Below are 108107 nucleotides of genomic sequence, written 5' to 3'. Positions count from 1 at the left end.
ATTTGGAGCCCTGATTACAAAATGGTACTTTGTTTTCCAATCGGATGTAAATTGGCTGAGCTGTGGCTATCGGAAGGTTGGAAAAGCGGAAAAGTCAGAAATCTCCCAGTTTTGTAGGGGTACCCCTTTGAAAAAAATCGAAAAATTAAAAAATGGTATTTAAGCAATATTTTAAATGAGGAAACCCGGCATTTGGAGCCCTGATTACAAAATGGTACTTTGTTTTCCAATCGGATGTAAATTGGCTGAGCTGTGGCTATCGGAAGGTTGGAAAAGCGGAAAAGTCAGAAATCTCTCAGTTTTGTAGGGGTACCCCTTTGAAAAAAATCGAAAAATTAAAAAATGGTATTTAAGCAATATTTTAAATGAGGAAACCCGGCATTTGGAGCCCTGATTACAAAATGGTACTTTGTTTTCCAATCGGATATAAATTGGCTGAGCTGTGGCTATCGGAAGGTTGGAAAAGCGGAAAAGTCAGAAATCTCCCAGTTTTGTAGGGGTACCCCTTTGAAAAAAATCGAAAAATTAAAAAATGGTATTTAAGCAATATTTTAAATGAGGAAACCCGGCATTTGGAGCCCTGATTACAAAATGGTACTTTGTTTTCCAATCGGATATAAATTGGCTGAGCTGTGGCTATCGGAAGGTTGGAAAAGCGGAAAAGTCAGAAATCTCTCAGTTTTGTAGGGGTACCCCTTTGAAAAAAATCGAAAAATTAAAAAATGGTATTTAAGCAATATTTTAAATGAGGAAACCCGGCATTTGGAGCCCTGATTACAAAATGGTACTTTGTTTTCCAATCGGATATAAATTGGCTGAGCTGTGGCTATCGGAAGGTTGGAAAAGCGGAAAAGTCAGAAATCTCCCAGTTTTGTAGGGGTACCCCTTTGAAAAAAATCGAAAAATTAAAAAATGGTATTTAAGCAATATTTTAAATGAGGAAACCCGGCATTTGGAGCCCTGATTACAAAATGGTACTTTGTTTTCCAATCGGATATAAATTGGCTGAGCTGTGGCTATCGGAAGGTTGGAAAAGCGGAAAAGTCAGAAATCTCTCAGTTTTGTAGGGGTACCCCTTGGAAAAAAATCGAAAAATTAAAAAATGGTATTTAAGCAATATTTTAAATGAGGAACCCCGGCATTTAGAGCCCTGATTACAAAATGGTACTTTGTTTTCCAATCGGATATAAATTGGCTGAGCTGTGGCTATCGCAAGGCTGGAAAAGTCAGAATCTCCTCAGTGTTGTAAAAAAAAATTCGAAAATATTAAAAAATGGTATTTTATTATTATTTTTAGTTGGGAAAGTTTTATAAATGGTTTTAGTTATTCAGTTTGGAAATTATCTATTTAAATTAGCCAGCAGCCGAAAATGATAGCATACTTTTGTGCATAAAATAAAAAGCTTTTAATTCTTGACCGCATAGAACTATTTTTCGAAAGTATGCATCTGAGCGATACCAGTGTGCGGTCTCCGATGTCTGGATGCCGGACCACGCCCCTAAGCCCCGCCCCACGCGCCCCTAGCCACGCCTGCGGCCCTTCCGCGGTGCGCGTCTGCTAACACAGTGACCTAGTGCCGAGGCCAGAAATGAGATGCCGATGCTCGCCGAAGGATACCGATGGCGAAAGCGAAAGCGCTGTGACGTCACTGCTGGCATTCATTCACAGGATATGAGGCAGTGCTCCCCTCCTACCCCCCGGCATCCCCCCCGGTGGGGTATAAGCGCAAAAAAGGTGCGCCAGCAACCGAGGACAAACAAAATGGAGATTTTCATTGAGAAGTCTCTGCGATGGCATGCCCGCCCGATAGCTGGAAGACCCGACCCCGATAGCGACCCCAGACACATCCTGCAAAGGACACTGTGTGCGACATCAGCGTGGCAGCTGCCACAGGCTCTGCTGCCGCTGCTGCTGCTGCTGCTGCTGCTGCTGCTCGTTGCTGCTGTTGCTGCCTCGGCCAGCGTCAGGATGCTTCAAATTGAGCCTGGTTATGGTTTACATTCGCAGCGAAGACATCTGGGAAAATCAGTCGGAATCTCGTCTCCAAACCAAACAGTCGTGAGCGGCTCCAAAACCAGAACCTAAGAAGACCCAACTAACTAACTAACATATAACTAAACTACAAAAATCAAAAGCCAAGTCTTGGCGCCAAAATCTATTTTTTTCACATTTTTTTTCTTGCCAAAAGTGTTGTGCAAAAAAGTGATTTTATAGTTCAAGATAAATTATAAACAGAGTAAGTTTGTGTTTTAGAAAATGTGTTTATTTTTTTTGGAAAATATTCTGTTTTACGTGCGAGTTCCACTAAGCAAGTTTTGAGAATTTTTTAAAAACAAAAACTTGACACGTTGAGCTCGTCCGTGGGGCAGATAATGTCAGCAGTATATATTTTTTACTTCATATTTGTGTGAAATATTATTAATAATAATTAAATAAAAATAAATTATATAAATAAATGAAATTTTATACATCAACTTAAAAGGTAATATTTAAAAGTTAAGCTAGAAAACTAAGTGATCTTAAGAGGTATTTTGGGAAATAGAATAAGAATGTTGTTTTATTTATTGTAGAAAATTATTTTATTTAAATATTAACTGTTTACATATATATTCTAAACTTAAGCTATATTTTTATGAAACTGTAGAGTTTTAGATTGTGGCTTCTGAATAGTTTATATTTAATTTATTAGAGAATAATATAAATAATAATGAGAATACTTCATTTTAATATAACAAAATCATATTGAAAAAGAAGTTAAAATTCGTCTTAAATTTGTTAAAACCGTTTACAGTTGAATCCTATTAGCCTATATCCTGTAATTTAAATTGTATTTAGTAAATAAAATAAAATGATAACTATTTCTATGAATATAAATCCCAGAACTTCCCCAAGTTAAAGTCCTACGTCTAATATCCTTAAAGAAGCACAAAGAACCCCGAAAAAAAAGAAAATGCTGCCTAGTTTCAGGGGCAGCCCAAACATTGTTGACTCTCTGGTTGTTTTTGGTTGCCCTGTTCCTGCAGGAGGACGGCAGGGAGTAGTGGTGGGTAGCCTGGGCGGCTGCTGGGCGGGCCAGCAACATGTGACGAGCCTGCAGAGGCCGTTTACCCGCCATTGCTGACGTCATAGTCGCAGATGCTGCGGGTGGCGAGCGCGGAACGACGATTTCAGACCCAGTAACCCAGTGCCGAGGGGCCAAGTCGCCTCCAAATGGAGCCGAACAGAGGGCCGAAGTCATGCAGACCGAAGTCCCCATCAAGATGAGAAGGAGCAGCCAGTGGCGGTGGAAGGAGGAGGAGCAGCAGCTACAGGGGTTCGGGAAAAATGGAAGACAAGGGCGGGGGCATAAACAAAAGAAGCACTGTTACAGAAAGTATTTAGTCTTTAAATCTATAAATCCTTTTTGTTAAAAAGAAAAATTAGTTTTAGATTTGGAAAATCATCTTTTTATATATTTTATAATAATTTCTTTAAGGTTTGAATGACATATTATTTTAATTATTATTATTTTTCTTACATTTATTTTAAGAACGGTTTGATTTGTATTTTAATTATAATTTATTTTTACATCGCTTAAAATAACAAAAACAAGGTAAGTTTTAGTATAAATATTACATTTTAAGACTCTCTACCAATAAATAACTATTATTAAAATATTAGTATTATATTTCATAAAAGAAAGTTAAATGGTTTAAAATACAACCATTTCTTTAAGTGTAGCTAGAAGAAGAAAAGGAGCAAGGGCGTTGCGTCTGCGGAGTGTCCTAGATTTTAGGGGGAATTTATATTTAGAAGGAAAACACCGCCCCACCCACCCCTCCTCGCGTCCCATTTGCATTTCCCGTTAGTACAAATTTTTATATCTATTTTTTTTTTTTGTTTTTTTTTGTTTTTGCAAATTCCTTTTCGCCATCCGCCCTCCTCTCAATTCCCTCGATTATCTAGTGACGTAGTGGCGAAGGTCGCTGCTCTTTGGCCCTCGCTGGCTCCTGCCTCTGTCTTGGTGGCACTGCAAAGGACACGTGTGACGCGCACACATGATCCTGCCTAACTAGCATGTGTGTGAGTGTGTGTGTGTGTGCACATTTAATTACAACGTTATTTCATGAATATTGATTGAAATCAACTTTGACAGTCAACAGCAATAGCAACAAAATGGCAACAAAATGGCAAGAAAATGGCAAGAAAATGGCACACTTGCCAAGTTTCTCCTTCACTTTTCTTTAAGGACATAAGTGCGCTCCTGCGCCTGCCATTATCCTTAAAATTGCTTCAAATGGCTTAACGGAAGGACTCGAATTATTTTAATAAGTTTCGAATTTGTTGCATAATTTAATTAGTAGTTTGGATGTCAGAGTGTGTTTTTGGGAATAATTATTTAAAATGTATTTTGAGGTGAAAACTATTAAGTATTTATCATTATAAACCTTAAAACTTAATCTTTAAACACAAAATTCCAAAATAAAACAGCTTAAAACCATCTAATCCCCTTAATCACTTTCCAATTAATAATTAATCAGATTTAAAAGGCAAGTTAAGTAGCTTTTAATGCCAACATCTTTATAAATATTTTATTAACCATTTTCTAAATATTTCTTTTAGCCATTTTGTATATTTTTTTTTTTTTTACTATACAATCCCAATGACAGTTTTCCGTCTCAGAAATTATGGTTTCCCGAGAAAGACGACGGCAATCGACTGATCGTTAGTGGCCTCCTTGCCGCAGACAATCTGTCACTTGATACTGCCGCCTAAGCTCCACCATTACCTTTACCGTTAGCTTGTTGAGATTCCCCACAAAAAGCAAATACATACACTATACTACATACAATACAATACTATATATGGTGGTACTATATGGGGCAGGGCACAGCACTTTAGTACTTTTGTACGGGCGCTGACCAACGAAGCATTCCAAACCTAGATGCCATATAAGTGCCCATAGAAAAATGTTATTTAATTTTTTAACGCCCTCGGTGGGGGTTACGATGGGTGGGGATGGAGGGTAGAGGGTGGAGGGTGGAGGGTGTAGGTGGAGGTGGTCAAAATGGGGGATGAAAACCCATCAGTGATTCCACAGTTACACAGTTGCAATTGCATATTTACGGCTCCGGATCCGTACGGATCATATTTCCTCTATTGGAAAAGAAAGGGGCTTCGGCTATAGCTTCAGAGGTTCAAACACCCCATGGTAAAAAAAAAGGGAATTGTAAGACATAAAATACAAAAAAACACCAACACACACATGGAAAATGCAAATAAAATAAAGCCTGCCTCAATGTCTGGCGTGGCGAGTTGGCTTTTGGAAATGTGCCGTTACCGTTAGCCGTTTCATTGTCTTCTTCTTTTTTTTGGGGTTTTCCTCCGGTCCGGTTGTAGGTTTCCACGCCGACCTGAAAGTAGGCAGCGCATTTTTTCCCCCCTCGTCAAACGCACACACTATAATGCCCCCTAATAATATTACACACACGACACGCACACACATGTAGGACTTCGAAGAAAAAAAAGACTTGGAACAGGTTCGCATCCCTCGCTGCCGCTGCCGCTGCCGCAGTCGACGGCGACGCTGACGCTGGCGCTTCTGCCACCACCTGTATTTCCACCTGGGCATCGTGCCACTATAAAAGGTGAACGGCGGCCAGAACAATGTCTCAGTTAAATACCGTTAATTAAGCGACAACAATCATCAGTGGCAGGACTCCTCCAAGGAGCTCATCATGCCTTCAAAAAAAAAAGCCAAAATATTCAAATAAAATATTTAACAAAAAATCATACAAAATTTACAAAAATAAGGAAGATTTTTTTTCAAGTGTCAATAACAGGATCATGGAGTTTTTTTTTGTCCAGTGATTATAATCAAGTGCGAAGGATAATAGAAAATATGAACAATTTTTTGGGCAATTTGAAAGACTGCCGATGGAGAAAAAATTTTCGATGGTTTCCAATTGAAAATCAATAACCAGACAGCCCGGCAGCCAAACTCGACCCATTTAATCCCTGTCATATAATATTCAAAAACGTGCTGTTAAGCCCACCCCCTCAGCCTGGAATTTCGACCATATGTTGGGGCATCATCATCATTTATTCAGCAGCCAGTTAGTGACCTCGCCAAACTAGCTACCGACCTCCCTGCCACCTGACACTCACTAGCCACTTGCTTCCTGCCACCCCACATCACATTACATGCATATATCCTTTCCTATATCCTGAGCAAGGATATCAGAAATAATCCCAGTGATTCAACGAGCGTTAACGGTGCTTATTGCAGCTGCTGGCCACTGCACAAGATTAGACTTAAGACTCTTGTGCGTGTGACAGCGGCTATTGTAAGAGGCCATAGAAGCAACCAATCAACTGACCACCAGATCGTCGAGTCTCCCACTCGTCCACTTGTCCACTTGTCCCACTCATCCAATCATCCCCTCAGCTACTCATTCGCGAAGCCCTGCAAGCGCGACTTAATGCAATTATTATTGTTTTACAAATAACTCTGTCCCTGCTGCTGTTGCTGGAAAAAGTCCAACTAATCCAAGGTATGAATAACGAATTAGCACTAATTGGTATCAATTGACTAAAAAGTTATAGAAATTATAGTTAAACTTTAAAACCATAAAACTAAAGTTCATGTGCACTTTTTGAAATTAAAACTTTAAAACTATAAAACTAAATGGCAGAAACCACAAAACTGATTCTTAAATTGATTTGATAATACATTTTTCTACAAATGCATAACCTAATATATGCAGGCTTTGACTTTTTTCAATGATGTACTGATTTAAAAAAAAATGTCCTTAAAACCCTGAAAATCAGTTCAATTAATAAAAAATCTACGGTTTAAAGCTGTTATTTTAAAAAATTCATGCTAATAAAACATAAAAGCACCATATTTTAAAAAATAAGGCCCAACGCTCTTCGAATTATCTTATTTGAACCATTTTTACCACAATTGTACAAAACAATTTTGAATTTAAATTCAAAAAGAAACGTATTTTCTATCTGTAAGCCCTGAATTTTATCGATAACAGGCCATGATTTCTAAGCCATTTCTCTCAGTTCGGGGATTGGTCACACTGCCGCACGTCGTCGAAAGGAAAGCAACTGTGAGAAATTTCCGATGAGCTACTGGACTCCAGGAGCAGGATTTGCTGGTGCAGCGGGACCACCGCCAGCAGCCGACACCATGTCTTCGACACCGCCGACAGGCCTGCCTACCGGCCAACAGCAGCCGGTCGATTCGCCGCTTCTACCGCCTCCGCCAACAGGGCAGAATATTGCCCCATCCGGAGCTTTTCCAGGTATGCTGTTTTTTTTCTGCCAAGTCACTTTTCTACAGGTTCATTTGCATCCACCGTTCCACAGGCTCTCTGACACCAGGCTGGAACGATCCGCCACCAATTAGCGGAGGAGCCATGGCCAGCGGAGGCGATGGCGGCCGTCGCCCACGCCTCGATCTACGGAAACGCGTGGCCTATCCGCTGAGCGGACAGCAGTTTCATCAACCACAACCGAATTTCCAAGCACCAGGTCTGGATCAGGGCTTGGCACGACCCGTGGCCATGGTGCCACCGCAACGGCAACTTCCAGTCCAAAATCACGGAAGCTTCGGGGAAGGCGCCGGTGCCGGGATAATCGATGCTAGTGGATTTAGCGGAATTGGAGGAGTAGGATCGCCAGCGGGGAATGCGAACCGACCGCCGCCATTGGCTTCTGAGCTGATTGGCAATCCGTCCAAGGTGCCAGTAGCTATAGTTCCGCCGCGAACAAAATAACACCAAGCCAAGATCAGAGCGTAGTTGATAGTGCGTAGGTTAGACACCCCAAATCAAATCATTGTGTTCTGGGCGGGAAAGAAAATCCATATTTTTCTATGTAAAACACTTAAGAATCACACCACAAAAAAAAATACAAACGAAACGAAAGAGGCTGCGTGACGCCTTATTATTTACCATAAATTTCGTTCTATTCAAGGCACTCTAGTGGTGCAGCACCAACTTTATTCAACAACGATTAACAAGAACATAAAATGCAAAAGGTGCTGGGGGTTTAGTCATAAATCACCAGGGCAGTGGGGAGCCATCGTAGTTGATGAAGGTGCCGTTCTGTGGCTCTCCCAGCTCGCAGAGCGTTTGCACAATCCGGCCGGTACTGGTGTCCACATCCAGTGGTGCATTACTTCCGCCCATGTCCGTGCGCACCCATCCAGGGTGCAGGCTGACGCACATGATGCGTTGGGGAAACAGATCGATGCTGAGGGACTTGGTGGCCGCATTTAGAGCCGACTTGGACGTGCGATACGCATACATTCCACCATCCGTATTCGCCTGGATGGATCCCAGGATAGAGGTCATGTTGACGATGGCGGCACGGTTCACTCCCATCGGCTGGGACTCGTTCACCTTGGCAGCCTTCTTCAGCAGCGGCAGACAGGCCTTGGCCAGCATGATGGGCACCACGGTGTTGGTTTGCAGAGTGTCCAGCAGATCCTGGGATCGGGTGGCGGTAATCCGCGTGGACTTGGGCGCCACGCCAGCGTTGTTAAAGAGTACATTCAGACCCTTATCCTTCGTCACGCAATCAATGTCAGAAACGAGCTTATCATAGGCATCAAAGTTCCTCAGATCTTGAGGGGGAATTAAAGATATTTAATAAACTATTTGCTTTAACTTGGCTATACTTACCAATCTCCAGGATATGGATATTGGAGTGCTTCTTGGCCAGTTCTTCCAGCTCCTGGGAATAATACAAATTCAAATTTAAATAAAACTGTTATTAGCCGGGAAACCAGCAGGACTATCGGAGGAACTTATCGATTTCCTGTCCCTTGTACCGTTTAGGATATAAATTAAAGGAGATTATTAAACAAAAAGAAGGAAGGCCAGTTTTGGAATAATCTGGAACATTTAAATTAAAATAATCAATTCTCCAAAACATCCATGTAGAGTTCATTTTGTCCTATCGGTTTTGAACCGGTAAGAATGATGGCCAAGACAAAGGGAGATAACCAAGCTAAGAGAATTTCTAAGAATTTAAGGGACTTCCAAATATTTCCAAGAAATTGAAATAATAGTTTCCAGGAGTTTCTAAAATTTGAATTAATGGCGAATCTGGCAATAAAATAGAGAAAGCCTGCAGCCCTGGTAATTGGCTCACATTTTCCACGCCTGGTCACACCAATCCCAAGCAAAGCTGCAAAAAAGCTACAAAAGCTAATGCACAAACGTTAGCGCCCTATTTCCCCATCTGCGTTTCGCCGTTTCGATAGCTGTCGCGCGGCATCAGTGATTACCATCACAGTTACTGTTTCTCTTCGAGTCGAGCTTGCCACCGTCTTGCTGCATTATTTACTACCTAGTACTGATCCTGTCGCTCAGCCTGCAACACCTCGATAAAATACCAACACAAATAATGGCGCCCGTACCAGGTGAGTGCCAGGGTTTCGAAAGAGCGGATTGTGATGGGTCCGAATGGGTCTTAATAGCACCGGATGGATTGGTTAGATTTGTTCGCGTAGTTTCTCGGGGCGTGAGTCATGGGCGAGTCTCTTGACCGCTTTAGGGGTCACTTGGATACAAAACCGACAACACTTACTTGGGCCTGCTCCCGGTTCCGGCAGGTCGTGAAGAGATGCTGCGGTGGCTGCGGCAGTCCAACAAGGGTCTTCACCAGACCCAAGCCCAGGCCACGATTACAGCCCGTTATTAGAATGGAGTTCATGTCGAATGGTAGTGCGTCGAGATCTCCACGAATCTAATCTTCGCCCCGGGTCTCCGGCACTCGAGATTAAGGCCAACTAATGAGGTGTATGTTAGGGGGTGCAATAAACGTACGCGGCGGCTGGCTGGCCTAAGGTGACTGTGGTTCCTCGCTGTACGGATTTCACCAGCGGGTTATTAGAAATTCGTCCGCTTATCTATTCTCGGCGTTTATTGGCGTAACAAAACGCAACAAAAACACTGGGGGGAGTACTAAAAAAAAGAAAAAAAAAAAACTAATTTGACGGACGGGCAGCCGGTTGCCAGTGTTGCCAGCCACCGGCGAGTTATCGATACCCAGGGTGGCGGCGTATTGCCAAACGTGCGGAACCTGGAAAATGTTTTGAATGCCTGCCCCCGAAAACAACCAAACTTTGCCTGTTCCGGCCTGGAATGCTTCGTGCCGGAAAATGCATGCAAATAAATAAGGAAAAATATTCAATCGCCCGATTTGCTTTGGATGCGCATTCGCATCGCGTCTGGCGCTGATTCGCCGATTCGCTGCTTCTGTTACGTAGTCGTTTATCGGCGATTCCCGCTGCCCACCACCTTCGCAGCATGCCAGCCATCCATTCCGGTAGAAATCAGCGGAGGGACTTGTTTTGTTCTCCCACCAAGTTCTGCAACTTTCGCCTAATTGGTTTTTGGTAATTGGTAATTGGTACTGGTGCGAGAGACGCCTTCGAATAATGTCGCTCCACCTGTGGAACTCGAGATTCTCAATAACTGTCGTGCGACAGTGCTCGACGATATTTACGTCGTCGTCTGGCATTCTAAAACTCCAACACACAGCCGCATCAAGCTCGAATTTCGGTGCCAGTTCACAAACACAAAGGAGAGAAATGAGCAATCAGCCTCGGGGATCGCGGGACAGCTCGGGCAGCGGTGGCCAGGGCGGGGCTGGTGGGGCGGCCAATGTGCCGGGCTTCCAGCATCCCCACTGCGACCGCCAGGCCATGTACGATCAGCCAGTTCGCAAGCAGAGGACCAAGGGAGGTAAGTTTGGGGATAGCTCCCCTCTAGGTCGTGTTTATCGATATCCATGGTGGCTGGGAGCCCCCCACCACCAGCCTGGTTGGCAACGCGATCGGCTGTCGGTTTACGGTTTCTGGTTTCAAGTACTGTTTTTGTTGCTATTTTTGTGTGTTTTCTGTTACCGCCATTATGCAATAAGTAATAACCACCGTTAGGGTCACTCCACCCTCCCATGCCCCCGGGCCTTGGGACTCTTATCGAGTTTCCTACTCTGCGGCACGTATCGTCGGCCTTTGGATTTGGGCTTTGCCGGCATTTGTTTTCGCATATTTGCAACGTCATCGACAATCGTCATCGGCCGATAGCTTTCACACAGTCCCCCTTACCCCTCCTACCATCCCTCCAATTGGGGGGGCTACAGTGAAGGGCAAACTATTAGTTCTGGAAGTTTCGCAGAAGACTTGACTCCAAGCCACTGGAGATAAAAACTGCTCTTGAAGTGGATTGGTCATCAAGGAGCCAGAGCTCCAACTGCAATGGTTTCCAATACCATTAAGTAATCAGAGTCTGCTGTTCCTCGTCTGAATCCCCTATCATATTCCCAATCTTATAAACAAAAACCCCCCGATTAATGATGACCTGGCTGTTCTGAGCTCTTCTGGCATGATTTATTGAAGATTTTCCCTTGACTTTCACCTGAGATAGTACTTCTTCCGCCTCACCTATCCATTGTATCTGTATTTCGTAAGAATCTCTTGACACCCCTGCAGAATGTTCGAGAGACTGACAACCCTTCTGGCACTTGTAATTTCGCCAGAACAACATGCAATCTCTCCCATAACACCTCCATTACCTTCTCATTTCCCACTTATCTCTGGCCCGGACGCTCGTCAAACATAAACACTTCTCTCCGATTATAATGGCATCATCATTGGTGTGTCGTCATCACGGAATTCTGCAACTAATTGCACCGTGACGATAATGAGAAATTGTTCATCAGCGAGTTCACCCCTAGGGACCAGTTTGGAGAGGGGGCGAAGCCAACACCAAAGGGGAGTCGCAGATCCCCAGCGATAGGCGGAATGCGTTCTGTTGTGCCAACTGCTGTCGGGGCGGTAACCATGGCGAAGGTGAAAATTATAAAGGAAGTCCAAAGCGAAGGCAAAGGCAAAATCAAACCACTTGACGTGGGCGGACACGGAGGCGTGGCCAGGAGGTCGTGTCACAGATGATTGCTCCAGTTAGATTGTGGCATGTGGCACGACTATCGCTGCCTGGCATCTCACAAGGATTGCAGATTTCAGGGATTACCAGCCTAGTGCAGTAGGGCTTCCGTTCAGTTCCCTTTCGCGACTCTTACCGACCGATGCATCTGTTCGAGTTTGTGCCCGCTTCCCAGGTGCCGGACGGTGAACCGCCGCACCGCAGGAGCATCTACCGCTCCGCCTACTTGGACATCCGACTCCGCCAGCAGTCACCCGACCCAGGCAGGATGGGGATACTCTTTTAGAAGTAGTTTTTCAACAAGACTGACTCAATAACTGCTTGTTTTCTTTCAGGTTCTTATGACTATGATCTGATTGTGATTGGCGGCGGCTCAGCTGGTCTGGCCTGCGCCAAGGAGGCGGTCCTCAACGGAGCTCGTGTCGCCTGTCTGGATTACGTGAAGCCCACACCCACTCTGGGCACCAAATGGGGCGTCGGCGGCACCTGCGTCAATGTCGGCTGCATCCCCAAGAAGCTGATGCACCAGGCCTCGCTCCTCGGCGAGGCTGTTCACGAGGCGGCCTCCTACGGCTGGAACGTGGACGACAAGATCAAGCCCGACTGGGGCAAGCTGGTGCAGTCCGTGCAGAATCACATCAAGTCTGTTAACTGGGTGACTCGCGTCGATTTGCGCGACAAGAAAGTGGAGTACATCAACGGACTGGGCTCCTTCGTCGACTCGCACACGCTGCTGGCCAAGCTGAAGAGCGGCGAGCGCACCATCACCGCCCAGACCTTTGTTATTGCCGTTGGAGGACGACCCCGCTACCCGGACATCCCTGGCGCCGTTGAGTACGGTATCACCAGCGATGATATCTTCAGTTTGGACCACGAACCCGGCAAGACCCTTGTCGTCGGTGCTGGATGTAAGTCAGAAACATCACATTTTATTGAAATATTTCTAACTCTAATCCTTTGCAGACATCGGCCTGGAATGCGCTGGTTTCCTGAAGGGTCTCGGCTACGAGCCCACCGTCATGGTCCGCTCGATTGTGCTGCGCGGCTTCGACCAGCAGATGGCCGAACTGGTGGCCTCTTCAATGGAGGAGCGCGGCATTCCATTCCTACGCAAAACTGTGCCTTTGTCGGTGGAGAAGCAGGAGGACGGCAAGCTGCTGGTCAAGTTCAAGAATGTGGAGACCGGCGAGGAGGCCGAGGACACCTTCGACACCGTTCTGTGGGCCATCGGTCGCAAGGGTCTGGTCGATGATCTGAACCTGCCCAATGCCGGCGTCAACACACAGAAGGACAAGATCCCCGTCGACTCCCAGGAGGCCACCAACGTGGCTAACATCTATGCCGTGGGCGACATCATCTACGGCAAGCCGGAGCTTACGCCCGTGGCCATTCTGGCCGGTCGTCTGCTGGCCCGTCGCCTGTACGGTGGAGCTACCCAGCGCATGGACTACGCTGATGTGGCCACCACCGTGTTCACGCCCCTGGAATACGCTTGCGTGGGCCTCTCCGAGGAGGATGCTGTTAAGCAGTACGGCGCCGATGAGGTGGAGGTCTTCCACGGCTACTACAAGCCCACGGAGTTCTTCATCCCCCAGAAGAGCGTGCGTTATTGCTACCTGAAGGCTGTGGCCGAGCGACATGGCGACCAGCGCGTCTACGGCCTGCACTACATCGGACCAGTGGCTGGCGAGGTGATCCAGGGATTCGCCGCCGCCTTGAAGTCCGGCCTGACCATCAACACGCTGATCAACACTGTGGGCATTCACCCGACTACCGCCGAGGAGTTCACCCGGCTGAACATCACCAAGCGCTCGGGTCTGGACCCCACGCCCGCCACCTGCTGCAGCTAAGCGGTAGGAGGGATCTGTAGCTCAGCCAGCCGCCTGGGACGCCGCCGCTCTATTTGCTCCGCCGCCGCCTCTCGATGAATGGTTGTTGAGAAGAGAAGAGCGTTCAACAGTTCCGTTTTAGTTTCCGCAATTAACCCAACACCCACACCCCCCCCCCAAAACAATAGTTATGCCGGATGGGAGGCGCTGGGAGGCAACGGACATGACCAGAGATCACTTCGTGGACTCCATCCGGCGAGGATCTCCCACCCATCCCTCGACTGCTGCGCCGCCGATATGAACACCCAAATTTTTAAATTGAATTTGTTTAACCCAATGAAATTAAGCATGAAATCCCCTAAATGTATGGTAGGAAAATATAATTTTTCGCCAACAAAAGTTGTTTTAAATTTCGATAAGTTTCAAAGTTTTCATGGTATTTTGTCCGATAGCACTTTCCGATTGATTTTAAAATCTACTGTGACCTGTTAAAATACTAATTGCCCGCAATATTTGAATATTTGGCGCTGTTGGTATTATTTAAGCTTAAATTCAATGCCAGGTCACACTACGATTTCTGAAAACCTTTTTTCGGCAACCTTCTCCCTTAAATTTCTGGGCTCCCAGTCTTTCAGAAGCCGAGTAGGTGGATTTTGGGCATTTTTCGGGCCCCAAGAATGTCTCAGCTTGAACGAAATACAACGAACAGCTTCCGCCTGCTGCTGGATTATGTTCTCCTGGCAAAAAGAGTTCATTTAAAGCGTGTTTTAATAACTTCTCAGGAATTATTTTATATTTTTTAAATTAAATTTAAAAATCCACTATGGGGCAAGCGCATGCTCCGAAAATTGTGGACAGTGCATCCTCATGAAATCGAGCGAGAAAGAAATACTGGATAATGCCTCTATATTTTACTATTACATTTTTATTTTGTTTTCCTATTTTTCGTAGCGAATAACTTCTTTTGTTTCGAACAACTCCAAAGCCATTTTCATTTTACGTTTAACTGGGCGCCAGAAGATGGTGCAGACGCTGGTCCTGCGCCCGCGCCCGCTCCTGGTCCTCGTCCAGCTCCTGCAACCGCTCATCCTGCTCAAGTGCCGCCAGCTGTCTGTCTGTTGTCCGTTCGCGAGTAAGTGGAGGGGGGCATAGATCGAAGAGCAGAGTTTAAAAAAAAACATTAATTAGTTAGTAGTTTAAAAGGCCGCGCACAGCTTGGCCTCGGTCTCCCTCTGCTGTTTGTTGACCGCCGATATGCACTTGGCCATGGTGGGCGAGGCGCGTGAAATGGCGTCGGTCATGAAGTAGTCCTTCAGCTCCTTTAGCTTCACATCGATGGGGCCGCCGCCGATGGACTTGCTCTGCAATAGGAATGAAAAAAATTGTTCAAATCGCCATCAGAGGATATCCAGTGGAGTACTTACGGGAGCGCTGGCACCGCCGGCATCGCTGGCCTTCTCCAACTGTCCCAAGCGACGAAGGTGCGGCGCCACATCCTCAAGCCGTGTACGCAGCTCATCCAGATTGTCGTAGCCCAGGGGCGTACCCACAACCTCGGACAGGGCGCGCAGGATCTTCCAGTCCTCACGGGCCATTCCTGGTGGAGAGACACCAGCCAGTGTCTGTTGTGGCCTGCCCTCAGTGTTGACATAGATGGCCTGTTTCTCCGTGTAGGCGGCTCCGGGCAGAACGGCGTCGGCGATGGAAGCTCCGTTGTCACCGTGCGATCCAATGTACACCACAAAGCAGTCCTTGGGAAGCTGATCACGAGTCACCTTGCCGGCGTCAGCGTTAAGCAGGAAGAGCACCTTGGGCTGCGACTTCAGGGCGGCCTTAACGCCAGCCTTGTAGCCCACATCGAGGGCGCCAACCTGGGCGGCGTTGGTCTGCAGCACGTTGAATGCGTTCCAGTCCTGCAAGGAGCGGTAAAGGTATTACCATCAAGGATAATCATTTCGTTTAAGGAGAACTTACGCCCTTCTTTAGTTTCTTGCAGTACTCGGCGACGGTAGCATGGATGGCGGCACCATCGGGACGCTCCAGCAGCTCAGCACCAATGATGATGGCCGGTTTCTTGGCACCTTCCAGGACCTTGGAGAAGGCGTGCGAGCCAGAGCAGACATCCTTGACCAAAGCGGCATCGGCGCCAAGGTTCTGATGCTCATACGACAGGTCGATGTTGGGTCCGATCGAGGCAATCTGGAGCTCGTTGTGGACATAAGCCTTGCGCAGACGGGTGTTGACTAGAGGAGCCTCATAGCGGGGATTGGTACCGACCAGAAGCACGGCATCGGCCTCCTCCAGACCGGCAATGGTGCTGTTCAGCAGGTAATTGGCACGCGAATCGGTGCCGCCTTCGATGAAGCCCTGCTCGGTGGCCACGGCCTCGCTGCCCAGCTTGTTGATCAGATCCTTGAGCGCCACTTGAGCCTCCACATCGGCCAGCTGACCAGAGATGCCAGCCACTTGTCCGCCGGCCTTCTTCACAGCCTTGGCCACGGCAATCAGGGCACCTTCCCACTCCACAGCCTGGAGTTCGCCATTCGGCATTCGCACCATCGGAGCTACCAGGCGCTGGCGTTTCAGACCATCGCAAGCGAAGCGCGACTTGTCGGCCAACCACTCCTCGTTGACATCCTCGTTCTCGCGGGGCAGAATGCGCAGAACTTCGTTGGTGCGGGTGCTGACCACGATATTGCTGCCGACGGCGTCGAGGACGTCGATACTGCTCACCTTGCGGATCTCCCAGGGACGGGCCACGAAGCTGTATGGTTTGTTGGTGAGAGCTCCCACGGGGCATAGATCGATCACGTTGCCGGAAAGCTCGGTGAGGAAGAGCTTCTCCACGTAGGTTCCGATTTGCATGTCGTTGCCACGGCCAGTGGTGCCCAGATCATCCACACCGGCAATCTCGGAGGCGAAACGCACGCAACGTGTGCAGTGGATGCAACGTGTCATGATGGTCTTCACCAGGGGTCCAATGTCCTTGTCCTCCACGGCGCTGCACCAGATTAGATAGTTAGGTGTTTATGGAGAGAGGAGTTTAGGGATGGCCTTACCGCTTGCCAGTGTAGTTAATGTCCGTGAAGCGGGATCGATCGGAACCGAAAGCCATGGCCTGGTCCTGCAGGTCGCACTCGCCGCCCTGATCACAAATGGGACAGTCGAGCGGATGGTTCATCAGCAGGAACTCCATGACGCCCTCGCGTGCCTTGCGGGTAAGATCGGAGTTGGTCTTGATGCGCCACCCCTTCATCACTGGCATGGCGCACGCGGCCACCGGCTTGGGACTCTTCTCCACCTCCACCAGGCACATGCGACAGTTGCCGGCCACCGCCAACCGCTCGTGGTAGCAGAATCTGGGAATCTCCACGCCGATCTGGGCAGCAGCCTGTGGAGCGAAGAAATGCGATTTTAATAATATAATTGCATGATTCGCATGGACAGTAAGTTCTTACCTGGAGCACGGTGGTGCCGGGGGCCACCTGCACGGGAATGTCGTCCACAAAGACCTCGATCTTCTCGGGCGCCTTCGCCGGCGTCTGGGCCAGTATGGCGCTGGTGCGCACCGCCCGGCTGGCCATCTGGTGTGTGGGCGAGCCCAGAGCGCCCAGCGCCTTGACTATCGGTGCCCTTATCATATTTTCTGCAACGAAAAACCACAACATTCAGGTGCAATCCTCGGTCCCAACAATTACATAAGTAAGCTGCTGGCTGCCAGCATTTTCTGATTATCGAATTGCCCAGGCGAACTACCGTGCCACTTGGCTTCTCCTCGAATCCGGCCATGTCTCAGACAACCTCTGGTTAATAACAAATATGTATTAGCGGGGAATACCTACCGAAATGCTGGAAAATATTCCTGTGAGCTCTTAATGCGGAGACAACTTTTTTTTATCGCTTTGCTTTGACAGTCACACTGTGGCGGAGCGCCGCGTTGCCAACTAACCGTTTGACAGCTGACTGTGGGTGGTCAGAAGTCCAGGTATAGGGTCTGGACGAGGATGCAGGATACAATTCTCGAGTAAAAACTCTACAAGAACTAATTTATTACTCTAAGTGCTCGTCCTTATTCACACGAGGGGTTTTATTAATTTAAAATATTGTTTTAGGTAGTTGGCAACGCCAAACAACAGCTGATACTTTTTACATACATGCATTTTTATTGCCATGTAAAATGTAAAAGTAAATTTTCTTTTTTGAAAACGAGTTTAAAATTTAAATTGCAGATCGACAAGGATTAGTTCCCTGATTCATAAATGGTACGCCGTTTTTGAATCGGATTCGAAATAGTGAAGATATTCGTCAAAAACTGCGAGAAAAGCGCTGATCGCACTTTTCCAAGGGCATATGCCGCATGGCATAGGACGTACAGCATAGGCCGTGCAGCATAGATCGTATAGCATAGATCGTATAGCATTGATCGTATAGCATTGATCGTATGGCATAGATCGTACAGCATAGATCGTACAGCATATACCGCACAGCATTTACCGCACAGCATTTACCGTACAGCATTTACCGCACAGTACATAGATGGTATAGCATAGATCGTATAGCATAGATCGTATAGCATAGATGGTATAGCATAGATCGTATAGCATAGATCGTACAGCATATACCGCACAGCATTTACCGCACAGCATTTACCGTACAGCATTTACCGCACAGTACATAGATCGTATAGCATAGATCGTATAGCATAGATCGTACAGCATTTACCGTACAGCATTTACCGCACAGTACATAGATGGTATAGCATAGATCGTATAGCATAGATCGTATAGCATAGATGGTATAGCATAGATCGTATAGCATAGATCGTACAGCATTTACCGTACAGCATTTACCGCACAGCATTTACCGCACAGCATTTACCGCACAGCATTTACCGTACAGTACATAGATGGTATAGCATAGATCGTATAGCATAGATCGTACAGCATTTACCGCACAGCATTTACCGCACAGCATTTACCGCACAGCATTTACCGTACAGTATATAGATCGTATAGCATAGATGGTATAGCATAGATCGTATAGCATAGATCGTATAGCATTGATCGTACAGCATTTACCGTACAGCATTTACCGCACAGCATTTACCGTACAGTATATAGATCGTATAGCATAGATCGTACAGCATATACCGCACAGCATTTACCGTACAGCATTTACCGCACAGTACATAGATGGTATAGCATAGATCGTATAGCATAGATCGTATAGCAAATACCGTACAGCATTTACCGTACAGCATTTACCGTACAGCATTTACCGCACAGCATTTACCGCACAGTACATAGATGGTATAGCATAGATCGTATAGCATAGATCGTATAGCAAATACCGTACAGCATTTACCATACAGCATTTACCGTACAGCATTTACCGCACAGCATTTACCGCACAGCATTTACCGCACAGCATTTACCGCACAGTACATAGATGGTATAGCATAGATCGTAAAGCATAGATCGTACAGCATTTACCGTACAGCATTTACCGCACAGCATTTACCGTACAGCATTTACCGCACAGTATATAGATCGTATAGCATAGATCGTACAGCATATACCGCACAGCATTTACCGTACAGCATTTACCGCACAGCATTTACCGTACAGCATTTACCGCACAGTACATAGATGGTATAGCATAGATCGTATAGCATAGATCGTACAGCATTTACCGTACAGCATTTACCGCACAGCATTTACCGCACAGCATTTACCGCACAGCATTTACCGTACAGTACATAGATGGTATAGCATAGATCGTATAGCATAGATCGTATAGCAAATACCGTACAGCATTTACCGTACAGCATTTACCGCACAGCATTTACCGCACAGTACATAGATGGTATAGCATAGATCGTATAGCATAGATCGTATAGCATAGATCGTACAGCATTTACCGCACAGCATTTACCGCACAGCATTTACCGCACAGCATTTACCGCACAGTACATAGATGGTATAGCATAGATCGTATAGCATAGATCGTACAGCATTTACCGCACAGCATTTACCGCACAGCATTTACCGCACAGCATTTACCGCACAGTACATAGATGGTATAGCATAGATCGTATAGCATAGATCGTATAGCAAATACCGTACAGCATTTACCATACAGCATTTACCGTACAGCATTTACCGCACAGTATATAGATCGTATAGCATAGATCGTACAGCATATACCGCACAGCATTTACCGTACAGCATTTACCGTACAGCATTTACCGCACAGCATTTACCGTACAGCATTTACCGCACAGTACATAGATGGTATAGCATAGATCGTATAGCATAGATCGTATAGCATAGATCGTACAGCATTTACCGTACAGCATTTACCGCACAGCATTTACCGCACAGCATTTACCGTACAGCATTTACCGCACAGTACATAGATGGTATAGCATAGATCGTATAGCATAGATCGTATAGCATAGATCGTACAGCATTTACCGTACAGCATTTACCGCACAGCATTTACCGCACAGCATTTACCGTACAGTACATAGATGGTATAGCATAGATCGTATAGCATAGATCGTATAGCATAGATGGTATAGCATAGATCGTACAGCATTTACCGTACAGCATTTACCGCACAGCATTTACCGTACAGCATTTACCGCACAGCATTTACCGCACAGCATTTACCGTACAGCATTTACCGCACAGTACATAGATGGTATAGCATAGATCGTATAGCATAGATCGTACAGCATTTACCGCACAGCATTTACCGCACAGCATTTACCGCACAGCATTTACCGTACAGTATATAGATCGTATAGCATAGATCGTATAGCATAGATCGTACAGCATATACCGCACAGCATTTACCGTACAGCATATACCGTACTTCAAAATTGGGCCAAAATTGAATTCTGAGAATTTCAAGGATCCTTTGATGCAGTTTTGCGGGGATTAGTTCCCTGATTCATAAATGGTACGCCGTTTTTCAATCGGATGCGAAATGGATGAGATATCCCGTAAAAACTGCAAGAAAAGGGCGGATCGCCCTTTTCCAAGGGTTTTCCAAGGGGTACCATCGTGATTTGGGCCAAAAATGGGGCCAAAATTGAATTCTGAGAGTTTCAAGGATCCTTTGATGCAGTTTTGCGGGGATTAGTTCCCTGATTCATAAATGGTACGCCGTTTTTCAATCGGATGCGAAATGGATGAGATATCTCCCAAAAACTGCAAGAAAAGGGCGGATCGCCCTTTTCCAAGGGTTTTCCAAGGGGTACCATCGTGATTTGGGCCAAAAATGGGGCCAAAATTGAATTCTGAGAATTTCAAGGATCTTTTGATGCAGCTTTGCGGGGATTAGTTCCCTGATTCATAAATGGTACGCCGTTTTTCAATCGGATGCGAAATGGATGAGATATCCCGTAAAAACTGCAAGAAAAGGGCGGATCGCCCTTTTCCAAGGGTTTTCCAAGGGGTACCATCGTGATTTGGGCCAAAAATGGGGCCAAAATTGAATTCTGAGAGTTTCAAGGATCCTTTGATGCAGTTTTGCGGGGATTAGTTCCCTGATTCATAAATGGTACGCCGTTTTTCAATCGGATGCGAAATGGATGAGATATCTCCCAAAAACTGCAAGAAAAGGGCGGATCGCCCTTTTCCAAGGGTTTTCCAAGGGGTACCATCGTGATTTGGGCCAAAAATGGGGCCAAAATTGAATTCTGAGAATTTCAAGGATCCTTTGATGCAGTTTTGCGGGGATTAGTTCCCTGATTCATAAATGGTACGCCGTTTTTCAATCGGATGCGAAATGGATGAGATATCTCCCAAAAACTGCAAGAAAAGGGCGGATCGCCCTTTTCCAAGGGTTTTCCAAGGGGTACCATCGTGATTTGGGCCAAAAATGGGGCCAAAATTGAATTCTGAGAATTTCAAGGATCTTTTGATGCAGCTTTGCGGGGATTAGTTCCCTGATTCATAAATGGTACGCCGTTTTTCAATCGGATGCGAAATGGATGAGATATCCCGTAAAAACTGCAAGAAAAGGGCGGATCGCCCTTTTCCAAGGGTTTTCCAAGGGGTACCATCGTGATTTGGGCCAAAAATGGGGCCAAAATTGAATTCTGAGAGTTTCAAGGATCCTTTGATGCAGTTTTGCGGGGATTAGTTCCCTGATTCATAAATAGTACGCCGTTTTTCAATCGGATGCGAAATGGATGAGATATCTCCCAAAAACTGCAAGAAAAGGGCGGATCGCCCTTTTCCAAGGGTTTTCCAAGGGGTACCATCGTGATTTGGGCCAAAAATGGGGCCAAAATTGAATTCTGAGAATTTCAAGGATCCTTTGATGCAGTTTTGCGGGGATTAGTTCCCTGATTCATAAATGGTACGCCGTTTTTCAATCGGATGCGAAATGGATGAGATATCCCGTAAAAACTGCAAGAAAAGGGCGGATCGCCCTTTTCCAAGGGTTTTCCAAGGGGTACCATAATGAAAATCGCGATCCTGGGAAATTGTCAAAATAATGATATTTTGCCTCCTTCCTTGATCATAAGACGCGTTTAAGCTTAAGTAGCGAATTAAAATAAAAACTCTTTTGTCTTTTCATTTGCATAACAAATTCAATTAAATCTCATTTTATTTCAGTTTTGTTTGTTTGTTTGTTTTTTTTGTATTTTTTTTTTACAATTTATTAAGCTAAAGTGTGAAAAATTTTCGCTTTTAATTTATATATATATATATCTTTTTGGTTTTGTATTGTTTTTTGTTTTCATTTATTACATTACAATATTTTTAGGTTGCCCATTTATTAATTTGATTTATTTTTGGTTTACTTTGTTATAATTTTATTCTTTATAAATTATATATAAATTATGCAACTTGTTGGAGAACTAAAAAAGCGTTAATTATTTATATATAATGAAAATAAAAATGTCTTTGTTTTTAGCGCAGTTTCTTATTTGGGCATTTTCTTTGCATTTGCTTTGTTTACCTTTTTAGTTCATATTTTTTACATTTAGATGTTATTGTGCAGTTTTGGTTTTCTTATTTGTTTTTTCTTTTTATTTTTTATTTTATTTTTTTTTGGGTATTTTTTTCTTTTTTGTATACTTTATTTTGAGTTAACTAATTATAATTCATTTCTTTTGCGTAATAAACTAATTCAGGCGTTTGTTTCTTTCGTTTTGTTTTTGTATTTTTTGTTTTTGTTTTTATTTTTAAATACATTAATCGAATATATCTTTATAAAAACAATTTGTTGTCTGTCTGTGTGTATTACGAGTGTTTTTTCTGTATTTTGTTTTGGTTTCCGGTTTGTATTTTCCCATTTTCCCATTTGTTTTTGTTTTTATTTGTTAATAAAAATGAATACATACAAAAATTGTTGTGTTTCATTTGTCCCATATAGATTTTTTTCCCTTACGTTGTTATAAAAAAAATATATATGTATATATTTATATTAATATGTGTGACTGTGTTTGTGTGTCTGTGTCTCTGTGTGTTTGTGGTTTAAACAAAATGGATTCCTTGTGGTTGGTATAAATACTTAGATTGTGTCGAAAAAATCGATAACAACAAGAGGCACGCCACGAATATCGAAAATCGAAGCTTTCATTGCCCGCCAAAAACATTTAGATGTACGACAGCGATCCATCGTCAAAACGCTACTCATATTATTTTTTGCAGAGATTTAATTATTAAGAGTATCGCTAATACAAGTTAATGTCCTTTTTCACAAAAAAAAAAAGTGAAATTTGAAAACTAGAAAACAAAATGCATGTTGTGTGTTTGTTTGTTTGTATGTTGTTTTGTTGTTTGTGTCTGTTTGTCAAGCAAATGGACAAAGTGTTATACTACACATACTTTTATACTGCTACATAAATATACTCATATTATCATATATATATATTTGTATATATATATATATACAGTCGATTTCTTTTTAGTAGAAAAGTGGCGGGTGTCATAATTTTTAGCATTATTTTTTTGTATTTTTTAGCTGCTTTTACTTGATCGCACATATATAATCTATACATATTCATATGTATATATCTTCATCATCATTTTAGGGGAGAATTACTGAGAGACTGTGTGTTGTTTTCTGTGTCTGAGTCTGTATGTGTGTGTTTGTGTTCTACAGCCATCTGAACCACTAAGAATTTGTAGCCGGGGAAGTTGCTATCAAATAGAGTTGCTCGATAACGGCTGGTTCGGGGGCAAGGATTGCAAGGATCCTCCGCCAAGAGGACCCTCAATGAACTGGCTAAGAAACCAAGGTCAGCTAACAAACGCATACAAAGACAAGAAGAAGCCTGAAAACTTCGGTGCGCCCTTCTACACGCTTCTCATTGCGGTCACCTAAGCTCAACTATGATGCCATGAGTGTCTGTCTTTCTGTGTATTTGTGGGTTTGATGCACAAGCGCGAGATAAACAGATAGATATCCTGTGTTAGGCGTGTGTCAGTATGTGTGTGTGTGTGTGTGTTAGAGTCAGACAGCTAGGCAGATGTAGGCATATGGCAGGCATATATAAAGTCTTTACAAAGACATCATCAGTTGCTTCGGTTTCTCACTAATAATTTACTTCAATTTGTTGATTTTATTCATCGTATTCTTTTGCTTAAATTGTATTTGTATAAAAAAAATATGCTAACGGTGCCTGTGTCGCTTTAGTTATCCATTTTTCATTTTAGTTAAGACTTCCTTTAAATATGTATATTTAAATTATGCATTAGTATCATGTATCCTTTTTAGCTAGCTTGCTTTTGTGTATAAATATAAATACATATTTCCTTTATGTCCTCTGATTTTATTGTAAGCATCCGTCTGCTATTATTTTATTCATTTTATTGCGAGCTGCATCACTTTTTCTCAGTGTATCAGAGTGTATGTTTGTGTCTGTGTCTGTGTGTGTGTGTGGGTGGGTGTTTTGTTGTGGTTGTGTGTGTGTGGCTCTGGATTCATTTAAAAAGCAGCTTGGCAATTTGTGACTCGTGGATGCAGCTTTATCTTTATTGGCTATCATTATGTATGTATATAAATTTTCTTGTTAAATAATTCTCATTTTCTTCAGTCTGTTTTTGGTTTTTATTTTTTACCTTTATTTGTTCTTTTCTTTTTTTGTTCTTTTCGTATTGTTTTCGTGTTCAACGGGCTTCATATAAACTGCTATTAACTCTTGCTCTCAAATGTAAATTGCAAATACTTCGCTGGATGGCAACTTTCGTAATTGTGAGTTATTTGTTTCAGTGTATTCCTTTGTGGTTTTTTAGGTCGGCTTGGCTTGGCTTGGTATCTCTCTGCTTTTTCTCTGCGGCTCGGCATTGTGTCTCTGTGATGTTTGGATCGAAATGGATTAGCAACTGATACGATGAAGGACTTAAATGAACTATTTTGACGAAATTGAATAAAAAAAAGTATCATTTTAATTGCGAGTGTATGGGTTTTATTGTATTCATGTGTCTCTGTCATAGTGTGTGTGTTTTGTATGTGTATGCACCCTAAGCTTGACTAAAGATTTAGAATTTTTTATGTAGAATATCTAATTGCATTAATTGTTCTTATTTTTTTTTTTTTTGGTTTTTTCGTCTCCTGCTTCTTCTCTGTATTTGAATTTTATTAGCTATGCATAATAACTGGCTGTTTTACATTTAAATGTTTTTTTTTTTACAGTTCGTTTTTGGTTTTCTCCTTTTTTTTAGATTTTCTTTTACTATTTTTTATTTTTTTGTAATTATTTCGAATTTCATTTGCTATGCTTCGTTTGATTTTGTTTTTTGTTTGTGTTTTTGTTGCTTTTTTTTGTTGAAGTTTTTGCGATTTTTTATTTGTAAAATTTTCTTTTGTTTTTCTTTTGTATAATTATAATTTATAATATATTTTCTAGTTTCATTTTGGTTTTTTTCTTTATGTAATTAACTAGACTTATGTAATATATTACAAATGTACGAGTATAAAGCTAAAGTTTTTGTCCTTCTTTGTTTTTTAGTTTTTGTTTTACATTTTTTTGGTTTCTTTTTTGTTTTTTTTTTTTTGGTTTTTTTAATATATAGTGAGTTAACAAAAAAAAGGATTTTATTATTAACTAATATAGAAATTTCCACGCTTTGATTTTTGAAGTGTATCTAAAAAAAATGTATTATCGTATTGGTATTCTTACTCCACTTACTTCCTCATTTTTTTATTTTTATTTTTGTATTTGAGAATGCTGCTGGCTGGTGGAAAACTTTGCGACGCCACTGTGACGGTGACGGTGCAAAAATTCGCCATCTTTTGTTCTGTGGTGAGTGTGTGGGTGTGTCAGTGTATGTGTGTATTGCTCTAAAATTTTTAGAAATTTATATATATATATATATATATATGTTTATTGTTATCATGTTTTTTGTTGCGTTGTGACTTTTTTCAGCAGCACAAAATATGCAGTTTGTAGTATTATAATTATAAGTTGAATTTTTCTCTTGTATTATAATTATTATTATTATTTGTTTTATTTTTTTTTAGGCGTATTGTATATATAATTACTTTTATTCTGTCTAATGGCAATGATGCGCGTGTTGCTTCGAACGTAACCTCGGCACAAAAAATATGTTTACACGTATGCTAAAATTATGAAATAGATTTCCTAATCAATAAATATCCATTTTTTTTTGTTTTCCATCCACGACGTGTCAACTTTTCGATTTCGATTTGCGTTGCGTTTATCGCTCGAATTTTCCATATCCGGTTTCCGGCAAAAAATTCGCCTCCCTTTTTTTTTTTGATCTTTCGACATTTTTTTTTTTTTTGTTTTCGGTATTATTGTAAATTTACATAATTTTTATAAAAAAGAGAGTAACTTTCACGGATTCAGATCGGTTTGTTGGTTTTTTCTTGTTTCTGTTTCTTTGTTGTAGCTTGTTGCATAAGCTTCAGGTGTGACATTTTGTTGTTGTTTTTGCTGTAGTTGTTGTTTTTGCAGATGATGTTGTTGTTTCACACGCAGATAGTACAATATCTTGAAGAATATACCATAATAATATATGTTTTTTTTTTTGTTTTGTTTTTCTGTTTCATTTTCGATTTGATTCGATTTTTTGTTTTTTGTTTTTGTTTTGTGTTTTGTTTTATTTAATCTCGCCCCGCCCCTCGTTTATAACAGTGCACTCAGTATAAGTAGATATATTATATTTTTAGCTTTTTGTTCAGTATTATATGCTTTTTCATTTAACTTATGCATTTTGTACGGAATTTTCAAACTTAATTTTCTGTTATTAGTATATAGCATGTTTTTTTTGGATTTTCGCTTATCATTCTCGATTATTACCATGTGTTTTTCTATTATTTATCGAAGTGGGTACTCGTATTATTTGTCAAACAGCCAACAAAATGTATAATAATGAAGCTACATTCAAGTCTTTACAAAAACTCGGCAATTGGCAAGCATTTTAAAAATCATAATCTGGGGATATATACCATAATAATAATAATAATAATAATAATAATACGGAATGTGATATATAAAGGTAACGGTTAACTAAAACGGAAACGGAAATGGGCTACGCGTGATGAAGGCTAAAAACAAAAAGCCGCAACGGTAAATTTTTGAAGGATTTTAGGCGAAACAAGAGTGAGAGGGCTTAGGGTTAAGAATATGGATTCATTAGGGGATTATTAAGGGGAATTACACACAAACATTTAAACAGGGTTGCTGATCATTTATATTCGATATACAATATATTGAAAAAGCTCTTGTAAAAGCGTGCGCAAAAAATAAACACTAAATTTTCTTTTTTTTTGGACTTTAAGGCAACGCTTAAACTGGTCCCCATAATGTACACAAGTTAATTACTTTACAATTTTTTGTCGTTTGCGTTACTTTTTTATAGGTTATGTTACTTTGGTTTTTAGGATAGGTTGCGTTTGAATTCCGTTTTTCGGTTTTTTGTTTTCTTGGGAAAGTGGTGATATTGGAACGGTCTAGTGTTGGGAAACTATTTCGGATTTTAATTTGTCATACAACCGGATGTTCGATGAAAAGTTGTTCGATTTAAATCCGTAGGCCAGACACTCAGAAGTTATATAACTGTTATACAACTGTTATACTCGGCCTACAGAATTTCCAATTAAACAACTGTGTGAAATCAAATGCTATCTAAAATAAATCAAATGTATTTATGTTGAAGTAGGGTATGGCAAATAAAAATATTTTGCATTTCGAAAGACAACTAAATACAAAACATAATACTTATTTTTACCAGGGGTGATTGTTGTCAATTTCCAATATTTTGTTAAATTTTGAACGAATCTTGCTGTTTTTTTTTAGATAGTACTGTATATATTTTTCCTTTCGTTTGCGTAGTGGGGTAAATGTGGATGTGAGTTTAGAACAAGTTCCGCATTTGTATTTGATTTAAAACGGATAGCTAGAAGTCAGGCAGTGTGTGAAAGCATGTACTTTTTTGTATAACAGTTTTCTAATCGTGTCGGAGAGAGTAAGTCAGCGAGAAGAGATGTTCTGTCTGTGTATGTATGTGTGTGTGTGTGTGTCGGTGCGAAATGTTTCTTAGTTATTGTCATAAAACCAAAAAGCGAATTTTTTCCCAAAAGTATTCGTTTTCAATTCACCTCCTACGATTACAGCAATTTCGAAGCAAAAGCAAAGCATTTACGGGTATGTGTGTGTGTGAATTTTCTATATATATGAGTATATATCCAATGTATACATATATGTATTCTGTGTGTGTGTGTTTGTGTGTGAATGGGGGGGTATGTCTTAGTGCATGTGTGTGATTTTGAGTGGTGTGTGTGGTGTGTGTATGTGCGCTATGGAACCTCACATATACTTTCGTTTGCTGTCGGTGTGTTCCCATCTGATCGTTTCGATCTTTATCATTATCGTAATCGGTTATCGGTTATCGGTTATTGGTTATTGGTTATCGTTTCAACTGAACAGGCGACGAAAAGGCATTGCTAGTAATCGAAAATCAAGAAAGGAACTCAAGAAATCAAATGCATTAAAAGCTGGTCCAAACAAAGCTTAGCTTGGCATAATTGGGGCGCAACTGAATGTGAACACACTATATTTTCGTTTTACTTTTACTTTGTTTTTTGGTTTTTTTTTTTTGTTGCTGGTTTCGATTTTCGGCTATCGGTTATCGAATTCGGTTTTCTCTTATTTTCTGCTAGGCTCTTAACTCGAATAACGGCTGGATACGAAAAGGAAAAGCGAATGCGAAGGCTCTGAAAAGTATGCTACGCTCTGAAGCAGTCGGGCTAAAACTTTGTTTGAATTCAATTCAGTATCAATATCGTATGTATTTTAAATTATTTATTTTTATAATTACGTGTAATATATATTTCGTTTCGTTTTTAATTCGCCTTGATTATTTTTTTTTGTGTAATTTGAATTTGGTCGCCACCTTTGTTGCGACAAAAAAGAACTATGAGAAAATAGAGAGCACATTGAAAACTCAAAAACTTGTTCAAATTGTTCACTCGTTTTCGTTTCTCAATTTGCTTTCAATATTATTTGCTTCGTCTTGTGCTAAGCACACACTCTTATTCTGCTGTTTTTTTATTTCTTAATATTCTTTCTGTTTTTCAATCGTTTTGTTTCTCAACTCGCCTTACTTTGAACTTGGTTCTGTTTTTCACACTCGAACTTATTCACTTCCACATACTTGGGTATTGTTTTAACACTTTGACGCCTTTCTTCTACTTGCTTCTATGATTGTTTTTAATTTTTTCTTTGTTTTTGTTTTTCATCATAATCGATTTTTTATTGCTCGAATTCAAATTTGAATTGCTAAGATTACCGTTATTTGATTATATATTTTGTTTTTTAAAATGGTGTTCGCTCCACATCCTTTTTCGGCTCCATGCGCCCCCACTTCAAGGATTTGTTTGGTATTTTGGTGTGTTCTTGGCATCGATGGGAACATAACCTCAAATCGAGATTACATAACCTCAAACTTCCTGCATCCATATGGTTGAGTGTGTTGTGTCTGTGTGTGTGTGTGTGTGTGTGATGGATGGATTTGTGTTTTTTGGTGTGAAATGTTTGCTTTGAACTTTCTTGCTGGCCTAATGGGATCGCTTATCGCTTAAATCGAAACTGCAAACGAAATTATCGATAGCACAAAAGTATCGATCGCTTCGGAAATAACTCTGTCTGCCTATTACTCTCTGCTTTTCCTTACATATTTATTGTTTTCCTGTGTGCTGGTGTGTTGGTGTGTTAGTGTGTGCGTGTCATCGGGTGAAACTACTATCTCTTATGTTTCTCTCATATATGTATATATATTTTTTTCTCTGTATTTCGTATTGCTTTTAATGGCAGTTCAGGCGGTTGTTCTTGTTCGTCTTTTTGGTTTTGAATTAAATATTTTTTTAGTTTTTCTGTTTTCTTGGTGTTTTGTTTTTTATCGGGCCCGTTTGTTTTGATTTTGTCCCATTGCTTTGTCTGGGGTTTTAATTAGTTAGTTGGATAAATGTTAAATACAAACTATGCAAATTGGTGTTCTCGTTCTCTCATTAAGAATTAGTTATTAAAATTCATCGCGTTTATTAATTAGTATTTTTTTTTTTTTACTGTTTCACTGTGAGAATGTTGTTAGGGATTGTTGTTGTGGTTGTTGTGATTTTTGCTTCTGCTTCTCCTTACCTTTAACCTTTATTGGTGTTTTACTTTCAGCTGTTATTTTAGTAGCACTTTAGGTTGGTAAGTTAGTTAATTAAATCAAGCGAGTTTCTGTTTGTTGTTGTTGTTGTCCTACTACTGGCAAATACAATTTTTAGAGCTTGTTCATTTGTTTTTTGTTTTTTCTTAACTTTTTTGTGGATTTAATATTGTTAAGGTTTTATATTTTATAGCCTGTGTGAGTGTCCACCAGCTCAATAACATTTCATTTCGAAAACTTCGAAAGATTGAAAAGAAAAGCCCAACGATTGGGCGCCATTTGTAAAAAATACTAGAAATATACTAGAAACTTGTGACAATTTGAAATGTTAATGTCCCAGTAGATAATGGTTATGTGTGTGTGTTTTAATGTGTAAGTGGGTATGTTTTCCTTTTCCTGCTTAGGCCAATAAATTTGTTGTTGGAAAAATGCCTAGCTGATCAAAAGATTTCTTGTAATATTTGTCTGGTTTTAGCTTAAGTATGATTGTTGTTGGTTGCTGACTCGTTAACTGAATAATGCGGGTAAGTAAATTAGGTTCTCTTCTTGTTCTGTTTTTGTTGTATTGGTTTTTTGTTTTTGTTTTTGTTTTCATTATATAGCAGAAAATTATGCTTGTTGTTCTCCTTGTTGTTGTAGTTGTTGTTGTTTGTTGTTGTTAACCACCGGGAGACCTGGTGTGGCCCCCCAGCTAATTGCAACGTGCAACATCATCGTACTTCATGCTAATACTCGCGTGCATCTTGGAGGGGGGGGCGAGGCCTGGCTCAGACATCCGCCGTGCGCGACGTGATGCTCGGCGATCGCGAGTGGATGACCACCTTGTGGCCGTTCTTAGTCACGAACCCGTCGCTCTCCACGAGCACGGCCGTTTGTCGTCCGGCACTGCCCGCCCCGGGGCTACCAGCTCCTCCGCTCCCCGGACTTCCCGCCGCAGCCGCCGTCGCTCCCGCTTCACCTGGACTATTTACATGGTTCTCCTCGGCGGCGTCTGCATCTCCTCCTCCACCTCCATCGGGGGTCTCCTTTGAGGGATCCGCTGGATCATCTGTGGCAGGTTCAGCATCACCAGCACCAGAACCAGTAGCATCTCCACCATCACCCTGGTCTGGTTCTGTCTCGTCGCCGCCCCCACCACCACCACCGCCACCGGAACCTCCCTCGCCGCGCGCCTTGTGCTTCCGCCAAGCATGCTGGATGAGACGGGCACAGTACTCCTCCCGTTGGCGCCAGAGGGTCGAGGATACGGGCTCGTAGCCCTCCGTATCCGGCCGTGCCGCTATCTCACCAATCTCGCCCGTCTCCTCAATCGGATTACCCTTACGCGCAAAGAAGTCTTTGGTTAGGGCATCCAGGATATCCACACAGTACATGAGATCGCCGCGACATATGGGTATATCCATCGATATGATCTTATACTTATTCGGCTTATGGATCTGCAACGGTGGCTCCAGTACGTCCAAAAATTCGGACAACTGATCGTAGCGTATGTATTGAGTACCCTCTGGATCAAATTGCTGCCAGATCTCGTAATACATATCGTAGTCGTCATCGGTCAGACCCTCCTGTACGTCCTCGGTGGCCTGACTATAGTTCTCGAGAATGACAGCAATGTACATATTAATAACTATCAAAAAGCTTATAACTAGGTATGAGAGGAGAAACGTTATTCCAACGGTCGCTGAACCACAATTGCCCGGATAGCCTTTGTCGTTGTCGGGTGGATCGCATGCTTCCTCATTGATTATGGCGTCCAGTACACCATCCCAACCGGCTGACGTCGACATCTGCCAGTTATTGGTTTTCAATTTAAGGATTATTGGATTTTGAAAATGGGGGAAATTTTTGGGAAATATTCATTGGAAATTGGAGGTTAAGTCGAATTAGGGATGGGATAATTGGTATAATACAATCGATAAGTTATTGTTTGGCATTGGCATGTGTCCGATCGGTTGGGTATGGTTTAGATGCATCGATAGGTATAGGTACAGATCGATATTTATCGATGCATGTCGTTAGGTCGGTAGTACGGAATATGGGTTTGGTTTGGTATAAGTGTGTCCGTTAAAAGTACAAGTGTGTGTGTGTGTGGTTGTGGTTGTGTGTGTGTGTGTGGGCGGTGGGAGAGAGAGAGAGAAGTTTAAGACAGAAGATACAATAACAAAGAGAGTCATCATTAGTCAAATTTATCGGCACCGGATCGCTGGTTAAAGCAAACTAGTATTTATGGCATACGGTAGGTGGTTAGTTAGTACAGTTACGGCTATAGTTAGTAGTTATACATTGAGTGTGTATTAGATTACTTTTTGGCTAATTACTTGGCTAACTTGGCTACGGCTGCTTTGATTCAAACTCTTGAGAAAGCTTAAAAGCCAGCTATGTAATTTAATAGCCTTGACCCCGGTCGAAGGGGGCGCTATCAAGGCGATATCATGGGCGTGGCTATTAAAGAGGAGGAGGGCGGGAGCTAGTCCCATCCAAACCAAAACTAAGGGGAATCAAAGCGGTAAGCGTGGCAAGCATTTCGTAAATCTCTCTTCAAGATTTCAATAGTATTAGTATAGTTAAGCGAATGCGACAGTAAAGTAGTTAGAAAATGGAAGTTATATATAAACAGTTAGGGAGTAGATAAGATGGATAGATTATAGAGAGAGAGAGAGATAGGGGTTGAAGGTATAGAGATAGTGGGAAGTGAGAGCTGGGGGTTAGTGTTCCCGGGATCATAAGATCGAATCTACATATTTTCGGGTTGCCTTTTAATATTTTTTTTTTTTTGCATTTGGGGCTGGGTTCGTTGTTTTTTTTATTTTTATTTTTTGCGGGAGCAGGGGGTGTCTTGAGGAAACTCAACATTTGATTTGGTGTTTGTTGAAAGAGCTGAATTAGATTTGTTTTTTGTACAATTTACTAAAATTATGCATATACAGAGAAGCAGATACATTGGATTCGAATCGATTTCAAAACAAAAAACAAGCGCTTAAGAAAAAAATAAACATTAAAGCTGATTTATACGACTGGCAATAGCTCTTTTTTTTTTAGCAATTGGCTAATGCCGTTTTGGGCAAAATAAAAATAAAATTAATTTTTTATTCACAAAACTGAAAAGTTAAGGATAACCAATGGGCAAACAGTTAGACAGAGAGAGGTACAGAGAGAGAAAGAGAGTTAAAACGAATCGATAATCGATTAAAATAAATCGTAGTTTAATCAAAAAATCGCACTAATTTAGCTTTTACCAACAACTACCGCAGCTTCAATCAACATTGTGATGTTGCCACGGAAAACTGAATTGCAGAATGGCAAAAAAATATGCAATTACCGACGTGATCGATCGGCGGCATAACTCCAGCGATAGAGAGCCGTCGATAGATGATCGGTTTATCGATAGATTTATATAGTTATTTTTGAGGTTAGGATGATAAGATTTCAGTGAGATTGTGGCAACATCACCCAACGACAACAACAATAGACAACATAAACCGTCAACGGAATTGTGGCTGGGCCTCTTACCTGAAAGAGCAGGATCATGCTCTGGCCGAAGGTCTTGAAGTTGTAGACATCGTTGATGCCGCTCTTCTCCTTCACGTGCATGAAAAAGGACATGCCGAAAATGGCGAAGATGAACATGACCAGGAACAGCAGCAGGCAGATGTTGAACAGGGCGGGCAGGGACATGGCCAGCGCGAATAGCAGTGTCCTGATGCCCTTGGCTCCTTTCACCAACCGAAGTACACGACCCACTTTGGCCACTCGAACCACACGGAGCAGTGTTGGCGACACGAAGTATTTCTCGATTATATCGCTAAGTACAAGACCTGCGATCGCAGCAGCATTTATTTTAGGACAAAAAATCGATTGAGTTTCGCAGTAGAGATCACAATATCTGAGAGGATTATTTGGGGGATATTAGGAATGTTTTTTTTTGGGGGGGACGGGACAAGAACTCTCAACATAGCTGAAATATGGAAAGTATTAAGGTTGTTCGCTCCTCCATCTTCTCCAAAATAACCGACGTCGGTCGACACTCATATACAAATTGACAAACGGACACTCACACCAACACAAGATTACAAACACACCGATAAACTCAAAGCAATGGTAATATTGGTACAGTTGAAACAAAACATTATACAATATACGGTACAGTCGATACAGAAGAACTTAAACAGGCGATGTTACGGAAACGGAAATGAAAAAATCGTAAAAGTTAATATACAATCATAGATTACACACATTTACAGTTACAACATACATATACAGTCAAAGTACAGTTACGGGTTAGCAGTACAAGTACAAGTACAGTTAACGCAAAAGGTTTTTTTTCAACAAATTTACAGCTGGCTTAAATAGCTGCGCAAAAATGGAAAATAAAAGTAGTATAAGAGGATAAGAGAAATATATATGAAATAAATATGAAAGTAAATAAGGCAGGAAATGTATTGTAACCTTAAATATTTTACAGTTAGAACGGTAAACACTGAACAGTTAACAGAGTAAGAGTAAGCAGCATCGCTCGGTAGTCGTATATCCTTTGGCCTTTTTTTTTGTTCAGCAGCTGGCGCAGGAGCAGGAGCAGGCGATTGGCTCTGGCGTTTCATTTTATGTTATTATTATTATTAAAAATTTTTCTTTTTCATTCTTATATTTTTTTTTGAAGCAGCAACAGCGAAAGTAGCATTAAATCAAAAAATATCGGTTCAAATTCGATAGAAAGAACCGAAGAAATGTAAATTTGTTGTGTGGTTTCTTGGGGGTTACGTATTCTTTTAGCGATAATCCGCAGCATATTTTAAAAGTGCCAAATACTATAACACTGCAAAGTTCGTTCGCTGTCCTGAGAATGAAACTGTTCATTGGTTCTAAACGATTTTCATATATAATATATATAAGATATTTGATTTTGATGGCTCTAGCAATGGCATGAGCGGAGGGTACTGGGTGGGACGATGGCGAACGAACTAATTGCAGGACTTTTTCGGGGAATTATTAAAGCTATTTGAAGTAATATATAATATATAAAAAAAATATTTAAAAAGTGAAAGCTTCATAACCAAACACATTGAGAGAGAGAGAAAGTAAGAGGGATTTAAAGAGGGATATATAGACATTTATTATATAGGATTGGGGTTAAAGTCCCGCTCTAGGAAATGGTCTGGGAACCATTGGGGGGTCTATAGATTATACACGTTTATATGCTTTTTACTACGTTCATAGTAAAGTACATAATCTCCATCGTAGATTGGACCAAAACCATTAAGAAGATTCAGGCTAGCTGCCACGGCATTACCAATTCTATTCGATTCAAAATTTTGAAGTATATTTCACAATATATTGTGAGGCCAAATTTTCAGGCGGAACCCTCCGGCTAGGAGACTACACACTAAAGGATATAAATCTGGTATCGGATAAATATATATTTGTGTTTCGGCCTTCGGGTCCTTGTCGGTCCGATCCAGTTCAACGGTCTTGCAGGATACTGTGCGCTAAGACAGTCCGCATGGCCGTTGTCCTGGCTGGGGCCCCGCCTTGGAATTTTCAGGAGGTATCTCTATGGGTATTACCCAGAAATTTTGGTTACCTGGCAGTAGCCGGACAGAGTTATGCAACCGACAATCGCACAGAGAGTCTTGTGGAATGCCCATTGACACCTAACTCTGATTGAATCTTGTGTGATTGATTTGAAATCTTCGTATTACGTTTCACTTTCATTTTCATATTTCATTTTCATTTAAATCGTATTTCTTATGCATTTTTTCTTTTTTTGTTTTTTTTCTGTGCAAGCCATTTAAATGTTTAATGTGTAGAGGTGTGTGAGTGTAGAGTGTGAGTTTTTAGCATTTATTTTTATAAATTAGTTCATTGTTATTCTTTTGTTGTTATTTTGTTATGTTGCATAAATTTTGCATTTACAAAAGCTTTGCCTTATTTTTTGTTCTTTTATAGTTCTTTATATATATATATTTTTTTTTGTGTTTTTTGAAGCGTGTATTAATATATTCGTCTATAAGGATATCACTCTGCGTCTGCCGCAACATCGAAGGCAAATAAGTAAGCAAACTTTTAGGCGCTCAAAATATTGAAAGCTAGGTATTGATTTGTTTTGTTTTTTTTTTTTTGGGGTTCTTGAAAAAGTGCTTTTGGAGAACAAGTAGTAGCACGTGTTGGGTCTCTGGCGAGTATTAAACATATCACATAAAAGGAAGCATTAAGCAACATTTAAGTTCTGCAGCTCTTAAATAGTAAAGTAAATTTTTACTTGAAGCTTCTCGCACACAAAACTATAGAAGTTTGATTTAAAATTCAAAACGAAAATAACTTTTTGCATTTTAAGAAAAGAAAACACAATACGGTTCGGTTTGTTTAGGTTCCGTTTTTTTTTTTTCTTCAGGGGGTTTTGGGGGTTTTTTGGTTTTGGTTTTCGATTTGGAGTTTTTGGTTTTTTGGATTTGGAAATGGAAAATGGATTGGGGGATTTTTTTCGTCGACCTTCGCTAGACAAAATATTTTTTTGGGCGCAATTCGAATTGGGGCAACACTTTTGGTAGCAACAACACTAAAATGTAGCATCCTTTTTAGGGCTCGATTGCTCGTAATCGAGTTAAAAAGAAAGCTCTTTGTTGCATTGGTCAATGTAGTAAAGCATATTTTAAGCCATCTTTTGTATAGTTTTTCAGTTTCTGTTTTCAGCTAACTGGTGCTCCTAAGTAGTAAGTCCAATTCCCACATTTATTTTTGGTTTTCAGCTCATCCATTTGTTCTGTTTTTTCATCATTTTGTGCTTACGTATGCGCAATTAGCAGGCTCATAATATTTTTTGTATTTAACTTTAAGATATGACTTTAAAACAAACGAAAAACGGCAAAAACAAAGTGAATTGTGAGCCAAAAATGTTGACTCATAAAGCTTAAATAAAAATGTATATATAGTTTGGACAAACTTCAATTGAAATCTGCCAATGTTAGTAGGTTTTTGTAAACTTTAAATTAAAATTTAATAGTTTGAATATCAATTACGAATATTTAGAATTTAACGCCAGCAACAAACGACAACAATTACTTGGGAAAATACATTAAAATTAACACCAATATTGCAACGTTTTACGTTTACTTTTATAACTTAGGACAGGAACATAAAAATTCAACATCAATTTACTTAATTTACATACAAGTTTTTAACAACAACAACGATAATGGAATGCGCATTAGTACAGTTTGCGGTATAACAGTATAACAGTTTAATGACAGTAGTTACTTGTCAATAATATATAATTTAAAGCATTTAAAGCATAAAGAAAACTTAAGCATATAGCTTGATAGCTTGTATAACAGTTTTATAACAGACTGATTAAAGCAAACTGTACTAATGGCGAAAATTGTGAAAAGCGAAACTCAAAAACATAACTTGGAATACGTTAAGCACAACAACAGTGAGCTGCTCATACTGTGATATGGAAAAGTGATCGGTATAACAGTATAACTCTGAAGAGATCACTTCATATCCGTATGTGCGCTCGCTACACAACAATTTTATACACAACAAATTGGTATTATTTTAAGGGGGACCGGGGGAAAGGGTTCAAATACATACATATGTATAACAGTTACTTATTTGCATTTTTGCTTGGGGATTTTTGGGGGGATTTCAATACGAATCAACATCGAACAATGGAATTATTACTTATTACGTTTTTATTACAGCAAATTAGCAATAATAATTAGAAAGGATTCTTAACAATACAGACAGCGAGAGAGAGAGAGAGAGAGAGGAGCGTACTGTGACAAAGACAGACATACTGGTATGTTACAGATAGATAGAGAGAGAGAGAGAGATGGGAGCATTGTGAAAGGGAGAGGTATACCCACTGGTATACAACTCGAACAAAATTGCAATTTATTAAATTTTTTTTATTTTGGAGCTTGGGTGGGTCTTTGGTATTTTTTTTTGGAAATTGATTTCATTGCGGTTTACTTACCTAAGATGGATAAAATGACAACTACTACATCAAATAAATTCCATGGCTCAATAAAATAGTGATATCGTAAAGCGAATATTTTTAATAGACATTCGGAACTGAAAATAACTACGAATATCGCATTGAGATAGTCAAGGACCGCGTTGTACGTGTCCGACGCATCGTAACGATCGAGTGTCATGGTGAACATGTTCAGACCAATGAATAACATAATAATTATATCGAATTTCTTATCGGTTACTATTTCAAAGACTATTGCTTGTGGTCGCCACTGGAAATGGTACGAATGTAAAACATAAAACATAAAACATACAAATCAAATAATAAATGGGTTAAATAATAAATTTAAATAACAATAGTCAGGATTCAATCGTTGGACACCGGCAAAAACACATTGGAGAGAAGAGAGAAAAGGAATAGAAGAGTTTCGTATAAGTACAATTATGATTACATTTTTTTTTTTATAATTTATATTATAACAGTATAATAGTTTTCTTAGCTCAGTTGATCGCTTTGTTTTTTATTGATTTACTTTAGGTTTATTGATTTATTTTGGTTGTTAATACATAGTTCGTAGGTTCGATCTGTGCCAATTGCAAACTTTTTTCCATGACGATATAACCATTCTCTGTGGAGCACCTGCAGTATAACAGTATAACAGTTGGATAAAATTCTTTAACAGTGACACGTTTTGTGCGCTAATATAACATTCATTCATTGCATCAATTATGTTGTAAGTACAGTCACTTCACGAGGCGGCATAGCAACAGACAGAGACAGATATATGGTTTAATATTTATATATTTAAATGTAGAAAGAGAGAGAGAGAGAGAGATAGGTAGAGAAACGTGCAGTCGGTCAATGTATCATCGGTTTGTCTCTTTCGATAGTTCACAGCATGCCTTGCCTGTCACTTTCTATTTAAATTTCCTGATTATATATTGTTTCGTTATTTTTTTATTTAAATTTTGTTGACTTTATTCGTTCGGTGACTAACTCTAAACATGCCCAGAGATTAAATAGAGAGACGTGCCAAGATGTATGCTATTTACACATCCAGATTAGAAGTAGGTTATAAAGAAACATGCAGTATTTGGTTGCCATATCTAAGTTGGAAGTTGCGAGTGTTTAGGTATTTTTATTTTTATAATTTTTTTGGGTATATACATATATAAGAGAGATTGTAGTTTTGCATTTGCATTTTGGCATTTTGGAATTTTTTGGAAATTTTTGGAAAATTTTAAATTTGATCGATCGTCCAGCTGATAAATGGCAGACATAAAAATGTTTAAGTACAGACGAACCAAACGGACACAATACTTAAATACAGCCAGTGGAAATTAAGTATTAGAGTGGAGAGAGTAAGTAAAACGGTATGTTGATGCTGCGAAACATCGTTGTCGCACTCGCACTCAGGAGTCGCTCAATGGCACCAGTGGCACTCGATTAAATCGATATTTAATATATATTTGAATATATCTATAGCCTGAGTGAGGTTAGCACCACCGAAGCCATTCCAGAGACTCGACTTGGTGCGTGGCTTCATCTCCTTGTTCCTTTTTTTATTTTCGCATTGTTTCTTTTTTGTTGTTTCTTGTTTCAAAGATCCATCAATCAACTTGACAAAATATTGCTAGAGAACGGGGCCTTTCAAATACATACATACATACGTGTGATTGGTATGTATATATACTCAACGGATTTGCAAGGGTATTCGGTCATGTCGGGTCAGTATAACAGTTTTTTTTACATAATTTTTAAGATCCAATCCATGTTTTGACTAGATCGAGGATTCAAATGATTCTTAATTGCTTTTTTAAAGCCGTATAACAGTTTGTATAACAGTTTTAGAAGTCTTCGTTTCTGTCGTTATCACTGTTCGGTGTTCATTCAATACGATTTAACATAGAAAAAAGTTTATTATATATACAAAATGTTATATATACAATACAAATACGATTGGCACAGATTAAGCGATCAAAATCTTGAATTTCTTTTACTTTTTTAATCAGTTTATAATTACTATTCATTGATTATATTATTAGTTTTCTTTAGAGACGTTATATAGTATTGTGTTTTATGGGGCATTCAAAAGAAAATGATTTTCCTTGACAAATAAAAGTATTTGGGAAGAATATTTTAAGCCCAGTATTATTTGATTCGTCATATTTATAAATTGTTTTTTATGTAAATTTGTTTCATTTATTACTTTATGGGTATATATTTTAGATTATACTTATTTGTTTAGGTCGAAGTCTTTATCATTTTTATTGTTTATAGGTTTATAGTATAGATTTCTTTGTAGTTTGTTGTTGTCTTACCCTTGGTCTTGGAATGGCTTTTAATGGTTTTTTAGAGCCCATCTTTTTCATAGCATTATAGTACTTTTTCTGATCTTCTGTCATGAACATTTCTAATGATCCACCTGCTTTTTTCTTTTGCTCATTAAAATTATCAATGATAACACCAATGAACAGATTGAGTGTGAAAAATGATCCAAATATGATGAAGAATACGAAATATAAATACATGTAGATGTTCGTTTCACGAATTGGCTGCTTGTCCACCTGTTATCGATAATTTATTGCGATTGGCCAGATGATTTTGAGATCGATAGCAGCAGGAATCGGTTCGATGTTGAATTTTGTGGAATGGCATCATTGGTTTTTGGTTTTGAATATTTTTTGTTTTTGTTTTTTTTTTCAGTTTCAGTACATTTTTTAAAATATTTGGTTGTGAATGGATCATTTTTAGTGTTGCTCGTGTTGTAGTGGTTGTGGAGTAAGAGTGTGACCAGAGTTTTGTTTTGGGTGGTGTAACCATATTCGTTGTTGTAAGTGTTGTTGAGTGTTGTTTTGGAGTTGTTGTTGAGTTGTAGTTGATTTGTTGTAGTTGATCATACATAAAAAAGAGAAAAAAGTTATAGATAAAAATTGTTTGATTAATAAAAAGTTATAGGTTTGACTTAATTTGAGAATATTCGACATATTTAACTAGACATTTACAGTATATGATATGGATTTACTAACTATTCATTTGCGACATAGCTTTGATTCAGCATATTTTCATTTGATTTCTTTTCATATTCTGCTCTATACATTAACTAGGACTATGCTTTTCAATATTCTTTTGCTATATTGTATATATTGTGGTTGGCAAAGCGCATTGGCATAGCAAAATGGGGTGGGTGTGGGTGATCGATAATTGCAAGTGTGGTACATTACCTCTCGTGAATCGATTGCATCGTTCATGATTTGTATCCAGCCTTTGAAGGTGGCCACTTGGAAAAGGCACAGATACGCGTTACCTACATGATCGAAATTCATTGCTGAATTCACCCACGTGTAGTTCTCGCTCTCGCAGGCATTGCGATTTGGTATAATCTCGTGGCTGAGCTTCGTGCCATTCATGTCCTCGCACTGGTTTATCGATGATTAGCGTTCGGTTTATCGGTTTATCGGTGGAGCGGATAGATCGTTGATGGTCGTTGTTGTTTATCGTCGGTCATCGATTTGATGAGTTTGGTTGTGTTTTATATCGAGTTAATTTCGAAAAAATGTATTTAAGTTATGAGGGATTTCATATCACATATATATATATATATATTTAATAAAAGAAATAATTATAAATATAGATCTAGAAACGGGCGGGGCATTATATAAAGGATTACTAACTCTAGAGAGTTGCTAACTATTTTTTTTTTGTATTTGTGTTTTTGTAAGTGTTTGTGCTAGTTTTTGAGCAGCTAATTAGCTTTGGCCTCGGTACTATTTGAAAAAGCTTTGATTGGATTCAATATATAGTTTTTATCTTCTGTTTCCAGTGCAAATGGCAAAAGTATAAACTAATTCTAGTACTAAGGAGTGTACTTAAAAATCGTATTAGTGCTTTCGCATGGTCGCATACTCGTATAGTTTATATAACAGTCGATAAGCATGCTGTTTTGCCCAAGCTGATTCTGATTTGTAATTAATTGCTTTTAATTCTGATACTGATACTGAGATACTGGCTGAGTTCTGGTTTGAATTTAATCACAGTCTGCGAAACCAAAAAGGGTTTCGAATCGTGTTTTTCTTTGAAACTCAACTATTTACGAAAAATAGATGCAAAGATACGCATTGGATTTGAAATTGAAATTACTGATCGAATCAAATTATTCGGATAAATGCTAATTATAGAATGCTGCTTGGAATTGGTATTATTTCTAGCCACTTTGAAGGCGAAAACAAGTACAAAACAATGTTTCGTTTGTATTCATTTTACCAACAACAGTATTGGCCTGTTTTATTATGTTTCGGTTTTGGTTTCAGTTTTTGGGTTTAGTTTCAGTTTTTCTTTTTGTTTTTTGGTTTTTGTTTTTGGTTGAGGTTTAATTTGAAACATTTGGCACGTACCTTAAAATATTTTCCAGCAAAAAGCTGTACACCCATTATGGCAAAAATTAGCCAAAATATTAGACACACCAATAGCACATTGAAGATGGACGGTATAGCTTGTACCAGCGCATTAACGACGACCTGAATTTTATTGGTTTTGGTAATTGTTTTTGGTATTTGTTGTGGTTTCGGATCGGATTTGGTGGATCGATTAATCAATCGATCGATCGATAACAGATTGGGTCGTCGTTGGCAACGTCGATGATGAGTTGAGTTGTTTTGGGAGTTAGTTGATAAATCGATGAATTGGTTGGTTGGTTATTTTATATATATATATTTTTTTTTTTGTAGTGTATGGGTGATGCGAGGCAAGGCGAGGCGAGGGCGGGGTAGAGGGGATAGAATATAATACAATAAATGCAGAGAGATATTTAGTCAGTTAGGAATATATTTATATATTTATAGATTATGGTAAATTGTTAGTCAAGTTGATATCAGACTTATACATAGATGTAGATGTACAGATGGGAGTGTCAGTGAATGCTTTATTTTTATATTTCTTGTGAAAATGCTAGATGGTAAGCCTAAATCAAAATAATAGCAATATCAAGGTGTTAGAGCTAATTCTTGAATTACTAGTGTTGCTAGTCAATCATTTACAATCAAAGAATGCTATTATTTTGTTTATTTTTCGTTGCAGAATGATGAAATGTGAAATGTAGTTAGTTTTGAGTTAAAGTGTGTTTGCCAACACTGTACTTTCAGGCAGCGTGCGTCGCTCAACACTGAGCCAAGCGGAAGCAGCAAAGTGCACTTTACAACACTACATGGATAACGATAACATAAACGATAACAGCAAGCAATTATCAAGAGCAAATCGAAGTAATTCAAATCGGGCTAAGATTTAACTTAAACTAGAGACTAAGTATGACTCTGATCTAAATGAGTATGGTTTAAGTACGATTAATTTCAAATTTTTGGTGTAGGTACAGATAAATCGATGATAATCGATGTTCTAGGTCTAATTTTGATCGATTTCTACGGTGCTGGGGCAGGCATATAGTTTCGAGTCGGTTCGATTAAAGCTAAAGCGAATTTTCTTAGTTTGGTTTACGTTCAGATTAGCCAATTGTTCTAAGAGGTGGATGTAAAGACAGAGAGATAGATATAGAGATGTAAATAGAAAGAGAGAGAGAGAGAGACAGTAAGAGCGAGAGAGAGCGAGCAAAGACGCAACTTGTGTGTTAGAGAGAGAAGGCAAGGCAAAACGTTGTCGAAATATGATTAACGATATAAGGATTAACGATTAACGATAGATCTAAATTTAAGTCTAGTACTTGGAGTGTGGGTTTTAGTGTTCGGCAGATCGATGAGAGAGAAATTTGTTGATTGATTAAATAGTAATTAATATTTGGGTGGCATATCATCTAATCGAAATACAAGATACGGATACGGATACGGATACGGATGCAACAAATCAAATCAACTGCTGATCCAAAAGTTGAAACTGTTTTAAAATCTACATTTTTGAACTTGACTAAATACACAAAATATTGGATTGTATCTGGATTTGAATGAATTGTGTTTAGAGATAGGATTTAAAAAAAAAACAGCATATTTATTCATTATAACATAATTGTGATGTTTTAGCTGATATACTGATATTGATATTGATATTGATACTGATACTGATTGATGAATTTGTTTGTTTTGTTTGATTGTTGTATTTGATATTGAATCTGATACTTGATACTTGATACTGATACTGATATTGATATTGATTTTGAGTTGGATTTTGATTTTTGGATTTTTAGGAGTATGTATGGAAAGTACGTACCCTCATGCCCTGCATACGGGACATGGCACGTAGTGGTCTCAGTGCTCTTAACGTTCGCATAGTCTTGAAGGCTTGAATACCACCAGCTCCAACAAGTGAAGCAACGAAGTTGATAAGCGATACCTAGTTTCGATATAGTTCGAATAGTGCCAAGTTTAACATATATAGGATAGACATAAGTTTGTTTATTTTTTATTTATTTTTTTTTTTGTAAATAAAGCAAAAGTCTTTTCATTTTTTTGTGGTCTGTTGTCTGTCTGTCTAACTGAAAGATGATGTTTAAGTGGCCTTAAAAAAATGCTCTCTTGCCAAAAACAGGGGTACGAGTTCTGGGGGGGTCAGAGTTTGGAGTTTGGAGTTCGGAGTTCGGAGAACTTACTTGCATATATTTTTTTAAGGTAATACTGCTGAACTGACTTAGGCGAGAACAAGGGGATTGGTTTTCTTAAACGATAGCCTAGTGTACGAACGATAGTTGATACATTTCGTATATACGTATGTAGTTTTGTACGATATATATATATAAGTAGTTTTCGATATATATTGAGTATGTCTTCTTGCAAATACATAGATGGTATAACACTTAAAGACGTAGGACACATACACACAAAACAGGTTAAACACATATGCATAAATTACTCAAATACTGATGGGTTTTATATTTTTGGTTTTTGTTTTGGATTTTTGGTATCTGGTTTTTGGTTTTTGGTTCAATGTGTGTATTTTGGAAGTAGTTTCGGTTCAATCCAAGGGACTGGGTGTTTACACGACACAGTTATTAAAAGACTGATACAAAGACTGACTTCTGAGATCGAGACTCAAGGGGGGGTATTTGTAGGCTAGTACAAGCTCTGTCTAAGGGATATTCATAAATAAATAAATCCTAATAATCGCACCACCAGCCGCACTGCCCTCCACAATGGACAAACTGGGCATGCGTACGCCTTTTCGGATTAATTTCGATTATTGATGATATAACTAATATTTACATTACTCGATATTGGAGGGATAGCGGATCTGGCGGATCTGGAGAGTCTGGGCCTATGCAGGAACCTTGATTTATCCATTGTGCAGTCGTGCGACCTCATCACTAGGTTCTCATGGAAAAATGGCTTTCGGCTTTTTCGGGTTTTTCGTATTTTTCGTATTTGATCTGTCTCTATGTTGACACATTTTTGCTCAAACTTTGCTGCCGGACTCGATTGGGTATTGGGTGGAGTTTTTTTTTTGAAGAGTACGTATCTTTTTTGGGGTATTTTTATTGTATTGATATGTGAGAGTTTGAAGGTTGAAAGTATAGCCCAGACGAAGCGACATCAGTTGGTGTGAGACGCGACGCGAATTTGCGGCTTGCTTTTAAGTAAAACACTGCCACCACTGCGTATGAGCGATTTTTTGTTCATACTCGATTTAAAATCGAGCTGTCGACTGACTTCTGGTTTTTGGTTTCTGATTGTACTGATTTTTGTGGTTGAATATACACAAGTATATATACATATACGAGTAAACGATATATCGATATATATTCTATACACTAACGACTCATCGTCGTGAAGTTAATTTTGCTTTTTAAATAATTCAGTGCAGTTAGTGGTGGCCCCATAATATTCGCTTGTTTTACTTAAGTTTCGGTTATATATTTTGATTAATATTGGTTATTGTACACCTGTACATATATAAATAGATAGATATTTTTTTTCAGTGCCGCTAAGATTCGAGGGTGTGAGAGGGCAGTTTAAAAGAGAGGGGGAGTTCTGGATCCGGTTCTGGATCATATTTCGTGGTGTTCTGGAGATGTTCTGGAAATGGGGGCGGGGGGCTTGTCACTAGGGTAGTTACGGGGGAGCTACTGAATCTATGGCTAGTTATTGAACCAAACTACTTATACACAGGATTTATGGCTTGTATTACAGTTACAGTTTGTATAACAGTTCGCACAACAGTTGTGTGTGGCATGTGATCTTAGCTCTATGCTATACTCTAAAGCAAATACGTATGAGCTATAATGTACAATATAACTTTATAATTATGACTATCCTATGCTTCGATCAATGATCCTATATATGTATAACACTAGTATAACAAGTAAGCTGAAGCTCGCGACGGCAATGCCTACGAAGCGTTCGTTATACATGGTTCAGGATTATCAATTTATTTATTTAACTTTTTGTTTACAACTAGGAACAACAGGATAGATAGGGACAATAATATAATATATATGTATATGTATAAGGTATAAGTTATAAGGATAATACATCAACATTTACAGGCAGCGGAGAATGTACAGTACTAGCCGGGTATAACAGTTATTTGCAAGGCGCGCTGACCTGGCCTGGGCGCTTCGATTCGGCAAGGACATTTATTATTAGTTAGTAGCGTATAACACACACACACACATACACGCACCCATACAATATATATATTGCGGTATAACAGAAAATCGATCAGGAGTCTCAATGATAAATGAAAAATGATTCTGGAACGGTCACACCGAAACGCACACACGAACAGAGAGAGGTTGAAGGTGAGTGGATGGGTTTTTGGGTATAACAGTTAAGCGATCTGTCACATTTATAACAGTTAGTATGACACTTTAGATATATTGAATGTGTGGAAAACAAGCCACTGTAGTGGCTCAGCCGACTAGGCTTCTGACACTGGAGTTTAAAGTTTGTATAACAGTTAGTATAACAGTTTTTTTTTCTGACAATTTCTGAATGTTTAGGACTTTTGGACAGCCTTCAAAGGAGAAAGGATATCTTTTTTGTGAAGCTTATATATCTCACTCACACACACAAACACACAACACACACACTCACAACAGAGAAGGCAAGGTTAAACACACACAACGAGATAGAGAAACAGTTAGATTAACAGTTAATTGAGAAGATAGAGACAGAGAGAGAGAGAGAGAGACAGAGAAGGAAGACAGGAAGAGTGTTGGGCGCTACTTACTTTCATGCCCTCCCATCGCGAAACGGCCCGCAACGGTCGCAGGGCCCTCAAGGTTCGCATCGAACGGAAGGCGGGCACATCGTCCGCCCCGGACCAGACCGCGGCCAAATTAATTAGCGACAGCTAGATGAGGTTTTTCAGAGGTTTAGCTCGGTAATACATAAAACTTATAGGCACACAGGTATGTATGTAACTCGAGTAAGCAGGGTTTAAGCTATACATTTTAAATACTGTATGTGACTATATCTAGTTATGTTACTTTAATCTAATCATGAATAACTATGATATACCTATGGCATTATTGTTCTTTACTGATCTTTATCCATACGATATTATTTACACTTTACAAACTCTGTGGATTTTTTCGGATTTCGGATTCGGGTATATCATAAAGCTTTTTCTTTTGAGGGAGATACTGGGGGGACTGGAACCGAAAAGTCAGTGTCTGTCTCAATAGGTGTAAAGTACGTCCTTGTCTCGGTTTATTTTTCTTTTTTTTAAATCAAAAAAACTAATATATATTGGAATAAAATAGATAGTCCGAAAGCAGTATCGGGTAAAGGGGGAAGGCGTTTGAATTGGGAAACCGTTGGACTTACCATGACAATGACGAAATCGAGCCAACACCACGCATTTGTGAAGTACACTTTGAAGCCGAGCGCCAACCACTTGATTAACATTTCCAAGAAGAATATAACCGTAAATATTCTGTCCATATAGTATAAAATATCCTGCAGTATGGGTCTTTGTGGCAGATGTACATCTTCTAATGCCTGTTTTCGGGTATTCCAAGTTTGCATAGAAGAAACACACAGGGGGACATTTACATTTGCGTTATAGATTGGTTGTTATTTTTTTTGGTTTTGGTTTTGGTTTTGGAGTTAGAAGATTATGGGTTACGAGAGTACGAGTATAACAATTATCTAGAAGCAGTATAAGAAGCTATATAATATTAATGAATATTTAAATGGTTTAAAATTCAAAAGCATTGCTGTTTTACTTATTCTGTTTGAACTTTTGGTTTTTGTTTTTTTTCAGGTTTCTGATCTTCATCTTGGGCGGACAAATCAAAGTCAAACGCAATTAAAGAAAAATTTTCAAAGAAATTGAAGACAAAATTCTTGAAATGATACGCACAAAGCGTCTACGATTAACTCTAAACTATATTTAACACTTCTATTTCGAAATATTTATATGCCTAAGGCTAACAATTAACGATCTACAATGGAACAGAGAATTACGTTTAGAATGCGATCTCTACGCGAAGACACAAGCTGTTTGACTAGAATGTGCCTGGGCATAGAAAGCAAACTATTCAACAAAAATATTATTATCTTTCTGGTTATTTATTTATTGAAAAAAATTAATTTTTTTTAAGGGTCTAAGGCCGATGAAAAGTCTTGTTTTGGGAGTTATTTTATATCAAATAGCTTTTCTTTTTTTCACTTTATATGACATACAGCGACTTGACATCGGCTTTATTTAAAATAAAACATAAAATTGAATATCGAATTGTTGAATATCTAAGCTAAGCTAAGCTAAACTGTAGAATCGGAGGAATGAAACTTAAAATCGAGGGATATTACACATATAATGAAGCAATCAACTTTGGTAAAGTTTTAAGCATGGCTCGGATTAACTACATTTTCAATTGTTTTGCTCGTTGAAATCGTTTTTTGAATATATAATTTTGAATATTATCTTATTTTTTAGTTGCTACAATTTGCGTTTTTAGCATTTGATAAAAAAGCAAAATGACACAACAATTTTTAGCAATTAATGTACAAATGGCAAAAAATATTCGGCTAATCAGATTTCATTTTTTTTTGTATCATATTCTCTTAGTTTTGGAAAAATATAAATTTGAATTGGAATTTTTATGTAGTTGACTTACCAAAGCTAAGCTACTCATTAAAATCATAGTGATAACAGCTGTTTCAAAATATTTATTTTCAATTAATTGAAAAGTTTTCAGTCGTAAATTGCCCCATCCTTGCCAGAACGGCGAGTCTTCGTCACCGGCTAAGATCGGAAATTTCTTATAGTACGAATCGGGGCAGCAATCAGCTGGATATTCATCGAGTATATCCTCGTCGTGTGCATGAATAATGATATCACCGTCCAGCGGGCCCTCCTCGCATTCGCCCTCCTCGTCCAGTTCCTCGTCGAGACCCAAATCCTCCTTGCTGGCGTCTCGCTTCTCCTCGCCCTCCATCGTCTCGGCGCTGCCCTTGTGGCTCTCGTCCTTGAATGGTCGATTCTTATGGCTACCATATGAGTTAATGCTGGCAGTGTCGTCGTCCTGTAAGGACAAACCTCTATGGTTTAGCTCGTGTTCCAGTCTATTGTCTTGGTGGTTAATTGAGTTGCCAATCATCTGTATAGTTATAGTTATATAGTTATATATATATTTTTATCGGTATATACGGTATTCGGTATTTCAGTATTTTGTATATTGTAACGGTATATATATATTGTAATTTTTTTTTTAATATATATATATATTTTTTTTTTGCGATTTCAGTTCATGTGTTTCGGTTTCAGTTTAGTTCAGTTGGTTTGAATTGTTTGGTTGAGTTTTTTTTTTATATTCGGTATTTTTTCAGTATTGTTTTTTGTATTTTTTAATTGATTTGGTGTTGGAATACACACACATAACAGTACACATATAGACAGTTATATGTAAAGTAAGAAAAAAACGTGACAATTTAATGAACGAAAAAGAGAAACGAACAAATAAAGATAAATCAATTTTTTTGTCATTACGAAAATATTCAGTATATTTTTTTTTTAAATTGAAATAAACTATATATCGTATCGTAATTTTTTTGAGATGGGAAAATATATATGTATAGAGGATAGAGGTATTAGGGGATTTAAATCCAATAAATAAAAATACATAATAATCATATATATTTTGGTATTTCTTTTCTTTTCTTTTTTTTTTTCAAAAAATAGGGAAAAGGGGATTAAAGATTTGGAGATCGAGATCGAGTGTATTTACCGTTGCGTTATTTAAATATTTGGATTTCTTGGGCTTGCTGTTCTTCATGTCGCCGTGTATCGTGAACTCCATACCATCCCCGATTGCCACCTCCAGTTGGGTCTGCTCCTTGATGCCCTTCTTGATGAGACCGTCGGCCAGGATCTCGTCGTGTCCCAGCTCCAGTTCGTTGTCACCATGCTCTGCAGATATACAACGACAAACGCCTTTGCCTTTCGTATCCCAAACATCATTCAATCATTCAAATTCAAATTCAAATTCAATCATTTTTGATTTGATTTCGCATAACGTAATGGGTGTATATATAGTTTATATATATATATATAATAGTTCGATATATACATATGTAACGTAACAGAGGTATATGGCATATGGTACATTTTTTTTTGGATGGGCAATGACGATTGTTGATCGATTGAGATCGATTGATCGGTTGGTTGATTGATTGATTGGAAAATCATAAAGCGAAACGAATATTCATAATTCATAATTCATAATTTATAGATAAGCAGTTGCCGTTCGCATTCAAGTTGTTGTTGTTGGTTGTTTGTCGATTTAATTATAGATTTTGAGATGATTTTGATTAAAGCGTTGTTCGATTCGTCGGCCAATGGAATATATATATTTTTTATTTTTTTATCGATTTTGATTGTGGTTTTTTTTTTTCGAAATCATGACAAGCCATAATAAATGAAAAGAATGTAGATAGATATTACGGTTAATTCTCAATATTTTGGGGTTCAAATCTTCAAAAGGACACACAAATATTAAAATCAAAAACAATACAGCGTCTCCGCGGTGGTTTTGTATTTATTTTTTTTGATTCTTGTGGTTTCATGGCTTATGTTTGATGAGTCGAGTGGTTCTATGTGGTTTTAGTTTCAGTTTCAGTGTATTTTGTATCGTTTTTTATTTGAGGGAAAGTGGAGAAAGGAGGAACGCTCACAACACAACAGCAAACAACACAAATCGCATAATGATCGACGGAACTAAATAAGCTAATGATTGAAAATGTACTAGAGCCAGCACCATAATGATGATAATTTAGAAATAAATATTTTAAAAATAATTTCAATATTAACCCTGGTGAGGAAAGGTTAAAAATCCTTAAAATAAAGGTACTTTCTATCAAACCAGGGTTAACAAGGAGCTAAAAACGAAACTAAGCTGGTCACACTACTCGACATGAATAAGAGTGCATGGATAGGGTTGCCACCTTCACTCACATTCAATGCCAACTAATAAATTTTAATCAAATGTTTTAATTTAAAATAAGCAGATGGTGTCTAAGGAATGATGGAGTTGCTAGAGGGGTTTCTTGGGGTTTACAGAACACAAAATTTCACATATATGTATATATTTGTTTTACTAAAATACGAAAAGACTGTTAATCGAACTAAAGTAAAGAAGTTTTTGATAATAACGAGAGTAAGAAAATTTCATAACACTATGAAGGATCAAATCCACTGTTTTACTTTCAATTTATATAATTTCATATTACAATGAGGAAGTCTAATACTGTTTTCGCATATTTTTTGTGTTTGCTTCGATTCGAGAGATTCAATTCCCATCGAACTTCTGCAATTTGCCATCTTTTTTGGTTTAATTCTAATGAAATAAATTAGGTTTTTGGTATTATTTCTTGATTTTTTTTTTGGTTAGCGGCTTTGGCCAATCGATCTCTGCTGCGAGACTTTCGAAAATGCAAATGTACAAGAGAGAATGTGGGGGATTGTCGATCGGGATGATCAAATCAATATGTATTAACCTAAAACCGAAATCAAAATACTATATATGGGAGTATGAGTTCCAAAAACACAACAAGGCTAACCAACTTTTATATATCTAGTTTCAAAAATACTCAATTTCAACTCAATTTCTAACAATATCGACGACGGTCAGGTTCAAACTAGTTTACAGAATGTATTTTTTAAACACTTTTAATAATATTTCTATCTAAGGAAAAGATACAATATACTTTGTTTTACTTTTTTTTAGGGTTTTTTGTTTTTGTTTGGAATTTAGTTTTTTTTTTTTTTTAATTTAAATTTACTTTCAGTTCAGCTAGAAATACAGACTATCTAAATAAGTTCTAAAGATTATGACGAGTGGTAGTTCGGGTATGAGAAATCGGTATGATCGGAAATAATGTCACGGAGCATTAGCTCGGAGAGGTTGAAGTTGAAGGTCGGTGGTGGTCGATAACCAGCTGAAGAACAGAACAACAACACTCGGGCTCCAATTCGAATCGAACGGAAACCGATAACAAATCGATGACGGCGATCGATCCCTCGATCAAGATGATATATATATTTTTTTACTTGAGATTATACAAATACATGGTGAGTGGGCTGTGGACGGGTGATTTGTTTAAGATCTAGGGGAGGAATATACTTGAAACTAACTAAAGAGAATTTGCAAATTTTCAGCTAAGAACATTTTGGTTTTTTTTTTTTGCAACTTTTGGTTTAAAATTTAAAAAAAGAATTTTTTCTTGGACTTATAACTTGATTTTGGTTTTTTTTTGTATAGATCGATTTACGCAATTCAATTACTGGCCAATGGTTCAAGTTGAAGTTAAACGTTAAACGGATTATGAGCAATTATATCGTTGGCAATATACGAGTATTACGAGTATCATATATAATTAAAAGTAGTTTAGTAATTGGAAAACAAGTGGATAAAAACCTTCGCTCCAAATCCAACTGATCTGGTTGGTCCTCTCACCTGATGGTTGATCACTTATTTGATTTGTCAATTTGTTACGTATTAACTTGAAACAATCAGCAATATTACGCTTAACCCAACTCTTAAATCGGCCAATTCGATTGAAGGCCTCGGCTATTTTATTTGTATCGTTATCGGCAGTCGGTGCTGATAAGCTGGATGAACCGAAATTGGACAAAAGCAACGCTAAGAAGAGGTTAAGTACCTATCGAAATAACATCGATTAGCCTTGAAACGGTCGAAATAATCGATTAGTATCGATTTTCTACTCACCACAAGATTGCCGATGACAACGGTGGCCAAGAAGAAGGGTATACACGATACATCGCCCACGTACATACAGTCCCACATGGACTCGATCCATTCGCCGCACAACACCCGGAACACGATCATAAAGCTGTGCATGAAATCGGTGAAGTTCCAACGGGGCAGGTCTCCATCCGGGAAGCGATCCTTGTGATCTGTATAGTATTTAATATATTATTTATCTTTTAAACAAGATCTGGTTAATAGTTTTTAGTTGTTTTTTGGGAATATTTGGACATATTATCACTTGGTGTTTGGTTTTTTGGTTTCTTTGACAAGCCACATACAAAAGCGTGTGCAAAAAGTGGATTCAGCGCAGAGCAGGGCACTCAGAAAAAAAATCGTGTAGAAAAATTGCACGCCACATTATGATTTAATTTGTTTCAGGCTAGAGCTACGACAGGGTGTAGCTAAATATCATATACATAATTTAAGGATATACTTAGGAGTGTGGAAAAAAAGTCAAAGAGTCGAGCTTGGGCTTTAAAAAATCTAGGAGAAAATTACTTACAGACAACTTTCTCTCGAACGAACATTTAACTCTAAATCGGACTGGTAAGCAGACTTTCAAAACTAAGAATTTCTTAATAAATCATAAGTAGCATGGTGATGAGGTTATCTTTTTTAAGTTTTATCTTATGGAGAGTAGTATATGTACTATTTCTCTATAAAGACTGTATATTTCGATAATCCGAAATAATGTCATGTGATAGTTGTGAGTTGTGAGAAAATAATGTACATTTAAATGTGATCACAAACAGGGGGTGAACAGATTAAGACAGAAACTCACACATAAAGAGTACAAGACACATCGAGGAATTGTTTGGTGAGAGTTTGTTTGGTGGCAGAGACCCACTACAGTACTTACCATGATAATTCTTTCCGAACAGTTGCATTCCCATCACCGCAAAGATGAAGATGATAATGCAAAGTACAAATGTCAGATTACCCAAAGCGCCCATGGTGCGTCCCATAATCGAAATGAGTAAATTAAGTGTTGGCCAAGACTTGGCCAATTTGAATACACGCAGCTGCAGTTTATCAAATTTAATTGCATTTTTTTTAATATATATTTTAGTTTTTGTTTTTTGTTTTTTGTTTTGTGGGGATTGTCATTCACAATTGGTTATGGGGGGATGTTGATTTATCGATCATGTTGAGATTATACGATTCGATTCGATTCGATTGGTTTTGAAAGCCGGGCAAAGCGTAGGAAAATATAGTGGGAAAAAAAATCGTATATAGGTTATGTAGAATTAATAATTATTCCAAAAAACAATCGATTCTATGTATTTAAGTAAAATATTATTTTTAAAACGATTCATCGATTCATCGCCGCCGGATAATTCGTGGATCGTGCAGAGCAATCGAGTCGGATATTGGTTTACCCCTTAAATTTAAACAAAATTAGTTGCTATATAGTGGCTAGTATATATATTATATTATATACAGGTTACAATCATTCTTAATTAGGCCTAATGCTTAAATTATTATCTGGGCCTAGGAAATAACGTGTAATAACATTCGCTGACAATGCGGCAAGATATCCTCTATAGAAAATAAAATAAAATAGCAGACATAGTCCGGGCAAGATTTTTCCGCTAAAATTTTTCCAAATTTTCTTTTGTCAGTTTTTTTTTGTTTTTTGACGGCAGCAAAGCAAAGAGTTTGAAAAAGAAAACCAAAGTGAGTTCAAAACTAATGCAAAAATCGTGCCCAAAGCGTGGCTCTCTAAAACAAATTCTCATCTTCGATTCAGGCGAATTCTGGGTCTTACAAACGGGTGTACGACTAAAAGGTATTCGTATAATATATATATGTTCTATATTTTAGGAAGATTCAAAAAAAAAAAACGTAAGTTGAAAAAGTTTTGGAGGCAGAAAAGTAGAGAAATGTATATTGCACTAAGAAAATGAGTTCATTTGCACGCTAGAACTTTGCTTTGAATTCGAGGGGATCTCTTTTTTGTTTGGGAGGGATATTGGTTTGGAAAGGTGGTGGTTTGAGGGGATAGGGTTTAATCCCAAGTACCTGTGTAGTTCTTGCCAAACAGCTGCATGCCCATGACCGCAAATATGAAGATTATAATGCAGAGGACGAAGGTCAGATTGCCGAGGGCGCCGACAGTACGACCCATGATCGATATGAGCAAGTTCAGTGTCGGCCAGGACTTGGCCAGTTTGAAAACACGCAGCTGCAAGTTGGTCGGGGGTCAGAGAGGAAAGCAAAGGAAATTGGGTTTTTTATTCAGATTCGATTCAGATTGAAAAGATTCCGCTTTTCTGTGGTATTTATTATTCAGGATACCCGCTAGTATCGTCTGCTAGAGGTTAAAGGTTAAACAATCGCAACATCTTACAGCTAACTTAGGGGCTACGACTAGTTGGACCCAGGCTTTCGAAATGGTGGCTTCGATGGGATAAAGTATTGAAAATGATCGGGATTCTTACCAAGCGAAACGATCGCAACACGGACAGGCCCTGGACACCCTCGAGTCCCAGCTCAAGGAGCGAGAGGGCCACGATGAAGAAGTCGAAGATGTTCCAGCCCTCCTGGAAGTAGTACTTGGGGCTCATGGCCATCAGCTTCATGGTGGCCTCGATGGCGAAGGTGGCCGTGAAGAACTGTGAAAATAAGAGATAGTATTAGCTTTTTTTTTAAAAAAAAATAAATTTAAAAAGATTTTAAGGATAATAGAAGAGTAAGTTTTACTTCTCGTTACTCGTTATACGTTACTCGTTAGAAACGATGAAAATTAAACTTAATAGTTGGGAATTATAGTAATAGTGGGGGATAATAGAAGAATCTACTTCTCGTTACTTGTTATTCGTTACTCGTTAGAAACGATGAGATTGAAACTTAATAGTTGAAACTTAATTTATAAAATTGATTACCAAAATAATTTGATTCTTAAATCATATACTTTTTAAAGCGACAAAAACTATGTAAACTATATACGAACTAGAACAAGAACTCACATAATTGCCACTCTTGAGGACCCTTTCCATCTCCTTGTTCATATCGTGATGATCCATCGCCATGAACATCGTGTTGACAACAATACACAGCGTGATGAAGAGCTCGACAAATGGATCGAAGACGATGAGGGAGACCCACTCCTGAAATTTCAACCAAACCCAGCAACAGTCCCACACACAAAACACATCGATGCCCTTGAGGATCACTTCGAGCGCCTTGTCCTTGAACGTCGGCCCATCCTCGTCATCGTCCTCTGTTGGGAAATAGTAAACGGAGACTGAACCATACAAAAATTTGTTATTAGTGGTGATTTGACCAACTTTGACTCAGCCAGATTTTACTTTAGATATTCAACATCATTTTTGTTTTCTTTTTTTTTTTTTAACTTTGCATTTCTTTTTATTTTTTTTTTTTTGGTATATTTTGTTTTAGTTTGTTGAAGCTCATTGCATTGGATATTGATATATTATTGGTCGTTAAGCAAACGGTTCAAAGTTTGTGTCTTGTGTGAGAGAGGCTTTGGCTTTGAGATAAGGTACTTTGGATATTTACCAACACTGATTGCATCCTTTAATAAATCGATATTTTATCGATAATATTAAAAAACTTTGGCTAAACATATCAAATGATTGTTTTAATAAGTTAAAGTATAATTTAATTGGAAATCCATTTGGTTTCTTTTCTTTAGATATTTATCGATAATTTCGATATACACTTCCATCAGGGTTAGTAAATACCATTTAATTTATTCATTTCTTGCTTTGAAAATTGCACATTACGAAAATAAAAGAATACAGAATTTCAAATTCAATTCGCAACTTAACTGAACTACTCTGTGTTTATCGATAACATTACCCTGTACTTTAAGAGATCGGGAAAGCGGATTAAATCGATGTTGTTCTAAATAAATGTTGCTATATGCGACTATACATGATTGGCTAACTACTCTCAAAGTTTTGAAATGTGGATTTTCCAGAAATCGGATTCATATCGGACTATCGATAAGCTACGCGAATCATATTCCAATACAATATTTGCTCTCTGCGCTTCAAGTACCAGTTCAAATAGGTTCTATATACGAAGGTATATATCAAATGCATGGTAGAGATTCGTACAAAATTTACTTAGTTATAGTTATGGAAATCATTGGATAACGGTAACGGTAACGGTGGATGTGTTTGGACTAAGAAATGTTCTACGATTTTTGAACAAAGCATGCTTCTAGCATTAAACACGAAATATATAGGTATTTAATCCAAAATACAAAATAACTACGAGTTAAATCTACGAGAAATGTACAAATAACTATTATATTTGCTAACGGCATGCATTTAAATAAAATATTAAAAAATAATCGAAAGATACTAAAGATTATACAGCGTTAAAAAAAAAAAACTAAGAAATAAAATCGAATATCGCTGATATTTTTTTTGTTTTTTGAGTTGGAAACCCTTCGTTTTTGAAATTTATGGTGAAAGTTGAGCCTCTCATTGTGACGTCACAGCCGGCAGGAGAGTGCGAGCCGGAGGGAGAAAGCGTGCGCCATCTCTCCTGCTGCTTGAGTGTGTGTGTGAGTCTGTGTTTGTTTGTGTGTGAGAGTAGGTGCACAATGCGGAAGCTGGGGCGTAGAGAGAAGCGGCAAGAGAGCGCGGTGCTCTCCTGTGCGTATTTGTGTGTGTGTGTGAGCAAACATTTCTAACTAAGTGTGAGTGTGTGTGAGTTTATTTATTTTTTTTTCAAACATTTGTATAGTTTTTTGTTTTCAATTTAGTATTTTTTTTTTTGCGCTTTTTTCGCTTTCTTCTGTTAGCATCAACGGCATCAAATAAAATGGACGAGTCAAAGAAGTCATTCATTGGAGTATATATATATGTAGATATATATGCATAGTTATATATATATAAAATATGTTTGCTTTGGTTTCGCTTTTGTTTTGTTTGTATTTTTTTTTTTATTCAGCTCTTGGCGTAAAAAAGAGGAATCAAAAAATGAGAATCAAAAATATTTATATATATATATTTATGTTGGGTATGCACACGAGGGGGGAGAAGAGGGGGGCGGTGGGGGAGAAAGTAGAGAGAAAATAAATTGAAATATGCAAAAATCAAAAATCAAAAATACGGAACATAACGGAACACAAAGGATAAAATGCACAATGGATAGAAATATAAAGAAAAGGACTCCTGGCTGTTGGCCGGCTTCTTATTCGAGTATTGTTTTGGGTTTACCGGGCTTATCAATCAATTATATATATGTATATATATGTATTATCCGTTATTCAATCGAATATACACATGTACTATATGTACACATAATATATATTTATTATATATGGGGATATTGTAGGGGATGCAGGCCGCATGCGAGAGCGCTCTACGAGCAGGGCGAGCAGGACGAGCAGGACTTCCATTCTGCCATTCAGCAATCAGCCGTAAATCAATCAAATGCAGGACAGGACATCAAGGACAGCAGGGGCGAGGGGTTGGGGGGCCAAAAATATTCATGCCAACCGATAAAATCAAAATCAAGACCGCAATCAAAATGCAAAATGAAATGGGGGGGAGCTGGGCCTGGAGCGAGGAATTAAATCTCAATTCCGATTCAGAATCAAATCAATGAAACTGTCACTCTCCGTCTGCCAGGTAAATGATCTTATACTAAATGCTAATTAATTATTTTATTAAGCCAAAAACAGGATATCAATCAAAAATCGAAAGAGAGCAAGAGAGAGCAGGAGAGAGAGAGCGAGAATAAAATAGTAAGGACTTTTTTTTATATTCCCCTTATTGCTCTCTGGGGACAAGATTCGTAATTTGTATAATATTATTTACATGATTTGGATTTGGAAACGGAAATGTAAAACAGGAAACGGAAACGAAAATATTTTAAGTTGAACAATGCACATCATGTTAGGATATCAACACAAAATAATAGAGACGACGATCGATATTGGATGCAGGAATGTACAAAATGAACGAAATGTCGATTAATCGATAGTCAAACAGTTACAGTTATCGGCAGGCAAATAGATCGATTCACTTACCACCACGATCGCTGGCTCGACTGTGCCGACCAGCGGCCTGTTCAATGATGTCGTTCAGGACCATCACGTCTGTAATCGGAATAAGATATATGGATATAGTAGTTATCGAATTAATCGATAGAAATATTATTGATAAAAAATGCTATTTCATTCAGTGCTAAATAGTTTTCTATCAAATTTATAAACTAATAATCAAAATAACGATTAAACTAATGATTCTTAATGTGGTTTATCGATATTAATCGATTTATTATAAATAAAAAATCACTCACCTTTCATGTCGACCACCGTTTGTGTCTGGACGGGCTCGATAAAAGGATTGTCATGATGTTTAATCTTGCCAGCTTCGTCCGTGCACTCCAGACCAATTTCCTGTAACCATAAATCAATTAATAATCGATTGTGAGAGTATGGAGGCTATTAATACTTACGTAGTCGCGATGCTCGACCTTGTGATTGGTGTCCAGGCAGGTGGTGCCGCCGTTGGTGGCGCCCACTGATTGATTGCGTGTGTTGCGGTTGCGCAGCTTGCTCTCCTTGGTCATTGTGCTGACGCCCATGACGGCCATGCCGCCTAGTAGATCGCCATGTGAGGTATACGATATACGGGACTGATGCGAGGTATACGACGAGTGTCGTGAGCCTTAAATAGAGATTCGATTAGAGATGGAAGGGAGAAGAAGAGGGATGAGATCCTTACCTAGATTGCCGTAGTAGACGGGCACTATGATGGCCCCGTTCTCCTCGGACATCGGGGTGACGGCATTGGAGTCGTCGGCATAGGGCAGGTGCTGCTGGGCGTCCTGATATGTTGACAGTACCAACGGCTTGCGATCGCTACCGGGAATCCCAAAGCGTCCACGTCCGTTCCGTATCGTGTACTGGATTTTCGGGGTATTACAAAATATGGGATTAGTATATGCTTATCACTCTTATATATCCTCCTTAAGGCACACACACACACACTCCGGGATAACTGACACACACAATTAGGCTTTTATAGATATATATAGAGAGAGTTATATATAGCGAAGTAGAAGTACATAAAGTAGGTGGTTTTCAGCCAAGAGATAGAGTAATGAGTCAGCCAGATGATGGTAATATTTTAGGTTAAACTCAATAGTAGAGGTTGAAATGAAACAGAGTGTTGGGGTTTCCTCATATAAGAAACTTTTTTGGGGGTTTAAGGACATGATATACCTAAGGTTTAGACTAACAAAAGTAAAACTTAAAGCAGGACAAATCACAAAGATAAATAATAATATAAGGAAAGTTAAAGTGAAAGTGATAGTGAAAGTGATAGAGAGTGATAGTGATAGTGACAGTGAAAGCGATAGTGAAAGTGAAAGTGAGCTTGTGAGTCTGGGGTAGTAGACTGGTAACCCCCATATTACAGAGATCTGGGAAGTATATTACTCATGATTCTGATTCCGATTCCGATTCAGGCACACTGAGACAGACACACACTTGCAGTTCAGAGCAGTACAGTAAGTTAGACGACTAATTATATTCATATATATGTTGATAGATGGATATGCACGATAGTTTATATATATATATATATAGAGATACATAAATATATAGGAGGTATGGAGTTACAGCGATACACAACAGAAAACAAGGCTAAAAACGAGGAAACTATTACCAAAGTCAAGGAAGGAGAAACATAAACATGAAAGACAGTAGACAGTAGACAGTTAGACGATCGATCAAGGTGAGTATGAGGCAATGAGTCTATGACAGATAATGTATTATATATATCTCTCCGATCTCTATGGGTGCTACGATTTTTTGTTGGTTGGTTGGTTGGTTGGTGTTCTTAAAATGGAGGTCCTTAAAATATATATACTCTAAACGCTTTGCCTACGAGTTACGAGTTACGATTACTTTCTAATTGTAAGACTAGGTTCTATGATTCTCGGATGAGCCATGATCTATAATGGGGGGAATCTATAATGTGTGTGTGTGTGTGTGTTGGGTGTATCCTGTGTGAGTGGGAGTGAGTGTTAGTGTGTCTGTTAGTGTGTGTGAGTGTTGGGCGCTTACCTTGTGAGAACTACGTGATCCCCTGCGTATGTTAAACGGTGAACCAGGTAAGGATAAGGATGTCTAAGTTTTGTTTTTTTTTTTTCATTTTCATTTTCATTTTTTCATTTTTTTTTTTTTTCATTTGTCGTACAAACAAAGTATAAATAGAAGAAGAAAAAGAAAAATGAATCAAATAAAATATATATATTCCTCGATTGCAGTTTATATTTTATATCTAAAGATAAATGTATATATATTTTTTTGTACAAATTCTTTTCATTTTTTTTTTTTTTGTAAGTTATTTTTTTGTTTTTTTTTAAATTTTTTGCTGTCTACAATTAAAAAAAGAAAATTGATTAATTCGAGCGTTTTACTTGTATGAGTGTGTGAGATACACGTGTGTGTGTGTATATATGTGTCTCTATGTGTGTATGTGTTATTTAAAAAATGATTTTATTTAGCAAATTTATTTTTTATTGTGTGATTCGATTTCTACATCAGCGTAGCGTTTTTGTTTTTTACAATTAATTTAGCTCAATATTTTTTAAAAAAAGGGGGTCGGGGTGGAGGGTTTTAGGGGGGCTTTTGTAAAAAAAAACATAATAATTCCATAAAATAGACTTATAGGTATACGATTCTGGAATCAATTAACGAAGGAGTATTGGAATAAAAGAAATTAAACATATTTTGAACCCCTTTGGCTGCCATAACGGTAAAACGGGTAACGGTAAACGGCAAACGGAAACGGAAACGGAAAACGAATAATCGAAATCAAATAATCGATATCGATAACCAAACTTAAGACTTAATCGATAAAACTCTACAATCAACTTCAATAGGCAAATCTCTTCAAAAACTCGGGTACGGATGCATTTCTAATTTCAAACCACAAGTCTACGGCGCTTTATATCTCTGTAATTTATTATTATTATTTTATTTTTTGGGCGTGGCAGGGGGCGTTTTTAACGGATCGAACGTTGGGGGTTATATCTATGGGGTATTTATGTATATATCTACATTGTAATACAGTTCTTGCCTCTGTTATACCGGGTCCCTAATCGATATATTCATTGTAATTTTGTATTTTCTGTTTTTTTTTTTTGTCTGTATGAGTTCAGAGACAGAGAGGGAGAGACATAGAAAGAGAGAGGGAGTGTGTGTGGAAAAGAGAGAGAGCGAGAGAAAGAGAGATAGAGAGAGCAACCTACCTGAGGCAAGTGGGGGACAGTCGATCCCAAATAGTTTCTGCTCTCATCGAAAACTATCTGAGGCTGCCCCGAGCAAATGTTATCGGTTAGAACGAGCTAGCGAGCGAGCGAGAGCGAGACAGCGATAGCGAATTATCAATCATTAGATAAATATATATTGTATATCGATAAATATACGTGTGTAGATATATATGCTCGTTTTGTCTATATTCAAGGCAGTTAATAGCTAGCTGTGTTTTGTTTTTTATTTGGTTAAGGCAACTTGATACAAAAAAAAACCGATACCGATACCGAAAAAGTTTCCATTTTGACGAGTTTGCCTGTTATCGGTTATCGATAGTTTGCGCTTATCGCGCATCTCTTATTGTGTCTTATGTAACTGTGCACTGAAGCGACCGCTTGTCAAATGCCAAAAAGTCGTGCTATCGTGTGAGATTAAAAATATATATATTATATATAGAGAGAGAGAGAGGAAGAAAGTAAGAGCTCTGATCGGATTATCGCATTATTGGTTATCGCTCGCCCGATAGACTTGGTGATCAGTTCGATTGAAGTTGATAACTTTCGATAAGTTGGCGTGCGATTGGAACGGATTCTCCAACCGATGCACTCAATTTTATGTTTTGGAATTCGTTTGTGGCGTGTGTCAACTGTTATATAACTGTTATACACATACAAATGCTATAACGGTAAATGTAACGTTCGATCAATGCATGCAATGGTTAATGCAACCACAAAAATCATCAAATCTCAAACTCTATCGCACAATATCGAACAAAAAAGAGTCTCGAAAATCAAACATGAACTAAACTTTGGAAGAAAAATAAGAAATTCCATCGCTAAAAGCCTAAGCCGAGTTCGAATCTGAAACAAAAGCTCGAACAAAAAAAATAAAATCAAAGTGATATATTTTTTGTATTTTAGTTTCTGTGGGTTCAAAGCCATCAAGCTGACAAATCTTAAGCCGAACACCCACTGGGGGTTGGTTCTTCTATGAATTTTAGCGTTTCAATGACAGAATGCGAGGCAGAATGCAGTAGGAAATTCAATTGTCGAGAAAACGATAAGATATTTGTTGTTTTATTTAACAAGAATTTTATTCGATGTTACCTAAAGCATTCCGAGCAATGACCCAACCAAAATCGTAATCGAAATCGAAATCGAAATCTAAATTGAAACGGAAAGGAAACCACTTAACAAAAAAGGAGACTTAAACCAAAACACAAATAAAAGTTCTAAGAGTCTGAAGCTAGGCAAATGGATAAATCATTATTGAAAGCTCCTAAGCCAGAACTAGAAACTATCCGCGATTTCTATAACTATCGATATCGATATCGATATGTCGATATCACGCACACACACACACACAGGCACTCGCATGCACATACCAAACGAAAAAGGAAAATCAGTCGAAGATTCCGACAATAAATACCTGGTACTCAGTAAGGACATGTTTAAGGAAACTTGTAAGGAACGATTTCTATAATTTATTAAAATATTTGTATATGAAATTCTAATATTAAAAGGATTTTATCAATTTATTATAACCCAGACGGACATAGATCTATTCGATTTTTTATCCTGAATACCAGATATTACAAAAGAAACACAAGAATAGAAAGTAGAAGGAAGATCTGAACTAAAAACGAAAAAATATCTTGAAGAGGTAGAAAGATAAAGGAGACAGAGATAGATAAAAATTGAATACATACATACATATTGACACGCACTAATACTATGTCCATATACAGGTATGAAAGGATTCAATATCTAGTTGCATGATCATACGGGTAAGTATTAATAGCAATATAAGGCACGAAATGTACGATCCAATCAAATCAAAACCAAAACAAGGGTACAAAGATCCAAAAAGTATACTACAAAAAAATCAAATCAAACAGAAGGTACAAAATGATATGGGATAATCGGAACTAAGAGTCCATATAAATGCAATGGCAATGTAACGGTAACGGTAACGGTAACGGTAGCGGTAACTGTAGCTCTAAACTGTAGCTGTGCCGGTAGTATCGAAATTATCGATAGTTATCGGCGGAAGAGGGAACATTTTAGGGCTGAGCTGGCAACACAAGCAAAAACTCGAACAGAATAGGCGGGAAGAGGGGCCTATAAGTATCAGCGATTAGTCAGCAATCGAATAGGTATCGATAGGCAGTGATCGGAGGACGAGACCCTCGATTAAAGCAAACGCAACGGAAAAGCAACCTATCCGAGGCCAAAAACGAAACGCAAGGCAAACGCATACATAACAATCGATTGTCCGTGGCATCGATTAAACGATAAAAGATTGTTGAATCTTATCTATTTTTTTCGATATATTCATAGGATTTTCTCATCGATATTTATTGATATTATTTGTATCTGGCAAAATTCAACAATCCCAATGGAAACACTACTCCAGTGAGAACACTTAACACAACTAGAGATCTATACACATGGGTACAGTAGAGCCCAAAAAACGCAAAAGCCGAACCGAAACGGAAACGGAAATGAAACGTAAATAAAACCATAAATAAACGGTTATAATTATCGATATAATTTGAATGAAAAGAAGAGGTTACCGGAAACGGAAACGCAAAAACCGAAATGCCAACTGAATCTAATCACAAAATGAAAATAAAAGGTAAAAATGGTAACAAAAAACCAATAAAGACTGGAATGGAAAGGAAAGGTAAAGAAAAATGCTGCGCCTGCGCTCGGAATACTTACCGTGCTCACTTTACGAACTTTGGTAGCTTGGTGTGCTGTGGTAGGTGCTGGTTGTCTTTGTATAACGCTCACCGACTCCGACTCGACCTCGACGCTCCGTATGGACATCTTCTCCTTGTTGTTGTCATCGTTGCCCTTCTCGCCGCCAACGAACAGCTCATAGCTGATGCAGGAGTATGTCGGACTCTTGGCCATCTCCGGATGCAGGGCGGCCTCCTCGGCGGCGGCCGCTTCCGCCGCTGCCTGCGCCTGCGCATTGGCCCGCTCCTCCAGCTTGGCCGCCTTGGCGGCAGCTGCCTCCTCCGCTTCCTACAACGATCAATCGGTTGCATCAATAATCGATATACATGGACTGAGTATTGATCTTTGGCCTCCAAAGCGGAGGTTTATCGGGTACTCGGGACAAGGGATAAGGACGGGGTTTCGGAAAGAGCTCAAGAGCTATGGAATAAACTTTTTGAAAAAGTTGATAGTTATAGTTTAAAAAAAATCGATAAAAATCGATAAATCTTTGCTTATTCTTTAAGAAATCATGTTACAAGGAAGTAATGCTGTTTTTTTCATTTATCAAAGGCAGAAATATGTTAATATGAATAGTTTAAGAAACATATCCACAGCCTTTTGCTCTAATTCCGGGAGTTCAAGGGTCTTGAGAGGATTTGACACAAACAGAAAGCCAAACTACACTACTTTGATCATCGATAGTCACAGATAGTCTTACAGATCAAATAATAAATTAAAAGTGCTGTGCTGGGCTTCGAGGAGGGATCTTTGGCTGGGATGGGAAGTTAAGGTTGGTGGGGATTACTTATCAGATACACAATATATAATATATATAGAGCAAGTATATAGGTTGTGAGTAATTTGATTTTTTCTTTTGTTCTTTTTTTTTTTCGTTAATCGTTTGTGGCAAGTGACGGGATCAAAACTATGGTGCACTAAAATCATAAGGATATATAATTAAGTACGAGAGTGTCTCGATAGAGTTTACATACAAGATTAGATATATTATAGGTACATATACATATATAAATATATATGAATATATATAGAGAAATAGAGAGATAGAGAAGGCAAGTTCCAGGAACTTTTGAAAGCTAAATGGTAAGTGATTGAGTTTAAATGTCATATTTGTATATATATTTTTGTATCAGAAGAGTATCAGACGGAACAGAGTACGACATTTTATACAAAATGATTGATTAGACATATATATATGTTGCGAAAGTTGATTAAATTTGATTTGATAGACAGTTAGCTAAGCATACGAGATATTAGGGCATACTATATATGATATACATACGAGTAGGTCGATTCAAATATATATTACTATATATTACATACAAAAGAAAAAAGCAAGTCTGCTGTCGATTCATTGTACGGGTAGATATTCTCAATATTCGATCAAAGATCCCGCAGCAATCGAAATTGAAATTATCTACCATGTTCTGTTGGTTTTTCAGTTTGTAGTTTAGTTATTTTTTGTTTTTTTGGGTAGAGTTTCATGTAAGTAGTTTGTTAAAGTTTCTGTTTGTTTGTTTGTTTGTTGTAGTAGTTCTGGTTGGTTTGTCGGGTTTTTGTCCCCTGCCAGCCTGCCTTTTGGGGCATGTGGTAGTGGCAGTTGCTCATACTCAGTATGAAGAACTGGCAACGTCCACTGGCATCTAGGCAGTTGTCTGGGGCAACTTGTGGTCTGGGTGTCTACTTACACGTATCGCCTCCTCTTCGGCAGCCTCTTCTTCTTCGGCCTTCTTTTGCAATTCGTCATACGACATGGCAACAATGGCCAAAATCAAATTCACAAGATAGAATGAACCTAGGAAGATGATGACTATAAAGAACAGCATATGCCATGGTCCTGCGGCGCGCAACACCAGCTGGTACAGATCCTCCCAGAAGTCCTGGGTCATCAGCCTGAATGCGGAGAGGAAGGCCCAGCCGAAGGAATCGAAACTGGTATAGCCATAGTTTGGATTTGGCCCAAACCCCTGTAGGCACACATAATCGTCATCGCATTGCCTGGATATCGTTTTCATCGATACAAGAAATGAAAGAAATTCATCGATTATTATCGATTTATATCGATAGTTAAAGAAAATTAATCTCAATCTAAATAATTGTATATCTTACCCCGCTCCAGAGATATTACCGCATAGCGGAAAGGATATGCCCTCGTCCTCCGAATACCAGTTGCTGCTATTGCGATTATGATAGTCCCAGTTTTCGTCGGTGAGATTGCCCCAGGAGCCGTCCAGCGGGAACTTCTTGATGCACTTCTGGGTGAGGACGCCCATGTAGATCTGGAGACCCATTAGCGCAAATACCGATAGCGAGAACATGGTGAGGATGATCACGTCGCGCAGATTCTTCACCGATTCGATGACCGCACCGACGATGGTCTTCAAGCCTATTTGGGGGATTCACAATAGATTTATCAATCAGATCGAGTAATAAACTATATAATATTGTATTATTTTATAATAATTAATGCATACCTGGCACAATGGCTACGGTTTTAAGCGCTCGCAGCACCCTAAACGTTCGCAAGGCTGCAAGGTTACCTAAATCTATACCCATGGTCACATAACTGTGTTTTGTGATCGTCGATCGATAGGCATTTATCGATATTTTGATGTGGATATTGGGATTCAGTAGATTCATTCGATTCGGCGGCAGAGGAGGATTACGGATATACACACAAAATGTCATCGGATATTAGTAATTATAGTGCCATGTTAAGCGTGCATGTTACGATTATTTATAGAATTTGAAATCGATTCGTTTCGATCAAGATATCGATATAATTACAAATGTGGGTTGGTTCATAGACAAATGTATATCATATCTGCTTATTTTTATCCTTTTACAAAGCAATTAAGGCAAATCAAACGAGTGTATGCGATAAAAAAAAAAAACGGGAAAAATAAATAAAAGGTATATATGTATGGTATGGAAGTTGAAATGAAAGCGAACTCTGACATATGCATAAACATGGGTACTAAAATAAATAAAGCAGCGACCCCAAAGTTTATTACACATTTTGTAAATTAGCTTCACCTGGTCCCGGACCCAGTCCACTTAGCCACCTGTCCCACCGATCAATTTTTCCCCCCTTTGGTCATAAAAAAAACATATTAATAGAGCCTGCTTAGCCGGGAGTCGGGAGTCGGGCCTCGGTTTGCTTCTGACCCCTTGTACGTCATCCTTTGGGAATTCTCGGGTAGCGGTGCACCCACTATCGCACCACCAGCACCACCAGCGAGTGAAACTCAACCGAAAGTGCCAGGGGCAACAGCGATTCCCATTTATATTTCATGAATATTTATCGATTTGTCTGGCATTGCGTGCACTTCTGTCATATAATTGCCCGACTTCTGGCCTGCTCCGGACTCCGGATTATCCGTTTGCTTCAAAGCAAATATACTATTCAAGAAAAATATTATATAGAAATGAAATAAATAATGAGGCAAGCGCAAAGGCTTTGATGTTTGCTTTTCATTGAAAGCGAAATTGCCCTGGCTACTTTATTATAAGTTTTTTTTTCATTATTTTCCACAAATAAATTGCTTTTTCGAAAAGCACATCAAGTTTTCTTCGTTGAAACCCCAACAGAAATCACATTCTTTTTCAATAAAAATTAAATTGTAAAAGTTCACTTTTTCGGTAAACCATTATCCTTTTTCAACCGAAATATTACGTATACGCAATGTGGCACATTTGGTGCTTTTGTTGGCCTTCTATTTATATGAAAAAGTAGCTTAAATGGCAAACGAATTGTCGGTATTTTAAGCCAGTATTTTGAAAGACAAGCCAGACATTACGTATACGCAGTGAGGGCCTTGACTGACTTCACTCTCAAGCTGATTTAATTGATTGTTATGCCATAAATTTTATTTGATTACACATGTGTAGGAATGTAAGCTACTTTGGAATTTATTTGATTAAAGCTCACTCTACGTTTGCGAGAGAGATATTTGTGTGTAAAGAATGCAATTACACATTTTTTTTGGCTTTAATGCTCGAATGCCGCCATATGAAATTTGGTTAGAGGCTTATTTAAATTAAGCTGCTAGGAATGTCCTTTTTTTCAAGTCTATCTCTATTTTTTTTATATTTGCAATTCAATTATTGTCATTTATTTATTGAATATTTTCATTTAAATTGGATTTTATGGTGAAGAGAGCCTCTCTCTTCGAAATTTGCAAAAACCTACATGGCGTATACGCAATATTATTGTTACAAATCGTTTTGTTTTCATTCTTTTGCTTCAAAGCTGGCAAATCAACATGAAATTATAGGGTTTATGGAGGAAATAGATGAAATATTTATCTAAAAAAGTTATTTTTGCCTACATGGCGTATACGTAATATTTTTATTTTTTTTTTGCTTTAAACTTAAATTTCTGTACCCTACAGCCTCGTTTTTTTTCCAACTCTGTGCTGTGTGGCACATCTCTGTTAATTCCCCCTCGATAGGATTGGTGAAAAGTGTGCAGTTGGCCTGCATTCCATGTGGGGCTACCACTTTGCTGGCAACAAAAAATGGCTAAAAAGAGGCACGAACTCTTAAAGCCGGAGCTTTAAAATGTCGTGCCTGGCATTGACGAGCCAAGGCTGCGCGTCCTGGCGGCGCCACCAGCCAAATGTGCCGCACGACACAGTCAGCAAACGGTTTCAGACCCCTCGCCCCTTGTCATATGATTCTTCCGCCCCGACCTGCCCCGCCCCATGTTGCTTCTAGCGCCCCAACAACGTGGCATACAGAACAAAAAAAGGCAAATAGACAGCTCCAATAAATGCTTAAAATGAAGCAGAAAGCAATGAAATGGAATTGTCACGAAACGACAAAAACAACACAGGAAGGGAAAGCGGCAATTTCCCCAAAAAACAAAAAAAAAATACAAAAACCAAAAAAAGAAAGCCAAAAGGGAGAAAGCGAACTGAACCGAACAGAAAGCAAAAGAAAAGAAAATAACGAAAAACAGAAAAACAGAAAAGATGAGAAATGGAACAAAAATTAACTCGAGCGACCAAAAAATTTGTTTATGGCTTTTTTATGTGTGTGTTACAAACACATATACAATGTATGTATGTGTGTGAATGTGTGTGTATATGTGTGTGTGTTAAATAATCGTAGAAAATCCTAGGATGTGCGGTAGTGTGTGTGTGTGTGTGAGTGTGGTTGGGCGCGTCATTAGAAACGGCAAAAAATAAATCAATAAAAATGCTCGACTAACAGGACTCCGTTCTTTTTTTTCTTGTCATTTCCCTCGCGTGTAACGGATAATTGTTGTTTTTGTTAGTCCTTTGCTCTTTGTCCTTTTTTTTGATATTTTTTTTATATTGTTTTTTTTTTTTTTTATTCCAACTGGTAAAGTTAATGCATGTAATCGTTGTTTCCACTCGTCCTGCCCTGCCACTCGGCTCCCTCGGCTCACTTTTTACCTCTATTAGTTTTAAAAGCCTTTGTAAACTTTTTGTGTTGTTGCTTCTGGGAAACTCCAACTCGGAGAAATCGAAACTTTTTGTCATTTGCATTTAATTGAATTTTCAACTTGTTTCATTTTAATTGCTTGTGAAAAATCAAAGGGCTAACTTTGCTTCTAGTTTTCAAAACCATATTGATTTATTTCCCTTTGAGGTTGGGGATCTCTCTCTTGTTTATTATTCATGAATTAGTTAGCCCTCTCATTTAATTAGATTCTGATTCAAAATTTCATTCAATTTATCTACTATTCATGATTTTTTCAACCTTCCAACCTGCGCTCAATTAATCACCAGCGATGCTGATAGGACACACATCTGTCGCTTTGATTGCATTTAATTGAGCTGCAGGAGTGTGGATTGTACATATGTCCTGGCTGTAAATCGTCTGGTTAACTAACTTTTTTTCCCCACAACCCTTTTCTTCTCACAATGATTGACTAGATTCGATGTTAATTGCCTTTATTACCCTTCCAACCCAGCCACACACACACAACACACTCTTTTGATTATGTTAATGAGGTGTGTGGCTCTGTGTGATTATTTTGCATAAATTGATAATAATAATAAATATTGTATGCAAATACGGCTAATTTGTAGTCAGAAGTCAACTGACTGAAAACTTTCAAAGGAAAACAAACTGAAAAATATCATGGGGTGGGTGGGGGGTAGGGAATAATGGTAAATTGAGTTTCTGAGGCATTGCTAGACGGATTTTAAATGGGTCTACGGTATTACGAATGTATGAATTAGTTACTGATACTGATACAAAAGCAAATTGTAAGTCAAAGGGCAACAGAAACGCAAAGTAGATGCTTATACACCGATTCGCCTAAAAGTATGCCATCAAAATGGATACAATATATATGTATTGCATACTTTGGGGCAGCATTTTTGGAGTTTTCAAATCGCCAATTCGCAAATGCAGTGTATAAACATGATTATGAGTGTGGAAATATAAGTATTATTCAATTGTAAGATATATTTTTTTTGTTTTTATATATATATATATTTATAATTATATATATAGGTATATATGTAACTCACGCTAAAGCTATTACTACGAAGTCCAGCCAATTCCATGCATCTCTAAGATACGTAAACGGGCATAAAATGAAACCTCGTGCCATCACTTTAACAGCTGATTCAAATGTGTAGATTCCGGTGAATATCACCCTAAAAACGAATTGAATTTCGAAATGCAATTTGTTGTTGGTCTTCTCTTCTTTTTTTTTAGGATTTTAATGCATTTCAAATTTGATTTGATTTATTTTTAACGCCTGATGGTTAAATAATTAATCACACACAAAAAAAAAACAATATAAGAAACAGACACACACACAGAAAACTAAAACCAATTGTGAAAATTGTCGAAGAAAATAGATGAAAATATTTGCACTTAAAATTATATATCATAATTATATATCCTATATCCTTGATCCTTGATTTGTGTGGCTCCACCTTATCCAGCGTTGAAACAAGTTTATTTAATTCAGAAGTACTTCCTCGGCATGATGTCTGCTTTTAATATTTTTTTTTTTAGAATATTTTAAAACTAACTTATTGTTACACCTTTTCTAAACTTATGTATATTATAAACTTTTTAATTATTTGTATGTATTTAAATTGAAATCATGTTTTGTGCTTTAATTCCCACCCATACTGTCAGGAGGAGGAGAAAATCAGGTTGCATAAGAAAACATCTAACAGATATCCAGAAACTTGAGGCGCAGGACATCAAAAGGACACTTGGCGAGTGCTCGAACGTCCTAATTACCGAACTGCAGATGCAGATAGACAATTGTCAATGTCAATAATGGTTAATGCTCAAAGCCTCTGTCTCTGCGTGCATTTGCTTTTGCCTCTGCATTTGGCTTTGCTTTTGGACTTTGGACTTTGGACTCTGTGGGTGTCAGATCAATAGGCCGACCTTCGGCCCCTAGGACTTGCCCATCTTGCCCTGCTTACCCAAGCTTACTCAGCTTGCCACGCCCATAGCCGCCTACCAGCCGCACCACCCCATCCCCCAGTTAACGCCTTCTGGTTCTGGTTAGCCATTTGACAGATTTGAGGCAGACAGCGCTCCAGTGACACTCTCGCCGCCTCTACCTAGTCTCCTAGTTCGGCCCAACTAGTTCAAAGTCGGCTGCCAGGACGAAGGTGGCTTAGTGGGTGGTTGGGTTAAGTTGGATAGTAGCTGGGTGACTGGGTGACTGGGCTTCTGTGGCTTTCTGTGTCGCCTCCTCCCAAAATGGGAAGGATGAGCACGCGTCTGACCTAGGCCCCAATGTCCGTGAAGGGCACTTGAGTTGTGTTTTAATTGCAGGTATTATATCTTTCTCAGGGGCTCGCACAAGTGTGACCCCTTTTGGACGAAGATCCTGGAAAGGACATTTCTTTTCTGATTTTTAATCCAAAGATTCTACAAAAATCTATTCAAATTTGATTTAAAAATAATAATAAAATATTAAATATTAAATATTAATATTTGAAAAAAAACTAGACTTAGTCCAAGTGCCCTTAATTTTTCGCTCAGTGGACGACCCACTTTATGAATTCACCTTCTCTTCTCCTCCTTTCTTTTGGCCATTTCTTTCACTTTCTCCCAGAGCACGTGTGTGTGTGTGTAAGTGTGTGCTTGTGCGAGTGTGCGTGTCTCAAGTTATGCGGCACCTGCTGATATATTTTGTATATATATTTTGGTTTTATTTTCTTTTTATTTTTTTCTTCATCCAGGCGCCCTACTCTTGGCCAAGTTCAAGTGGCACTTCCGCTTGCACTTCTCTGTCGCTTCTCGCTCCTCGCTACTCGCTACTATCTACTCGCTGTTCGCTGTTCGCTGCTAACCTGTCTCGTTCATCCCGCTCTCTCGCTCGACTGCCTTAGGGTGCTAGATTCTGATACCAAATCTGCGACAATAACTTTGATATCAGCTAGAAAAATGACGTAACTCTTTTCACTTTACATTTTGCTTTCGGGGCGCTCCTCGTGGCGCTCTTTTTGAAGCTTTTTTGCTCGCTTTTTTTTGGTTTTGTCGCTAGAGTTTACCGTTACCTATGTACAGGACTACGTATACGCAATATTCTATATATGATCACTAATCGACAGTCTAGTTATCGACAGTCTAGCTAGAGATACGCAATTTCTAGGATTACTAAACAAGAAAAAAGAGCGAGAGACAGATGTCCTGTCCGGATAAAAAGTATATGTTTAATATATTAATATATGAAGTCGAAGGATCTATCAACTGTTCTAAGAACTATGTTTTCTCCATCTAATCACACAATTTCTACACTATATGAGCCCCAGTTTTTCCACTAATACCAATATTTTCTAATATTTTCAATTATAAAGGAATCTTAACTAGTTTTTGTAGTTACAGGATCTCTATGTATACAATATACTATATGTTTTGTGTATTTTTAAATGATTTATACATAAATACAATGATCAAAATGTACTAAGTAGTTACGGCTTCTAGTTTGGGTTTGAATTTTCGGGGAATACAAAAATTTGTTAACTTTTACTTAATACTTACTTAACAATTTACATGATATAGTTTCAACTATGAGCTATAGGTTATAATCTAGATATACTATCTATAGATATATGTAATTAAGGTATTTGCTAATTTTTAAACTACATACGAATCAAAGTTACTTCGTTTAAAAATGATATATCGATTGAATATTCAATTGGAAACGTGAACAAACCAAAACCAACCAGTTCCAGTTGGACTTCTATATATATGTATATATATTCAGGATCAGGATCGCCGTAGCAGATGGACTAGCGATTCAAATTTACAGTTGAAATGAGTATTAATTTCAATGGATTTTTGTTTTTTTTTAAGATTTTTTAATCAAGACTCTATGGTCGAACGATCGAAACGCAGTTAAGATACAAGTTTATATATATAGAGTATATATTGTATTTTATATAGAATGTAGTATGATGCGAAGGTGGTGGATATCATACAAGAGCGAAATGAATTCGACTCGAAAGGACGAACTGGTCCTAGTACTCATCCTAGTACCACTACGAGTATAGTCGGCTACCTAGGACTCAAAATTGTTACCTCTGCAGTTACGTTTGCATTTTTTATTTTCTTTAAAAATCAGTTAGAGAGTTAGTAGACTAAGTAGATAATATATTTTTAATGGATATTTCTTTATGTACAGGTGTGATTACAATATCATCGATTGAACTTTGGTTTGTTGCTGTTTTTAGTTCAGTTTTCTTTTCAGTGTTTGGCTTTTACCAAAAATCATAGAGGAAAGAAATTCAAGTTCGACCTAAATACACATCTGCATAAATATCGAAAAAGTTACATGTATATAGTATTGCATAATAATATCATTTAAATATAGTCGATTATATATAGCATATATAGTATATAATTATATACTTATATGTCTAATACAGAGAGTATAATATATATTAGGTTATATTTTCAAAATAAAGGTTCTCACAAATCAAGAATCGAACCGAAAAAGTCAAACAAAATTTCACTAGAAGAAAGTTAATTCAAAAACGAAAATCAAATGTGTGTTTTTTTTTATTTTTAGTTCGGGGGAATTACGTGTGTGGGTTATCGGATTTAACACTCGATAGACTCGATATATATTTCCGATATCGGCTATCCGATAGTACTTACTCAGTGGACTCAACCGTGGGCGTTGTCGGCATTATCATCAGGATGCAGTTGACGAGAATTGTGGTGATGATGAATAGGGAAAATAAGGGATGCACTAGAATGTAAATGGCCACACGACGTATCGGATTGAATGGATCGAGCAGCCACATTGCTTTTGATGCAGAAAAGCGAAAAATATCTTTTCCTTTGCTTACAACTACGAATGTCTGCAAGAAGATCAGGTTCGCAATCAGGTTGTCGCCAATATTCAAAACCAAATCATAATTATAATTAAGAATATATCGATATAGCTCTACCACAACTACTATACAATATATATCGATGACTTACCAGTACATTGCTGTAGTAGGGATCGATATCCTCGAGAGGAGTGGAGGCCAATTCCGGCGGGAAGCTGCCCTGCAATCGAACAGGTATTGGCACACCCTGTTCAAGTGTAGGATCCGGTTGTGGACCTTCATCCTCGTCCTCGTCATCATATCGGATCTGGTTAAACGGGTTATACAACAATCGATTAGTAAGGCACTACTCTTTCAAAATCATACGATAAATCACGAGTTCCGAATCTAACTCAAAACGAGGAAACGAAAGATTTGAAAATCATAAGTCAGAAAGTGAGCAGCACACAAATGAACACCAATTTCAAGCGCTTTTCGATTCGGATTAAAGTTGTACAATTTCGTGATGGTTTCAGTTTTGCATATCACATTAATCTATATATATATTTTGGCATATATTTATAATATCATATCATATATATACAGAGTGAGGTCGGATAGATGGAGGTAGAGAGCCAAGGGGAGGAATATAGAGAGTTTAGAGTTCATTTTTGAGGGAGAAGAAAGTTGGAAGAAAGTGGGAGCTAAAGGCTAAAGCCTTCATATATATTTTTCCTGTTGGTATGCAAAAGTAACACCAGTTGGTTGGGACCAATATTTTTCAATATTTTTTCGGGCGCTACATCATTTCAATGATTCTGCTTCTTTTCGATTCGATATTCTTCTTCGTTTTTCTTTTTGTAAGTTTTCAAAACGAAAAACGGAAACGGAAACAAAATCAAGTGAGTAGAAAGGTGGTGGTAACCAAAACGGAAACGGAAATGCTTATGGAAACGGAAGAGAAAACTAAGGTAAACCAGTGTTGGACAGCATTCCATAGGTGTAACAGTGTTGCATGCTTTCAAAAAAAAAAAAAACGGAAAACCAAAAATAGTGTTGTAAGCTACTATTAGACTACGAGAAACTACTAAAGGATAATTGCTAGGTAGAGGGATACAAGGGGAAAAAAAGGACTCAATGTCATTTGAAACTTGTTTATTTGGCTTTTTTTTCTGTTGAATAGCTTGTAATCGGCCAGAGTAGTATTATTTTGTGCATGTTCTGGGCAAATTTTAATTGCACCGCCATGCATTTTGTATGACATTATTTTTGCCTCCGGCTTCCTGTTTCGGTTCCTTTCCTATCGATTTCGCCAACCAGTCTATTTTTGTCTTTTTTTTTTTTTAAGTTCTTCACATGCAATGCCAAAAGGCGAAAAAGCAAAAAAGCAAAAGTACAGAACGAACGCCACACAAAAAACTCTAACGTCACTTTATGAAATGTTCCATTTCGTGTTCTCACTCGCACATTACAACTACACACTCACACACACACACACCTATATAGTATATACTATATAGATTATATGGCGCTATATATATGTTAGTATATATAGGAGAGTGAGAGTGGTGGAAGGAAAACTAAAGGAAAAATTCCATAATAGTTGGCTTGGCGTGACAATTAGATTGTGCCTGTATGGGTGTCGCTGTGTCTGTGTCTGTGTGTGACGGCGTATCCTTACGCGCAACTGTATGCTATATATTTTGTGAAAGTAGAGCTTTGACGCAATTGCGGCACGGCACCCACCCGAAGTTCGATGGGTGGACGGGCGGTACTGGCTCTGTTTGCTTCTGTTTCTGTTTCTACTTCTGCTTCTGCTTCAGTGTGGCAACGTTTTTAAACAACTCAAGTCTATATTTAAACTAATAAAAGGCAGAAAACCGCAAACACAAGGCGCGACAGGGACGCGAATAGTTGGATATAAAACAGCCGGTTTCCACCGGACATGAGTTGTCCTCGCGCATTCGCTCTGATTACAAATTTATGACGCATACCAGTCGCGAAGGAAGCAGGACTATTTTCTTTCTATTTTTTTTTTCCTTTTTTTTTTGCCTCATTTCTTGGGGGCTGTAAGTGCAGGCAAACCGGGAATAGACTTTGAGTAGAGGATTTTCTAGATATTGGTTTAAATATCAGAAATAGTTTCAAGGATAAGCGGGGTTCTTAAAGCTCAGGGTTAGATTTTAAGGAGTAAGGTTTAGGATTGAAACAAAAATACTTAAATAATTCTTAAATCAACCATAAATGAAATCAAGTTTATCGGCAATCGATTTATTTACGATATACGATATTTTTCAAAGTAGAAATCAAAGAAGTATACTTGAATTTTTAATTTAAAAAAAATAAATAAATAGAAATAAAACCCAAACAAGGATTAAAAGTTTCAAAAATTACCAGACAATTAGGTAAATAGTTTATTGAAAAAAAAAAAACACAAAAAAACTAAACTTAGTAACCAAGTGGGGATAGAACGTAACATTTCAAGAACACGTAATCATTTCAATTATTCAGAAAGGAGAGGTGGAAGAGGGGTGTTGCGGCTAAGGAGTTGAACTGAAAGCGGAGAAAGGACTTGAGAATGTGGCAAGCAGAGAGAGAAAGTTTCCCATGCGGCATGCAGCTACGACAACCACAACAAGACAACAAAACAACAAAAGCAACGGCAGGCACACGCAGTCTCACGCACACACACACTGCCACTGGCACACACTCTCCATACACACACACACATTAAGCAGGCAGGGAATCTACACACAAGGATATTCAGGATACTACTTTTAGGTTGTTTTTTTTGTTTTTTGTTATTTTTTGGGGGGAAAGCCAACTACAAATGATAGCTTAAAACCGAAACTAATGAGCCTCGTAAGGATGTTGAACTAACTCTAAGTAGAAAGAAAAGACACTAACAGACAGGATATTGCTGGGATACAGGATATACAAATATGACATGCTATTTATGGACTATGTTTTTGGCAATCCCAGCAATACTCCGATATCCTGCGATTATCCTTGGGAACACAACTTACGCGATTCAATTGCCACACAACTTACAATACGCTGGCTGACCTTCTGCAACTCGATGACTCATCTCCCTGCTGCTGCTCCCATTTTTTCTTTATATCTCTTTATTTTATACACATCGTCCCATATATTATATATACAGTAGGGAGCAAAATTGAGTACATGTTGAAAATTTGATGTTTAGGTTCTCATAACACATAAACGCGAAAGTAAATGGTAACACCTTTTTTTTCTAAGATTATATATCTTATTCATAACAAAATGGCATATTTATTTTAACCATTAAAGAAGCCGTTTACTAGATATAAATTAAAATCAGTAGCAACATGCATATACTCAGTTTAGAACCTGTCGTGATTCGAACTGTATTGTTGCTTTTATTAAAGAAACCCCTGTAATAATAAGTCACCTTTCACCATCATAACTCAGAGAGCGACACGTCAAAGAAAGTTTCTTCATTGATCTAAAATTTTCTTTTTGTTTTTGTGATAAAATGAAAAAAACATCGTCAGATCAAGAGAACAGCATTGTTTCTTTAACAAATCAAGGTTTCTCAACGCGTGCCATTGGAAAAAAACTTAACATAAGCCAATCAGTGGTGGTCAGAGTCCAAAAAAGGAAAAATGTGAAGTCAAAAAATTTAAGTGGTCGCCCTCGCCTTTTAAAGGACTCTGATGCTAGGCTCATGATGCAAAGAATGAGGAAAAATAGAAATTTAACCCCGAAAGAGGCTTCGACGGAAATCCAAAAAAATGTCAGTCGATGGACAGCCAGAAGGGCTTTAAAAAAAATAGGGTATAAGGCAGCCGTGAAAAAAAATAAACCATCTATTTCCAAAAAGAATGCTAGGGCTCGCCTCAAATTTGCACGAGATCATAAAAATTGGACCACAGAACAGTGGAAACGTGTGATATGGTCCGACGAATCAAAATTTAATCGAATGCAATCGGATGGAAAGCAGTATTGCTGGCGCAGACCTGGGGAAAAGCTAAATAGAACCCATATCAGGGAAAGTGTGAAGCATGGTGGGGGAAATGTTATGGTTTGGGGGTGTTTTACATGGTGGAACACAGGGAAACTTATCAAGATCGATGGCATAATGCATAAAGAAGACTACCTAGAAATCCTGAAAAACAATCTACCCGATTTCATAGAAAAATGCGCCTATCCCGAACAGGAATTAATTTTTCAACATGACAATGACCCGAAACATACTGCCAAAATCGTTAAAGGTTGGCTGAAAAATCAAGTTTTTACACTTATGGATTGGCCTGCTCAAAGTCCCGACCTCAATCCAATAGAAAACTTGTGGGCAATTGTGAAGCGACGGCTAGGACGATATGAGGCAGCCCCTAGCAATCTGGACGAGCTTTGGAGGCGTATAGAAAACGAATGGAAAAAAATTCCAAAAGAAATTATCCAAAATCTGATAGAGAGCATGCCAAGGAGACTAAACAATGTCATTAAAAACCAGGGTCTTTGGACCAAGTATTAAAAATATCTTGTTTCCTTTTTGTGTCATATCATCTTAGTCTGAGTATATTGCATGTTGCTACTGATTTTAATTTATATCTAGTAAACGGCTTCTTTAATGGTTAAAATAAATATGCCATTTTGTTATGAATAAGATATATAATCTTAGAAAAAAAAGGTGTTACCATTTACTTTCGCGTTTATGTGTTATGAGCACCTAAACATCAAATTTTCAACATGTACTCAATTTTGCTCCCTACTGTATATATACATAGGTATTCTTCTATATATATATCTAAAAAAAAAATTAAAGCAATTGTGTGGCGCGGAGCAAGGCAAAAATGGTAATATCTTTGCCGATTGCTCGCGGCTGGAAATCATCAGACATCTGCATAGTATGGTCAAAAGAAACCTATCTCTCGGATACACCTATCGACTAGCCTATGCCTATCATATACCAAATCGGGTTCAGAATCGGGTAACTATATAATATACCGATATAGAGTATAAAAAAATAAATAAATGCAACACATACGCACACAACGATACTCAAAGATACACGGTTACACATTAAAATACCAAATACAATTACAGTTACACATATATAGTGGTAGGTGGTAGGTAGTAGTAGTAGTGGGTAGTGGGTAGTGGGGCGGTAAAGGACTTAACGGGGGCGTGGCAGCTTAATACTCCTCCAGGACATTCGCTAAGCTTCTTAGCAGCCACTCAGCGGCAGCTCGATAAGTGATTGAAGCCCCCCGGCTGCGGCAATGCCACACACAAGGATCACAAAAGGATATTTACGCACTCATATCCTTTGGCGTTATATTTCAAAGTAATGCATATTAAATATATGTACTATGGAAGAAAAAAAAATGGCGGTTCTAGCTTCGGATAGCCGAAGGATCTTAAGGTACTTTCAGGAGGTTTTCTTTTCTTTTTTTTTTTTGGAAATTTAAAGAGTAAGAGCTTATAATATTTACAGAAATATTAAAATTGAGTTTCTTTTTATATTTAATTTAAATAAAATATTTATATAATATTTTTAAGGATATAAGATATTAAAATATAAAGAAAACTGTGGCCTATACTGCCTTTTTAGAAAATAAAGTGCCTTTATTCAAACTTTTCCCATTTTGTTTCTGTTTATATCTTTATTAAAAAAATAAAATATATAATTCAAAAATATAATATTTTATGCAGAATCCTTTAAATTTAATTTTAAAAACATCCCTGAAAGAACTTACATCAAAAAAAGCTCAAAAAAGCGAAAGTTTGAAGCATATTTTCAGCTGCTAGAGTTTTTCTTTGGCTATTTACAGGTGAGAATTGGTTTTCTTTTGTATTTTTTTTTTTGTTTATTTTTAAGCGGCCCTGGGCAGTGGGATAATATTTCATAATTAATATTGAATATTTGAGATATTTGGAATATTTGAAAGATTGCAGTTATTGCAGTAAGACAAAGATATAGTACGAGGATACGATATACATAGATACAAGGCTACTGTTAAGAGGAAGGATACAAAGATATAAGATACTTCTTGAATCTGGAGGGGGGGCTCTGGTTCAAAATCAAACTGAACTAAGTGGAACATCATAATTATATATATAATTATTTATTTTTGGCTGGCTTGATATATTATTTAATTAATAATTAAATATAGTTGCAGCAAAAAACGAAAGCAAAGCAAATATTTTGTTTCGGCTAAAAAATAAAAACAATTCGTGGCAATAAAAAATATATATAAAAATAAAATAATAATATCCTTTTCAATTGAGTTTCTCGAGGGTCAAGGGTGGGAGGTGGTGTGTGTGTAATGGTGTTATTTTTTTTTCAGTGGTTGTTGGGGGGGGTTTCTTTTTATTTTTATTTTATTTTTTTTTTTTAGTTTCTGAGGAAAATCTTACTTCTTTTTGTTTTTTCTTGCGACCATATTGCGGCTGAAAGAAGATTTGGATTTGGTTTTTGGTTTAGGGAATTTCATAACGATCATCATATTCAAGTTGAAGTTACAAAAATAGCATAGTAATAGTGGAAAAAAAGGGTTTGTTTTTAGATTCATTTTTTGTTGCATTATGCAAGCGCCAAATTGGCATTTTTTTTTTGTTTGTTTTTCATTTATATTAAAATTGATATATTTTTTTTATTTTTTACATCCAGACAGCAGCGCGCAAAAGTTTCGTTGAAAGGAGAGCATTTTGTTTTTAGTTTTTATATATAATATAATATATATAAAAGAGTAGAGAAAAAGTTTTAAATGAAACGGAAAAAAGAGTACACGGAAAAGAAAAAACAAATGGTAGAAATTGGTTATGTAGGCGAGCAGTTTTTTCAGTTTTTGTTTTTATAAATAGTAGTTTTTGGAAATTATTCTTTAGCTAACCTATGATTTTGATGGAGTTATTTTGAATGAAAAACATGTCTGGAGAAGGGAAAATTAGAGACAGTTCTATGGTGCGCAATGAACTTATTCACACACAGATTCTATCAGAGTGCCATGGATGTTATTTCTTGGATGATTTTTTACAAGATCTGAGCTAGCATCTCGGCTAGAATCTATCCACTCCGGGATGGTTAGCTTTTGAATCCGAATCACAGTTTTCATTATAGTTCCTATCTTTCAATGGATGATTAATTAATGGTCTGATTTTCTGATCTAATGACTGATTTACTGACTTTTGAGGACATATTCACAGGCGAGTTGACTATTTACAGGAAAGTTCGTGGAAAGTTCTGCTGAGGTGGCGAGTGGGTTTATGGAGTTCGACATGGACATTTATGTGGACGAGGGACCTTTATTTTGTTTTTTTTTTTCTTTTTTTAAATCAAAAATGTAAACAAATTTGAATCGGATAATTAAAAATAATAAAGTTTTTTTTAGCCTTGAATAGTTTACGGTACGATTACAATGAAATAATGCCATAAATGGAGTTGCAGATCAGAAATCATAATTTTACGCAATAATACATTTAAGTTGATTAGGTATTTCGGATTAGGAGTACACATTAGAACACAGTACGAAGCCAATGGTTTTCAAATACGGAATACACAGTAATTCTTACTCTCTCAAATATATATTCGAAAAGAAGAAACAATTAAACGAACCGACAAACAAACAACCAAACAAACAAACAAACAATCCAACAAACGAACAAACATACAACGTTTATGGCAGGAGAGAAATTTTACAGATTTCGATAATAATTACGATACAAATATATAATTTTTAATTTTGGGATTTGTGGATTTTGGGGCATCATATGCTGAGAATAAGGAAATTAAATAATTAAAAGATAAAACATATAATTCACTTTTGGTTCACTTTTACATTTTACATACGATAATATATTTTTGGAATTTTGTTGAAAAAATAATTGAAAAGACTGAAACAGAAAGTTCTGGTGGATGTAATGCTACGATTTACGAGAAACATTTACGAGAAGTTACGAATTTACACTGGTGTGAGAAATAATAGTACAGTAGAGACTGGACAGAGTACAAAGGTTAAAGTTCAGAGTTCAGAGTTCAGAGTTTAGTTGGAAGTTGAGAGAGAGTTGGAAGCGGGACAGATCCATAGATAGTTTGATTTTTTAAATGACATTTACAGATAGGCTTGGAATGGGTTGATCTTTTTATCGATAAATGATAGTAGCGATGATAGGGATGACACATTTCGATAGATTATGTAGTAGTTAGTAGGATATATAAAGTATATATATGTTTAGTTGGTAAAAATAGACGTTCAGGCTTAAGTTGAAGCACGAACAAAAGCGCACAATAGCGGCTATTGGGTTACTCGCTGATCGTTAATCGATAGCTCACGATTAGGTCTATCGATTATCGATCAACGATTATCGATTGGCATTCGATCTCAATTGGATGTCAATTCACTTGGACGAGGAGAAAGAGAGATACATATACGGATATACAGATACAGATAGAGCAATAGAGAAGGCACACATAAATATATATAGTATATATATATGCGTAATGCATATATTATGTAAGCTTTACGACATTCAGCTAGAAATAATTACCACCTCTCCCTCGGCTCTCTTTCTTTCCAGCTCCTTCTGCTTTTCATGTTCAGCGGCAATGCGTTGTTCGATTTGCACCAATGATTCGCGGGTAAAGGGACGGAACAAACTGCGTTCTTCCTCAGATATCGAGTCGGAATCTTCTGTCATTGTCTATGCGGCCAACGATGAGAGCCTTAGATTTCCAAGGCCTGAAAAAAAAGGGCGAGAAATGGTTTTTTTGGTTAATTTAAGGTTAGTTTCGATTACTAACTACTAGTTATTAGTTTCTAGTTACTAGTTACTCTCCGGTAAACAGTAGTAACTAGTCACTAGTTATAATTACTCGTTACTAGTTACTAGTCTTTACATTCTTTGTTATTAGTTATTAGTTAGTTACTAGTTACTCTTTACTAATCAGTAGTTATTAGTTACTAGTTACAATTACTAGTTACTAGCTGCTTATCAAAATATTTCCTTAAAATCTTTGACTTGCACATTTAGAACTATGCCTCTTTTGGATTTTTTCAAAAATAACTCCCACGCTTATCATTAAAACTACATGATTTAATTATTTCACAATCACAGATGTGGAGGCATTGTTTGGACACGAGCACAATCCCATTTATTGACATTTAAAGCAACTCGAAATGAGCAATTCATCCAATTACGATGACCGCCAAATAATTTGTCCATTGTGACGGACTTAACTCAATAAATGGAGAATCGAACTGACGTGTTCCGATGCCATAAAAGAGCGTACGTGTAATTACGCGTTTGAATGAGGGATTGTTTAATAAGTAATCGTAATTATGCGTGTATATTTTTGGATTTTTGTGCGAAAAGTTAGTACTTACATGAGGCACATGGATGTCGCCTGCTACATTAAAGCTACAACTATATCCGAGGCGCCATGTTCGATTAGCGCCCGCCGCTTAGCACAATACTGCAATTAAAATAAGAACATCAATTATTATAGACAATATATATTACATTTTAAATATAAAATATAAAGAAATTGAATATCTAGAGGTGTTGGAAGCTAGCACATTGATCCCTGAGAGCCACATCGAAATGGAAACCTCAACAGCCGGCTAATTGGATTACCGCAGACGACGATTCCCATTAAATGAAATGCAATCAAAAGTAAAATCCACAAAACACAAACAGTGGCCAATCAATAAAAGCTAACAACATATATATACCTTCAACCGAGTAATAAAAATTTATATTCTATTTAATATATATATTGGATGAACAAAATTAAAATTAATAGTAAAAGGAAAACAGTGCCAGTTGTTAATTTTAATTAACATTTAAGGTTTTAGAGAATCGGATCAGAATTGACAGAGATATAGCCAGTCCTATAAGGAAATCCAGGATTTCGCAAGGGGTTCCATCAGGAAAAGTTGAAAAAATTTCAAAAAATATTTCGATCTCAGATTTTGATGCAGATTGACGGGGAATCGACATACAAATCGATTAAGGTATTCCGCTTGAGAATCGGAAGGGAATTGGAAGAGATATAGCCACCGGTAGGGGTCCGATAGGGAAATCCAGGATTTCGCAAGGGGTTCCATCAGGAAAAGTTGAAAAAATTTCAAAAAATATTTCGATCTCAGACTTTGATGCAGATTGACGGGGAATCGATATACAAATCGATTAAGGTATTCCGCTGGAGAATCGGAAGGGAATTGGCAGAGATATAGCCACCGATAGGGGTCCTATAAGGAAATCCAGGATTTCGCAAGGGGTTCCATCAGGAAAAGTTGAAAAAATTTCAAAAAATATTTCGATCTCAGATTTTGATGCAGATCGGCGGGGAATCGATATAGTAATCGATTGAGGTATTCCGCTGGATAATCGAGTGAGAATTGGCAGAGATATAGCCACTGATAGGGGTCCTATAAGGAAATCCAGGATTTCGCAAGGGGTTCCATCAGGAAAAGTTGAAAAAATTTCAAAAAATATTTCGATCTCAGACTTTGATGCAGATTGACGGGGAATCGACATACAAATCGATTAAGGTATTCCGCTTGAGAATCGGGTGGGAATTGGCAGAGATATAGCCACCGGTAGGGGTCCGATAGGGAAATCCAGGATTTCGCAAGGGGTTCCATCAGGAAAAGTTGAAAAAATTTCAAAAAATATTTCGATCTCAGATTTTGATGCAGATTGGCGGGGAATCGATATACAAATCGATTAAGGTATTCCGCTGGAGAATCGGAAGGGAATTGGCAGAGATATAGCCACCGATAGGGGTCCTATAAGGAAATCCGGGATTTCGCAAGGGGTTCCATCAGGAAAAGTTGAAAAAATTTCAAAAAATATTTCGATCTCAGATTTTGATGCAGATCGGCGGGGAATCGATATAGTAATCGATTGAGGTATTCCGCTGGATAATCGAGTGAGAATTGGCAGAGATATAGCCACTGATAGGGGTCCTATAAGGAAATCCAGGATTTCGCAAGGGGTTCCATCAGGAAAAGTTGAAAAAATTTCAAAAAATATTTCGATCTCAGACTTTGATGCAGATTGACGGGGAATCGACATACAAATCGATTAAGGTATTCCGCTTGAGAATCGGGTGGGAATTGGCAGAGATATAGCCACCGGTAGGGGTCCGATAGGGAAATCCAGGATTTCGCAAGGGGTTCCATCAGGAAAAGTTGAAAAAATTTCAAAAAATATTTCGATCTCAGATTTTGATGCAGATTGGCGGGGAATCGATATACAAATCGATTAAGGTATTCCGCTGGAGAATCGGAAGGGAATTGGCAGAGATATAGCCACCGATAGGGGTCCTATAAGGAAATCCAGGATTTCGCAAGGGGTTCCATCAGGAAAAGTTGAAAAAATTTCAAAAAATATTTCGATCTCAGACTTTGATGCAGATTGACGGGGAATCGACATACAAATCGATTAAGGTATTCCGCTTGAGAATCGGGTGGGAATTGGCAGAGATATAGCCACCGGTAGGGGTCCGATAGGGAAATCCAGGATTTCGCAAGGGGTTCCATCAGGAAAAGTTGAAAAAATTTCAAAAAATATTTCGATCTCAGATTTTGATGCAGATCGGCGGGGAATCGATATAGTAATCGATTGAGGTATTCCGCTGGATAATCGAGTGAGAATTGGCAGAGATATAGCCACTGATAGGGGTCCTATAAGGAAATCCAGGATTTCGCAAGGGGTTCCATCAGGAAAAGTTGAAAAAATTTCAAAAAATATTTCGTTCTCAGATTTTGATGCAGATTGACGGGGAATCGATATACAAATCGATTAAGGTATTCCGCTTGAGAATCGGGTGGGAAATGGCAGAGATATAGCCACCGGTAGGGGTCCTATAGGGAAATCCAGGATTTCGCAAGGGGTTCCATCAGGAAAAGTTGAAAAAATTTCAAAAAATATTTCGATCTCAGATTTTGATGCAGATTGACGGGGAATCGACATACAAATCGATTAACGTATTCCGCTTGAGAATCGGATGGGAATTGGCAGAGATATAGCCTCCGATAGGGGCCCTATAAGGAAATCCAGGATTTCGCAAGGGGTTCCATCAGGAAAAGTTGAAAAAATTTCAAAAAATATTTCGATCTCAGATTTTGATGCAGATTGATGGGGAATCGACATACAAATCGATTAAGGTATTCCGCTTGAGAATCGGATGGGAATTGGCAGAGATATAGCCTCCGATAGGGGCCCTATAAGGAAATCCAGGATTTCGCAAGGGGTTCCATCAGGAAAAGTTGAAAAAATTTCAAAAAATATTTCGATCTCAGACTTTGATGCAGATTGACGGGGAATCGACATACAAATCGATTAAGGTATTCCGCTTGAGAATCGGGTGGGAATTGGCAGAGATATAGCCACCGGTAGGGGTCCGATAGGGAAATCCAGGATTTCGCAAGGGGTTCCATCAGGAAAAGTTGAAAAAATTTACAAAAGTATTTCGATCTCAGATTTTGATGCAGATTGACGGGAAATCGACATACAAATCAATTAAGGTATTCCGCTTGAGAATCGGATGGGAATTGGCAGAGATATAGCCACCGATAGGGGTCCTATGTGGAAATCTAGGAAGTTGAAGGGATCAGAAAATCATCAGAAAAATTTAGAAATAAAACAAAACAATTTAAACCTGAAGCTGACTTTATCGGGTTTAAGGATTATTGAATCAACAATAAAACTATTATTGTAAATACCAAGTACTAAGTACTGCACTAAATAATCAGAATAATTTATTATATACCAAAATCTATAGTATGAACACTAAATATCAGATAAATCAGAAAACTTATTTAAATTAAATGCCGAACAAGACAAAAAGAGTAGTAGTTATATTATTTTTCCCATAATTATCCTCTCATACAGAAACCACAAAAATATTCCAACAAGATTAAGATTATCGGACTTTCTTCGGGCGGACAGATGGACAGTCGGGGACTTATATAAGCAGCCTCCGCTAAGGTCAAAGCACTCTTTTTCCATTTCCCAGCAATCTCCTCTGTTCGTGTGTGGGAATTTTTGGCGTGTGTGTGTGTGTGTGCGGGTGTGTATGTGTGTGTGTGTATTGAGCATAAAAGTAGGTCAGTTCGATATTTTCACACATACACACACACACAAACGCATAACATACAGCATAGAAAAGTCCTCGGCAATATGAGCATATATTTATGTAAGCTTGTGTGTGTGTGAGGGGTGTGTGTGAGTGTTTGTTTCATTCATGGCATTTGCAACAAAAACAATAAAAATATATATATATATATTTTTGGTTATTATCCTGATGACAGGCACAGAATTAATTTTTCCGATGAGTCATGCTCTGAAAAATTGCAAAAAAAAATAAGAAAGAAACAGAATTCAGAACAAGAATCAAAGAATTGCTATTTTGGCCAAAAAATCATACTAGTTCTGATTAAAAAAATTATAAATATATTGTTAAAAATATAATTAGTTTTTATTAAAAGCTAAAATTAAAAAAATAAATAAAATAAACTATAAAAAAAGGACAACAAAACTGAACGAAGTTGGCATGTTGTTAGTCAATGAATTTTGCATGCTCTCAGAGAGAGAGAGAGAGAGCAGGAGAGAGCGGGTGAAAGCCGGAGAGAGGCAAAGGCAAAGGCTCTCTCACCTGCGCCCAGAGCGAACTCTTTTTCGCTCGCCTAGGCTTCGCTCTCCCGCTCTTCTGCTCACTTTCTCCCTGGCATGGACTACAACAACACAGTTTCGGGTTTCCTTCTCTTAACGAACCCGCTCCTGCAGATGGCTGCGTGTTAGTGTGTTTGTGTGTGAAGGAATTTCACCCTCAATACACCCCCCTCCGCCGCCCCGCTAAACACTACACAGGCTAGCCTCCTTCTGCTCCTGCTCCTGCTCCTACAATTTTCCTCACAATTTTCCTGGCAGCCTGAAAGTTTGCCCTCCAAAAGCCAGCAAAAGGTTGTAGCCCAAAAGCGAGCAACGAGGAAAGCAAAAGGAAATGCCAGCCAGCCAGCCATCGAGAGAGAGAGAGCAACGAGGTGGAGAAGGAGGAGGCGGCGGCCAAAGAGGCGTGGTGACCCACGGTCGAGGGACTAAAGGACAAAGGGACGGAGACGGGGACAGGGACGGGGGGGGGGGGGGGGGGGGGGGGGGGGCTACAGAGATACCCCATTGATAGGCCCGGTTAACTGGGATTTTCAGCCAACCAAGCCATGACATAATCAAGCCAAGTTCATCAAGCTGCGTCTGTGTTCCTTTTGTTCGCCCAACTTTCTAATTACCAGCCAAAAATATTATGCAAAAAAATTTTAAATATATACAAAAAATGTATTCAATTTTTCCACAAAACAGGTTAAAATGAGTAAAAAGTCTATTCAAAGCAGAAACTTGCTTACAAAAGTGCAATTAAATGGCCCAAGCCCCAGTTGCCCTAATAAGTATGCTATGATTTTTTTCAAGCAGGAGCAGGAGCTGCTTTTTCAGGAAAATCTAAGAAAAATCATTACATTTAATTAAAAAATATTACATATTATGTGGGAGGCTTATGTTTAAGACTCGTATTAAATAAATATTTAAAAAATTAATATTTAACAATAACAATTTAAGAAAAATGTGGGATTCTTTAACATTTAATTGCTAAAATTAATTGCAAGTCTTTCTTAATACTTATTTCAATTACTTTAAGAGTTAATTAATAGTCTTAAATAACTGTAAGTAACTATAAAATATATATATTTTTTTATGGAATATAAAGATTTTAAAGTTGTAAAAAAGGAGTCAACTTATAGCTATTTCTTTGACATTTAAAAAAGAATAAAATTAGGAGATACTGTTTTAATTGAACCAAACATAAAAATAAATATTAATTAAAATCTCACACTCATTAGTAAAAAAAAAACACATAAATTAACCCATTAACCCAATAATTAATAAACAATAAGCCTTTTAATAACATAATACACAAATAAGAATAAAAAAAGACATTAAAGGACTGAATTCGATTATTTCGATTGGAAAAATGGGCGAATAATCGGACAAAGGGCTCACCTTTAATCGATTTCAATCGATGTTGTGCTTGGCTGCTCTCTCTAGCCGCTGTAATTCTTGTTGTTGTTGTTGCTTTTGTTGTTATTATTGTTGCTGGTTGTTGTTTTTTGTTTTTATTTTATTTTATTTTTTTTTTTTTATTGTTGTAGTTGTTGTGGTGCTTTAATTTTATTGTTGTTGTTGCTGCAGTTGTAGTTGTTGCTGTTGTTGATGCGCTGTTAACTGTTATTGTTGTGTTGGATGTTGCTTCTGCTGCTGCTGCTTTTGTTGTTGTTGTTGTTGTTGTAGCTCACACATACATGCACCAACGCACACGCGACGCACTCACACACATATGCATATATATGTATATATATATATATATATTTATTTATTTTTTTTAATATTTTTTTTTTACGGAGACGAAGACGAATAAAGTTGAAGCAGTAGAACAAGAAAAGTTGATTTTGTTTTTTTTTTATTCTTTGTTTGTTTTTGTTTTTTATTAAATTTTTATTATTATGCTGGTGTTGTTGTTTGTGTATTCTTTTTGTTTTATTTCTATATATTTTTTGTGTGTTTTTTTATTTTTTATTTATTTTTTTTTAAACAACAACCAAGACGACGCGACGTGTTGCCAAAAAAATTTTCATCAAACGTTGCGTTTTGTTCCCAGAGCTGTTATTGGTGTTTTTCTTTTTTCTTTTATTCCTCTATTATTACTGTTATTATTATGTGGGTGTATGTGTTGTTGTTTGGGGGATTTGTTTTGCCTTTCGCTTCAACTGTTGCTATTATTGTAATGGGGGTTTCCGTATTATATATCTAATATTATTATTATTATTATTATTTGTGGTTTCCTGTTGCTGTTTTAGTTTCAATTTCGCCAGCGTCGCCTAAAGGGAAAAGCAAGCCATTTCCGTCAAATATCAATAATTTCCACATCAAAAAATAAATATTATATGTATATATTTAAGTGTAATTTTTCCTTCAGTGTATTTTCTTTTCACTCTCTAAGCGAATACTTTTTCTAGTTTTTTGTTCACATTGGAGCACTTTTATACACTCGAAAAAAAAACATATTATTACACTGTAAAAATAACAGTTGCTTTTCTTTTTTGTTTATGCAACTTTCGCGCACGTGAAGTTAAGCACCGTTAGAATAAGCTTTCCACAAAAAAAAGGACAAAAAAAATGATAACTGTTAGTCCAGCCTGGATTTGGAGAGCAGACCGTTATTTCTCCCTCTCACTAGCTGTCTCTTTCTTCAAAGAAACTCCATTTTGGAAGCGAAGTTTTTGGTTGCAGCTGTTGGTCGACTTCGCCGCCAATTCGCCGCAAATAAAAGGGAGCACACGAAGAAGAAGAAGAAGAAGTAGAAGAAGTAGATGAAAAGCAATTTAAGAGTAAGTGTGTGTGTGTGTGTGTGTGTGTCTGTAGAACCACCCATTTGGTTGTCAACACAAGTTTTGTTGCCCCCCCACTAGACTCTCCACACCACACACTCTCGCCGTTATCCCTTTTCGCCTTCGCCGCAATTATTCGCCGCATGCCTTCTTCGCTTTCCTTTGTGACTTATTCTATTTTTAGGTCATCAGTGTGATGCCTTTTTCGCCTCTTTTGCGCCACAAATTGCACAAAATTCGCCAAATAGCGTGGCGAAGGGGGTTGGGGCTCGAGGGTCGGGGGTCGCACACTTGGCACCACTCTGACTGGCCAATTCCGACTGCGTTCATAACTTATGGGTCCAGTTTCGTCCCGTCCTGTTTCGTATCCTGAGACTGTGGCAACCCTGCCACAAATATAGAACAACAGTTATAATCACAAATCATGCTGACCCGCATTTGGACGCCAGGCCATCGATCCAAAGGACTCTCAATAAGGACATTGTGCCAATAGTTTGGCCATCATTTGCGGTTTCCTCAAATTACAGATAATACCACACTTGCATGCCAATTAAGCAAACTAAATAATAAATAACTCAAATAAATTCTAAGGAATATAGGTTTATGGCTATGGCCTATAAAATAATAATAAATGGACAGTGATATTAAAATATTTATTAGAAATTCTAGAAATTAAATAAAGAGGTGGTTATATCTTGGGAAATAATTATAACTATTTGTGGATTAGTTTTTCATAAATCTGCATCAATATCTGAGAAGGGATTTTTTTTTTATATTTTTTATAAAAATTTTTAAGGGACTCCCCCTCGAAGATCATGAAACCTCTATATGGCCCACGGAAAAGGTCATATCTTTGGCGAAAATCATCAGAATTTTAAACAAAATACCTTAAAAGATTCGTATATCGATTCTCTATAAATCTGCATCAAAATCTAAAAATACATTTTTTTTTGATTTTTTATAAAAATTTCTAGGTGCTCCCCTTTACAAATCGACTCATTGGTATGAAGTTACTATATGACCTACAAAAAAGCACATAACTCTGGCAAAAATCATCTGATTCCTTATCGGAATACCTTAAAATAATTGTAGATAGATTCAACATAAACCTGCATCAAAATCTAGAAACATCATTTGTTTTACATTTTTTATACAAAATTCTAAGGGCTCCTCTTTGAAAATCGTCATAGAAGCCATGAAGACCTAATTATGTTTGTTACTTTTCCATCAAACCTCTAACCCCAGCTAGTATTAGTCACTTGAGCCACTGAAAGCTAATCCTGTCCTGCAATTTAGGCCTCCATTGATTTAAATTTAATTTAGTTGATTATTAAAAGGCTGCCACATAGCCCAGAGTTCTGGTCAGAAAGAAATAATTGATTTATTTGAATAAATTGATTTGATTTTCATGATTTATGGGACAAGTGCGGCAATCGAGTGGCAAATTGAATTCACCTGCCACAGACTTGCCACAGAATTGCAGGCACATCCTTGCCGCAAATCACTTATGAATTACTAATGAAAAAAAAAAAGAATATAATTTAGTGATTTGCTGGAAATGTATTCGATTTTGGGCCTCTGATCTGGCTGGAGTAGCCTTGGCCCTAATTGAATTTCTAGAGAAGATCTCCACGCCCCCCATGCCATATCCTTTTTGAGAAAGTGACCAGCAGGACGACAGTGGCACATATGCCATATGGCGGGCAGCAGTCTCGAGGACACAATCTCCTTATTGGATTGCGTCCTGATTGCAAGCCCCGGGGAATCGCACAATAGAATCGAATCCTTGCACATGACACATGCCTCCTTCTCCCTCCTCGCTCCTAGCTCCTAGCTCCTAGCTCCTCGCTCCTTGATTCGTTGGATTTTTGACCATTTGCACGTCACGTATTTAATAATTTATTTATGCCGCAATTTGGGTTATGTAAATTTTTTACACCGAAACCGAAAGTGGCAAACAAACAATAATAGAAGGAGAACCAATTGAACAGGACTACTGGAGTGGGGGGAGGTAGCATTTTTTTTGAGCAAAGATTGGAGTAACTAACAAAGTTTCCTTTCTCACATTTTAGCGCCCAAGAGTCGCAGGACAAACACTACAATACACACACCAGCCAGGACATCAGGACAACGGAACACCAGGACTAGCACTAACCTCAAGCACACGCACACACACGCCAGTGCGTTGAAAGTTCATAGATTTTTTTTTGTTTTTTGGCCAAAAAAATAGAAACGAAAATTTTCGCTTTCTCCTGCCGTGGTGGCTCCTGTTCCCTTATGGCAGCGATTGCGTGTCCTTTCGTTTTCATTTCGGTCCTTACTTGCTTTTTTTAGAAGTTTTTTTATTAAAAATAAGTATAAGGCTAACTGGGCAAGGGGTCTAATTATTTTAGTTATAGTTTTTTTAATAGTTCTCTGCTAAAATAATACAAATAATCATTAATCTCGAGTAATAATGATTATTTCTTTAGTTTTCTTGAATCTATAGAAGTTTTAAAAATATCTATCAAAGATCTATAAATCTATATCTATTAAAATTACTTAAAAAAACCACAAAAAAATTTTAGAAACGAATTTGGGATTTAAACAGAAGCTTTCCTAAGAATATAGTTTTCTATAGTTAAAATATAGAATAATAGTAAGTATTAAAAAACAAAAATTTATGTTTTGTACAGGATTTAGCTTTAGTTATTGGCAAAAATTAAATACAAATATTTCAGAATTTAAATAAAAATAGTACAAAAAGTATCAAAAACAATCTCAAAAGGACCTAGCCCAGAAATAGTCTTAGTTTTCCTTAAAAACAACTTTCTTTGAATGGGAAACTTGGCCAAGAGCTAATGTTTAGATCTAGAAACTGAATTTCTGAAATTCTAGAATAAAAATAATTATTTAACAATTATCCTGCTAAATAAATAAATAAGGATTTCGTGACAATGACTTGTATTTAATTGGCATGCAAGGGCCAGGATCCTAGAGGTACTACATATTTAGGGGGTATACTTTTCGGGGCAGACTAGCCCAAAACTTCAAAAACTTCAAAAAAGCGTTGCACAATTTCGGTTCCTTTATAATTTTTTTTTTCTTATATTTTTTTCTCCATTTTTTGTTTGGATTTATATTTTTTTTTTTTGTGCTTTTCTTGCGAGCGAAGCCAAGGCAATTGGAGGCACCCTTGTCCCTTTCCACCTCCGTCTCTCTTTTCGGGCCTCTCTCGATCTCTTTCTATCGGTATAGCGCCCTCTCTGTTTATCTCATTCTCCGCTTTTTGTGGAGCATTTGGGGTTTTGCTCCTCGTGGCCTCGTCCTCATCCTCATCCTCATCCTTTTTTTTTTGGCCGCGAGTCCTCGGTTCTCGGCTCCTTTTGCGCACAGCACGAAATAAAACGCGAGTCGAAAGTTGAAATCCGAAACGAAAAAGGACAAAAGCAGGACGGGGAGGACACAAAGGACAGCGAGAGGGCAAACGGGGGAAAAGGGAGACGGGACACGGGAGAATGGAGAACGGAGAAGGGAGAACGGAGAAGGGAGAACGGAGGTCGAAGGACGATGAGAGAACGTGCGGAGCACGAGGACGAGGCGAGGACACGGCTTAGCCAGTTAGCAAGGCGCCAGAGCTGGCCGCCCAACAGACTGACTGACTGACTGAATGACTGACTGACTGACTGACTGACTGACTGAGTGAGTGAGTGAAGCGCCCCTCGTCCTTCGTCCTTCGTCCTTCGTCCTGGTCTTCGTCCTGCCTCCTGATTTTCGAGTCGAGTCGAGCTAAGTCGAATTGTGTTGGGTTGAGACTCGTTTGGTTTGGTTTTTGGATGATTTTTCGTGCTAGCGCAGACGTCGCATATGCGCGCTCCACAAAAACAACAAAAAAAACAAAAAAACGCAAAAAAAATATAAAAGGAAAAAGAAAGGCAGGGAAAAAGGACATGCCAGATACACATAACCTAAACAGCAGGCCAATGTGCCGCAGAGTTTCCCCAAAAAAAAAAAAGAGGACAAAAAGGGGGCCAAACTGCCATCACTAAGAGCAACAACAACAGCAACAACAACAACAACAACTATAGTGACAACAATAAAGTAGCTCTGGCAACTAAAAAAAGGACACTCGAGAACACACATTCAAGAAAACCGATTCAAGTCGAGTCGAGTCACGAAAAATCGAAAGTCCGCGGCAACTCCTGCTCCTTAAGCTCCTTTTCAACTCCTGCTCCTGCTAGGAACTTCCTAGGACCTGCCGCCGTCACTTATACAAGTGTGTGTGTATGTGTGTGTGTGTGGCGGCGACCCCCTTTCTTGTTTCTTTCTTTTCTTTCTCTGTAATTGTTGTAACAATTTTCCTTTGCCTACTTTTTTGGGCATTTCTTAACATCTCATCTTCTTCTTCATCTTCTTCCTTCTGATTCAAAACAACAAACCAACAAAGTTTTTTTTTTTTTTTAAAGGGGGAATCGAAGGGGGACATCCTTTCCGTGTATGTCCTTATGCCTGTATGTGTGTGTGTGTGTTACTCTGCGTAACACGTTGTGTGTGACGCACACTCACATACACACATATTTATCGCTTATATGTAAGCCACACACACACACACACACAGACACGCAGAGAAACACAAACACAGATGTATAAAGAGAGGGCCACTAGGCGTATACGCAATCGTTGCTGCTGCGGCCACATCAAGTATACGCCACGGCGAACACGCGCTTTTACACACAGAAAAAAAATGTTTAAAGAAATAACAAATCTTTTTTCTTCTTTTTTTGTGGCACTCTTTCTTCTGCAACTTCTGCTCCTTTAGCTTCTTCTTCATCATCATCGGCATCATCTGCTTCTTCTTCTTCTTGAAAGCACACGTGAACACGCACTTTTATGTAGTTTGGTATTTTTTTTTTGTTTTTGTTTTTTGGGTCACACTCGAAAAAATATCACAAAAAAAACGATGGCAAAAAAAAACTAGTAGGAAACAGAGAGGAGAGAACTTATGTAAAACTTTGTTCTTTCGGTTTCCTTTTTTTTTGCCTGCGCACTAATCAAGATACTGGTTATATATTACATATATATAATATATTAGTATATTATATATTATATATATGGTATATATATACCGAAACACATGTACGGCGAGGCAAGTAAACTTTTCGTTTTTTTCGTTTTTTTTTTTCCTTTTTTTTGTTAACCGCTCCTCGTCTCTCTCATCTCTCCTCTCTCCTTGCTCTCTCTCTTTGGTTAACTGTTTTTCTGTTCGTTCTTTACGGCTTTTTTGGTTAATTTCTCATTTTTTTTTTTTTTGGCTCTATCCTTATTTATCGCTTCTGATTTTTATGTTTTTTTTTTTTTTGTCAAGTTTATGATGTCCTGTTTTCATTTCTTTTTTTTTTATTTTTCGCTCTGGCTGAGGCTGCCTAGGCTGGTTACTGGTACTGGGGTACTGGTACTACGGCTGTTTCGTTACCCGTAATCCGTTCGTCTCCGTGGTTTACTGAAACTGTCAGCTGCCGCATCGCGTGTGCGTCCGCAGAGTGCGACTTTCGTTCAGTTCGGTTCGGCAGCGGCTTCGGCAACGCTTCGTTTAAGCTTCGGTTCAGCTTCGGATGGCACTTCGTCCGCCTTCGGGCTGTGCCAGTTTCCCGTTACAGGGACAACGACAACAACAGTTAGTGGCAGCAGCAGTAGCAGCGATACCAATAGCAACAACAACAACACTAACTACAAACCGAAGGAGAGCCACTCGGTCATTGGGACAGGCTCTGGCTCTAGCTCTGGCTCCGGCTGCTCTGCCTCCGCCTCAGTCGCTGCTTCTGCTTCTGCTTCTGTCTTTGCTTTACCGTTTTTTTTTTTTTGTAGCAAAGGCAGGCTGCTAAAAGGGACACACACGCAAACACAACAAACACAAAAAAGCAAAAGCACAAAACGCACGCAAAGCCAAAAAAAGAAAGTGCGCCTGCACTCAGAACTCAGGGAGAAAAAGCAAAAAAAAAAAATAGAAAAAAAAATAGACCAAAAAGCAAGTGCCTGGTAATAGAAAAAGAAAACTCACCAGCTCTCTGGCTAATGAATTAAGTCTGAGACCTACTTTCGGTCCAAGTCTTTCAAAAATGTTTACTCTTTATGAGTTGGAAAATCTCGCAAACTAAAATAAAAACTTCCTTTCTCTAACGGCTTTTCCCTCCAAACAAATTGTTTTTTTTTCAAGAAAAATGTATTCACAGTTACACTTCTTATTCAAAAGACTTGCTTTTTTAAGAAACTAATTCAAATATTACCTGTTTAGTAAGAAACTTTTAAATTCAAAACACAAATCTTGAAATAAGTGATCAATAAATTTATATTCTTTCATCTATCTGGCATTTTTAATCAACAGTTTAATAAACAGGATGGGCCCACAAGAATTTGAAAAATTTTGAAAAAATATTTTCTGTCGGGATTTTGATGCAGAATGATTGGAAATCAATTCACTTTTCGATTAAGGTATTCCGCTCAAGAATCGGATAAGAATTGGCTAAGATATAGCTATGGATATGGGCCAAGGACGAAAATTCAGCATTTTGAAGGGTATCCCCCACAAAAAATGGAAAAATTTTGAAAAAATATTTTGTGTCAGGATTTTGATGCAGAATGACTGGAAATCGATCCACTTTTCGATTAAGGTATTCCGCTGAAGAATCTTGTAGGAATTGTCCAAGATATGGTCTTGGACGTGGTCCATGTGGTCCCTCATAGAGTAGATTTAAAAAAAAGGAATGTATTTTCGGTAAAGAAAGCCAACAAAAGTCGAAGACCACATAACACTTTAGTTATATCTGAAATAAAGCCCTTTAGAACTTTAAGTTAAACATTTCTACGCAAAGAAATAGAACTAGATATTTATTGGCCAATAATTGTGGCCAGTTGGGCTCCCCAGGTGCCGGCGATCGGTATTTTTCCCGCCCCACCATAACCTTAGACCTTATAACCACCATAACTATGTACTTGCTACATATATGCATTATATATGTATATGGTGTAGGGGATATGTAGATACCCCACCCAGTTGATCTAGCTAATTGCGGGCAAACATTCAAAGGTCCTTTAAGGATTCCAATGGAACGAACGCAGTCGAGGGAATTCGAACAGCGTCAAACAGACAAACAATAACTTCAATGTCGCAACAAATGACAATATTTACGCCAGAAACACAGCACAACAGGGTCCCGCCCACATGATATTAGCCATACAGTGTTGTCCCATCGCCATCGCCATTGCCTCTGTTGCTCCTCCTGCTCCTGCTCCAGCTCCAGCTGCCACGCCTCTTTTTGTCAGTCCTTTGCCTTTCACAAAGTCCTGCCACAGGAAAATCAACATACACTTTGTGGAAAAATGTTTGCGAAAGTGTTCTACATGGTGCATTGTTTATATATATAAATTATCGATACTTTAAATATCCTTTTTATCCTTTATCCCTATCGTTTTTTTATCAATTATTATGCATGTATATCCTTTTTATTTAAGAAAACAAACATTCTTAAATAATGCTCATATTTGATTATTTCTAGAAGATTATTAGCAATTAAAATAATATTTTTAATTATCAGCATTGCTCATCGATATTTTCGACAATTCTAATGGTATTTTAGTAAACAAAATTAATTAATATAAATTATATATTACCATATATTAATATATAATTCAGAATAATATATTTATTTACTTAAAGTTAAGAACTTTACATTCGATTTGTTGAGATATTAACTAATAAATAGTTTTAAAAATACTAGATTTAAATAATCGATATTTTTAATAAATTATGCTTTTCCTTTAAAAAAATATTGATTTTCAAATTTCTAATAATTATAATCATAATATATTAATATTTACTGATTTATTTCAGTGCAACATTGAGTGGCACAACCGGCTGCGGATGATGTCAGCGAGTGTGTGCGCTTGTATGTGTGGCATGCAACACAGCAGCAATGGCAGCGGCAGTGGCAGCAGGAACCACAACAAAAAAAAAACACAGTCGCACGTACGTCCTCGCTGTGTCCTCGCACACAAACACACGCACATACACACACAGCACTCCTTTCTCAATTTTTTTTCGCCTTCTCTCTTTTCCCTCACACTTCCATTTGGAATTCCCTTTTTCTTACACGTTTTTTTTTTCTCCATTTCATTTTGCGGCCATTGCGGTTGTTGCTGCTGCTAGTGCACTGAGAGAAATTGGTATTTAAAAAAAGGATATTGTATTTTAAAAGTTAGAATTAAAATTGGGATAGATTTAAGCATTTTAAAAATGTTTTTTTAGGTTTTAAAACAGAAAAACATATATATTTTCTTAAATTTTTAATTTTTTTAGCAGTGGATTTTGCTTTTATTTTTTCTCCTGCTGCTACAGTTGGGCAAAATGTAAAAAGGCGCACATTTCATGAATGAACAATGACGACATTTTGACAGCGGTGCCTTACCCCCTAAGCCCCCTTGAGCCCCGCACTCGTACTACCCATAACTTATCCCTCAACCTGTTTCCCACAGGAGCGAAACGTACACTTCCACATACCTTTCATTCTATATACTTATATACTTAATACCTATATACAAGCGTACTTACATAGGAAAGTGGAAAATTCCTGGAGAAGTGAAAGGCAAAAGAAAGTTTTGGAATTAAGGGGGTTACGACGATATCTGTCGTCCATCAACTTGTCAGGTGTCACTACATTTCCTGTTTATCCGACTCCCCCAATCGACAATTTTCATCCATTTTGTATCGTTTTTGGTGTTTAATATTAATTTAAATAATTACCAGTCATATATCTAAGAATTTAAGCTTTAAACTTTAGTTTCTTGAATATTTTTTTCAGACAACTATGCGTATGCGTAATATCCCATATGCAGAAACTCATATTAAGTATACGCCATGTGGTTCCATTAATTTCACTCAACTAGCCATAAATGTTTATTCCTTCCAGTTCTTGGCTTTTTTTAAATACTATTCTATAAATATCTAAAATATTTTCTACAATTTTCAAAAATTATATGCAAATTTTTGAAAAAAAAAAACAACAATTAAATTTTTTGATACAAATCGAGGGGTTTTTGGGTCCTGATTCCTAAATGGTAGTTCATTTTTAAATCAATTAATAAATAGTCAAGTTATTTACTAAACAGCCTTCTCAAAAAATGTCCTTTTTAATCGTTAATAACCACAGTATCCTGCTCCTGGCCCAGAAAACTAAACAAAGCCACTTTTTAAAACCCGTCTTATTAAATCTTATGCGACTATTTATATTAAAAATTCGTGATTTATTATTAATGCAGGAGTATCTGAAAATTAAAAAGAGCGCCAACGGAAATGCAAAAGCTGAGTCCTGCCAGGATATGCTCAAAAAGGCAAAGGCAAAAGGAAATTGAATATTTAATTTTGCTCTCGCTTTCGGTTATGAGAAACACTTTCCACTTTCCACACTTCACTCTCCACTTTCCACTTGCACTTTTCCATTTTAACGCAAAAAAGACGAAGGTGGGCTAGTTGGATTGTGGCTTAGATCCACCTACCCTCCCAACCCCGCCCCCACCCCCTCTAACGTCCACTCCCTTAAAGGCCATAAGCAAATGCAGCAACTGTGTAATGTACACCTGTGCGTATACGCGATGCCCCCCATCACCATCACTACCACCACCACTCACACATTAACATAACTTACATTATTCAACTGTGCGTTTCCTTTTGCACTTCGCAGGATATGCGGTGGAGGGTGGGGGAGAGAGGTTAGGAGGTGGTTTAAGGGCGGCTGATGTCCTCGAACGAACCGCATGAAGCTGACACCCCAGACCCTCCTTCAAGGCATCGGAATTTGCATAAATTTTGGCTCGCAGGACGCGCATGTTAAGGGTCCAGGTCGTGATCCTGCCAGCCATTAAACGCGCCTTCAATACCTTTTTTTTTAACTGAATAATAAATCACTACCCTTAATTTATTTAATTAAAAATAATTATAATTTAAATAATATCTTAAAAGAAAGAAATATAAGAAAATAATGAAAGTAGTTTGTGTTTTTTATAAAATAATAATTCTAATATTAAATATTTTAACTAAAAATTAATTTTATAAAAATTTATAAAGGTTTTCTTAAGTACTACAATAAAAATAATTAAAATTTAATTTAAATTTCTATTTAAAATAATTGAAATTTCTAAAAAAAGAGTATTAGAATGTTCGATTGATTTCCTTGTCCTTTTATGCGTTGACAGTTCGAGAAGGAAGGATAATCGACAGGAGGTGCACGAGGCTCGGTAATAAGGCTCGGATAGCGAGAAGTGGCGCGAAGGAAGAAGGAAGTAAGGGAGAGAGAGAGAGAGAGGAGAAAAGTGAGAAGAGAGAGGGCTAATTATGCCATCGCCATCGCCATTTGCAGCGCCATAATTACGCATAATATTTAAGGACACGTGCTGAGGGATAATTGACTTGAATTTCCCTTATTTTTTTTTTACATTTTTTTTTTTGACAGATTTTTTTTTCAGAGAGAGTGGCAAGTGAATTTCCTGGCTGCAGATTTTCACCGAAATGGAGACAGGAAATGAAGAGCAGCGAAAAGCGATTTGCCAACGCACCTTCCTCGGTCGCAATTCGTTTAGATGGCCTGCCGCCACACCTGCCACATGCCACTTGCCACTTTCCACTTGCCACCTGGCTCATGCCTCTAGACACATGCCTCAAGCCACCACCCACTTGTCAACTGCCACGAGGCATCACTGATGGGTTAAACTGACACTTTTTCAAATTAAAAGGTATATTATATAAGCCCTTGCTTATTGATTAACAATTTCAATGATGTAACATTAAATAAAGGTATTAGAAACTTAAATTATAACTTAAATAAAGTTAATAAAGATGGTATTCCTAGCTTTTTATTTCAAACACTTTTAATTGTTTATTTCTATTTAATTTTATAATATTTGAATTATTGCCTTTAAAATGTAATAAAATTATTTAAGAAATTTGTATTCAACTAAAAATTGTATAGAAAAATCAAAATGGAATTTGTGTTTGTGCCCAAAGTGCCCCAAAACGGCGCAACTGCCTCTTGCAACCGACAACGGTGGAGCGTTAAAATGTGCGCCAAACACGCGATTAGTGGCTCGGTTAGTGGGCTGACGGGGGAGTGGCAGATGTGGCAGGTGGGGCACAACTGAGGCCCAGAAGGAGGGGGGGTGTGTATTTGGCCAGGAAATAGGCAGAAATCATCCAAATGCCACGAAACGAAAACCAAATGCTTTGCTTTTGACTTGCGGCCTCTTACTGCCTCGTTGCCTCGTTCTTTTTTTGTGTTTTTTTGAGTTTTTTTTTAGCCTGGTTAAGGCAGTGCAGCTGCACTGCCAATGGGCCAAAATGGGCTAAAATGGCCCATTCCCAGCTGGGAGCGAAATTGCCTCATCGGCAGGCAACTGCTGCAACTCCGTTTTCAAAGTTCTTGGCAAGGCTCGAAAATGGAGCACGACACGAGCACAGGAAAGAATTTATTTTAAATATTTAAGATAAAGTAAAAAATATTTTAATTTTGAATTTAAATAGTTTATAGTTTTTGGCAGTTAAAAGTTGAGATAATAAGAGAAAACTATTAAAAGGGGCAGGGAGCTTTTCAGGCAGTTTCTGTATTATATGAAGGAGATTTTGGAATGAGTATGAGTTTCTTTTCTAACTGTTTTTTTATTTATATCTATCTATTAAAAATACTATTTATTACTTATTAAATAATCTAAAATAATATATTTTTAAGTTAAATTGTTTTATATTGGAATACCTTTCATTTAAAATTAAAATGAAAGTATAAACATTTCATTGTTTCAAAACTCTTTTCTAAAAATTATTTTTGACAAATTGGCTTAAATATATTAGATTTTTTATATAATAAACTATTAAAAAACTAAATATAAAACAATATTATTATTAAACTACATTAATATTTATATTTATTAACGCATTATTTGTATAAAAGGCCATTAAGGTCGAAAAAATATTGTTCTCTTTGGAGAATTACTTTAAAAAAATGTATTCCCGGCCCTTGAACAACTTTACAAAAATTATTAACTAAGAAATTAGAGTTCTGAGATTAAAAAAAACCTTAAAGTGAATTTTTTTCAGTGCACTTGCTGCATTGTTCTTTCGGGGTTAACTGCAATGCGCAGCAGCAGACCGAGAGCGGTCAATGGAATCGCATATTATGCTGCAAAGGGCGGTAGGTGAAAGGGCGGGGGTGAAGTGTTGCACCACCCACCTCCCCGCGACCACTACTACACCTTACCCACATATATCCCTGCCACACACATATCCCACATTCCATATCCTATATCCCATATCCCATATCCCAAGCGAGGCTAATGAAATCTCGAAAGTCACTGAATCGCTGCTAAGTGTGTGGCACACAGTCACTGCGAATCGTACAACGCCACCGTACAGTGCCTCAATGGGCCAGGCCACCAGAGAGATTTATTCAAGGGGTGCAAAATCGGTAGTGGGTGTTGTAGTGGTACTGGAGTGGTATCAAGGGGTACCAGGGGCAATCCGGGGTCCGTCATCCGGATACCGGAAGGGGGGTAATCACAACCAGAAAACAACGAACCAATTCAATCAATGGCCAAACAGCTGGAGGTCCTTTAAAGGAGGCCTTCTTTTGTTTTAGGCACAAAAGTCTGCACAATCTATAGAGTAGATCGATGGTAGTTTCAGGAAAAGTGGAGTTTAATGGAGACACTTTGTTCTAAAGGCTTTAAAATTGAGTTTTTTGGCAAAGAAATGGTCACACTTGACCAAGATCTAAAGGACTAAAGGACTCTAAAAAAATATAAATAATTTATTTGTATCTAAATTATAATAAAAAAAACTTAAAGTTGATTTTAAAATAAGAAATTTTTTAATATGGCTTTAAATTGGAGTTTGGTAAGAAAGATATGGTCACACTTGGTCAAGATCAGCTGTTTAGCTTTAAAACAAAAGGATATTAGCTATTTATTAAATATAATATATTAAAAATTAAAAGAAATATCTATTTTGATATTCGATGATCTAATATGAACTGAAACCCAAGGATCAAACATCCTTTGAATGCCAATAATAATTAACGAGGGGAAGAAGTGAAGAAGGCATTCCATTAATAGACCCTCCCAAAATATAATTACTATTATCCATTATCCTCCCTCCCGCCTCGTTCCTATTAATAATCGAACAACAATGAGTCCTCAAATTTTATGGCTGGCTAATGAAGTTTGGATGAAATATGTCCTGGTGGTTAACTTTACCTGGTCGTTCTTTAAAGCATTATCCTGACGAGGACGAGGTGTATTGTAGTGGTGTGGTGGTGCGGTGGTGGTGCGGTGGTGGTGCAGGTTATGTCATTTGCCACCTTTGAAGAATGTATTTATAACCGAAAAGACATTGTCAGAGGCGGGCTAACGAGGTCGTCGGTGGGGCAGGATAATGGATAAAGGTGGACGGTTGTCGGTTTGATGGAATGATGGTGGATGGTGGATGGCGGATGGCGGATGGGTTGGTGGGTCATTCGGTGGGTCTAACGCGACGGTGGGTAATGCGTTCTGAGCGTGAACCGTTAGTTGACCACGCACACTAGCGGGCATTACTTATTTTTATCATCTTCTTCCCTCCACCAGCACGTGCAACACACACACATCTACCCTCCCCTCTATCCTATATACTATATAATATATAGTTTTTATTTTCTTTTATTTTTATACATTTTATTTGCGTGTGTGTGTCGTAATTGGCAGCCTGCATCGCAGCAAACTGATGACATCAGAGAGTTGCCAAGTGGCCTGCGTGTCACAGTGTGTGTGTGTTTAATATTTGGGACTACACACACCCATACACATAAACAAATCCTTACATATACATATACATATATACATATATATATATATATATATATATATATGTATTTGTCCGGCCAATGCTCCAAATTTCTTGTACATACTACGCAATGACCAACTTCGACGTTGACACACTAAATTTATTTTATTGCCCCTCGTTCTGGCCAAAAACCAAAAATTTGCATGCCCACACACACACACTCATACAGACACACACACAAACTGGAACATTAAGTGCCATTAGAAATGGTTGCCGAATGGATTTTGAAAAGACCGCGCCATAGCAAACAGTGCTGCCAAGCAGCTATGCAGTGACAGTGCTGCCCAGTAACGGGGAACGGAAACAATGGCGCCTCCTTCCGGTGCCTTTATCTTCCTTAAGGTCACTAACCTCTAATTCCTTTCAATCTTCTACTAAAAATTTACTCAATTTAACTAATTATGCAATATTTGGATATTTAGATTTATTTAAATAAGATTAAATAAGATAATAAAATAATTAAGATTTCCAATCCAATTTTTGTAATTTTATGATGGTAAAATTTGTATAACTCGGCTAATACTTGGCAGATCCTGAAATGTTACACCTTCCCGATCTTAGAACTTGCAGTAGAATCATTTTCAATCAAAACCTGGCACTAAAATTTTTGACTCATTTTTTGAAATTTTCCCAAGGGGAACCATCATGATTTATGCCAAAAATGGGGCCAAAATTGAATTTTGAGAATTTTAAGGATCCTTAAATGCAGATTTACGGGGGTTAGTTCCCTGATTCACAAATGGTACGCCGTTTTTGGATCGGATACGAAATAGTGAAGATTTTTGCCAAAAACTGCGAGAAAACCGCTAATCGCACTTTTCCAAGGGTTTTCTAAGGGGTACCCCTTGGATTTGAGCCAAAATTTGGGCCAAAATTGAATTTTGAGAATTTTAAGGATCTTTTAATGCAGATTTACGGGGATTAGTTCCCTGATTCACAAATGGTACGCCGTTTTTCAATCGGATGCGAAATAGATGAGATATCCCCCAAAAACTGCAAGAAAAGGACGGATCGCACTTTTCCAAGGGTTTTCCAAGGGGTACCATCGTGATTTGGGCCAAAATTGAATTTTGAGAATTTTGGGGATATTTTAATGCAGATTTGCGGGGATTAGTTCCCTGATTCAGAAATGGTACGCCGTTTTTAAATCGGATACGAAATAGTGAAGATATTCGCCAAAAACTGCGAGAAAAGCGCTAATCGAACTTTTCCAAGGGTTTTCCAAGGGGTTTTCCCCTCATGATTTGGGCCAAAAATGGGTTCAAATTTTTTCTTGTAGATTTTTGCTAACTTTTGATATAGATCCAAGGGGATAGGAACGCTGATTCCTAAAAGGTATTCCGTTTTTCCATAAGTTGCATGCAGTTAAGATATTTCTTAAAAAAAGGGAATAAAAAGTTATATTATGAGAATATATGGAAATATTAATTATAATTATAATAAATATTAAATTCGTTTTGAAAAAATGTGTAATAATCGGTTAATACTTGGGAGATCTAGATCCAGATGGTATCTTTCCGATATTGAAACTTTAAGTACCCATTTTTCAATTCAAAAACGCTCTAAAAATACCAGAATTTGAAAAATTTTGATTTCAACATATATTTTTTCAACTTATACTTGAAACTAAGTAAAAATTAGAAATAGTGTTTAAAAAAATGGCTAAAACTCCACAGAGATAGGTTGTTGAAAATATAAACTATTAAGTACAAAAAAAAAAGTGAACAAAATTGAAAACCTTAAACACTTTTTGAAAAACTTTTCGAAACTCTACTTGGAACAGTCGATAAAGAACCTCGAAGAAAGTGAACTATAGTTTTGTATTATAATTTCTTTTATTTATTTATTTATTTAGTTATGTGTATATATATGTATATATACGTATCGTACAAAATG

General features: G+C 37.9%; 5 protein-coding genes and 1 long non-coding RNA gene across 42 annotated transcripts; 2 read left to right on the top strand and 4 right to left on the bottom strand.

Annotated features, from left to right (window-relative positions):
• The first annotated feature begins 6370 nt into the window (after window positions 1–6370).
• LOC6502132 (splicing factor 3B subunit 4) lies at window positions 6371–7923 on the top strand. The gene is made up of 3 exons (XM_001966114.4): window positions 6371–6534; window positions 7042–7296; window positions 7361–7923. Exons 2-3 carry the CDS (start codon window positions 7116–7118, stop codon window positions 7768–7770), a joined length of 591 nt encoding a protein of 196 aa, XP_001966150.2. The 5' UTR covers window positions 6371–6534; window positions 7042–7115; the 3' UTR covers window positions 7771–7923.
• Window positions 7924–7953: 30 nt separating this feature from the next.
• On the bottom strand, window positions 7954–10163 carry LOC6502277 (C-factor). The gene is made up of 3 exons (XM_001966113.4): window positions 9590–10163; window positions 8680–8731; window positions 7954–8621 (listed from the first exon to the last, which is right to left on the bottom strand). Exons 1-3 carry the CDS (start codon window positions 9713–9715, stop codon window positions 8056–8058), a joined length of 744 nt encoding a protein of 247 aa, XP_001966149.1. The 5' UTR covers window positions 9716–10163; the 3' UTR covers window positions 7954–8055.
• LOC6502133 (thioredoxin reductase 1, mitochondrial) lies at window positions 9207–14180 on the top strand. Of its 2 annotated transcripts, none has more exons than XM_014904459.3 (3): window positions 9207–9422; window positions 12288–12860; window positions 12916–14180. In XM_014904459.3, exons 1-3 carry the CDS (start codon window positions 9407–9409, stop codon window positions 13800–13802), a joined length of 1476 nt encoding a protein of 491 aa, XP_014759945.1. In that variant the 5' UTR covers window positions 9207–9406; the 3' UTR covers window positions 13803–14180. The 2 variants fall into 2 exon arrangements, with proteins under 2 accessions (XP_014759945.1, XP_001966148.2); XM_001966112.4 differs by lacking the exon at window positions 9207–9422 and adding an exon at window positions 10314–10749.
• Window positions 14181–14686: 506 nt separating this feature from the next.
• On the bottom strand, window positions 14687–17752 carry LOC6502276 (NADH-ubiquinone oxidoreductase 75 kDa subunit, mitochondrial). The gene is made up of 6 exons (XM_001966111.4): window positions 17624–17752; window positions 17240–17427; window positions 16841–17172; window positions 15756–16782; window positions 15206–15694; window positions 14687–15142 (listed from the first exon to the last, which is right to left on the bottom strand). Exons 2-6 carry the CDS (start codon window positions 17420–17422, stop codon window positions 14978–14980), a joined length of 2196 nt encoding a protein of 731 aa, XP_001966147.1. The 5' UTR covers window positions 17423–17427; window positions 17624–17752; the 3' UTR covers window positions 14687–14977.
• Window positions 17753–22874: 5122 nt separating this feature from the next.
• On the bottom strand, window positions 22875–91105 carry LOC116654462 (sodium channel protein para). Of its 36 annotated transcripts, XM_044717115.1 has the most exons (31): window positions 90933–91085; window positions 85256–85344; window positions 84420–84610; window positions 82290–82322; window positions 76060–76215; window positions 75730–75935; window positions 72120–72248; window positions 68085–68176; window positions 67720–67996; window positions 67299–67608; window positions 65590–65898; window positions 61673–61735; window positions 60327–60507; window positions 60058–60269; window positions 59899–59998; window positions 59627–59695; window positions 56583–56836; window positions 56055–56228; window positions 55636–55798; window positions 53572–53759; window positions 53299–53503; window positions 50572–50753; window positions 49462–49944; window positions 48167–48340; window positions 44613–44735; window positions 42794–42916; window positions 41624–41818; window positions 40721–40966; window positions 38400–38670; window positions 33938–34242; window positions 22875–32214 (listed from the first exon to the last, which is right to left on the bottom strand). In XM_044717115.1, exons 3-31 carry the CDS (start codon window positions 84567–84569, stop codon window positions 31195–31197), a joined length of 6393 nt encoding a protein of 2130 aa, XP_044573050.1. In that variant the 5' UTR covers window positions 84570–84610; window positions 85256–85344; window positions 90933–91085; the 3' UTR covers window positions 22875–31194. The 36 variants fall into 36 exon arrangements, with proteins under 36 accessions (XP_044573050.1, XP_044573019.1, XP_044573033.1 ...); XM_044717084.1 differs by lacking the exons at window positions 22875–32214; window positions 33938–34242; window positions 38400–38670; ... (3 more) ...; window positions 44613–44735; window positions 48167–48340 and having other exon boundaries at window positions 49336–49944; window positions 53260–53503; window positions 56583–56860; window positions 84423–84610; window positions 90933–91105; XM_044717082.1 differs by lacking the exons at window positions 22875–32214; window positions 33938–34242; window positions 38400–38670; ... (3 more) ...; window positions 44613–44735; window positions 48167–48340 and having other exon boundaries at window positions 49337–49944; window positions 53260–53503; window positions 56583–56860; window positions 90933–91105.
• A 518-nt stretch (window positions 91106–91623) lies between these two features.
• On the bottom strand, window positions 91624–98137 carry LOC116655562. Its single transcript, XR_004310631.2, has 2 exons — window positions 97770–98137; window positions 91624–91807 (listed from the first exon to the last, which is right to left on the bottom strand). It is a non-coding gene; the product is annotated as an uncharacterized LOC116655562 (long non-coding RNA).
• Window positions 98138–108107: the final 9970 nt, after the last annotated feature.

This window comes from Drosophila ananassae, chromosome XL (genome assembly GCF_017639315.1).
Source record: "Drosophila ananassae strain 14024-0371.13 chromosome XL, ASM1763931v2, whole genome shotgun sequence".
Lineage (NCBI taxonomy): Eukaryota > Metazoa > Arthropoda > Insecta > Diptera > Drosophilidae > Drosophila > Drosophila ananassae.
This window is presented reverse-complemented; position numbering and strand designations above follow the sequence as displayed.

What these genes read in the sequence shown, in the direction of transcription:
- LOC6502132 (XM_001966114.4), top strand. Translation starts at nt 7,116, where the DNA reads ATGAGCTACTGGACTCCAGGAGCAGGATTTGCTGGTGCAGCGGGACCA. An exon ending in CCCATCCGGAGCTTTTCCAG is followed by an intron (nt 7,297 to 7,360) that starts GTATGCTGTTTT and finishes ACCGTTCCACAG; the next exon opens with GCTCTCTGACACCAGGCTGG.
- LOC6502277 (XM_001966113.4), bottom strand. Translation starts at nt 9,715, where the DNA reads ATGAACTCCATTCTAATAACGGGCTGTAATCGTGGCCTGGGCTTGGGT. An exon ending in GGAACCGGGAGCAGGCCCAA is followed by an intron (nt 8,732 to 9,589) that starts GTAAGTGTTGTC and finishes TATTATTCCCAG; the next exon opens with GAGCTGGAAGAACTGGCCAA. An exon ending in TATCCATATCCTGGAGATTG is followed by an intron (nt 8,622 to 8,679) that starts GTAAGTATAGCC and finishes TTCCCCCTCAAG; the next exon opens with ATCTGAGGAACTTTGATGCC.
- LOC6502133 (XM_001966112.4), top strand. Translation starts at nt 10,443, where the DNA reads ATGTCGCTCCACCTGTGGAACTCGAGATTCTCAATAACTGTCGTGCGA. An exon ending in CAAGCAGAGGACCAAGGGAG is followed by an intron (nt 10,750 to 12,287) that starts GTAAGTTTGGGG and finishes GTTTTCTTTCAG; the next exon opens with GTTCTTATGACTATGATCTG. An exon ending in CCTTGTCGTCGGTGCTGGAT is followed by an intron (nt 12,861 to 12,915) that starts GTAAGTCAGAAA and finishes AATCCTTTGCAG; the next exon opens with ACATCGGCCTGGAATGCGCT.
- LOC6502276 (XM_001966111.4), bottom strand. Translation starts at nt 17,422, where the DNA reads ATGATAAGGGCACCGATAGTCAAGGCGCTGGGCGCTCTGGGCTCGCCC. An exon ending in CCGGCACCACCGTGCTCCAG is followed by an intron (nt 17,173 to 17,239) that starts GTAAGAACTTAC and finishes TTCGCTCCACAG; the next exon opens with GCTGCTGCCCAGATCGGCGT. An exon ending in ATTAACTACACTGGCAAGCG is followed by an intron (nt 16,783 to 16,840) that starts GTAAGGCCATCC and finishes AATCTGGTGCAG; the next exon opens with CGCCGTGGAGGACAAGGACA.
- LOC116654462 (XM_044717115.1), bottom strand. Translation starts at nt 84,569, where the DNA reads ATGACAGAAGATTCCGACTCGATATCTGAGGAAGAACGCAGTTTGTTC. An exon ending in AACGGTGGTCGACATGAAAG is followed by an intron (nt 59,696 to 59,898) that starts GTGAGTGATTTT and finishes TTCCGATTACAG; the next exon opens with ACGTGATGGTCCTGAACGAC. An exon ending in GTTTGGCAAGAACTACACAG is followed by an intron (nt 53,760 to 55,635) that starts GTACTTGGGATT and finishes AATACTATACAG; the next exon opens with ATCACAAGGATCGCTTCCCG.